The sequence below is a fragment of the Stegostoma tigrinum genome, chromosome 38 (assembly GCF_030684315.1).
Source record: "Stegostoma tigrinum isolate sSteTig4 chromosome 38, sSteTig4.hap1, whole genome shotgun sequence".
NCBI classification, from domain to species: domain Eukaryota; kingdom Metazoa; phylum Chordata; class Chondrichthyes; order Orectolobiformes; family Stegostomatidae; genus Stegostoma; species Stegostoma tigrinum.
This window is the reverse complement of record NC_081391.1, coordinates 20,015,290-20,155,455: the sequence shown is the minus strand read 5'-3', so window position 1 is coordinate 20,155,455 and position 140,166 is coordinate 20,015,290. Positions and strand designations below refer to the sequence as shown.

Here is a 140,166-nt window from a genome sequence, read left to right as displayed (position 1 = left end):
GGGATCCATCTGCAGAAATTGCAAGAGCTGGTGGACAGGCACAGAATTGTCTGGATTACAAAGAGATCGACATTCGGGCCATAGACATCAGGTCTGTGCTGACCTGTCTACACTCATCTCACTTTCTAGCACTTCACCTATAGCCTTAAGTGTAATGACACTTCAAGTGCCCATCCATGTACGTTTCAAAAGTTGTGATGTTTCCCATCTCTACTACCCTCCCACACAGTGCATTCCAGATTCCCATCACACCATCTGGGTGAAAAATGTTTTTGGCAAATCCCCTCTAAACCTACTGCTCTTCACCTTAAAATGATGCCCCCATGTTATTGATCGGACAGTTCTGCTACCATTTATTAAATGCCAGTGAGTGCATATCTATGATCCTGTATTCAGGTCTCGATCTCTGAGTCTTTGAGGGAATGCAGCACAGGATGACAACAGGTCGAAAGGGTTAAACAATGAAGGCAATTTGCATTGAAGATGAAATTCAGGTATTTTGACAGCTCCTTCCAAAGCCACATCCACTTCCATCTGCTCAGACAAGGGCAGTAGATACGTGGGAACACCACCCCCTGCAGGTTCCCCTCCAAGCCATCCACCATCCTGGCTTGGAAATATATTACCGTCCCTTCAGTGTCACTGCAGTGTTAAATCAGTCAGATTTCTGGAATTCTCTCCTTAGGGGCAATCTGAGTCTATCTGCACCAGATGGACATTGCAACTGTTCACAAAGGCAACTCACCACCACCTTCTCAAGAGGAAACTAGGGATGGGCAATAAATACACACCCTGCCAGTGATGCCAACATCCCAAAACAACATTTTTTAAAACCTCAAGTTCCTGTGAGTGTAGAAGAACAAGGAATAATTATTATTAAGATTTGAAGCTGATTAATTGATTTGATAGAGTCAACGAGAGAAAAACGATGTTCTCGGGTGTGATATTTTCGGACAAGAGGAAGTCGGTGTAGACAGCAGCATAACCTAAAGGTTCGAGCTCATCCATTAGGGACGGTGCTCCTCACACACACAATGCTGGAAATCTAAACCCTGCTCTGCCAAAACCTTGGGAATAAATTGAACATTCAAATCCAAGATTCTTGGCTGTTGTTAAGTAACCCATTTATTTTCTACTTGGCGATGGCCCCGTGGTATGATTGTGGACTGTTAATCTAGAGACCCAGATCATGTTCTGCGGACCCTGGTTCAAATCCCACCATGGTAAATGGTGGAATTTGATTTCAATAAATATCTGGAGTTTAAGAATCTAACGATGACCATGAGTCCATTGTCAATCGCTGGAAAAATCCATCTGGTCCTCTAATGTCCTTTAGGGAAAAAAACCGCCATTTACCAAACTGCCAAATGGCCAACATGAGACTCCAAACCCACAGCAATGTGGTTGACCCTTAACTGCCCTCTGGGCAATTAGGGATGGGCAATAAATGCTGCCTAGTCAGCAATGCCCTCAACCCGTCAACAAATTTTAAAAAGTAGATACGTGAGGGGATAGTTAAAGTGATGTGCAAACAAAGCAAGGGTGAAGTGAGAAAAAAAAACATTTTTACACAGAATGTGGAGAGTATGCGCAATGTGCTGCCTGGAGACGTGGGGAGGGCACATACAATTGAAGCTTTGAAGAGAGCATTGGGTTTTCTTTTGGGATCGTGGTGATGTGCAGGGACATGGCAAGAGATGAGCACAATGGATCTGGTGCAGCACAATTGGCCAAATGGCCTCCTACGGCACTGTAATTTTTTTGAGTATTCACTTGCGGGACAAGGGCAGTCATGGGTTGGGCCAGCATTTGTTGTACATTGCTAGATTCCCCTTGAGAAGGTGGGGTTCAGCTGCCTTCATGAACCGCAGCAGTCCATGTCGACCCCGATGGCCGTACAGAGGGAATTCCAGGATTTCCACCCAGAGACACTGAAGGCACGCCAACATATTTCCAAGTCGGGATGGTGAGTGGCTCGGAGGGGAGCTTGAAGTTGGTGGTGGTCTCACGTGTCTGCTGCCCTTGTCTGTCTGGATGGAAATGGTCATCTGCTTGGAAGGTGCAATCTGAGGATCTTTGGTGAATTTGTGATGGGATTCTATGATTCCGCTTTATGGAAGAAGGTAGTTTATATGGAACTGAGAAGCAGACCAGCCAAGATCTAATTAAATACTGAAATAGGTTTGAGGGGCTGAATGGTCTCCTCCTGTTCCCATGGCCCAAACTGTTGAAACCTGCTGGTTTCCCACTGCTCCGATTGGCTCTGCTTTGTACATAGCTCCCCCCAGCACGTCTCCCTAATTAATGCCTGTATTCATGGGAGGCTGCTGATTGGAAATCCCTAATAGCCAAGCACTATTGGTGATAACATTTCCTGTTGGAAAGCAGATTCCCATTTACATAAATACTAGAGCTCATGGGAGGTGGGGTTAGGCTGTTGTTTGAGTTTGCTTTTTGTAATTTGGTGTGAAGATGGCTTCCCAAGTGTGTCAGAGCTACCACAAGGACTGTGAGGATGCTGTCAACAAGCAGATCAACCTGGAGCTCTATTCCTCCTATGTTTACCTCTCCATGGTGAGTGCTGTATCTTTTGGGCACTTTTTCCAGGTTATTACTAATTCACTGTATGCTGTGCAAATAGTTCTGGTGTTAGTAACCTGTTAGTTAAGATTTAATTCTAACCTCTGCCTCCCCTGCCAATTTAAATTTTGAGATACAAGTCTGTTGTCTCACTTGTGACTGTCATGTTCTTTAAAATGGCCAAATCTGTGGGTTGGACAACAAGAATTATTCTACTCCATAGAAGCAATCTAATTCCTTACTTTAATGGTAAAACTGAATGTTGAGGCTGTATTGGGGTGAGAAACTAGCTGATCAATCTTGTTTTCACTGCCCCCAAAACTGACTAGATCTTCCTTACCTGAACTGACATTGACTCTTCATGTGGATTAGTAATGTTAGGCTGTTCAGATGGTTCTTCTGCACCCCCTCCCTGACTAGTGAGGGAAGCAAGTCTTTGTGGCATTAAGTAAAGTCAGTGGAATGCTAAGCAAAAAATTACTGCTGTCTCTGGACTGTTAACATCTACTGTTTCTTAACATGATCCCCCAAACAAGGATGGGGTTTGCATGTGGCCAGACATGACTAGATTTCAAACTAGCTGAGGCCAATATATTTGATTAGAATTCCAAGTCTCTAACTTGAAGCCAGGTAGAGAATGAGTAACCAAGCCCTTGGCTCTTAGAATGTCTGGGTCTGCTTTAATTGAATTCTGTCCAATCCTTCCCTCCACAGTTCTCTTACTTTGACCGGGATGATGTTGCCCTGCATCACTTTGCTCAGTTCTTCAAGGAGCAGTCCCATGAGGAACGGGAACATGCTGCGAGACTGATTTGCATTCCAGAATAAACGTGGAGGCCAAGTCCTCCTGCAGGACATCAAGGTTGGACTTTTAACCCCCTTTTAAGTTAAAAGGGGAAAGCTTGAGGGTTTACTTTGACAGAAGCCTGTGTGTTTTAGATATTCTGCACTTATTCAAGTGCATGGGCTGAAATGTTTTTGATAGCTTTTTCATCCAATGGAGCTTGTGGAGTGATCAGAAACAATTGATTGAGATGAGCACTCCTCTGTATGACATGTACTTGACTTAAATTCATGGTTTTAGGACACCTGCTGGGTTTTTAACCAAGGTTTCCATCCACATGGTTAGGGTGGTGTTTAAGAACTTAATTGAATTCTAAAATGCTCAAATAGCAAAGGAATTTGACCCTTCATTGGGCTGTAGTGACGAGTGATTTTTCACTATCATCCTGGTGGTCTTAAACGATTGACCATTGGAAACATCCGGGCTGGAGTCACTTAGGGGAATGCAACATGTTGTGTGGCATTCCCTTATTTGCAGCTGGGACTGACTAGGAAGTACAATAGTCTAGTAATTCACACACTGACACCAGCAATTCCCCATCTGGATGGGGGAGCGACTGACTTCAAACACCACATCAGCCTCTTAAGCTCCCAGCACTGACATCACATGTGCCTTGTGTGCTTTGATTCCGAATGTGGCAGGTTATCCCCCTCTCTGCCACCATCAACTTTTGAATAGAACAATCTCTACGACACCTCGAACAAGTGTTTTTAGCCATAAAAGGCACAGCCTTCAGTTCTAGTATAAACGCCCATAAGCAGCTTCTGACTAACAAAACCCTTCTTCCAGAAGCCAGAGCAGGATGAGTGGGGCGATGGTCTGGAGGCAATGCAGAGAGCTCTGCAGATGGAGAAGGATGTGACCCAGAGTCTGCTGGATCTGCACAAACTCGCCTCTGGCCACATGGACCCTCATGTGAGCACTTCACTTTTTTGGTCTAAAGGTGATAAGGCATTGATCCTTTAGGTTAAATGTACCTATTCACATAGCACTGAGCATTTGAAGTACAAAGATGCTTTCTGCTCAGTGAGCTATACATTTCTTTTCTTTCTCCAGCTGTGTGACTTCCTGGAGAGGCACTACTTGGATGAGCAAGTGAAGATGATCAAGAAGCTGGGAGATCACATCACCAACCTGAAGAGACTAGGAGCCCCTGACAATGGCATGGGAGAGTACCTGTTTGACAGGCTCACACTCAGCTGAGTGGGATTTTACAATCACTTGGTCCTTGCATTCTCTTTTGCTTGTACTGGAATATGAAATAAAAATCATTGAACCTAAGCTGTCTAGCTTTCTGTAATTCTGCAGCCCAAAGCCTATCCAATATCTTCCAAGGATTTTGTCCATTCCCAACAACTTGGATATGGTTTGCTGACTTTGGTCCAATTGCTTGGACCAGCTGGATAATGTCAACAGGGATGAATGTCCAAAGATACTTGGAGTCAGTGAGTGGACAAGCATTTGGCTATATATGGGGCAATTGCCCCTTGTTTGCAGCAGTACGAGCAACCAAGTTTATCTTCAGCAAAATGTTGCAGCAGTACTGATAAAATATTGAAATCAGCTCTCAAAGCCAGAGGTCAATAGCACTCTTGTGGTGCCTATTTACTTTTTGAGGAAAGCTTGACTCATCCCTTAGATGTTCAGAGGCTTCCCACATTTGAAGCATCTATTTAGTTTTTTTTTTTTTTTTTGCTCAGTACCTGACTTCCCTTACACTACATCTGGCAGGCAGCAAGTCATTTCTCTTTTAGAAAGGCTAAGACCCCCACCCTCCCTAAATTAAGGCTTTAGTGAGCTGATATAAAAAGATATCAGCTTCTACTCTGACCTTCTAATAGCAGACTTGGAGAGGATGGGGTTTGGTTTTTTTTTCCAGCTCCTGGTTAAATCTGGAGCTCGTGGGATAGATGTTTATAGAACATAGAAAATTATGGCACAGTACAGGCCCTTTGGCCCTCTGTTGTGCCAACATGTCATACCAATCTGAAGCCCATCTAACCTACACTATTCCATGTACGTCCATATGCTTGTCAAACAACGACTTAAATGTACTTAAAGTTGGCGAATCTACTTCCGTTGCAGGCAAAGCGTTCCATACCCTTACTACTCTCTGAGTAAAGAAACTACCTCTGACATCTGTCCTATATCTTTCACCCCTCAATTTAAAGCTATGCCCCCTCATGCTCGCTGTCACCATCCTAGGAAAAAGGCTCTCGCTATCCACCCTATCTAACCCTCTGATTATCTTATGTCTCAGTTAAGTCACCTCTCAACCTGCTTCTCTCTAACGAAAACAGCCTCAAGTCCCTCAGCCTTTCCTCGTAAGACCTTCCTTCCATACCAGGCAACATCCTAGTAAATCTCCTCTGCACCCTTTCCAAAGCTTCCACATCTTTCTTATAATGCAGTGACCAGAACTGCATGCAATACTCAAAGTGCGGCCGCACCAGAGTTTTGTACAGCTGCAGCATAACCTCTTGGTTCCGGAACTCGATCCCTCTATTAATAAAAGCTAAAACACTGTATGCCTTCTTAACAACGCTGTCAACCTGGGTGGCAACTTTCAAGGATCTGTGTACATGGACACCGAGATCTCTCTGCTCATCTACACTACCAAGAATGTTACCATTAGCCCAGTACTTTGCATTCCGGTTGCTTCTACCAAAGTGCATCACCTCACGCTTGTCCGCATTAAACTCCATTTGCCACCTCTCAGCCCAGCTCTGCAGCTTACCTATCTATGTCTCTCTATAACCTACAACATCCTTTGTCACTATCCCCAACTCCAACGACCTTAGTGTCGTCTGCAAATTTACTAACCCATCCATCTACGCCCTCAGCCGGGCCGTTAATAAAAATGACAAACAGCAGTGGACCCAACACCGACCCTTGTGGTACACCACTAGTAACTGGTCTCCAGGATGAACATTTCCCATCAACCACCACCCTGTCTTCTTTCAGCAAGCCAATTTCTGATCCAAACTGCTATATCTCCCACAATTCCATTCCTCCGCATTTTGTAAATAGCCTATTGTGGGGAACCTTATCGAAAGCCTTGCTGAAAACCATATACACCACATCAACCGGTTTACTCTCATCTATGTGTTTGGTCATCTTCTCAAAGAACGCAATAAGGATTGTGAGGCACGACCTACCCTTCACAAAACCGTGCTGACTATCCCTGATCAAATTATTCTTTTCTAGATGATTATAAATCCTATCTCTTGGAACATTTTCCAACACTTTACCAACAACTGATGTCTTGGTTTGTCTCAAGGTCTGCCCTTGATCTAGTGGTAGTTAATTCATTCACATTGGTTGTCTTCATGTTTCCCGAGGAGGTGAGCCAGCTCATCCTGATGGAAGCGCAACAGCATTATCATACTGTAGAAGACGGCCCATCAGACTGTCTCATTTGCACTCGGTCTCTGAGCACTTTACCCTTTCTGTGAATCTTCTGCCTTTCCCTATAAACTGGCAAGTTGTTCCTGTTTAATTACCCAGTGCCTCTTGAACACTGCCAATAATAAACCTGCCTCTGCCACACAGAACCAGATGGCACTAATAAAGCAAATAGACAATATTGACCAGTAGAATTTAATCTGAGGAAGAGTACTTCAGACCAAGACACACACATCAGTGTGTTCTGAAATAGTGTAGTGCGAGGAGCTAAATAGGCGCAGAGTGTGTTTGGGGATCTGCGTGCAGAAATTATTAACAACTTGTAGAGAGTAAATGAGATGTTTTTAAAATGCTAATTGCATTTTAATGTTCATTGCAAGGCAGTGGAGCTGGAATATAAATCAGTGAATCCCTACAGTGTGGAACTAGGCCATTCAGCCCACACTGATCCTCTGACGAGCATTGCACCCAGGCCCACCCCATCCTTCTAACCCCACATTTCCCCATGGCTAACCCACCTAGCCTGCTTGCTAAAGGCAACATAGCACGGCCAGTCCACCTGTTGTGCACGTCTTTAGACTGTGGGAAGAACCCAGAGCTTCTGAAGGGGACCCACACAGCCCCAGGGAGAATGCACAAACGGCCACTCGAAGATGGGATTGAACCCAGGTCTGCGGCGCTCCGGGGCAGTAGTACTAATCACCGAGCCACCAGAAAGGTTGTGCTACACTGGTGGAAAGTGTAGGGTGAACCCCACCTGGAGAACAGTATTCAGTTCTGATATATCGGCCTTGGAGCAAGTGTTTTTGAAATGATTTCATGGAGGAGAATGTCACTGGCAAGACCAAGCCCTGTCGCTCCTCTCTCACTGCCCTTGAATTAAAAGGTTTCTGACCATCTCAGACGCAAGTTAGGAGTCAGTGATATTGCTGTGGGTCTGTAGTCATATACAGGCCGTGGAGTCCATTTCCTTCCCTGAAAGATATCAGTGAACCAGATTGATTTCCAAGGCAATCAATGATAGTTTTCTTCAGTTCATTCATGGGACGAGGGCATTGCTGACTAAGGTCAGCACTTATTGCCCTCGTGGTGTTAATCCGAGCCTCTCTGTGACTAGCACAGCAACAACACCATCGTCGCGCTACAGTGTGCATTCACCAGAACGATCCCAGGACTAACAGGCTTAAATTGTGAGGACAATTTGCAAAGAGTGTACTTGCATTCACTTGGGTAATGAAGATTTAGGGCTGACTACAATTGAAGTTTGGAAAATAACAATCGGGTTTGAGGAGCCAGAGGGAGAGAAATTATTTTAGCGTGACCAAGGAGTACAATGCCATCATTATGCTGTGGCCATCCAGGGCAGGTGCCAGGAATCATTTCCTCAGGAAATGGATTCAGAACTCTGCAATCTTTTTCCCAGAAATATTGGGAACAAATAAACTGCTCAGATGTGAGACAGTTGGATGTTTGTTCGTTCATGGTGTGACAGGAACACAGGACCAATGTAGGAAGAGCGTAAGGAAGCAACAGACCAGGCTTGACACAATTGGGTGGCAGGACAGGGCAGAACATCCACCTCCTGTTCATCAGCGACAATCACTGAATGTTCCAAATATGCCTCAGTTCCAAAGCTCTGATTGGCTCTGGGGATCTCATTCCACCCCATGCCCTTCATTGGCTCCTGCACTCATGGAGATGCCTGATTGGCTATCAGGGATTGTCAATCATCATTGGTGATGTCATTCCCTGGTTCAGTGCAGGATGTTCCAGGAGGTTAAATACAAGAGCTTGTGGCTGAGAGGCTGAGTTCTGGAGTTGCCCAGGTGAAAGTGAGCAGGAATAGTGAAGATGGCTTCCCAAGTGTGTCAGAACTACCACAAGGACTGTGAGGCTGCTGTTAACAAGCAGATCAACCTGGAGCTCTATTCCTCCTATGTTTATCTCTCCATGGTGAGCCTAGTGATTTTGAAGGTCAATTTTTTTTTTTCCTGCCTGTCATTCCACTCTGCCCCACTGAGGTTGTCTGGGCTGGGCAATATGTCAGTCATGTTGATGCCCCATGTGTTTCAGTTAACTTTTTAAAACTATATGTTAAGTCAACAAATTAGCTTTTGAATGTTTTGCCTCTTTCTTTCAAACTCATCCACTTGAGTGATTTAAGCATTCTTGGTTGCCTTGTTAACTGATTTGCTTTATATTCTGTAACATTGGTTTTATTCTGAAGTGGTTTATGTTGGAACTAAATCCAAGATTCCTTATGTTTTCCTGTGGATGACTTTCATAATGCATAAACCTGAACAAACTTTCTTAGAATTGATTTTAAAGCTAATTGGGTGTTTCATTAGTGAAACCAACTGAGCCCTTTTCTACCTGTATCTAAATGAGCATATTCCTGTTGTGTTGGCCTTCATGCTAGGTTCATCCATGATAGTCAGAGATAATGGGAACTGCAGATGCTGGAGAATCCAAGGTGATGAAGTGTGAAGCTGGACGAACACAGCAGGCCAAGCAGCATCTTAGGTGCTCCACAGCTGACATCTTGGGCCCTGATGAAGGGTCTAGGCCTGAAACATCAGCTTTTGTGCTCCTGAGATTCTGCTTGGCCTGCTGTGTTCATCAAGCTTTGCACTTCATCATCCATGATGATTATGTTACTGAAGTCAATGGATTTTTGTCTCAACTGGCATTCAGTGACGAAGGGCTTTTGGTGACAGGGTCTCTGACCTCACTTGGGTTGAGGATAAAATTCCTGTTTCTAGCATGGGGGTTGGGGTTGTGTTCCTTCTCATGAGATCTGGGAAGTAATGGCTACTGAGGTGTTTAGTGCAAGTTGCAACACTAGCTCCCATGCCAATTCCCTCCCTTCTGAGGGGTTGTGCCACCTTTCCCCTACACTCAAATGGCAGTCACAGTTGGAGAAGACAATGCAGGATCAAAATCCAAGCTTCTCACCAAAGGTCATCAAAAACATGACCTTCACCTTGATAAATTATGATCTCTAGTTCTGAACTCTACTGCCTCAACCTGTTCTTCCCTTGTCTAGGCCATTTGTACACAATCTTATTGAAGCTGAAAAGAAGCCATACAGGCTCTGTGGCATTTCTCACCGCATGACATCTGGAGCTTGCCTGATTCTGTTGCATTCTCCTCTTCTCCCCACAGTTCTCTTACTTTGACCGGGATGACGTTGCCCTGCATCACTTTGCTGAGTTCTTCAAGGAGCAGTCCCATGAGGAACGGGAACACGCTGAGAGACTGATGGCATTCCAGAATAAACGTGGCGGTCGAGTCCTCCTGCAGGACATCAAGGTTGGTGAAGCCGCCTACGTTACAGCTACCTGAACTAGACATGGATTTGATGCTTGAATTCAGCTGGTGTAATGCTATATGGCATACTAGTTCCTAGTTGCTGTGTCATCTCACTGTATTGCACTTCATTATTCACATGGGTGAAGCATCTCCTTTTTTGCTTCCCTCCAGAAGCCAGAGCAGGATGAGTGGGGCAATGGTCTGGAGGCAATGCAGAAAGCTCTGCAGATGGAGAAGGATGTGAACCAGAGTCTGCTGGATCTGCACAAACTAGCCTCTGGCCACACGGACCCTCATGTGAGTTCTTTTCTACCTGTTTCACCCATGTGATGGACATTTTGTTAAAATGACTGAGTGTCCTTCTATCTCCCCTACTTGGCTGTTCAGCCTTTACATCAATCTCTTTTACCTGAGAATGCTGCTTCACCTACCCTTCACTTTAATAGGCCACTCAGCCCATCAAGTTTCTTTAGCCATTCCGATCATGGTTGATCTGAATCCTCCTCATTCAAGGGGATAAGGCTGGAAAGTGAAGGATTTCTGAATTTAACGTTCTCAGCCTTTATGCTTGAATTACCTGACCCCCAACAACCCTCTGCAGCCAGGAATTCCATGGGTTCCCTCGAGCCTTCAGCTCTCACTCCATAGAAACCTGTCTTTTAGAGAGGTCTCCTTTCCATTCTGTGCTGAGTGCAGGCTTGACTGTTTCCCTTAAAACAAACCATCTGTCCCGAGGGTCACATGACAGCTAAGTTGACGTCCTGAACGTTCCCTTTATCTGGACGGCGGCTAAATGATAGGTGACGGTCTTCTCTTTCATGTCCTACCCTAACACCATGGGGTCTCATCATGTCCGAGTGTACAGTCTCTCCAGACACTAGACCCTGTGTTAAAGTGAGTTTTCTTGCTGATAAGGAAAAATCTGGCTTGCTGAACTGTCAAGGGAATGTTTGCTTTGCTTTTAGCTTGGTTCTTTTTATGCTGACCCTGAACAAAACCAATTGGAAGCCCCATATGTAGAGCTGTTCAGACAGAAATGGAGAATGTGTGCTCCTCCTGCATTTTTGAAAATCACTGGGCTTGGGGCTGTGGCTTTAGGACATGAATGAATGAAAAATTGGCTTCAATCAATTCTTCCTCACCCCACCCCCTCCAAGAGCAAGTGGTCATTCCATGGATCTGAAGCTTAATTTGTGCAATTTAAAAATAGTGACTTGCCACTTAGTAAATTTCACTTCTCTTCAGCTAGAAGTGTTTGTATCACGACTTGCCTGAATCAGTTGGGGGAGGGGAAGGCACTTTCAATTCAAATTGTCGGTTCCCCTCCACACTAACCAGCTCTGCACCTGACTGTTCCAGCTGTGTGACTTCCTGGAGAGGCACTACCTGGATGAGCAAGTGAAGATGATCAAGAAGCTGGGAGATCACATCACCAACCTGAAGAGACTGGGAGCCCCTGACAATGGCATGGGAGAGTACCTGCTTGACAAGCTCACACTCAGCTGAATGGGGTTATGGAAGAAATTTATCCATTCCTGACCTAATTCTGATGACCACTTTGCCTTTTTCTGTCTGCCATTCCAAATGGAAATACAAGTCTTTGTGGAACTGGATTTTGGATCTTTGTTTTTTAAGCTAACTAAATTACCAACAGCTAACCAGGAAACTTGACTGAAAAAATCCACAATAGAAATTTCACTCACTTCAATATCTTCCTCCAAAGGTAGCATAAATTTTATGCACATGTGGAACATACATTTTTTTCATGGCAAATTTGTAAATGAGGTGTTTCCCCTTTCCTTTTTAGTGTTACATTAGCCTTCCAGGTGTGTACCACTTAGTGACATGACTTTCCTCTCTGGATGACTTTAGACACTAGGTGCTTCCTCTGTCCTCACCTGCCCTTCTTCCAACAGCAGCAAGGGTTAAGTGAACTCTTTCTAAGTTTGCAGACGGCAAGGGCTGCCCCAACCTCCCAGCTGCAGCTTGTGGATTTGTTCTGCTTTTTTGGGGACTGAGGTTTAGCAGATGAATAATAAAAGGAGGCAGAGTTGGATTCCAAGCTTTTCTGCCTTTCTTCTTCAACTCTGTACCCCACCACCTCTCCCCCCGCAACTACTACTTACTTCCTCCTACCCTTCCATGCCTCCCAATAGCTTTATATACACAGCAGCCAATCATTGTTTGGGTCACTTCTTTACCTCTTGTTTGTCTGAAGTGAAGCTCTCAGTAGGGGAACAGGGTACAGAAATTGCTGAGGAGAGGTCCTATTTGCAAACTCTTACAGCTCCAACATTGTGAAGCTCTGCTTGAATAGAAGCCCAGCAACACATACAGCATGTATGTGGAAATGGCCGGTTAGGGGACTTGTATGGGGAGTGGATCTCTTAAATCTGTGTGAGAAATTGTTTTGAAATTGGAAATTAGTAGCTGCAATAAATTATGAACACTGAGAAGAGGCAACAACTTCTAGATGCATTGTCCTTTTGCATCAGCTTTTCATTCAGTTTCCAAATGGGATAAGTGATGGAGTAGATGCCTGTCATTTCCATGAGTGATGTTGGGGAGTGGAAGACAGGAACTAATGGAGATGAGTAGAAAATTGCATAATAGTTATATGGATGAATATGAATCTTTTTGAGATCCATGCCAGATCTCCTCAAAAGGAAAACCACTTTTAGCTATCTAGCACAAGTATTTTGACGAGTTAGGCGAGAGGGCTGTTGTTCGTGTGGTCTACGTGGGCTTCCTAAAGACATGTAATGCAGTGCCACACGTTAGATTTGTGAACTATGTTCAAGCCCCTGTAATCAATGGCAGCGCAGTGACAGGGATACGGAGTTGGCTGCGTTACTGGAAACATAAGTGATGCTAATGGATGCTCTTTGGACGAGGGGGATGGTTTGTCGTGGAGTTCCACGGGTTATGGGGAGGAGCCAGGCTTTACAAAAGTAAAGTAATGACTTATGTCCTGGTATAAAGGATGCAATTTCAGAGTTTGTACATAAGAAACTTCAAGTGAGGACCATGGTGCAGAACCTCAAAAGGGCACCGATATCAGTGAAATCGGCAAGCAAGTGGCAGATGAAGTTCAAAACAGAAAAAATGGTGGGAAAAGCATGTAGAGACAATACAAAATAAAAGGTGCATTTCTAAAGAGGGTGCAGGAGTGAGTGAACTGCATGGTGTATTTGCATTACAGCATTGAAGGTGGAAGGACCATCTCCAACACATCCCTCACCTTCCTGGACTTTCTGTCTCCATCGCAGGCAACCACCTACAAACCGATGTCCATTTCGAGCCCACCAACTCCCACAGCTACCTGTGATACGCCTCCTCCAACCCACCTTCCTGCAAAAACTCCATGCCCTATTCCCAATTCCTTTGCCTCTCCCCCATCTGCTCCAAGAAGAGGCATTCCACTCCTGCACATCCCAGATGTCCTCGTTCTTACAGGACCGCCACTTCCCCCTTTGCAGTGGGCGAGAATGTCCTCAATCGTGTCTCCCGCATTTCCCACAACTCATCCCTCACACACTACCCTCGCAATAACTTCCCCAAGAGGATCCCCCTAGTCCTCACATACCACCCCACTAGCCTCTGGATATAATGCATCGTCCTCCGACACTTCTGCCATCTACAATCCATCTCCACCACCAAAGACATTTTTCTATCCCACCATTGTCTGCTTTCGGAGAGACCATTCTCTCCGCGATATCCTTGTTCGCTCCACACTCCCATCCACACAAAAAAATGAAGACATGTGGTAATCTAATAAAGACATGTGCAACAAAAAACAACGTTTTCCAATCGCAAAATGTTTTAACTTCCCTCCCGCTCCCATTCCTGGATGACCTGTCCATTTTGGGCATCCTCCAGTATCACACCAATGTCATCCTCAAACTGGAAGAGAAGCACCTCATATTCTGCCTTGGGAGCTTACAGCCCACGACACTAAATGTGGACCTTATTAACTTCAAAATCTCCTCACCCCATGACCAATCCCCTCTCTCCCTCTCATCCCCACCTCTTTGACCTGTCCATCTTCTCTCCCACCTATCTGCATCCCCCCCACCTCACTGGCCATTCCTGACTACCCCCTATCTGCACTCACCCATCACCATCCCATCTACCTTCCCAGTCCCACCCCTCCTCTTTATTTCTGAGCTTCCCCTCCCCTCCCAATTTCGGTAGAAGGGTCTCAACCCGAAACAACAGCTTTCCTGCTCCTCTGATGCTGCCTGGCCTGCTATGTTCCTCCAGCTCCGCACTTTGTTGCCTCTACCGGAACCCTTTGCCCTCCACCTTTGAGCCATTTCTGTATCCAAATGGATAATTCTCCATGGATTCCATGTGATCTCACTTTGCTAAACAGCTTACTATGAGCAACATTGTAAAACGCTTCGTTGCAGTCCATGTAGATCACGCCCACCACTCTGCCCTCATCATTGCTCTTCATCACTTCTTCAAAATACTCAATGAAGCTCATGAGGCAAAACTCAATCTACAGTCATACCATCTGAATCCTGTTGTAAAGCCATCTGAATAAAATGACTTCATACTACAATTCAAGGTCTGATCCTTCCATCTACAATGATGGATCAAATGTCTGATAATGGTCTCCATGATCTTCTGTGAATTATTTTTAATCCTTGGTTTGGATTTGGCACAGATTACCACATGTCTTCATTTTCTTGCCTTTGTACGAGTCTTGGACCTTCTAACATCACTAATGACTGTCTTCTCCCTCCAGAAGCCAGAGCAGGATGAGTGGGGCAATGGTCTGGAGGCAATGCAGAGAGCTCTGCAGATGGAGAAGGATGTGAACCAGAGTCTGCTGGATCTGCACAAACTCGCCTCTGGCCACACGGACCCTCATGTGAGTTTTTCAGGCTGAAGCACTTCTGTTTTGGGTTGAATTGGAAGGATTATCTGAGCCGAATCGAATGGTGTCCACTTTGAATAGCCCTGTTCATGTCTCCATTCCATGGTGCCATAAACAGTGTATCTATGATGCTGTTGTACACTTCCTGTGATTTAGTGAATTTGCATCTGTCTCCTCTGGACTAGAGGATGGCTGAGCTTTGAAATGCGAAGGAAAATGCTTAACATTTTTTTTCTTCCAGCTGTGTGACTTCCTGGAGAGGCACTACTTGGATGAGCAAGTGAAGATGATCAAGAAGCTGGGAGATCACATCACCAACCTGAAGAGACTGGGAGCCCCTGCCAATGGCATGGGAGAGTACCTGTTTGATAGGCTCACACTCAGCTGAGTGGCAGTTTGGAATTGCTTCACTATTGTACATGAAAGCAGAATTATTTGTATCGGTTTCTCTATTGCTGCATGTGGAAATAAAATATTCACTCAACTACGTTCTCCTGTGTAACTAATTCCTAGACTGATCATCAAACATTTACCTTTTCCCCCCCACCTCCCCCGTGATGTGGCTACAGTGAAGTACAAGGCAGGGGTCTGAATGTAGGCCATCAGCTTCCTTGACTCCTGTCTGCCATTTAATACAATCCTGCAGGTTTTCCTTCCACACCACTAGTGCATCTGCCTTTTTCTCAGCTCCTGAAAACCTGACTGCACATCTGTCTCTTCCTTTAATTGGTTCAGCTTTCTTTTCATTCAGTAGCCACTGCATTCCAGCCTAACGAATGCTAGTGCCGGAGGTTAAACCTCTCCTTTGCCATAAGCTGGCTAGGGTATCCCTTAACTTGAGCCACAAGGCTCTAACTGGACAATCTGCTTGCATATCTTGCTCAACAATCAGAGCTACGCACATCCTTCTGAAACCTTAGCAAGTAAGAGTTTAAATGAGGGAGATGAAAGAGTGCCTTTTTTTCATTTTCAAAAATTCCAGCTTACTCTCAGGAGAGTTTGAATTACGTTATTCTTAGGGGCACAGTGTGCGATACTCTTGCCGCTGTATCAGCCTCCACACTCTGATCCTTTGGTCATAAAAGCAAAGGGAAATGCTTAATATCTCAATCGGAGCTTTGCTCAATTCATGCCTGAGGGGACCCAGGTTTCTCTTCTACTGGGTTTCTCTTGTAGAATACAAGCTGCTTCCTTTTACTGGCCTAACTCCATATCCTCACTCTATCGGTCAAGGACATGAGTCGATAAGGTGGGCTTTCTCCAACAACAGCTTTGTGGTCATCGTTAGACTAGTTCCAAAGTAGCTGAAATGAATGCAAAGTTGCAGTATAATTCATAGGTGACTTTCTGCATTCACCATTTAATGATAATGTCATTAGCTTGTGACTACAGTCTTTGTTCGGATCTGTTGGGAATTCCCAAGCGTTGCAAGTGGGACTGAAGATTTGTGGATGTTGACAACCTGGAGACAAAACAGGTTATAGGAGAAACTCAGCTAGTCCGCTAGCATCCATACAGAGAGAGAGAGAGAGAGAGAGAGACACCGAGTAAGCATTTCAAGTACGGTGACGCTTCAGAACACAGTTGAATGTTTCCTCTGCTCTTGATCCCCATCTGTCTCTGTCAGCTGCAATGTTAAGTAGTAACAGATCAGGAAGGACCTTGTTACCGCATTCAGGGTCTGGGACAAATCTGCTTCAGGCTCACTCTGCAAGGGCGTGGGGGACAGTGTGTAAGTCAGGTGTTTACATAATAGATTGGCATCAACCCACCAGGATTGCCAAAAGTTCTAATCATTTCGCAGACACTAACTGTGAAACATCTTTGGCCAGGGCGACATCTGATTCCTTGCTGCTGGCAACTTTACTCGTCAAGCCCTAAGCTTCATTAATCTCCAGTCAATGCAGAAATGCATGTGTTACTTAGTCAAAATACTTATCATCCCAAACAGCAAACTGATACACACTGACTGTGGACTCTCCGAAACAGGTCGGTATCTGACTGTCGATCGGCAATTTGTGTGTAACCTGGTGTCATGGATGGGCTATTACATTTCTTCACCAAGACAGTGGGAGAGCCTGTGGAATCTGCAACCACGGTACACAGTTGAGACCAAAGCATTGATTTCAAATTGTTGGATCTAGTGCTTGGGGCTAAAGGGATCGAACGATATGGAGGGAAAGCAGGAACACACTGTTGGGTTTGCTGGGATCAGCCATGATCATATAGAATGGTGGAGCAGGCTCAAACGGCTGAATGGCCTCCGCCTGCCCTTGTGTTCTAGGTTTCGATGTTTCTCTCTCTTCCCCACAGGGTCCTCTGACGTCCATATATTTCCATGTGACATTGACAAAAGAATAGAGATCTCTCTCACGCTTCCTGATGGCATTCTATTAGTTGGCACGATAGTACCATAAACAGGCAGAATATTATCAACAACATCAATAACATGTGAGGAAAAGCAAACTTGCACCAAGATAAATGAGAGTTTTTTCAAAGCAACAGAGCTAGGAACTGAAGAAAAGCACAGAGTTAGGAAACCATGTGTAGAAATGACTTAAAAACTCACAGTCTGCAGCAAAATTGAACTGAAAAGGCTCACAGCAGTTTAGTCATCATCTCGATGGAGGGAGAAGACTAGAATGTACAGGCTATGTCAATATTGTATGCAGTACAGAATATACTATATGTGGAGTATATTACTCTGATTTTGGCCCTGGAGTGAGTTTTGTTTCAGTCATTTCATAGAATATGGCTGTTGCTCATGATGCCAACCACTGATATCCATTCATAATTGCTGTTAGGCCGAGTGGCCTGACCCCATTCCAGAAGCAAGATAAAAGTCAACACATTGCTTTTGGCCCCCAGTCACCTTCAGGCTTCCTTCAGCTCCTGGGACCAATCACAGATTTGCTGCCATTTCAAAACTGATTGGCTCTGAGTATCTCACTCCACCCCATTCCCCTCATTGGTGCCTGGATGCATGCCAATTCCTCATTGGCTGTCATCATTGGTGGTGTCATTCCCTGGTTGATTGCAGGATGACCCAGGAGTATAAAGAAAAGAGTTCGTAGGAAAGGAGTTCAGTTCTGGAGGTGTTGAGGTGATAGTGAGCAGGAGTAGTGAAGATGGCTTCCCAAGTGTGCCAGAACTATCACAAGGACTGTGAGGATGCTGTTAACAAGCAGATCAACCTGGAGCTCTATTCCTCTTATGTTTACCTCTCCATGGTGAGGCTTGATTGTCTGCATTGTAAAATGAGACAATGCACTTAAATGTAAATCTGATAAGACCTAGAAGTTCTCCTCTTTAATAAGCAGAGTGTTGAAATCTAAATTACTCCTTCTGAGAGTGGTTCTCTTTGGCTGGGTATCATAATCATTAGCATCTGCATAATGTAGATATAGGTCACTTGTCCAATTGAGTCCATCTCAAGAGCACTCCCACCTACTGTACCCTTGTGACCCTGCACTTCCCATGGCTAACCCACCTGCCCTGGCCACTATGGGCAATTTAGCATAGCTGGTCAACATCATCTGCCCATATATGGGCAGTGAAAGGAAACCCACATCTTTGCAGAGAATGTGTGAACTTCACATGCACAGTTTCAATCAGACCCTGGTCCCTGGCACTGTGTGGCAGTAGTGCTAACTGCTGAGCCTTACTGCACAATTGGTTAGCATCCTCCTCTGTCTTTTATGTTCTGAAGTGTATGGTGTCAGGAAAAGTCTCATGTTCATGTCCATGTTTAATACTGGATGTTTCCATGAAGCAATTACAGTATTAGATTAGATTATAGTCTCTAATTATTGGGTTCCTTTTGGGGAGGAGCTAGTGTTGCTGACTTGAGTAGGGTGGTGGGGGAAGGAGGAGAGGAATGTTTGTCTGGAGATGATGTGTAACATCAATGCTGTGATCAATTGTCACCTGTTTATTTTTTAAGTGACTTGTGATACAGTCAGTTGTTAAATAGCTTACTATTTTACTCTTTTAGCTGGTGATGAAATTTTAGTCTTGCCTTCTGTTCCCTTCTGCTTACAGTTCTCTTACTTTGACCGGGATGATGTTGCCCTCCGTCACTTTGCAGAGTTCTTCAAGGAGCAGTCCCATGAGGAACAGGAACATGCTGAGAAACTGATGGCATTCCAGAATAAACGTGGTGGCCGTGTTCTCCTGCAGGACATCAAGGTTGGGGTCTATCTCTTGTAGTAAATGCAAATTGTGTTGTTTCTTGCTTGTGCAATGGCCTTGGTGTTCCAGACTCCCCTGTACATCTTGTGTTGAGATGAGTGAGGTGTCTTGATGGAAAGTCTCTGCTTGATGTGAGTTGGTTTTGCTAATTCTTTCCTTTTCTGAAAGATCAACAAATCAGAATGAAAGGGTTTTAGCACTGAACTTGCCCCAATGACAGTTTAGACTGATACATTACTGTAGACTAGCCTGAATACAGGTAACTTCATCCCAATGTTTCAGTCTTTAGCCCTGATCTGTCAGCAGTTCTTAATGATGGATCAAATGTCTGATAATGGTCTCCATGACCTTCTGTGAATTGTGAATTGTTATTAATCCTTGGTTTGGATATGGCACAGATTACCACATGTCTTCATTTTCTTGCCTTTGTACGAGTCTTGGACCTTCTAACCTCACTAATGACTGTCTTCTCCCTCCAGAAGCCAGAGCAGGATGAGTGGGGCAATGGTCTGGAGGCAATGCAGAGAGCTCTGCGGATGGAGAAGGATGTGAACCAGAGTCTGCTGGATCTGCACAAACTCGCCTCTAGCCACACGGACCCTCATGTGAGTTCCTGATGGGATGCATGTCTCGAGGGAGCTCAAGGTGACATGGGAATCTGCTATTCCTGTTCTACAAGCATAGGCTTGCTATTGTCCCAGTGTTTGAGAGCAGCAGCCATCCTGAACATAGATGTCAGTCACTGATATGTGCTTTGCTGACTTGGTGAGAGGCGTAAGTGTTTAGAACTTCCACCCAATTCTGTGAAATGGCAGTTTGATCCCTGGTGGGTAAACTCAGGTTTCTGTCACCATTTCTGCATTTGCAAAGTTGCAGATAAAGCTATTCCAGTCTGTTCATTGTTTCTGGAGAGCAAGCTGCTCTCAAATACCAGCACTTGTTCACACTTATATCACTGCAAAAGCGCAATGGTGTGATTGTTGATGTGTCTGCTCTAACATTACATTCTGGCTCCTTGTTCCAGCTGTGTGACTTCCTGGAGAGGCACTACCTGGATGAGCAAGTGAAGATGATCAAGAAGCTGGGAGATCACATCACCAACCTGAAGAGACTGGGAGCCCCTGACAATGGCATGGGAGAGTACCTGTTTGACAGGCTCTCACTGAGCTGAGTGGGGTTATAGAAGAAATTGGTCCATTTGTGACTTAATTCTGATGCCCACTTTACCTTTTTCTGTCTGCCATTCCAAATGGAAATACAAGTCTTTGTGGAACTGGATTTTGGATCTTTGTTTTTTAAACAACCTAAATTACCAACAGCTAACCAGGTAACTTGACTGAAAAAATCCACAATAGAAATTTCACACACTTCTATATCTTCCTCTAAAGGTAGCATAAATTTCATGCACATATGGAACGTACGTTTTATTCATGGCAAATTTGTAAATGAGGCGTTTCCCCTTTCCTTTTAGCGTTACATTAGCCTTCCAGGTGTGTACCGCTTAGTGACATGACTTTATTCTCCGGATGACATTAGACACTAGGTGCTTCCTCTGTCCTCCTCTGCCCTCCTTCCAACAGCAGCAAGGGTCAAGTGAACTCTTTCGAAGTTTGCCGACTGCAAAGGCTGCCCCCATCTGCAGCTTGTGGACTTGTTTTGTTTCTTTTGGGGACTGAGGGTTAGCAGATGAATGATTTAAAGGAAGCAGAGTTGGATTCAAAGCATTTTTTGTCTTCCTTCTTTCTTCTTCAACACCACCCCCCTCTTTCCCCCTGATTTCTCATTACTACTTATTTCCTCCTACCCTTCCATACCTCCCAATAGCTTCATGTTCACAGCAGCCAATCATTGGTTGGGTCACTTCTTTTCCTCTTGTTTGTCTGAAGTGAAGCTCTCAGCAGGGGAATAGGGTACAGAAATTGCTGAGGAGGAGAGGTCTTATTTGCAAACTCTTTCAGCTCCAACATTGTTGAGCTCTCCTTCAATAGAAGGCAAGCAACATATACAGCATGTATGTGGAAATGGCAGGTTAGGGGACTTGGGTGGGGAGTGGAACTTTTAAATCTGTGTGAGAAATTGTTTTGAAATTGGAAATTAGTAGCTGCAATAAATTATGAACACTGAGAAGAGGCAACAACTTCTCTATGCATTGTCCTTTTGCATCAGCTTTTCATTCAGTTTCCAAATGGGATAAGTGATGGAGTAGACGCCTGGCATTTCCATGAGTGATGCTGGGGAGTGGAAGATAGGAAGTAATGGAGATGAGTTGAAAATTGCGTAATAGATACATGGATGAATATGAATCTTTTTTGAGATCCATGCCAGATCTCCTCAAAAGGAAAATCACTTTCAACTATCTAGCACAAGTATTTTGAGGAGATAGGCGAGAGGGCTGTTGTTCGTGTGGTCTACGTGGGCTTCCTAAAGACATATAATACAGTGCCACACAATGTTCAAGCCCCTGTAATGAACGGCAGCGCAGTGACAGGGATATGGAGTTGGCTGCATTACTGGAAACATAAGTGATGCCAATGGATGCTCTTTGGACGAGGGGGTGGTTTGTAGTGGAGTTTCATGGGTTATGGGGAGGAGCCAGGCTTTTCTAAACTTAGCTAATGACATATAGCCTGGTATAAGGGATGCAATTTCAGAGTTTGTACATGATAAGAAACTTAGAGTGAGGACCATGGTGTCGAACCTCAAAAGGGCACAGACATATTGGTGGAATCGGCAAGCGAGTGGCAGATGAAGTTCAAAGTGGGAAAAGCATGTAGAGACAATACAAAATAAAAGGTGCATTTCTAAAGAGGGTGCAGGAGTGAGTGAACTGTATGGTGTATTTGCATTACATCATTGAAGGTGGAAGGACCATCTCCAACACATCCCTCACCTTCCTCGACTTTCTGTCTCCATCGCAGGCAACCACCTACAAACCGATGTCCATTTCGAGCCCACCGACTCCCACAGCTACCTGTAATACGCCTCAACCGACCCACCTTCCTGCAAAAACTCCATCCCCTATTCCCAATTCCTTTGCCTCTGCCCCATCTCCTCCAAGGAGAGGCATACCACTCCTGCACATCCCAGATGTCCTCGTTCTTACAGGACCGCCACTTCCCCCTTGCAGTGGGCGAGAATGTCCTCAATCGTGTCTCCCGCATTTCCCACAACTCATCCCTCACACACCACCCTCGCAATAACTTCCCCGAGAGGATCCCCTAGTCCTCACATACCACCCCACTAACCTCTGGATATAACGCATCGTCCTCCGAAACTTCTGCCATCTACAATCTAACTCCACCACCAAAGACATTTTTCTATCCCCACCATTGTCTGCTTTCGGAGAGACCATTCTGTCTGCGACGTCCTTGTCTGCTCCACACTCCCGTCCAAACCCACCACACCCAGCACTTTCTGCTACAACCGCAGGAAGTGCTGCAGCTGCCCCCACACCTCCTCCCTTACCCCGATCCCAGGCCCCAAGATGACTTTCCACATCAAAGAGATGTTCACCTGCACATCCGCCAATGTGGTATACTGCATCTGCTGTACACGGTGTGGCTTCCGCTACATTGGGGAAATGCAGCAGAGGCTTGGGACCACTTTGCAGAACACCTACGCTCAGATCGCAGTAAACAACTGCACCTCCCAGTCGTGCACCATTTCAACTCCCCCCTCCCATTCTTGAGACAACATGTCCATCCTGGTCCTCCTGCAGTGCCATAATGATGCCACCCATAGGTTGCAGGAACAGCAACTCATATTCCGCTTGGGAACTCTGCAGCCCAATGGTATCAATGTGGATTTGACCAGCTTCAAAATCTCCCCTCCTCCCACTGCATCCCAAAACCAGCCCAGCTCGTCCCAGCCTCCATAACCTGTTCTTCCTCTCACCGAGCCCCTCCTCCTACCTCAAGCCACACCTCCATTTCCTACCTACTAACCTCACCTGGCCCCTTTGACCTGTCCAACCTCCCCGGACTGACCTATCCCCTCCCTACCTCCCCACCCATACTTTCCTCTCCACCTACCTTCTCCTCTATTCTTCTTCAGTCCGCCTACCCCTCTCCCTATTTATTTCAGAATTCTCTCCCCATCTCCCTTTTCTGATGAAGGGTCTAGGCCCAAATGCTGCATGACCTGCTGTGTTCATCCAGCTCTACACTTTGTTATCTCAGATTCTACAGCACCTGCAGTTCCCATTATCTCTGAGGACTGTTTAAGAGAATCGTTTACAAAGCTCGCAGTGCCCTGAGCTTTATTAGTAGGGGCAAGTGTCCAAGAGCAAGGTGATTATGCTGAACCTGCTTAAGTTTGACTCCAACAGGAATACTGTGTCTCATTCTGCACATCACACTGAAGGAAAGAGTGGAGGTATAGGAGCGAGTGCAGAGGAGGCTTCCTGGAATGGCAACAGGAATGAGGAATTTCAGGTGTGAGGATATATTGGAGAAGCTGGGACTTTTCTCTCTGGAAAGCAAACGGCTCAAATACCGATCCAGAAAGAACAAACAGGGGCATGATGTTCCCATTTGTGAAAGGGTCAGGAGCAAGAAGGCACAGGTTTAAAATTGGCAAAAGAAGCTGAAGTGATCTGCGAAAATAAAAACCTTCCAACACAGCGAGTGGATAGGGTGTGAAATGTATAGTCCGAGAGTGTGTTGGAGGCAGGTTCAATTCACGCATTCAAAAGGGAATAGGACTGATATCTGAAAGGGAATAACATGGAGATTACAGGGACAGTGCAGGAGAATGGCAAGAGGTGAAACGCTCAGCGAGTTGGTGGTGGATACGATGGGCCGAATGGTCACCATCAGCACCGTAATAACCGTGTGGCAGTGGGCAGATATGAAAGCCGAATTAAAAAGGCCAGAACGTGCTCAGTTTCCCCCCAAGCCGGCTGGACAACAAAACAGTGATAATGGGAACTGCAGATGCTGCAGAATCCAAGATAATAAAATGTGAGGCTGGATGAACACAGCAGGCCCAGCAGCATCTCAGGAGCACAAAAGCTGTCGTTTCGGGCCTGGAGCCTTCATCAGAGAGGGGGATGGGGAGAGGGTTCTGGAATAAATAGGGAGAGAGGGGGAGGCGGACCGAAGATGGAGAGAAAAGAAGATAGGTGGAGAGGAGAGTATAGGTGGGGATGTGGGGAGGGGATAGGTCAGTCCAGGGTAGATGGACAGGTCAAGGAGGTGGGATGAGGTTAGTAGGTAGGAGATGGAGGTGCGGCTTGGGGTGGGAGGAAGGGATGGGTGAGAGGAAGAACAGGTTAGGGAGACAGAGACAGGTTGGACTGGTTTTGGGATGCAGTGGGTGGAGGGGAAGAGCTGGGCTGGTTGTGTGCTTCCTTGCCATCCACTGCTAAATTCAGCATGTGGGGCTGATGGCCTTCAGAGCAACAAACTACCAGGATGACTTTCAAATTACAGGAAAGATGAATGTTTCTAACCTGAAAGTGATCTGTTTGTCTACTCCTGGGGGGAGGGGGAATACAATTGTCTCATAACTGCCTCCTGCAGACTGTTAAATCTACAACAGTCCAAATGAATCACCAGAGTGCCCCTCTCCCTCAACTTGGCAGTGATTTGTAAGATCTGAATTGAGGGTCACTTCCAAATGTCTTCAATGGACTCAACTAACTTGTCTTGTCTTCCAGCTGTGACTTCCTGGAGAGGCACTACTTGGATGAGCAAGTGAAGATGATCAAGAAGCTGGGAGATCACATCACCAACCTGAAGAGACTGGGAGCCCCTCAGAAGGGCAAAGGAGAGTATCTGTTTGAGAGGCTCAGCCTGAGCTGAACGGGGATTCAACAACTCCATCTGTTGCACACTGGTGTTCTAGTGCAAGTGCAGAGTGCACAAAAAAGTCAATGAAAACATTTCCCATGTATCTGACTACTTTAAGTAACTGCTTCATTTATTTGGCTGTTTATTATCTGATTATTCAGTCCCTTCGGCTTTTTGCTCTCTGCATTGAATCAATGCTTGCCCTGGCTATTTTTGTTCAGCTTCTGAATCCAGAGTCAGAAGAATTTTTGAAGTGAGTAATTGTTGCGGAAATCACAACTGTTAAGCTTTTGGCTTGTTCGCAATGCTCACTATCTGTCTTGTCCTCACTGTGACAATTCTGTAAGAGTAGTCTCTCGTGAATAGCTTCACCAAAATTGCTCCACTCTATCTAACTGTTAGCCACTTAACTGGTGCCCTGTCCCGAGCAATGCTCCAACTTTCCTAAAAGCTGGGATCAAACAAAATAGAAATTGCTGGGGTTTGCCGGGTGGCGGGGGAGGTGCAGGTGGAACTCTGGATGTGTGTTGATTAAACCAGTTAATCTTTGAGTCTGGTGACTCCACAACTGAAGTCTGTCCCCAGGTGCTGCCAGGCCTCAGTTTTGCCAGTAATATTCTGTTAACTTTACTGGTAGAATCTAAGCATTCAAAATATTCCTTAATAAGACTGTAACAGCAATAGCATCTGGCATGCAAGTTGCTTTTTCTCCATGCTTCTTTGAGCAAGCAATACACCACTGTTCTAGTTTCCAAAGCTAAGGAATTGGATTTTCTAACAAGTCTCCACTGTAGGAGACTGAGTGAGGAATCTGCTCTCTCCTGTAACAGTGTCTCCTATCCTCAATGCCCACCTTGTCGCGTGTGGGACAAACGTGGCATAGTCCCTGTTCTTGCTCCAGCAATCAACTGCTGAGGACAGCTGGTGCAATTAAAGCTACATTTGCAGACAAGGGGATCCGGGAGACTCTGGTTCACCTTCTTTATCTGCAGAGTTCCCTTCATAGCATCTCGGCTTCGGTTGGGGCGGGTCAGAGTAGAAGAGACACTTCACTTAATTTGCAGAAAGACCAACTCTCAGCAGTTCTAAACTTTTCTAACCCTTTCAGGGAAGGAAAGCAGTTGGCCAACAGCTGACTCACCACCCACACAGCAATGTAGCTGGCTATTTACTGTTAATCTTTGAGTAAGGAAAAGGTAGGGGATAGTGCCAGTGGAGCAGCAGAAGAGGGACTGTTCCACATATCCGACAGAAGCAGGCATAGCCCCTCTTACTGTGGACACCCCAGTACCTCTACGCTGGTATCCCTGCCACTCTCTCATCCACTCTGTTCTCCCCATTAACCCCAGCCCTGTTCCCTGCAACTGCAGGAACAGCTACACCATTCCCTGACCCCCTCGCCCCACCACCACATCCACCCCGTGTCTCCATTCAAAATAAAAACTAACAAACCTTCGGCATCAGACACAGATCACCTGCACCTGTTTCAAGTTGGTCTATTGTATCGGCTGCACCCAATGTAGCCACCATGAGGGAGACAGTTTCTCTAGAGCATCTGCGCTCAATGAGAAACAAACAACAACACTTTCCAATCACAAAATGTTTTAACTTCCACCCCACCTCCCACTCCATGGCTGACCTGTCCATCTTGGGCATCCTCCAGTATCACACCAATGTCATCCTCAAACTAGAGGAGTAGCACCTCATATTCTGCCTTGGGAGCTTATAGCCCAAGACACTAAATGTGGACCTTATTAACCTTATTAACTTCAAAGTCTCCTCATCCCATGACCAATCCCCACCTCCTTGACCTGTTCATGTTCATCTTCTCTCCCACCTCACTGACCACTCCCTACCTGCACTCACCCATCACCATCCCACCTACCATCCCCAGTCCCACCCCTCCTCCTTATTTCTGAGCTTCCCCTCCCCCTCCCAATTTCTGAAGGGTCTCAGCCCGAAACAGCAGCTTTTCTGCTCCTCTGATGCTGCCTGGCCTGCTGTGTTCCTCCGGCTCCACACTTTGTTGCCTCTACCGGCACCCTGTGCCTTCCACCTTTGAGCCATTTCTGTATCCAAATGGATAATTCTCCATGGATTCCATGTGATCTCACTTTGCTAAACAGCTTACTATGAGCAACATTGTCAAACGCTTCATTACAGCCCATGTAGATCACGCCCACCACTCTGCCCTCATCATTGCTCTTCATCACTTCTTCAAAATACTCAATGAAGCTCATGAGGCAAAACTCAATCTACAGTCATACCATCTGAATCCTGGAATTCTGTCCAAAATGGCATTATGGATCTCCCTACACCAAATGGACAACAGCAATTCAAGAAGACAATAATAATTAGGGAAGTACAATAAATGCTGGGCCAGCCAACAACACCTTCATCCCATGAGGTAATAAAAGAAAAAGCAAGATGTGATTACTTTCCCCAAGGAGAGAAACTGGGGCCTTAAATTTTCCTTGGATTATAAATGTTCGAGATGAAGAAATGGACAGCCACAATTCAAATATTTGCTGATGGCATTACATCAAGTGGCACTTTATCATGACAGTGGAATGTTTCAAACTTCCATGGAGTGGGGAAGACTGGCTGATACAGTTCAATAAGGGGAAGTGCGAAGTTATCCACTCCTGACCAAGAAAGGTGAGTCAGAGTGTTTTAGAAATGGGGACATCTTCTGCTGGGTTGTCAAAACTAATGATCAAAATGAAACTGAGACAAGTGGACAGAAATGTATTGAAACTAGAGACGAGATATAAAAACACTGAACAAAGAAATTAATTCAATGTCAGTCCTGATCTCTAAGGGATTTGAACACCTCTGGGTGGAGTTTTTTATGAAATTGTCAAGTTCTGGTTCAACCATCCCTGGAGATCTCATTTTCGGCAGGTTGGGCCTGAAGATGGTGCAGCAGAGAATTTCCAGAATCAACTCAGAGATAAAGAGCTGGTTAAATGATGATGGCAGCTTGCCCGAGTCCCTCAGTATGGAAGGTTAAGAGATGGCAGTACTTGAAAGTTTTAAGACCATTAATGGACTTGACAGGGTAGATTCAGAGGAATTGTTTCTTCTCAATGGGTCTTCTAGGACTTAAGGTATGGTACGGATATAGAATCTTCAAATTAGTGCTAAACGGCCCAGGATAATGTCAGAAACAGCCTCTTCACAGAAAGGATAGTGGGTAGTGGACACACACACATGTCCGGTGTCAGTTGAAGACTTCAAAATTTGCATCTCTTGATTTTTATTGGGTAAGATTTGATGTTGGCAATCACTTTATAATTTCAACACAAAAAAATGCAAGAAATGCATTTTGGTCGAAGAAACATGGAGACATGAAGAGATAATACAGGTACAATGGAACAACGTCAAGGTGAGTACAGGAGCAGGGAGCCCTCAGGATTTAAAACTACAATTCCCTGAAGGTGGCCAGGCAAGATGAAACAGTCATGAAGAAGGCTTATAGGAATCTTGTGTTTTTAAGGAGAGCCATGGAGTATAAAACCAAGGTAGTAACGCTACACCACTGCACACCATTGGTCAGACCGCATTAGAGTATTGTGTTCAATTCTGGGCACTGTTTCTACGGGACGGCATTAAAGCCCTGGGCACGGTGCAAAGGAGATTTGCTGGAATGATACCAGGAAAGATTTTAAAAATTGGCCTTATCTCCTTGGAGCAGAGACGATTAGAAGATGACCTGATTGAAATGTTCAAAATTTTGAACCATTTTGATACAGCCCTTCCAGCCTGCTCTGACATTCCATATGATGATGGGTAATCCCTTAACTCCGTACCATCTTCACACTCTCTCTCCATACCCTTTGATCCCCATAGCCCTATCAGCTACATCTAACTCTTCAAAACCTTCAGTCTTTTGGCCTCAACTGTTTCCTGTCCCAGACAATACAACAGACTCCCCACTGTATGGCTGAAGACATTTCTCCTCATCTCAATCCCAAACAGACTATTCTCTATCCTTAGACAGTGACCCTTGGTTCTGGGCGCATTGGTCATCAGAAACATCTTTCCTGTCTTTGTCCTGTTTGTTTCTGTCACAAATTTCTATGAACTACCATCAATCTCCTACCTTTCTCTCCAATATCCCAGCAGAACATGCTCAGAAACTGATTCTCCTTCATTGAGCACCTCCTGCAGTTGGTCACAACAAGCTTAGTTTAAAAAGAAAAGCTTTCCAAATCCAAATCTAGTTTTTTGTTCAAACTAACCATGACCCGATAGAGAGTTCCAGCAGATTGGAGATTCTAAATGACCGACTGCTGATCCAATCACAGAATAACCATCCAGACTTGACAACAATCTGCACCTCTGATCAGCTCTGCCTCATACACCCACACCCTCTCTCTAATTGGTGGGAGGGCAGAGGCGGGGCTAAATTCATGGGAGATTCCGAATTGGCTTTCAGGGAATGTCAGTCATCATTGGTGATGTCATTCCCTCGTTGAACATAGGATGTCCCAGGAGTATAAATACTGGAGCTTGTGGTACAAAGACTTGATATGAGAGCTGTCTAGGTGATAGTGAGCAGGGAGAGTGACAATGGCCTCCCAAGTGTGTCAGAACTACCACAAGGACTGTGAGGATGCTGTTAACAAGCAGATCAACCTGGAGCTCTATTCCTCCTATGTTTACCTCTCTGTGGTGAAGCTTGATTGCTTCAAGACTTAAGGCTGTGATTATAATTGTGATGAGGCTTTTGGTGTTTTCTGGTTCAATGAACTACCTGCAGAATGTATCTGGAGTCTCCTGCTTCCCTGACTGAATCCAGCTAACACACTTAATACTGAACACTTAAATGTAGGTGTTTCTTAAATTGAAACTCACCCTTGAGGGTCCCCTGCCCTTATTGTTCTTCTGGACAGTGTATGGCTGGTGCTACAGAGGGGTAAGCTGGCTTTGCTGCTAACTTTAACCCTATTTTATTGGCTGAAGAACTTATAAAAATCACTCTGCTTGTTGAAACTTTCTCCCATCAACTTCTACCTTTTAAGTTGCCAAATTAACCTGGCTCCTTCTCTTTTGAGGAGCAAAAGACTACTAGCTACTGAATATGAGGATGAAGTGTTGCTATTTGATTTTGATTGAAAATCTGCATGCCAAGTATGATTTTCTACTTGGGCATCCATGCCGAATAGACTCGAAACTAGATTTGTTGATGAGGGAGCTGACAGACTTCTGGCTCTGTTAGTCGACAAGCCAACATCCTGCCTCAGTTGGTCATGTCCGGACCAGCTTCCAGTGCTGAGCAATAGGGATGCCTCATGGCTGTGACTAACTGACTTCATAGGGCACTGTCAGGCCAGTGGTTGCAGTTGGCTTTTACTTCCCTCATGGAAAACTAAACCTAATGCCTGCTATTTGGGCCATATTCCACGGGGATGATTTCTCTGCTTTTGTCCTGCCAACATTCCTCCATTCCCTCACCTAACTCTGATGATTCATGATGGTGACTGGGTTACTTTCTGATGGACGGTCACTTCGGTGACTGAGCAACTTTCCCACTTTGTTTCTTTTTACACAGTTCTCTCTCTTTGACCAGGATGATGTTGCCCTGCGTCACTTTGCTGATTTCTTCAAGGAGCAGTCCCATGAGGAATGGGAACATGCTGAGAAACTTCTGGCATTCCAGAATAAACGTGGAGGCCGTGTCCTCCTGCAGGACATCAAGGTTGGATTCTGTCTTGTAGAGTAAATGTAAATTGTGTAGTTTCCTGCTTGTACAATGGCCTTGCTGTTCTAGACTCCCCTGTACATCTTGTGTGGAGATGAGTGAAGCGTCTTGATAGAAAGTCTCAGCTTGTTATGAGTTGGTTTTGCTAATTCTCGCCTTTCTTAAAAAGCAACAAATCTGAATGCTCAGAATGAAAGGGTTTTAGCACTGACCTGGCCCAAATGTCAGTTTAGACTATGACACATTACTGTAGACTTGCCTGAATACAGGTAATGTTGTCCAACTGTTTCAGCCAGTTTTTAAATCCTGATCTGTCAGCAGTTCTTCATGATGGATCAAATGTCTGATAATGGTCTCCATGACCTTATCTGAATTTTGAATTGATTTTCATGCTTTGTTTGGATTTAGCACAGATTACCAGATGTCTCCATTTCCTTGCTCTCATATGAGTCTTGGACCTTCTAACCACACAAATGACTAGCTTTCTCCCTCCAGAAGCCAGAGCAGGATGAGTGGGGCAGTGGTCTGGAGGCAATGCAGACAGCTCTGCAGATGGAGAAGGATGTGAACCAGAGTCTGCTGGATCTGCACAAACTCGCCTCTGGCAACACAGACCCTCATGTGTGTTCCTGATGGGATGAATGTTTCGAGGGAGCTGAAGGTGACATGGGAATCTGCTCTTGCTCTTCTATTAGCATAGGCTTGCTGTTCTCCAGTACTCGAGAAGCAGCCATCGTGACCATAGATGTCAGGCACTGATAGGTGCCCTGCTGACTTGGTGTGAGGTTCATGTATTTACAAACTTCCACACAATTCAGAAAAATGACAGTTTGACCCCTGTGGGCAAACCGGGCTTTCTATAACCACTTCTAAAATAGCATAGTTGCCAATAAAGCTATTCCAGTCTATTCATTGTTTCTGGAGAGCAAGCTGCTCGCAAATAAATGCACTTGTACACACCTATAATCACTTCAAAAATGCAATGGTGTGATTCTTCATGTTTATGTCTGCTCTAACTTTACATTCTGGCTGTTTGTTCCAGCTGTGTGACTTCCTGGAGAGGCACTACTTGGATGAGCAAGAGAAGATGATCAAGAAGCTGGGAGATCACATCACCAACCTGAAGAGACTGGGAGCCCCTGACAATGGCATGGGAGAGTACCTGTTTGACAGGCTCACACTCAGCTGAGTGGGATTTTAGAATCCCATCAGTGCTGTAAATGGATTAGTCTTTTAGAAACTTTATCTACCCTTGTTGAATTGGAAACTAAAATCTCCATAATGAAGAAACACTTTTAGTGAAATTGAATAACTGATTTTTGTTCAGATCCATCATATCTAGGTTGTATGGCAGGTGCTTCTGTCACCTTTTGACACAGTTGAACCCTCTGCTAATCAATTCATTTTTGGATGTTAATCACCTCTCAGGTGGGGCTCAAATCTGACCACCCTGGTCTAGCGATGCTGTCACTACACAACACTTCTCTTAAACATGCTTTTGCAGTTCCTTACTTTACTGAGGTTTGGCAGCCGGTGCTCAACTTTCTTCCAAATGTGAGCTGAGAGCTTGCAGAATCCTTAAAGACCTAAAGAGACAGCCGGTGTATCAGGGCAGTTTACTATCTGACAGTTTTGCATATCTACCATTCTTCTGTTTGACTAATCTTTCTTGAGGAGTGAAATCTGCTACCATTACCTGATCTGGCCTACGTGTGACTCGAGCATCTCAGCAATGTAGTTGGTGCACATGTGAAATACATTCTGCTGGCACGTGGTTAGAAAACTCTTTTTTTTTTTCTCCCCAAGTTTAATAGTGGGTGGGCTGATGCTTCCTTTTACTTTCTGCCCTCGGCACTGGCAATTAACAGCTAACACAGCTGAGTTTATGACAATCAACTGTGCCCTCTGCCAAACTTCAGGAAAGCACTCATTATCCAAACAACAGCCTGCTTGCCGGCTGGCTTGCGAGACACACCAGTGATAGTCTCTGTTGTACAGAGGTAGGTGGCCATTGCACTGGGAGTCCGCCACGTGGACGCTACCTCCCATTTTTTTTTGTCACAAGCATGCAATTAAATGAGTAAGGAATCCTGGTGCTTACCCTGGATGTCGCAAACTAACTGAATAGTCATTTTCCATATGCTGCAGTGCTCAGAGTCAGTCCTGAGGAGGGCAGGGGTGCAGAAGTGAGACATTATCATGCAGGACTTAAATCTGGTACTGGACATCGATTCTCGTGCTGCAATTTGTTTAACAATTTCCTGCACTCTAAATTGAAAGGACTATATTTTCTGGTGTCAGGAAATACCAAAAGAATTGATTCTCGTCCTGAGATTAATACTGCTTTTCATATTTTTTTTCTCAAATCTAAGAGAAATCCAACAGGCAACTTCCTTACAGAAGAAGGAATGGATGATAGAGCTCCTGAGCTTGATCGGATAAAGCTTTACATGAAACTTAACAGCAATGGGAGTGATAGGATTCCGATAGAGGCATCCTGTCTGTTTCCCCCAGTGTTGTGCTCCTGACATGTTGCTGGGCCTGCTGTGTTCATCCAGCTCCACACTTTGTTATCCTGGATTCTCCAGCATCTGCAGTTCCCATTATCTCTGTTTTCCCAGTGTGACTGGTGGATTTGCAGATTTGCTGCAGGCTATCTCGTGCAGGGTAATATCCTCAACTGCTGTGATCAGTGTCAGTGTCCCTGACCTCTTCTGGATCAGATGAGAGATGCTTCAAACCTTCAGATGTCATTTAATTCGACATCATGTACAGGGAGAAATATTCATTTACAAACTCGTCAAACCCTAAGGTGAATTGGGGAGCTCTGACCTGGAGGACTGATGCTATCAGTTTGAGAACAGTCAAAGCAACTAAAATCAATTCCCACAATGACGAGTATCCATGACATAATTAGGAAAAATGCATGCGCGTACAATAGGAAGTTACTGTTGGACATGGGTTGGGAATTGGGAAGGGGGAAGGTGGCTGACAGAATGGCTGCCAACTTTGATTGACAAAATTTGACTCTCACTCCCAGGGATCTCCACTTGGGCTTCAGTTTCACATTGACAGATTGACGTAGATGAAGGACTCGAGAGATATATGTCCAAATTTCCTGACAAAACAAAGTTAAGCGACAAAGTGGATGGTGTGGATGGGACCTGAAAGTTTGCAACAAGCCATTGTTGAAATGAATGAGCAAACAGCAGCAGGCAGGCCTCAATGTGAGGAAGAGTGAGGCCATGCACTTCGGAACAAGAAAGAGAAATTAGCTAAACTGTGACATTCGGGGAACAGAATTGGTGGTGACCATAAGGTTATGGGATCCATCTGCAGAAATTGCAAGAGCTGGTGGACAGGCACAGAATTGTCTGGATTACAAAGAGATCGACATTCGGGCCATAGACATCAGGTCTGTGCTGACCTATCTACACTCATCTCACTTTCTAGCACTTCACCTATAGCCTTGAGTGTAATGACACTTCAAGTGCCCATCCATGTACGTTTCAAAAGTTGTGATGTTTCCCATCTCTACTACCCTCCCACACAGTGCATTCCAGATTCCCATCACACCATCTGGGTGAAAAATGTTTTTGGCAAATCCCCTCTAAACCTACTGCTCTTCACCTTAAAATGATGCCCCCATGTTATTGATCGGACAGTTTTGCTACCATTTATTAAATGCCAGTGAGTGCATATCTATGATACTGTATTCAGGTCTCGATCTCTGAGTCTTTGAGGGAATGCAGCACAGGATGACAACAGGTCGAAAGGGTTAAACAATGAAGGCAATTTGCATTGAAGATGAAATTCAGGTATTTTGACAGCTCCTTCCAAAGCCACATCCACTTCCATCTGCTCAGACAAGGGCAGTAGATACGTGGGAACACCACCCCCTGCAGGTTCCCCTCCAAGCCATCCACCATCCTGGCTTGGAAATATATTACCGTCCCTTCAGTGTCACTGCAGTGTTAAATCAGTCAGATTTCTGGAATTCTCTCCTTAGGGGCAATCTGAGTCTATCTGCACCAGATGGACATTGCAACTGTTCACAAAGGCAACTCACCACCACCTTCTCAAGAGGAAACTAGGGATGGGCAATAAATACACACCCCGCCAGTGATGCCAACATCCCAAAACAACATTTTTTAAAACCTCAAGTTCCTGTGAGTGTAGAAGAACAAGGAAGAATTATTATTAAGATTTGAAGCTGATTAATTGATTTGATAGAGTCAACGAGAGAAAAAGTTAAAGTGATGTGCAAACAAAGCAAGGGTAAAGTGAGAAAAAAAAAACATTTTTAAACAGAATGTGGAGAGTATGTGCAATGTGCTGCCTGGAGACGTGGGGAGGGCACATACAATTGAAGCTTTGAAGAGCTTTGAAGAGAGCATTGGGTTTTCTTTTGTGATCGTGGTGATGTGCAGGGACATGGCAAGAGATGAGCACAATGGATCTGGTGCAGCACAATTGGCCAAATGGCCTCCTACGGCACTGTAATTTTTTTGAGTATTCACTTGCGGGACAAGGGCAGTCATGGGTTGGGCCAGCATTTATTGTACATTGCTAGATTCCCCTTGAGAAGGTGGGGTTCAACTGCCTTCATGAAGCCCATGTCGACCCCGATGGCCGTACAGAGAGAATTCCAGGATTTCCACCCAGAGACACTGAAGGCACGCCAACATATTTCCAAGTCGGGATGGTGAGTGGCTCGGAGGGGAGCTTGAAGTTGGTGGTGGTCTCACGTGTCTGCTGCCCTTGTCTGTCTGGATGGAAATGGTCATCTGCTTGAAAGGTGCAATCTGAGGATCTTTGGTGAATTTGTGATGGGATTCTATGATTCCGCTTTATGGAAGAAGGTTGTTCATATGGAACTGAAAAGCAGACCAGCCAAGATCCAATTATATACTGAAATAGGTTTGAGGGGCTGAATGGTCTCCTCCTGTTCCCATGGCCCAAACTGTTGAAACCTGCTGGTTTCCCACTGCTCCGATTGGCTCTGCTTTGTACATAGCTCCCCCCAGCACCTCTCCCTAATTAATGCCTGTATTCATGGGAGGCTGCTGATTGGAAATCCCTAATAGCCAAGCACTATTGGTGATAACATTTCCTGTTGGAATGCAGATTCCCATTCACATAAATACTAGAGCTCATGGGAGGTGGGGTTAGGCTGTTGTTTGAGTTTGCTTTTTGTAATTAGGTGTGAAGATGGCTTCCCGAGTGTGTCAGAGCTACCACAAGGACTGTGAGGATGCTGTTAACAAGCAGATCAACCTGGAGCTCTATTCCTCCTATGTTTACCTCTCCATGGTGAGTGCTGTATCTTTTGGGTACTTTTTCCAAGTTATTACTAATTCACTGTATGCTGTGCAAATAGTTCTGGTGTTAGTGACCAGTCAGTTAAGATTTAATTCTAACCTCTGCCTCCCCTGCCAATTAAATTTTGAGATACAAGTCTGTGTTGTCTCATTTGTGACTGTCATGTTATTTAAAATGGCCAAATCTGTGGGTTGGACAACAAGAATTATTCTACTCCATAGAAGCAATCTAATTCCTTACTTTAATGGTAAAACTGAATGTTGAGGTGAGGAGCTAGCTGATCAATCTTGTTTTCACTGCCCCCAAAACTGACTAGATCTTCCTTACCTGAACTGACATTACTAATCCATGTGAAGAGTCAATGTTAGGCTGTTCAGATGGTTCTTCTGCACCCCTTCCCTGACTAGTGAGGGAAGCAAGTCTTTGTGGCATTAAGTAGAGCCAGTGGAATGCTAAGCAAAAAATTACTGCTGTCTCTGGACTGTTCACATCTCATGTTTCTTAACATGATCCCCCAAACAAGGATGGGGTTTGCATGTGGTCAGACATGACTAGATTTCAAACTAGCTGAGGCCAATATATTTGACTAGAATTCCAAGTCTCTAACTTGAAGCCAGGTAGAGAATGAGTAACCAAGTCCTTGGCTCTTAGAATGTCTGGGTCTACTTTAATTGAATTCTGTCCAATCCTTCCTCCCACAGTTCTCTCTCTTTGACCGGGATGATGTTGCCCTGCATCACTTTGCTCAGTTCTTCAAGGAGCAGTCCCATGAGGAACGGGAACATGCTGCAAGACTGATTGCATTCCAGAATAAACGTGGAGGCCGAGTCCTCCTGCAGGACATCAAGGTTGGACTTTTAACCCCCTTTTAATTTAAAAGGGGAAGGCTTGAGGGTTTACTTTGACAGAAGCCTGTGTTTTTGATATCCTGCATCTTTGATTCTGCACCTGTTCAAGTGCATGGGCTGACATGTTTTTGTTAGATTTTTCATCCAGTGGAGTGATCAGAACCAATTGATTGAGATGAGCACTCCTCTGTATGACATGTACTTGACTTAAATTCATGGTTTTAGGACCCCTGGTGGGTTTTTAACCAAGGTTTCCATCCACATGGTTGGGGTGGTGTTTAAGAATTCAATTGAATTCTAAAATGCTCAAATAGCAAAGGAATTTGACCCTTCATTGGGCTGTAGTGACAAGTGATTGTTTTTTTTTACTATCATCCTGGTGGTCTTAAACAATTGACCATTGGAAACATCTGGGCTGGAGTCACTTAGGGGAATGCAACATGTTGTGTGGCATTCCCTTATTTGCAGCTGGGACTGACTAGGAAGGACAATAGTCTAGTAAATCACACACTGACACCAGCAATTCCCCATCTGGATGGGGGAGAGTGACTGACTTCAAACGCCACATCAGGCTCTCAAGCTCCCAGCACTAACATCACATGTGCCTTGTGTGCTTTGATTCCAAATGTGTTTTATGTTAAGATGTGGCAGGTTATGCCCCTCTCTGCCACTGTCACCTTTTGAATAGAACAATCTGCAACACCTCGAACAAGCGTTTTTAGCCATAAAAGGCACAGCCTTCAGTTCTACTACAAATGCCCATAGCAGCTTCTGACTAACAAAACCCTTCTTCCAGAGGCCAGAGCAGGATGAGTGGGGCAATGGTCTGGAGGCAATGCAGAGAGCTCTGCAGATGGAGAAGGATGTGAACCAGAGTCTGCTGGATCTGCACAAACTCGCCTCTGGCCACACGGACCCTCATGTGAGTTCTTTATACCACTTTCACCCAAGTGATGGAAGTTTTCCTAAAATGACTGAGTGTACTTCTATCTCCCCTACTTGGCTGTTCAGCCTTTACATCAGTTTCTTTTGCCTGAGAATTCTGCTTCACCTACCCTTCACTTTAAGTAGGCCACTCAGCCCATCAAGTTTCTTCAGCCATTCCGATCATGGTTGATCTGAATCCTCCTCATTTTCGGTTAAGGCTGGAAAGTGAAGGATTTCTGAATTTAACGTTCTCAGCCTTTATGCTTGAATTGCCTGACCCAAGAATTCCATGGGTTCCCTCATGCCTTCAGCTCTCACTCCATAGAATCCTCTCTTTTAGAGAGGTCTCCTTTCCATTCTGTGCTGAGTGCAGGCTTGACTGTTTCCCTTAAAACTAACCATCTGTCCCCAGGGTCACATGACAGCTAAGTTGCCATCCTGAATGGTCTCCTTATCTGGACGGCGACTAAATGATAGATGACGGTCTTCTCTTTCATGCCCTACCCTAACACCATGGGGTCTCATCTTGTCTGAGTGTACAGTCTCTCCAGACATTAGACCCCATTTTAAAGTGAGTTTCCTTGATGATAAGGAAAAATCTGGCTTGCTGAACTGTGAAGGGAATGTTTGCTTTGCTTTTAGCTTGGTTCTTTTTATGCTGACCCTGAACAAAAACAATTGGAAGCCCCATATGTAGAGCTGTTCAGACAGAAATGGAGAATGTGTGCTCCTCCTGCATTTTTGAAAATCACTGGGCTTGGGGCTGTGGCTTTCGGACATGAATGAATGAATGAATGAATGAATGAAAAAAAGTGGCTTCGATCAATTCTTCCTCACCCCACCCCCTCCAAGAGCAAGTGGTGATTCCATGGATCTGAAGCTTAATTTGTGCAATTTAAAAATAGTGACTTGCCACTCAGTAAATTTCACTTCTCTTCACCTAGAAGTGTTTGTATCACGACTTGCCTGAATCAATTGGAGGTGTTGGGGTAAGGGAAGGCACTTCAAATTCCAATTGTCAGTTCCCCTCCACACTAACCAGCTCTGCACCTGACTGTTCCAGCTGTGTGACTTCCTGGAGAGGCACTACTTGGATGAGCAAGTGAAGATGATCAAGAAGCTGGGAGATCACATCACCAACCTGAAGAGACTGGGAGCTCCTGACAATGACATGGGAGAGTACCTGTTTGACAAGCTCACACTCAGCTGAATGGGGTTATGGAAGAACTTTGTCCATTCCTGACCTAATTCTGAAGACCACTTTGCCTCTGTCTGCCATTCCAAATGGAAATACAAGTCTTTGTGGAATTGGGTTTTGGCTCTTTGTTTTTTAAAGTAACTAAATTACCAACAGCTAACCAGGAAACTTGACTGAAAAAATCCACAATAGAAATGTCACTTACTTCTATATCTTCCTCCAAAGGTAGCAGAAATTTTATGCACATATGGAACATACATTTTTCATGGCAAATTTGTAAATGAGGTGTTTCCCCTTTCCTTTTTAGTGTTACATTAGCCTTCCAGGTGTGCACCACTTAGTGACGTGACTTTGCTCTCTGGATCTCTTTAGGACAGAGGAAGCACCTAGTGTCTAATCTGCCCTTCTTCCAACAGCAGCAAGGGTCAAGTGAACTCTTTGTAAGTTTGCAGGCTGCAAGGGCTGCCCCAACCTCCCAGCTGCAGCTTGTGGATTTGTTCTGCTTTTTTTTGGGGGGACTGAAGTTTTTAGCAGATGAATAACAAAAGGAGGCGGAGTTGGATTCCAAGCTTTTGTCTTTCTTCTTCAACACTGTACCCCACCCACCACCCCCCCCCCCCCAACAAACTACTACTTACTTCCTCCTACCCTTCCATACCTCCCAATAGCTTTATATACACAGCAGTCAAACATTGTTGGGGTCACTTCTTTTCCTCTTGTTTGTCTGAAGTGAAGCTCTCAGCAGGGGAACAGGGTACAGAAATTGCTGAGGAGAGGTCCTATTTGCAAACTCTTACAGCTCCAACATTGCTAAGCTCTCCATGAATAGAAGCCAAGCAACATATACAGCATGTATTTGGAAATGGCAGGTTCGGGGCCTTGGGTGGGGAGTGGATCTTTTAAATCTACTTGAGAAATAGTTTTGAAATTGGAAATTAGTAGGTGCAATAAATTATGAATACTGAGAAGAGGCATTAACTTCTAGATGCATTGTCCTTTAGCAGCAGCTTTTCGTTCCATTTCCAAATGGGATAAGTGAAGGAGTAGACGCCTGGCATTTCCATGAGTGATGTTGGGGAGTGGAAGACAGCAAGTAAGGGAGGTGAGTAGAAAATTGCATAATAGTTACATGGATGAAGGTGAATCTTTGGGACATCCATGCCCGATCTCCTCAAAAGGAAAATCACGTTTAACTATCTAGCACAAGTACTTTGACGAGTTAGGCGAGAGGGCTGTTGTTTGTGGGGTCTACATGGGCTTCCTAAAGACAAGTAATGCAGTGCCACACTGTAGATTTGTGAACAACGTTAAAGACCCTGTAATGAACGACAGCGCAGTGACAGGGATATGGAGTTGGCTGCATTACTGGAAACATAAGTGATGCGAATGGATGCTCTTTGGACGAGGGGGATGGTTTGTAGTGGAGTTCCACAGGTTAGGGGGAGGAGCCAGGCTTTTTCAAAAGCAAACTAATGACTTAGACCTTGGCATAAAGGATGCAATTTCAGAGTTTGTACAAGATAAGAAACCTAGCATGAGGGCAATGGCGTAGAACCTCAAAACGGCACAGAAATATTGGTGGAATCGGCAAGCAAGTGGCAGGTGAAGTTCAAAGCACAAAAAATGGGGGGGAAAAGCATGTAGAGACAATACAAAATAAAAGGTGCATTTCTAAAGAGGGTGCAGGAGTGCGTGAACTGCATGGTGTAATTGCATGACGTCATTGGAGATGGTCCTTTCACCACCAACACACCCCTCACCTTCCCAGACCTTCTGTCTCCATCGCAGGCAACGACCTACAAACGGATGTCCATTTCGAGCCCACAGCTACCTGGAATACGCCCCCTCCAACCCACCTTCCTGCAAAAACTCCATCCCCTATTGCCAATTCCTTCACCTCTGCTCCAAGGAGAGGCATTCCACTCCTGCACATCCCAGATGTCCTCGTTCTTACAGGACCGCCACTTGCCAATTCCTCGTTGCTTTGGGTGAGAACATCCTCAATCTCATCTCCCACATTACCCGTAATTCATCCCTCACCACCGTCGCAATAACTTCCCCAAGAGGATCCATCTTGTCCTCACATCACACAACCAACCTCTGGAAACAACGCATCGTCGCCCGACACTTCCACCATCTACAATCCAACTCCACCACCAAAGACATTTTTCTATCCCCACCATTGTCTGCCTTCAGGGACGCCACTCCCTCCGCGGCGCCCTTGTCCGCTCCACACTCCCGTCCAACCCCACCACACCAGGCACTTTCCACCATCTACAATCCAACTCCACCACCAGCACTTTCTGCTACAATCGCAGGAAGTGCGACACCTGCCCCCTCGCCCCCTTCCCAGGCCCCAAGATCACTTTCCACATCAAGCAGATGTTCACCTGCACATCCGTCAATGTGGGAAACGGCATCTGCGGTACATGGCGTGGCTTCCTCCACATTGGGGACCACTTTGCCGAACACCTACGCTCGGTTTGCAGTAAACAACTGCACCTCCCAGTCGTGAACCATTTCAACTCCCCCTCCCGTTCCTGTGACGACATGTCCATCCTGGTCTTCCTGCAGTGCCATAATGATGCCACCCGTAGGTTGCAGGATCAGCAACTCATATTCCGCTTGGGAACTCTGCAGCCTAATGGTATCATTGTGGATTTGACCAGCTTCAAAATCTCCCCTCCTCCCACTGCATTCCAAAACCAGCGCAGCTTGTCCCCTGCCCCCACCGCATCCCAAAACCAGCCCAGCTTGTCCCAGCCTCCTTAACCTGTTCTTCCTCTCACCTAGCCCCTCCTCCTTCCACAAGCCACACCTCCATTTCCTACCTCCTAACCTCACCCGGCCCCTTTGACCTGTCCGACCTCCCCGGACTGACCTATCCCTCTCTCCCTCCACACCCATACTCTCCTCTCCAACTGCCTTCTCTATCCATCTTCAGTCTGCCTACCCCTCTCTCCCTATTTATTTCAGAATTCTCTCCCCATCCCCCTTTGCTGATGAAGGGTCTGGGCCCAAAACATCATCTTTTGTGCTCCTGAGATGCTGCTTGACCTGCTGTGTCCATCCAGCTCTACACTTTGTTATCTCAGATTCTCCAGCATCTGCAGTTCCCATTATCTCTGAGGAGTGTTTAAGAGAATCGTTAATAAAGCACCCTGTGCCCTGAGCTTTATTAGTAGGGGCAAGTGTACAAGAGCAAGGTGATTATGCTGAACCTGCTTAAGTTTGACCCCCAACAGGAATACTGTGTCTCGTTTTGCACATCACACTGAAGGAAAGAGTGGAGGTATAGGAGCGAGTGCAGAAGAGGCTTCCTGGAATGGCTCCAGGAATGAGGAATTTCAGGTGTGAGGATATATTGGAGAAGCTGGGACTTGTCTCTCTGGAAAGCACATGGCGCAAATACGGATCCAGAAAGAACAAACAGTGGCACGATGTTCCCATTTGTGAAAAGGTCAGGTGCAAGACGGCACAGGTTTAAAATTGGCAAAAGAAGCTGAAGTGATCTGCGAAAATAAAAACCTTCCAACACAGCGAGTGGATAGGGTGTGAAATGTATAGTCCGAGAGTGTGTTGGAGGCAGGTTCAATTCACGCATTCAAAAGGGAATAGGACTGATATCTGAAAGGGAATAACATGGAGATTACAGGGACAGTGCAGGAGAATGGCAAGAGGTGAAACGCTCAGCGAGTTGGTGGTGGATACGATGGGCCGAATGGTCACCATCAGCACCGTAATAACCGTGTGGCAGTGGGCAGATATGAAAGCCGAATTAAAAAGGCCAGAACGTGCTCAGTTTCCCCCCAAGCCGGCTGGACAACAAAACAGCATGTGTTGTAATACAACAGCATAGACGTGGCATCAGAGCACATTTGGAGCGCTGTGCTGAGCTCTGACAGGGTTATTTGAGGGACCTTAGCACAGATTCACCAGCATTTTCTCAGCCCCAAGCTGGTTACGTTATGAATACAGTTTACATCAACTAGCCTTGTCCTTGCAAGAGTGTGGAAGACTCGAGAACGAATATTATCCAGGTACTTTGGATTATTAATGGATCTAATCGTGCCGTTAGACAATGTACTGTTTCCTGTGGCGAAGTAATCCTGGAAAAGGGGGAATAATCTTCAGATCAAAGCTATGGTAATCAGTGATGATGCTTAATCTCAAACATTACATTATCACTCCCAACATTCTGCAAGCCACTGGGACATTTCGAAACTGATTTGTTGAGCTGTGTTAGTTCGCAATATGATGCGATGCAGAACCCAGGCAAAGGTATTAAATGAAGACTCAGACTCGCACCGATCCAGTTGAATTGGGGAACAGGTTTGAGAGGCTGAGTGCTCTCGTTATCACAGAATAATAATCTCAACCTGACTGTTACCCAAATCTCTGATTGACTCTGGGTCTGAGCACATTGCCCCACTCTCCTCCTCCTCTGTTCATTGGTGACTGGGTTCTTGCAGATTCCTGATTGGCTGTCAGAGATTGTCAATCATTGTTAGTGATGTCATTCCCTGGTTGGTGCAGGATGGTCTCTGGAGTATAAATACAAGAGCTTGTGGGAGGGAGACTCAGTTCTAGAGTTGTCCAAGTGATTGTGAGCAGCAATAGTGAGGATGGCCTCCCAGGTGCATCAGAGCTACCACAAGGACTGTGAGGGTGTTGTTAACAAGCAGATCAACCTGGTGCTTTCTTTCTCCCATGTTTATCTCTCCATGGTGATTGTGGTGTTCTCTGGATTTATTTCAGATTTAAAGCTGTGGTCTCCTTGTATTGTGGGTGTAGGATCTCTCTGCATCATTCAATTCATGTTAGAATCTTCTGTGGCCTTCCCCTGACGTTGAGAAGTGAATAATCTTTCAATGGTTTGATCTTGATGTCTGACCTGAGAAGTCTGTTTGTTTTTCTTTTGTTCAATGTAATTGGATTTATTCTATTGAATAGTTAGAGTAAGTCAATCTGCCCAGAGACCTGATCTCTTACTTCTAGAACATATGTGACCCAAGACCTCCAATCCCAGAGGAAGGAACACTCTCAATCTCTGGGTCTATTTGCTGTCAATACTTTACTAGTAAACTTTGTAAGTTCACTTCAGAGTGGGGAACTCTGTTCTGTGTTGGAAGGTTTCCTCACTGAAGCTGAGCCATTTTCACTAAACCATATGGCCTTTCAGAATGATGAGGTGTCATTTAATGCTTAATATTTGGAGTCAAGTATGAAATATTCACGCCGCCGCCCCCCCCCCCCCCCCCCCAACTTGTAGGAAGATGCTTGTTTCCCTTCCCTCCTGCTTTACAAGGAAAGAGCCTCCACATATTCTGGTGTTGTTTTTGTTGTGATTGACAAGGGAGGCTTTCCCTTCCAGAACCTGCAGGCCTGACTGAAGAAGCATTTCAAGTAGAGAAGGATCTTTAACAGCAAACCCCAATGGGTTTCCCTGTTTACAATCCTTTCACTTTTACTGGGAAGATGTTGCCCTGTGTCACTTTGCTGAGTTCTCATGGGACTACTCCTTGAAGGAATGGGAACAGCTGAGAAACTGATGGCATTCCAGAATGAATGTGGGTGCTGGGTCCTCCTGTAGGACATCAAGGTTGGGTTTAATGGAATGTGATCTTGTCCTGATGAAGACCTCTTTAAGCCTAGAACATTATTTCATTTTAATGCTTTGGATATAATCTCTTGGCTGTTGTACACTCTCTTAATGGGATGGAGATCTTGTTGCTTTTTTCACTGGTTTCTTGCGTTTTAAGTGATGTGTCTTGTCTCTTACCATCCACCCCCACGCTGCCACTTCAGAAGGCTGACCATGGCAATGGTCTGGAGGAAATGCAGGGAGCTCAGCAGATGGAGAAGGATGTGAACCGGAGTCTGCTGGATCTGCACAAACTCTCCTCTGGCCACACAGACCCTCATGTGAGTTCCTCACTTTCTCTCCAAGAAGCTCCCTGGCCTTTCACTGCTAAATTCAGCATGTAGGGCTGATGGCCTTTAGAGCAACAAACTACCAGGATGACTTTGAAATTACAGGAAAGATGAATGTTTCCAACCTGAAAGTGATCTGTTTGTCTACTCCTGGGGGGAGGGGGAATACAATTATCTCATAACTGCCTCCTGCAGACTGTTAAATCTACAACAGTCCAAACGCATCACCAGAGTGCCCCTCTCCCTCAACATGGTGGTGATTTGTTAAATCTGAATTAAGGGTCACTTCCATATGTCTTCAATGGACTCAACTAACTTGTCTTGTCTTCCAGCTGTGTGACTTCCTGGAGAGGCACTACTTGGATGAGCAAGTGAAGATGATCAAGAAGCTTGGAGATCACATCACCAACCTGAAGAGACTGGGAGCCCCTCAGAAGGGCAAAGGAGAGTATCTGTTCGACAGGCTCAGCCTGAGCTGAATGGGGATTCAACAACTCCATTTCATGTACACTGGTGTTCTAGTGCAAGTGCAGAGTGCACAAAAAAGTCAATGAAAACATTGCCCATGTATCTGACGACTTTGAGTGACTGCTTCATTTATTTGGCTGTTTATTATCTGATTATTAAATCCCTTCGGCTTTTTGCTCTCTGCATTGAATCGATGCTTGCCCTGGCAATTTTTGTTCAGTTTCTGAATCCAGAGTCAGAAGAATTTTTGAAGTGAGTAATTGTTGTGGAAATCACAACTGTTAAGCTTTTGGCTTGTTCGCAATGCTCACTATCTGTCTTGTCCTCACTGTGACAATTCTGTAAGAGTAGTCTCCAGTGAATAGCTTCACCAAAATTGCTCCACTCTATCTAACTGTTAGCCACTTAACTGGTGCCCTCTCCCTAGCAATACTCCAACTTTCCTAAAAGCTGGGTTCATACAAAATAAAAATTGGGGTTGGGGAGTGGCGGGATAGGTGCAGGTGGAACTCTGGATGTGTGTTGATTAAATCAGTTAATGTTTGAGTCTGGCGACTCCACAACTGAAGTCTGTCCCCAGGTACTGCCAGGCCTCAGTTTTGCCAGTAATCTTCTGTTAACTTTACTGGTAGAATCTAAGCATTAAAAATATTCTAAGACTGTAACAGCAATAGCATCTGGCATGCAGAGATAATGCATCAGGTTGCTTTTGTTCCATGCTTCTTTGAGCAAGCAATACACCACTGTTCTAGTTTCCCAAGCTAAGGAATTGGATTTTCTAACAAGTCTCTACTGTCGGAGACTGTGTGAGGAATCTGCTCTCTCCTGTAACAGTGTCTCCTATCCTCAATGCCCACCTTGTAGCATGTGGGACAAATGTGGCATAGTCCCTGTTCTTGCTCCAGCAATCAACTGCTGAGGACAGCTGGTGCAATTAAAGCTACATTTGCAGAGAAGGAGATCCAGGAGCCTCTGGTTCACCTTCTTTATCTGCAGAGTTCCCTTCATTGCCTCGAGGCTTCAGTGGGGGGGTGGGTCAGAGTAGCAGAGACACTTCACTCAATTTGCAGAAAGGCCAACCATCAGCAGTTCTAAACTTTTCTCACCCTTTCAGGGAAGGAAAGCAGTTGGCCGACAGCTGACTCACCACCCACACAGCAATGTAGCTGGCTATTTACTGTTAATCTTTGAGTAAGGAACAGGTAGGGGATAATGCCAGTGTAGCAGCAGAAGAGGGACTGTTCCACATATTCCACATATTCCACAGAAGCAGGCATAGCCCCTCTTACTGTGGACACCCCAGTACCTCTACGCTTGTATCCCTGCCACTCCCTCATCCACTCTGTACTCCCCATTGACCCCAGCCCTGTTCCCTGCAACTGCAGGAACAGCTAAACCATTCCCTGACACCCTCGCCCCACCACCACATCCAGCCCGTGTCTCCATTCAGAACAAAAACAAACAAACCTTCGGCATCAGACACAGATCACCTGCACCTGTTTGAAGTTGGTCTATTGTATCGGATGCACCCAATGTAGCCACCATGAGGGAGACAGTTTTTCTAGAGCATCTGTGCTCAATGAGCAACAAACAACTTTTTCCAATCGCAAAACGTTTTAACTTCTTTTCCCCCCCTACCAATCCATGGCTGACCTGTCCATCTTGGGCATCCTCCAGTATCACACCAATGTCATTCGCAAACTGGAGGAGTAGCACCTCATTCTGCCTTGGGAGCTTACAGCCCAAGACACTAAATGTGAACCTTATTAACCTCAAGTCTCCTAATCCCATGACCAATCCCCACCTCCTTGACCTGTTCATGTTCATCTTCTTTTCCCACCTCACTGACCACTCCCGATCTGCACTCACCCATCACCATCCCATCTACCTTCCCAGTCCCACCCCTCCTCTTTATTTCTGAGCTTCCCCTTCCCCCCCCCCCCCCAATTTCTCAAGGGTCTCAACCCGAAACATCAGCTTTTCTGTTCCTCTGATGCTGCCTGGGCTGCTGTGTTCCTCCAGCTCCACACTTTGTTGCCTCTACCGGCACCCTGTGCCTTCCACCTTTGAGCCATTTCTGTATCCAAATGGATAATTCTCCCTGGATTCCATGTGATCTCACTTTGCTAAACATCTTACTATGAGCAACATTGTCAAACGCTTCATTGCAGTCCATGTAGATCACGCCCACCACTCTGCCCTCATCATTGCTCTTCATCAAATCTTCAAAATACTCAATGAAGCTCATGAGGCAAAACTCAATCTACAGTCATACCATCTGAATCCTGGAATTCTGTCCAAAATGGCATTATGGATCTCCCTGCTCCAAATGAACAACAGCAATTCAAGAAGACAATAATAATTAGGGAAGTACAATAAATGCTGGGGCAGCCAACAAAACCTTCATCCCATGAGGTAATAAAAGAAAAAGCAAGATGTGATTACTTTCCCCAAGGAGCGAAGCTGGGGCCTTAACTTTTCCTTGGATTATAAATGTTACAGATGAAGAAATGGACTGCCTCAATTCAAATATTTGCTGATGGCATTACATCAAGTGGCACTTTATCATGACAGGAGAATGTTTCAAACTTCCATGGAGTGGGGAAGACTGGCTGATACAGTTCAATAAGGGGAAGTGTGAAGTTATCCACTTCTGACCAAGAAAGATGAGCCAGAGTGTTTTAGAAATGGGAACATCTTCTGCTGCGTTGTCAAAACTAATGATCAAAATGAAACTGAGACAAGTGGACAGAAATGTATTAAAACTAGTGACGAGATATAAAAACACTGAACAAAGAAATTAATTCAATGTCAGTCCTGATCTCAAAGGGATTTGAACACCCCTGGGTGGAGGTTTTTTTGTGAAATTGTCACGTTCTGGTTCAACCACCTCTGGAGATCTCATTTTTGGCAGATTGGGCCTGAAGATGGTGCAGCAGAGAATTTCCAGAATCAACTCAGAGATAAAGAGCTGGTTAAATGATGATGGCAGCTTGCCCGAGTCCCTCAGTATGGAAGGTTAAGAGATGGCGGTAATTGAAAGTTTTAAGAGCATTCGTGGATTTGACAGGGTAGCTTGTGAGGAATTGTTTAGTCTCAATGGGTCATCTAGGACGTAGGGTCTGGAATGGAAATAGAATCTTCAAATTAGTGCTAAACTGTCCAGGATAATGTCAGAAACAGCTTCTTCACAGAAAGGATAGTGGGTAGTGGACACACACACATGTCCGGTGTCAGTTGAAGACTTCAAAATTAGCATCTCTTGATTTTTATTTGGTAAGATTTGATGTTGGCAATCACTTTATAATTTCAACACAAAAAAATGCAAGAAATGCGTTTTGGTCGAAGAGACACGGAGACATGAAGAGATAATACAGGTACAATGGAACAACGTCAAGGTGAGTACAGGAGCAGAGAGCCCTCAGGATTTAAAACTACAATTCCCTGAAGGTGGCCAGGCAAGATGAAACAGTCATGAAGAAGGCTTATAGGAACCTTGTGTTTTTAAGGAGAGCCCGAGAGTATAAAAGCAAAGAAGTAACGCTACACCACTACACACCATTGGTCAGACCACATTAGAGTATTGTGTTCAATTCTGGGCACTGTTTCTAAGGGAGGGCATTAAAGCCCTGGGCACTGTGCAAAGGAGATTTGCTGGAATGATACCAGGAAAGATTTTAAAAATTGGCCTTATCTCCTTGGAGCAGAGAAGATTAAAAGATGACCTGATTGAAATGTTCAAAATTATGAAGCAGTTTGATACAGCCCTTCCAGCCTGCTCTGGCATCCCACATGATCATGGGTAATCCCTTAACTCAGTACCATCTTCACACTCTCTCTCCATACCCTTTGATCCCCATAGCCCTATCAGCTACATCTAACTCTTCAAAACCTTCAGTCTTTTGGCCTCAACTGTTTCCTGTCCCACAGAATACAACAGACTCCCCACTGTCTGGCTGAAGACATTTCTCCTCATCTCAATCCCAAACAGACTACTCTATATCCTTAGACAGTGACCCTTGGTTCTGGGCGCATTGGTCATCAGAAACATCCTTCCTGTCTTTGTCCTGTTTGTTTCTGTTACAAATTTCTAGGAAATACCACCAATCTCCTACCTTTCTCTCCAATATCCCAGCAGAACATGATCAGAAACTGATTCTCCTTCATTGAGCACCTCCTGCAGTTGATCACAACAAGCTTAGAAAGAAAAGCTTTCCAAATCCAAATCTAATTTTTTGTTCAAACTAGCCATGACCTGACAGAGAGTTCCGGCAGATTGGAGATTCTAAATGACCGACTGCTGATCCAATCACAGAATAACCATCCAGACTTGACAACAATCTGCACCTCTGATCAGCTCTGCCTCATACACCCACACCCTCTCTCTAATTGGTGGGAGGGCAGAGGCGGGGCTAAATTCATGGGAGATTCCTAATTGGCTTTCAGGGAATGTCAGTCATCATTGGTGATGTCATTCCCTCGTTGAACATAGGATGTCCCAGGAGTATAAATACTAGAGCATGTGGTACAGAGACTTCGTATGAGACTTGTTTACGTGATAGTGAGCAGGAATAGTGACAATGGCCTCCCAAGTGTGTCAGAACTACCACAAGGACTGTGAGGATGCTGTTAACAAGCAGATCAACCTGGAGCTCTATTCCTCCTATGTTTACCTCTCCATGGTGAGGTTTGATTGCTTCAAGACTTAAGGCTGTGATTTTAATTGTAATGAGGCTTTTGGTGTTTTCTGGTTCAATGAACTAACTGCAGAATGTATCTGGAGTCTCCTGCTTCCCTGACTGAATCCAGCTAACACACTTAATACTGAACACTTAAATGTAGGTGTTTCTTAAATTGAAACTCACCCTTGAGGGTCCCCTGCCCTTGTTGTTCTTCTGGACAGCGTATGGCCCTAGTTACAGAGGGGTAAGCTGGCTTTGATTTTAGCTTTATTTTATTGGCTGAAGAATTTGTATAAAAATCACTCCCCTTGTGGAAACCTTCTCCAATCAACTTCAAGTGTTGCTATTTGATTTGATTGAAACTCTGCATGCCATGTGTGACTTTCTACTTGGGCATCCATGCCGAATAGACTCAAAACTAGAATTGTTCAGTTGGGTGATGAGGGAGCTGACAGACATCTGGCTCTGTTAGTCAACAAGCCAACATCCTGCCTCAGTTGGTCATGTCCGGACCAGCTTCCAGTGCTGAGCAATAGGGATGTCTCATGGCTGTGACTGACTTCATCGGGCACTGTCAGGCCAGTGGTTGCAGTTGGCTTTACTTCCCTTATGGAAAACTAAACCTAATGCCTGCTATTTGGGCCATAATCCATGGGGATGATTTCTCTGCTTTTGTCCTGCAAACATCCCTCCATTCCCTCACCTAACTCTGATGATTCATGATGGTGACTGGGTTACTTTCTGATGGAAGGTCTCTTCGGTGACTGAGCAACTTTCCCACTTTGTTTCTTTTTACACAGTTCTCTCGCTTTGACCGGGATGACGTTGCCCTGCGTCACTTTGCTGCGTTCTTCAAGGAGCAGTCCCATGAGGAACGGAAACATGCTGAGAAACTGATGGTATTCCAGAATAAACGTGGAGGCCGTGTCCTCCTGCAGGACATCAAGGTTGGATTCTGTCTTGCAGAGTAAATGCAAATTGTGTAGTTTCCTGATTGTACAATGGCCCTGCTGTTCTAGGCTCCCCTGTACATCTCGTGTTGAGATGAGTGAAGCGTCTTGGTAGAAAGTCTCTACTTGATGTGAGTTGGTTTTGCTAATTCTCACCTTTCTTAAAAATCAACAAATCTGAATGCTCAGAATGAAAGGGTTTTAGCACTGACCTGGCCCAAATGTCAGTTTAGACTACGATACATTACTGTAGACTTGCCTGAATACAGGTCATGTTGTCCGAATGTTTCAGCCAGTTCTTAAATACTGATCTGTCAGCAGTTCTTCATGATGGGTCAAATGTCTGATAATGGTCTCCATGACCTCCTCTGAATTTTGAATTGATTTTTCATCCTTTGGTTGGACTGAGCACAGATTACCATGTGTCTCCATTTTTTTTTTTCAGGCCCTCATGAGAGTTTTGGACCTTCCAACCACACTAATGACTATCTTTCTCCCTCCAGAAGCCAGAGCAGCATGAGTGGGGCAGTGGTCTGGAGGTAATGCAGACAGCTCTGCAGATGGAGAAGGATGTGAACAAGAGTCTGCTGGATCTGCACAAACTCGCCTCTGGCAACACTGACCCTCATGTGAGTTCCTGATGAGATGAATGTTTCAAGGGCGCTAAACAAACTTTCAAATACATCTGAGTGGACCTCCACATGGTGGTCATCGTCACATCTGTCATGGGAGGTCATTTAGACACCTTTTTGATTCCTCTGAATTAATTTTGTCTTGTTTTCCAGCTGTGTGACTTCCTGGAGAGGCACTACTTGGATGAGCAAGTGAAGATGATCAAGAAGCTGGGAGATCACATCACCAACCTGAAGAGACTGGGAGCCCCTGCCAATGGCACGGGAGAGTACCTGTTTGACAGGCTCACACTCAGCTGAGTGGGATTTTAGAATCCCATCAGTGCTGTAAATGGATTTAGTGTTTTAGAAACCTTATCTACCCTTGTTGAATTGGAAAATAAAATCTCCATAATGAAGAAACACTTTTTGTGAAATTGAATAACTGATTTTTGTCCAGATCCATGATATTTCAGTTGTATGGCAAGTGCTTCTTTGACCTTTTTGACACAGTTGAACCCTCTGCTAATCAATTCATTTTTGGATGTTAATCGCCTCTCGGGTGGGGCACAAACCTGACCATCCTTGTCTAGGGATGCTGCCACTACACCACACTTCTCTTAAACATGCTTTTGCAGTTCCTTATTTTACTGGCTGCCAAACGTCAGTGATCAATTTTCTTCCAAATTTCAGTTGAGAATTTGGAGAGTCTTTAAAAACCGAAAGAGATGGCTGGTGTATCAGGGCAGTTTACTATCTGACAGTTTTGCATATCTCCCATTCTTCTGTTTGACTAATCTTTCTCTGGGAGTGAAATCTGCTACCCTTAGCTGATCTGGCCTGCATGTGACTCGAGTGGCTCAGCAATGCAGTTGGTGCTCATGTGAAATAGCTTCGGCTGGCACTTGGTTAGAAAACTCTTCCACAAGTTTAAGCACTGGCAATTAACAGCTCACACAGCCCTGAGTTTAAGACAAACAACTGGGCCGACTGCAAAACTTCAGGAAAGCACTCATTATCCAAACAGCGGCCGGCTTGCGAGACACACCAGTGATAGAGTCTCTGTTGTATAGAGGTAGGTGGCCATTGCCTTGGGAGTCCGCCACGTGGACTCTCGCTCCCATTTTTTTTTTGTGTTGTCGCAAGCATACAATTAAATGAGTAAGGGATCCTGGTGCTTACCCTGGATGTAGCGAACTAACTGAATAGTCATCCTCCATATACTGCAGTGTTCAGAGTCAGTCCTGAGGAGGGCAGGGGTGCACAAGTGAGACATTATCATGCCGGACTTAAATCTGGTACTGGACGTAGATTCTCAGGCTGCAATTTGTTCAACAATTTCCTGCACTCTAAATTGAAAGGACTATATTTTCTGGTGTCAGGAAATACCAAAAGAATTGACTCTGGTCCTGAGATGATACTGCTGTTCATTTTTTTTCTAAAATCTCGCTTCTCAAATCTAAGAGAAATCCAACAGACAACTTCCTTACAGAAGAAGGAATGGATGATAGAGCTCCTGAGCTTGATCGGATAAAGCTCCACATGAAACTTAACAGCAATGGGAGTGATAGGATTCTGAGAGAGGCATCCTGTCTGATTCCCCCAGTGTTGTGCTCCTGAGATGTTGCTTGGCATGCTGTGTCCATCCAGCTCCACACTTTGTTATCCTGGATTCTCCAGCATCTGCAGTTCCCATTATCTCTGTTTTCCCAGTGTGACTGGTTGATTTGCAGATTTGCTGCAGGCTATCTCGTGCAGGGTAATATCCTAAACTGCTGTGATCAGTGTCAGTGTCCCTGACCTCTTCTAGACCAGATGAGAGATGCTTCAAACCTTCAGATGTCGTTTAATTTGACATCATGTACAGGGAGAAATATTCATTTACAAACTCGTCAAACCCTAAGGTGAATCCGGGAGCTCTGACCTGGAGGACTGATGCTATCAGTTTGAGAACAGTCAAAGCAACTAATATCAATTCTACCAATGACGAGTATCCATGACATAATTAGGAAAAATGCATGCACGTACAATAGGAAGATACTGTTGGACATGTGGTGGGAATGGGGAAAGGGGAAGGTGGCTGACAGAATGGCTGCCAACTTTGATTGACAAAATTTGACTCTCATTCCCAGGAATCTCCACATGGGCTTCAGTTTCACATTGACAGATTGACGTAGATGAAGGACTTGAGAGATATATGTCCAAATTTCCTGACAAAACAAAGTGAAGCGACAAAGTGGATGGTGTGGATGGGACCTGCAAGTTTGCAACAAGCCATTGTTGAAATGAATGAGCAAACAGGAGCAGGCAGGCCTCAATGTGAGGAAGAGTGAGGCCATGCACTTCGGAACAAGAAAGAGAAATTAGCTAAACTGTGACATTCGGGGAACAGAATTGGTGGTGACCATAAGGTTACGGGATCCATCTGCAGAAATTGCAAGAGCTAGTGGACAGGCACAGAATTGTCTGGAATACAAAGAGCTCGACATTCGGGCCATAGACATCAGGTCTGTGCTGACCTATCTACACTCATCTCACTTTCTAGCACTTCACCTATAGCCTTAAGTGTAATGACACTTCAAGTGCCCATCCATGTACGTTTCAAAAGTTGTGAGGTTTCCCATCTCTACTACACTCCCACACAGTGCATTCCAGATTCCCATCACACCATCTGGGTGAAAAATGTTTTTGGCAAATCCCCTCTAAACCTACTGCTCTTCACCTTAAAATGATGCCCCCATGTTATTGATCTGACAGTTCTGCTACCATTTATTAAATGCCAGTGAGTGCATATCTATGATACTGTATTCAGGTCTCGATCTCTGAGTCTTTGAGGGAATGCAGCACAGGATGACAACAGGTCGAAAGGGTTAAACTTTGAAGGCAATTTGCATTGAAGATGAAATTCAGGTATTTTGACAGCTCCTTCCAAAGCCACATCCACTTCCATCTGGTCGGACAAGGGCAGTAGATACGTGGGAACACCACCCCCTGCAGGTTCCCCTCCAATCCATCCACCATCCTGGCATGGAAATATATTACCGTCCCTTCAATGTTACTGCAGTGTTAAATCAGTCAGATTTCTGGAATTCTCTCCTTTGGGGCAATCTGAGTCTATTTTCACCAGATGGACATTGCAACTGTTCACAAAGGCAACTCACCACCACCTTCTCAAGAGGAAACTAGGGATGGGCAATAAATACACGCCCCGCCAGTGATGCCAACATCCCAAAACAACATTTTTTAAAACCTCAAGTTCCTGTGAGTGTAGAAGAACAAGAAATAATTGTTATTAAGATTTGAAGCTGATTAATTGATTTGATAGAGTCAACGAGAGAAAAACGATGTTCTCGGGTGGGATATTTTCGGACAAGGGGAAATAGGTGTAGACAGCAGCATAACCTAAAGGTTAGAGCTCATCCATTAGGGATGGTGCTCCTCACACACACAATACTGGAAATCTAAACCCTGCTCTGCCAAAACCTTGGGAATAAACTGAACATTCAGATCCAAGATTCTTGGCTGTTGTTAAGTAACCCATTTAGTTTTTACTCGGCAATGGCCTCGTGGTATGATTGTGGACTGTTAATCCAGAGACCTTGATCATGTTCTGGGGACTTTGGTTCAAATCCCACCATGGTAAATGGTGGAATTTGATTTCAATAAATATCTGGAGTTTAAGAATCTAATGATGACCATGAGTCCATTGTCAATTGTTGGAAAAATCCATCTGGTCCTCTGATGTCCTTTCAGGAAGGAAACCGCCATTTGCCATACTGCCAAATGGCCAACATGAGACTCCAAACCCACAGCAATGTGGTTGACCCTTAACTGCCCTCTGGGCAATTAGGGATGGGCAATAAATGCTGCCTAGTCAGCAATGCCCTCATCCCGTCCACAAATTTTAAAAAGTAGATACGTGAGGGGATAGTTAAAGTGATGTGCAAACAAAGCAAGGGTGAAGTGAGAAAAAAAACATTTTTACACAGAATGTGGAGAGTTTGTGCAATGTGCTGCCTGGAGATGTGGGGAAGGCAGGTACAATTGAAGCTTTGAAGAGAACATTGGGTTTTCTTTTGGGATCGTGGTGATGTGCTGGGACATGGCAAGAGATGAGCACAATGGATCTGGTGCAGCACAATTGACCAAGCGTCCTCCTACGGCACTGTAATTTTTTTGAGTATTCACTTGCAGGACAAGGGCAGTCATGGGCTGGGCCAGCATTTATTGTACATTGCTAGATTCCCCTTGAGAAGGTGGGGTTGAGCTGCCTTCATGAACCGATTGGCTCTGCTTTGTACGTAGCTCCCACCAGCACCTCTCCCTGATTAATGCCTGTATTCATGGGAGCTTCCTGATTGGAAATCCCTAATAGCCAAGCACTATTGGTGATAACATTTCCTGTTGGAATGCAGATTCCCATTTACATAAATACTAGAGCTCATGGGAGGTGGGGTTAGGCTGTTGTTTGAGTTTGCTTTTTGTAATTAGGTGTGAAGATGGCTTCCCAAGTGTGTCAGAGCTACCACAAGGACTGTGAGGATGCTGTTAACAAACAGATCAACCTGGAGCTTTATTCCTCCTATGTTTACCTCTCCATGGTGAGTGCTGTATCTTCTGGGTACTCTTTCAAAGTTATTAATAATTCACTATTCTGAGCAACAAGTTCTGGTGTTAGTGACCTGTAATTTAAGGGTTAATTCTAATCTCTGCCTCCCCTGCCAAGTAAATTGTGATACAAGTCTGTTGTCTAACTTGTCATTGTCGTGTTCTTTTAAACTGGCTAAATCTGAGGTGTCTGTGGGTTTGACAACAAGAATTATTCTAGTCCACATGAGCAATCTAATTCCTTACTTTAATGGTAAAACTGAATGTTGAGGTGAGGAGCTAGCTGATCAATCTTGTTTTCACTGCCCCCAAAACTGACTAGATCTTTCTTACCTGAACTGACATTACTAATCCATGTGAGGAGTCAATGCTGGGCTGTTCAGATGGTTCTTCTGTACCACCTCCCTGATGAGTGAGGGAAGCAAGTCTTTGTGGCATTAAGTAGAGTAAGTGGAATGCTAAGGCAAAAATTACTGCTGTCTCTGGCCTCTTAACATCTACTATTTCCTAACATGATCCCCCAAACACAAGGATGGGGGTTGCATGTGGTCAGACATGACTAGATTTCAAACTAGCTGAGGCCAACATATTTGACTGAAATTCCAAGTCTCTAACTTGAAGCCAGGTAGAGAATGAGTAACCAAGCCCTTGGCTCTTAGAATGTCTGGGTCTACTTTAATTGATTCCTGTCCAATCCTTCCCTCCACAGCTCTCTCTTTGACAGGGACGATGTTGCCCTGCGACACTTTGCTGAGTTCTTCAAGGAGCAGTCCCATGAGGAACGGGAACATGCTGCGAAACTGATGGCATTCCAGAATAAACGTGGAGGCCGAGTCCTCCTGCAGGACATCAAGGTTGGGCTTTTAACCCCCCTGTTTAATTTAAAAGGGGAAAGCTTGAGGGTTTACTTTGACAGAAGCCTGTGTGTTTTGGATAGCCTGTATCTTTGATTCTGCACCTGTTCAAGTGCATGGGCTGAAATGGTTTTTGTTGGCTTTTCTAATCCAATGGAGCTCGTGGAGTGATCAGAAACAATTGATTGAGATGAGCACTCCTCTGTATGACCTGTACTTGACTTAAATTCATGGTTTTAAGAAACCTGCTTGGTTTCTTAACCAAGGTTTCCATCCACATGGATAGGGTGGTGTTTAGGAATTTAATTGAATTCTAAAATGCTCAAATGGCAAAGGAGTTTGAGGTTTCATTCGACTGTAGTGCCCAGTGATTTTTTTTTCCACTATCATCCTGGTGGTCTTAAACGATTGACCATTGGAAACATCTGGGCTGGAGTCACTTAGGACAATGCAACATTTTTGCTTTGCATTCCCTTATTTGCAGCTGGAACTGACTAGGCAGTAGGATAGTCTAGTACTTCACTGACTCCAACAATTCCCCATTTGTATGGGGGAGCGACTGACTTCAAACGCTGCATCAGGCACTTAAGCTCCAGCACTAACATCACATGTGCATTGATTCCGAATTTCTTCGCTCTCTCTCTCTCTCTCTCTCTCTCTCTCTCTCTCTCCAAAAGTGGAGGGTGGCAATCTGCAACATGTGGTTCAAGCCTTTTTTAGCCTTGAAAGGCACAGCCTTTAGTTCTAGTACAGAAGCCCATAGCAGCTTCTGACTAACAAAACCCTTCTTCCAGAAGCCAGAGCAGGATGAGTGGGGCAATGGTCTGGAGGCAATGCAGAGAGCTCTGCAGATGGAGAAGGATGTGAACCAGAGTCTGCTGGATCTGCACAAACTGGCCTCTGGCCACATGGACCCTCATGTGAGTACTTCACAATCTCTCTCTCTTTTTTTGTCTGAAGGTGATCAAGCATTGGTCCTCGAGGTTAAACGTACCTATTCACATAGCAGAGCATTTGAAGTACCAAGATGCTTTCTGTTTAGTGAGCTACTCATTTCTTTTCTTTCTCCAGCTGTGTGACTTCCTGGAGAGGCACTACTTGGATGAGCAAGTGAAGATGATCAAGAAGCTGGGAGATCACATCACCAACCTGAAGAGACTGGGAGCCCCTGACAATGGCATGGGAGAGTACCTGTTTGACAGGCTCACACTCAGCTGAATGGGGTTATAGAAGAAACTGGTCCATTTGTGACCTAATTCTGACAAACACTTTGCCTTTTTCTGTCTGCCATTCCAAATGGAAATACAAGTATTTGTGGATCTGGATTTTGGATCTTTGTTTTAAAACTACCTAAATTACCAACAGCTAACCAGGAAACTTGACTGAAAAAATCCACAATAGAAATTTCACACACTTCTATAGCTTCTTCCAAAGGTAGCTTAAATTGTGTGCACATATGGAACATACAAATTTGCCATATGAAAATGTACATGAGGTGTTTGCTTTTAGTGTTACATTAGCCTTCCAGGTGTGTACCACTTAGTGCTAGGACTTTCTTCTCTGGATGACACTAGACACTAGGTGCTTCCTCTACCCTTTTTCCAACAGCAGTAAGGGTCAGTAAACTCTTTCTAAGCTTTCAGACTGTAAGGGCTGTCCCACACCTTCCCATCTGCAGCTTGTGGATTTGTTTTGTTTTTAATTTTTGGGCCCTGAGGTTTAGCAGATGAATGATTTCAAGGAATCAGAGTTGGAATCCAAGCTTTTCTGCCTTTCTTCTTCAACGCCCCCACCCCCACCTGATTCCTCATTACTTCTTACTTCCTACCCTTCCATACCTCCCAATAGCTTTTATATGCACAGCAGCCAATCATTGTTTGGGTCACTTCTTTTCCTCCTTGTTTGTCTGAAGTGAAGCTCTCAGCAGGGGAACAGGGTTCAGAAATTGCTGAGGAGGAGAGGTCCTGTTTGTGAACTTTTTTCAGCTCCAACATTCAGAAGCTCTGCTTGAATAGAAGCCAAGCAACATATACAGCATCCATTTAGAAATGGCAGGTTAGGGGACTTGGGTGGGGAGTAGATTTCTTAAGTTTGCTTGAGGACTAGTTTCAAAATTGGAAATTAGTAGGTTCAATACATTATGAACACTGAGAGGCCACAACTTCTAGATGCATTGTCCTTTTGCATCAGCTTTTCATTCACTTTCCAAATGGGACAAGTGAAGGAGTAGATGCTCGTCACTTTGACGAGTTACTCATTACTAGAAACAGAACTGCTGCTAATGGATGCTCTCTGGACGAGGGGGATGGTTTGTAGTGGAGTTCCACGGGTTAGGGGAAGGAACCAGGCTTTTTCAAAAGCAAACTAATGACTTAGACCTTGGTATAAAAGATGCAATTTCATACTTTGTACATGATAAGAAACTTAGCGTGACGGCCATGGTGTAGAACCTCACAAGAGCACAGACATATTGGTGGAATGGGCACGCAAGTGGCAGATGAAGTTCAAAGCAGAAAAAATGGTGGGAAAAGCAGGTAGAGATAATACAAAATAAAAGGTGCATTTCTAAAGAGGGTGCAGGAGTGAGTGAACTGCATGGAGTAATTGCATTACATCGTGGAAGGACCACCTCCATCACATTCCTCACCTTCCTGGACCTTTCTGTCTCCATCGCAGGCAACCACCGACAAACCAATGTCCATTTCGAGCCCACCGACTTCTCCCAGCTACCTGGAATACACCTCCTCCAACCCACCTTCCTGTAAAAACTCCATCCCCTATTCCCAATTCCTTTGCCTCTGCTCCAAGGAGAGGCATTCCACTCCTGCACATCCCAAATGTCTTCGTTCTTCCAGGACTGCCACTTGCCAATTCCTCCTTGTTTTGAGCGAGAATGTCCTCAATCGTGTCTCCCGCATTTCCTGCAATTATTTCCTCACACACCACCCTCACAATAACTTCCCCAAGAGGATTCCCCCTTGTCCTCACATACCACCCCACTAACCTCTGGATACAAATCATCATCCTCCGACACTTCCACCATCTACAATCCAACTCCGCTTCCAAAGACATTTTTCCATCCCCATCATTGTCTGCCTTCAGAGAGACCACTCTCTCCGCGACTCCCTTGTCCGCTCCACGCTCATCCATTCCACATTCCCGTCCAACCCCACCACACCCAGCACTTTCCGCTACAACGCAGAAAGTGCTACACCTGCCCCCCACACCTCCTCCCTCACCCCCATCCCAGGCCCCAAGATGACTTTCCACATCAAACAAATGTTCACCTGCACATCCGCCAATGTGGTATACTGCATCTGCTGTACACGGCATGGCTTCCTCTACATTGGGGAAACTCAGCAGAGGTTTGGGGACCACTTTGCAGCACACCGATGCTCAGTTTGCAGTAAACAACTGCACCTCCCAGTCGCGAACCATTTCAACTCCCCCTCCCGTTCCTGAGACAACATGTCCATCCTGGTCTTCCTGCAGTGCCATAATGATGCCACCCGTAGGTTGCAGGAACAGCAACTCATATTCCGCTTGGGAACTCTGCAGCCCAATGGTATCAATGTGAATTTCACCAGCTTCAAAATCTCCCCTTCCCCAACTGCATCCCAAAACCAGCCCAGCTCATCCCAGCCTCCCTAACCTGTTCTTCCTCTCACCTAGACCCTCCTGCTACCTCAAGCCACACCTCAATTTCCTACCTCTTAACCTCACCCGGCCCCTTTGACCTGTCCGTCCTCCCCGGACTGACCTATCCCCTCCCTACCTCCCCACCCATACTCTCCTCTCCACCTACCTTCTCCTCCATCCATCTTCGGTCCGCCTACCCCTCTCCCTATTTATTTCAGAGTTCCCTCCCCATCCCCCTTTTCTGATGAACGGTCTAGGCCCAAAACGTCATCTTTTGTGCTCCTAAGATGCTGCTCGGCCTGCTGTGTTCATCCAGCTCAACGCTTTGTTATCTCAGATTCTCCAGCACCTGCAGTTCCCATTATCTCTGAGGACTGTTTAAGAGAATCGTTTACAAAGCTCGCAGTGCCCTGAGCTTTATTAGTAGGGGCAAGTGTACAAGAGCAAGGTGATTATGCTGAACCTGCTTAAGTTTGACTCCAACAGGAATACTGTGTCTCGTTCTGCACATCACACTGAAGGAAAGAGTGGAGGTATAGGAGCGAGTGCAGAAGAGGCTTACTGGAATGGCTCCAGGAATGAGGAATTTCAGGTGTGAGGATATATTGGATAGGCTGGGACTTGTCTCTCTGGAAAGCAAATGGCTCAAATTCGGATCCAGAAAGAACAAACAGTGGCACGATGTTCCCATTTGTGAAAGGGTCAGGAGCAAGAAGGCACAGGTTTAAAATTGGCAAAAGAAGCTGAAGTGATCTGCGAAAATAAAAACCTTCCAACACAGCGAGTGGATAGGGTGTGAAATGTATAGTCCGAGAGTGTGTTGGAGGCAGGTTCAATTCACGCATTCAATCGGGAATAGGACTGATATCTGAAAGGGAATAACATGGAGATTACAGGGACAGTGCAGGAGAATGGCAAGAGGTGAAACGCTCAGCGAGTTGGTGGTGGATACGATGGGCCGAATGGTCACCATCAGCACCGTAATAACCGTGTGGCAGTGGGCAGATATGAAAGCCGAATTAAAAAGGCCAGAACGTGCTCAGTTTCCCCCCAAGCCGGCTGGACAACAAAACAGTGATAATGGGAACTGCAGATGCTGGAGAATCCAAGATAATAAAATGTGAGGCTGGATGAACACAGCAGGCCCAGCAGCATCTCAAGAGCACAAAAGCTGTCGTTTCGGGCCTGGAGCCTTCATCAGAGAGGGGGATGGGGGGAGGGAACTGGAATAAATAGGGAGAGATGGGGAGGCGGACCGAAGATGGAGAGAAAAGAAGATAGGTGGAGAGGAGAGTATAGGTGGGGATGTGGGGAAGGGGATAGGTCAGTCCAGGGTAGATGGACAGGTCAAGGAGGTGGGATGAGGTTGGTAGGTAGGAGATGGAGGTGTGGCTTGGGGTGGGAGGAAGGGATGGGTGAGAGGAAGAACAGGTTAGGGAGACAGAGACAGGTTGGGCTGGTTTTGGGATGCAGTGGGTGGAGGGGAAGAGCTGGGCTGGTTGTGTGCTTCCTTGCCATCCACTGCTAAATTCAGCAAGTAGGGCTGATGGCCTTCAGAGCAACAAACTACCAGGATGACTTTCAAATTACAGGAAAGATGAATGTTTCTAACCTGAAAGTGATCTGTTTGTCTACTCCTGGGGGGAGGGGGAATACAATTGTCTCATAACTGCCTCCTGCAGACTGTTAAATCTACAACAGTCCAAATGAATCACCAGAGTGCCCCTCTCCCTCAACTTGGCAGTGATTTGTTAGATCTGAATTGAGGGTCACTTCCAAATGTCTTCAATGGACTCAACTAACTTGTCTTGTCTTCCAGCTGTGACTTCCTGGAGAGGCACTACTTGGATGAGCAAGTGAAGATGATCAAAAAGCTGGGAGATCACATCACCAACCTGAAGAGACTGGGAGCCCCTCAGAAGGGCAAAGGAGAGTATCTGTTTGAGAGGCTCAGCCTGAGCTGAATGGGGATTCAACAACTCCATCTGTTGCACACTGGTGTTCTAGTGCAAGTGCAGAGTGCACAAAAAAGTCAATGAAAACATTGCCCATGTATCTGACGACTTTGAGTGACTGCTTCATTTATTTGGCTGTTTATTATCTGATTATTCAGTCCCTTCGGCTTTTTGCTCTCTGCATTGAATCGATGCTTGCCCTGGCAATTTTTGTTCAGTTTCTGAATCCAGAGCCAGGAGAATTTTTGAAGTGAGTAATTGTTGCGGAAATCACAACTGTTAAGCTTTTGGCTTGTTCGCAATGCTCACTATCTGTCTTGTCCTCACTGTGACAATTCTGTAAGAGTAGTCTCTCGTGAATAGCTTCACCAAAATTGCTCCACTCTATCTAACTGTTAGCCACTTAACTGGTGCCCTGTCCCGAGCAATGCTCCAACTTTCCTAAAAGCTGGGATCAAACAAAATAGAAATTGCTGGGGTTTGCGGGGTGGCGGGGTAGGTGCAGGTGAAACTCTGGATGTGTGTTGATTAAACCAGTTAATCTTTGAGCCTGGTGACTCCACAACTGAAGTCTGTCTCCAGGTGCTGCCAGGCCTCAGTTTTGCCAGTAATATTCTGTTAACTTTACTGGTAGAATCTAAGCATTCAAAATATTCCTTAATAAGACTGTAACAGCAATAGCATCTGGCATGCAAGTTGCTTTTTCTCCATGCTTCTTTGGGCAAGCAATACACCACTGTTCTCGTTTCCCAAGCTAAGGAATTGGATTTTCTAACAAGTCTCCACTGTAGGAGACTGAGTGAGGAATCTGCTCTCTCCTGTAACAGTGTCTCCTATCCTCAATGCCCACCTTGTCGCGTGTGGGACAAACGTGGCATAGTCCCTGTTCTTGCTCCAGCAATCAACTGCTGAGGACAGCTGGTGCAATTAAAGCTACATTTGTAGACAAGGGGATCCGGGAGACTCTGGTTCACCTTCTTTATCTGCAGAGTTCCCTTCATAGCATCTCGGCTTCGGTTGGGGCGGGTCAGAGTAGAAGAGACACTTCACTTAATTTGCAGAAAGACCAACTCTCAGCAGTTCTAAACTTTTCTAACCCTTTCAGGGAAGGAAAGCAGTTGGCCGACAGCTGACTCACCACCCACACAGCAATGTAGCTGGCTATTTACTTTCAATCTTTGAGTAAGGAAAAGGTAGGGGATAGTGCCAGTGGAGCAGCAGAAGAGGGACTGTTCCACATATCCGACAGAAGCAGGCATAGCCCCTCTTACTGTGGACACCCCAGTACCTCTACGCTGGTGTCCCTGCCACTCACTCATCCACTCTGTACTCCCCATTAACCCCAGCCCTGTTCCCTGCAACTGCAGGAACAGCTACACCATTCCCTGACCCCCTCGCCCCACCACCACATCCACCCCGTGTCTCCATTCAAAATAAAAACTAACAAACCTTCGGCATCAGACACAGATCACCTGCACCTGTTTCAAGTTGGTCTATTGTATCGGCTGCACCCAATGTAGCCACCATGAGGGAGACAGTTTCTCTGGAGCATCTGCGCTCAATGAGCAACAAACAACAACACTTTCCAATCACAAAATGTTTTAACTTCCACCCCCCCCTCCCACTCCATGGCTGACCTGTCCATCTTGGGCATCCTCCAGTATCACACCAATGTCATCCTCAAACTAGAGGAGTAGCACCTCATATTCTGCCTTGGGAGCTTATAGCCCAAGACACTAAATGTGGACCTTATTAACCTTATTAACTTCAAAGTGTCCTCATCCCATGACCAATCCCCACCTCCTTGGCCTTCTCTCCCACCTCACTGACCACTCCCTATCTGCACTCACCCATCACCATCCCACCTACCATCCCCAGTCCCACCCCTCCTCCTTATTTCTGAGCTTCCCCTCCCCCTCCCAATTTCTTAAGGGTCTCAACCCGAAACATCAGCTTTTCTGCTCCTCTGATGCTGCCTGGCCTGCTGTGTTCCTCCGGCTCCACACTTTGTTGCCTCTACCGGCACCCTGTGCCTTCCACTTTTGAGCCATTTCTGTATCCAAATGGATAATTCTCCCTGGATTCCATGTGATCTCACTTTGCTAAACAGCTTACTATGAGCAACATTGTCAAACGCTTCATTGCAGTCCATGTAGATCACGCCCACCACTCTGCCCTCATCATTGCTCTACATCAAATCTTCAAAATACTCAATGAAGCTCATGAGGCAAAACTCAATCTACAGTCATACCATCTGAATCCTGGAATTCTGTCCAAAATGGCATTATGGATCTCCCTGCACCAAATGGACAACAGCAATTCAAGAAGACAATAATAATTAGGGAAGTACAATAAATGCTGGGCCAGCCAACAACACCTTCATCCCATGAGGTAATAAAAGAAAAAGCAAGATGTGATTACTTTCCCCAAGGAGAGAAACTGGGGCCTTAAATTTTCCTTGGATTATAAGTGTTCGAGATGAAGAAATGGACAGCTACAATTCAAATATTTGCTGATGGCATTACATCAAGTGGCACTTTATCATGACAGTGGAATGTTTCAAACTTCCATGGAGTGGGGAAGACTGGCTGATACAGTTCAATAAGGGGAAGTGCGAAGTTATCCACTCCTGACCAAGAAAGGTGAGCCAGAGTGTTTTAGAAATGGGGACATCTTCTGCTGGGTTGTCAAAACTAATGATCAAAATGAAACTGAGACAAGTGGACAGAAATGTATTGAAACTAGAGACGAGATATAAAAACACTGAACAAAGAAATTAATTCAATGTCAGTCCTGATCTCTAAGGGATTTGAACACCTCTGGGTGGAGTTTTTTATGAAATTGTCAAGTTCTGGTTCAACCATCCCTGGAGATCTCATTTTCGGCAGGTTGGGCCTGAAGATGGTGCAGCCGAGAATTTCCAGAATCAACTCAGAGATAAAGAGCTGGTTAAATGATGATGGCAGCTTGCCCGAGTCCCTCAGTATGGAAGGTTAAGAGATGGCAGTACTTGAAAGTTTTAAGACCATTAATGGACTTGACAGGGTAGATTCAGAGGAATTGTTTCTTCTCAATGGGTCTTCTAGGACTTAAGGTATGGAACGGATATAGAATCTTCAAATTAGTGCTAAACGGCCCAGGATAATGTCAGAAACAGCCTCTTCACAGAAAGGATAGTGGGTAGTGGACACACACACATGTCCGGTGTCAGTTGAAGACTTCAAAATTTGCATCTCTTGATTTTTATTGGGTAAGATTTGATGTTGGCAATCACTTTATAATTTCAACACAAAAAAATGCAAGAAATGCATTTTGGTCGAAGAAACATGGAGACATGAAGAGATAATACAGGTACAATGGAACAACGTCAAGGTGAGTACAGGAGCAGGGAGCCCTCAGGATTTAAAACTACAATTCCCTGAAGGTGGCCAGGCAAGATGAAACAGTCATGAAGAAGGCTTATAGGAATCTTGTGTTTTTAAGGAGAGCCATGGAGTATAAAACCAAGGTAGTAACGCTACACCACTACACACCATTGGTCAGACCGCATTAGAGTATTGTGTTCAATTCTGGGCACTGTTTCAAAGGGAGGGCATTAAAGCCCTGGACATGGTGCAAAGGAGATTTGCTGGAATGATACCAGGAAAGATTTTAAAAATTGGCCTTATCTCCTTGGAGCAGAGACGATTAAAAGATGACCTGATTGAAATGTTCAAAATTATGAACCATTTTGATACAGCCCTTCCAGCCTGCTCTGACATTCCATATGATGATGGGTAATCCCTTAACTCCGTACCATCTTCACACTCTCTCTCCATACCCTTTGATCCCCATAGCCCTATCAGCTACATCTAACTCTTCAAAACCTTCAGTCTTTTGGCCTCAACTGTTTCCTTCCCACAGAATACAACAGACTCCCCACTGTCTGGCTGAAGACATTTCTCCTCAACTCAATCCCAAACAGTCTACTCTATATCCTTAGACAGTGACCCTTGGTTCTGGGCGCATTGGTCACCAGAAACATCTTTCCTGTCTTTGTCCTGTTTGTTTCTGTTACAAATTTCTAGGAACTACTACCAATCTCCTACCTTTCTCTCCAATATCCCAGCAGAAACTGATTCTCCTTCATTGAGCACCTCTCGCAGTTGGTCACAACAAGCTTAGTTTAAAAAGAAAAGCTTTCCAAATCCAAATCTAGTTTTATTTTTCAAACTAACCATGGCCCGATAGAGAGTTCCAGCAGATTGGAGATTCTAAATGACCGACTGCTGATCCAATCACAGAATAACCATCCAGACTTGACAACAATCTGCACCTCTGATCAGCTCTGCCTCATACACCCACACCCTCTCTCTAATTGGTGGGAGGGCAGAGGCGGGGCTAAATTCATGGGAGATTCCGAATTGGCTTTCAGGGAATGTCAGTCATCATTGGTGATGTCATTCCCTCGTTGAACATAGGATGTCCCAGGAGTATAAATACTGGAGCTTGTGGTACAAAGACTTGATATGAGAGCTGTCTCGGTGATAGTGAGCAGGAATAGTGACAATGGCCTCCCAAGTGTGTCAGAACTACCACAAGGACTGTGAGGATGCTGTTAACAAGCAGATCAACCTGGAGCTCTATTCCTCCTATGTTTACCTCTCCGTGGTGAGGCTTGATTGCTTCAAGACTTAAGGCTGTGATTATATTTGTGATGAGGCTTTTGGTGTTTTCTGGTTCAATGAACTACCTGCAGAATGTATCTGGAGTCTCCTGCTTCCCTGACTGAATCCAGCTAACACACTTAATACTGAACACTTAAATGTAGGTGTTTCTTAAATTGAAACTCACCCTTGAGGGTCCCCTGCCCTTATTGTTCTTCTGGACAGTGTATGGCTGGTGCTACAGAGGGGTAAGCTGGCTTTGCTGCTAACTTTAACCCTATTTTATTGGCTGAAGAACTTATAAAAATCACTCTGCTTGTTGAAACTTTCTCCAATCAACTTCTACCTTTTAAGTTGCCAAATTAACCTGGCTCCTGCTCTTTTGAGGAGCAAAAGACTACTAGCTACTGAATCTGAGGATGAAGTGTTGCTATTTGATTTTGATTGAAAATCTGCATGCCAAGTGTGATTTTCTACTTGGGCATCCATGCCGAATAGACTCGAAACTAGATTTGTTGATGAGGGAGCTGACAGACTTCTGGCTCTGTTAGTCGACAAGCCAACATCCTGCCTCAGTTGATCATGTCCGGACCAGCTTCCAGTGCTGAGCAATAGGGATGCCTCATGGTTGTGACTAACTGACTTCATAGGGCACTGTCAGGCCAGTGGTTGCAGTTGGCTTTTACTTCCCTCATGGAAAACTGAACCTAATGCCTGCTATTTGGGCCATAATCCACGGGGATGATTTCTCTGCTTTTGTCCTGCCAACATTCCTCCATTCCCTCACCTAACTCTGATGATTCATGATGGTGACTGGGTTACTTTCTGATGGACGGTCACTTCGGTGACTGAGCAACTTTCCCACTTTGTTTCTTTTTACACAGTTCTCTCACTTTGACCAGGATGATGTTGCCCTGCGTCACTTTGCTGATTTCTTCAAGGAGCAGTCCCATGAGGAATGGGAACATGCTGAGAAACTTCTGGCATTCCAGAATAAACGTGGAGGCCGTGTCCTCCTGCAGGACATCAAGGTTGGATTCTGTCTTGTAGAGTAAATGCAAATTGTGTAGTTTCCTGCTTGTACAATGGCCTTGCTGTTCTAGACTCCCCTGTACATCTCTTGTTGAGATGAGTGAAGCGTCTTGATAGAAAGTCTCAGCTTGTTATGAGTTGGTTTTGCTAATTCTCGCCTTTCTTAAAAAGCAACAAATCTGAATGCTCAGAATGAAAGGGTTTTAGCACTGACCTGGCCCAAATGTCAGTTTAGACTATGACACATTACTGTGGACTTGCCTGAATACAGGTAATGTTGTCCAACTGTTTCAGCCAGTTTTTAAATCCTGATCTGTCAGCAGTTCTTCATGATGGATCAAATGTCTGATAATGGTCTCCATGACCTTATCTGAATTTTGAATTGATTTTCATGCTTTGTTTGGATTTAGCACAGATTACCAGATGTCTCCATTTCCTTGCTCTCATATGAATCTTGGACCTTCTAACCACACAAATGACTAGCTTTCTCCCTCCAGAAGCCAGAGCAGGATGAGTGGGGCAGTGGTCTGGAGGCAATGCAGACAGCTCTGCAGATGGAGAAGGATGTGAACCAGAGTCTGCTGGATCTGCACAAACTCGCCTCTGGCAACACAGACCCTCATGTGTGTTCCTGATGGGATGAATGTTTCGAGGGAGCTGAAGGTGACATGGGAATCTGCTCTTGCTCTTCTATTAGCATAGGCTTGCTGTTCTCCAGTACTCGAGCAGCAGCCATCGTGACCATAGATGTCAGGCACTGATAGGTGCCCTGCTGACTTGGTGTGAGGTTCATGTATTTACAAACTTCCACCCAATTCAGTGAAATGACAGTTTGACCCCTGTGGGCAAACCGGGCTTTCTATAACCACTTCTAAAATAGCATAGTTGCCAATAAAGCTATTCCAGTCTATTCATTGTTTCTGGAGAGCAAGCTGCTCGCAAATAAATGCACTTGTACACACCTATAATCACTTCAAAAATGCAATGGTGTGATTCTTGATGTTTGTCTGCTCTAACTTTACATTCTGGCTGTTTGTTCCAGCTGTGTGACTTCCTGGAGAGGCACTACTTGGATGAGCAAGTGAAGATGATCAAGAAGCTGGGAGATCACATCACCAACCTGAAGAGACTGGGAGCCCCTGCCAATGGCACGGGAGAGTACCTGTTTGACAGGCTCACACTCAGCTGAGTGGGATTTTAGAATCCCATCAGTGCTGTGAATGGATTAGTCTTTTAGAAACTTTATCTACCCTTGTTGAATTGGAAAATAAAATCTCCATAATGAAGAAACACTTTTAGTGAAATTGAATAACTGATTTTTGTTCAGATCCATCATATCTAGGTTGTATGGCAGGTGCTTCTGTCACCTTTTGACACAGTTGAACCCTCTGCTAATCAATTCATTTTTGGATGTTAATCACCTCTCAGGTGGGGCTCAAATCTGACCACCCTGGTCTAGCGATGCTGTCACTACACAACACTTCTCTTAAACATGCTTTTGCAGTTCCTTACTTTACTGAGGTTTGGCAGCCAGTGCTCAACTTTCTTCCAAATGTGAGCTGAGAGCTTGCAGAATCCTTAAAGACCTAAAGAGACAGCCGGTGTATCAGGGCAGTTTACTATCTGACAGTTTTGCATATCTACCATTCTTCTGTTTGACTAATCTTTCATGAGGAGTGAAATCTGCTACCATTACCTGATCTGGCCTACGTGTGACTCGAGCATCTCAGCAATGTAGTTGGTGCACATGTGAAATACATTCTGCTGGCACGTGGTTAGAAAACTCTCTTTTTTTTTCCCCAAGTTTAATAGTGGGTGGGCTGATGCTTCCTTTTACTTTCTGCCCTCGGCACTGGCAATTAACAGCTAACACAGCTGAGTTTATGACAAACAACTGTGCCCTCTGCCAAACTTCAGGAAAGCACTCATTATCCAAACAACAGCCTGCTTGCCGGCTGGCTTGCGAGACACACCAGTGATAGAGTCTCTGTTGTACAGAGGTAGGTGGCCATTGCACTGGGAGTCCGCCACGTGGACGCTGGCTCCCATTTTTTTTTGTCACAAGCATGCAATTAAATGAGTAAGGAATCCTGGTGCTTACCCTGGATGTCGCAAACTAACTGAACAGTGATTTTCCATATACTGCAGTGCTCAGAGTCAGTCCTGAGGAGGGCAGGGGTGCAGAAGTGAGACATTATCATGCAGGACTTAAATCTGGTACTGGACATAGATTCTCAGGCTGCAATTTGTTCAACAATTTCCTGCACTCTAAATTGAAAGGACTATATTTTCTGGTGTCAGGAAATACCAAAAGAATTGATTCTCGTCCTGAGATTAATACTGCTTTTCATATTTTTTTTCTCAAATCTGAGAGAAATCCAACAGACAACTTCCTTACAGAAGAAGGAATGGATGATAGAGCTCCTGAGCTTGATCGGATAAAGCTTTACATGAAACTTAACAGCAATGGGAGTGATAGGATTCCGATAGAGGCATCCTGTCTGTTTCCCCCAGTGTTGTGCTCCTGACATGTTGCTGGGCCTGCTGTGTTCATCCAGCTCCACACTTTGTTATCCTGGATTCTCCAGCATCTGCAGTTCCCATTATCTCTGTTTTCCCAGTGGGACTGGTTGATTTGCAGATTTGCTGCAGGCTATCTCGTGCAGGGTAATATCCTCAACTGCTGTGATCAGTGTCAGTGTCCCTGACCTCTTCTGGATCAGATGAGAGATGCTTCAAACCTTCAGATGTCATTTAATTCGACATCATGTACAGGGAGAAATATTCATTTACAAACTCGTCAAACCCTAAGGTGAACTGGGGAGCTCTGACCTGGAGGACTGATGCTATCAGTTTGAGAACAGTCAAAGCAACTAAAATCAATTCCAACAATGACGAGTATCCATGACATAATTAGGAAAAATGCATGCGCGTACAATAGGAAGTTACTGTTGGACATGGGTTGGGAATTGGGAAGGGGGAAGGTGGCTGACAGAATGGCTGCCAACTTTGATTGACAAAATTTGACTCTCACTCCCAGGGATCTCCACATGGGCTTCAGTTTCACATTGACAGATTGACGTAGATGAAGGACTCGAGAGATATATGTCCAAATTTCCTGACAAAACAAAGTTAAGCGACAAAGTGGATGGTGTGGATGGGACCAGAAAGTTTGCAACAAGCCATTGTTGAAATGAATGAGCAAACAGCAGCAGGCAGGCCTCAATGTGAGGAAGAGTGAGGCCATGCACTTCGGAACAAGAAAGAGAAATTAGCTAAACGGTGAAATTCGGGGAACAGAATTGGTGATCACCATAAGGTTATGGGATCCATCTGCAGAAATTGCAAGAGCTGGTGGACAGGCACAGAACTGTCTGGATTACAAAGAGATCGACATTCGGGCCATAGACATCAGGTCTGTGCTGACCTATCTACACTCAGTGCCTCCTACGGCACTGTAATTTTTTTGAGTATTCACTTGCGGGACAAGGGCAGTCATGGGTTGGGCCAGCATTTGTTGTACATTGCTAGATTCCCCTTGAGAAGGTGGGGTTCAGCTGCCTTCATGAACCGCTGCAGTCCATGTCGACCCCGATGGCCGTACAGAGGGAATTCCAGGATTTCCACCCAGAGACACTGAAGGCACGCCAACATATTTCCAAGTCGGGATGGTGAGTGGCTCGGAGGGGAGCTTGAAGTTGGTGGTGGTCTCACGTGTCTGCTGCCCTTGTCTGTCTAGATGGAAATGGTCATCTGCTTGGAAGGTGCCAGCTGAGGATCTTTGGTGAATTTGTGATGGGATTCTATGATTCCGCTTTATGGAAGAAGGTAGTTTATATGGAACTGAGAAGCAGACCAGCCAAGATCTAATTAAATACTGAAATTGGTTTGAGGGGCTGAATGGTCTCCTCCTGTTCCCATGGCCCAAACTGTTGAAACCTGCTGGTTTCCCACTGCTCCGATTGGCTCTGCTTTGTACATAGCTCCCCCCAGCACCTCTCCCTAATTAATGCCTGTATTCATGGGAGCCTGCTGATTGGAAATCCCTAATAGCCAAGCACTATTGGTGATAACTTCCTGTTGGAATGCAGATTCCCATTTACATAAATACTAGAGCTCATGGGCGGTGGGGTTAGGCTGTTGTTTGAGTTTGCTTTTTGTAATTAGGTGTGAAGATGGCTTCCCAAGTGTGTCAGAACTACCACAAGGACTGTGAGGATGCTGTCAACAAGCAGATCAACCTGGAGCTCTATTCCTCCTATGTTTACCTCTCTGTGGTGAGTGCTGTATCTTTTGGGTACTTTTTCCAAGTTATTACTAATTCACTGTATGCTGTGCAAATAGTTCTGGTGTTAGTGACCTGTTAGTTAAGATTTAATTCTAACCTCTGCCTCCTGTGCCAAATTAAATTTTGAGATACAAGTCTGTTGTCTCATTTGTGACTGTCATGTTCTTTTAAAATGGCCAAATCTGTGGGTTGGACAACAAGAATTATTCTACTCCATAGAAGCAATCTAATTCCTTACTTTAATGGTAAAACTGAATGTTGAGGCTGTATTGGGGTGAGAAACTAGCTGATCAATCTTGTTTTCACTGCCCCCAAAACTGACTAGATCTTCCTTACCTGAACTGACACTGACTCTTCATGTGGATTAGTAATGTTAGGCTGTTCAGATGGTTCTTCTGCACCCCTTCCCTGACTAGTGAGGGAAGCAAGTCTTTGTGGCATTAAGTAAAGTCAGTGGAATGCTAAGCAAAAAGTTACTGCTGTCTCTGGACTGTTAACATCTACTGTTTCTTAACATGATCCCCCAAACAAGGATGGGGTTTGCATGTGGTCAGACATGACTAGATTTCAAACTAGCTGAGGCCAATATATTTGACTAGAATTCCAAGTCTCTAACTTGAAGCCAGGTAGAGAATGAGTAACCAAGCCCTTGGCTCTTAGAATGTCTGGGTCTGCTTTAATTGAATTCTGTCCAATCCTTCCCTCCACAGGTCTCTTATTTTGACCGGGATGATGTTGCCCTGCATCACTTTGCTCAGTTCTTCAAGGAGCAGTCCCATGAGGAACGGGAACATGCTGCGAGACTGACTTGCATTCCAGAATAAACATGGAGGCCAAGTCCTCCTGCAGGACATCAAGGTTGGACTTTTAACCCCCTTTTAACTTAAAAGGGGAAAGCTTGAGGGTTTACTTTGACAGAAGCCTGTGTGTTTTAGATATCCTGCATCTTTGATTCTGCACTTATTCAAGTGCATGGGCTGAAATGTTTTTGATAGCTTTTTCATCCAATGGAGCTTGTGGAGTGATCAGAAACAATTGATTGAGATGAGCACTCCTCTGTATGACATGTACTTGACTTAAATTCATGGTTTTAGGACACCTGCTGGGTTTTTAACCAAGGTTTTCATCCACATGGTTAGGGTGGTGTTTAAGAACTTAATTGAATTCTAAAATGCTCAAATAGCAAAGGAATTTGACCCTTCATTGGGCTGTAGTGACGAGTGATTTTTCACTATCATCCTGGTGGTCTTAAACGATTTTCCATTGGAAACATCTGGGCTGGAGTCACTTAGGGGAATGCAACATGTTGTGTGGCATTCCCTTATTTGCAGCTGGGACTGACTAGGAAGTACAATAGTCTAGTAATTTACACACTGACACCAGCAATTCCCCATCTGGATGGGGGAGTGACTGACTTCAAACACCACATCAGCCTCTTAAGCTCCCAGCACTAACATCACATGTGCCTTGTGTGCTTTGATTCCGAATGTGGCAGGTTATTCCCCCTCTCTGCCACCATCAACTTTTGAATAGAACAATCTCTACGACACCTCGAACAAGTGTTTTTAGCCATAAAAGGCACAGCCTTCAGTTCTAGTACAAACGCCCATAAGCAGCTTCTGACTAACAAAACCCTTCTTCCAGAAGCCAGAGCAGGATGAGTGGGGCAATGGTCTGGAGGCAATGCAGAGAGCTCTGCAGATGGAGAAGGATGTGACCCAGAGTCTGCTGGATCTGCACAAACTCGCCTCTGGCCACATGGGCCCTCATGTGAGCACTTCACTTTTTTTTGGTCTAAAGGTGATAAGGCATTGATCCTTTAGGTTAAATGTACCTATTCACATTGCACTGAGCATTTGAAGTACAAAGATGCTTTCTGCTCAGTGAGCTATACATTTCTTTTCTTTCTCCAGCTGTGTGACTTCCTGGAGAGGCACTACTTGGATGAGCAAGTGAAGATGATCAAGAAGCTGGGAGATCACATCACCAACCTGAAGAGACTAGGAGCCCCTGACAATGGCATGGGAGAGTACCTGTTTGACAGGCTCACACTCAGCTGAGTGGGATTTTACAATCACTTGGTCCTTGCATTCTCTTTTGCTTGTACTGGAATATGAAATAAAAATCATTGAACCAAAGCTGTCTAGCTTTCTGTAATTCTGCAGCCCAAAGCCTATCCAATATCTTCCAAGGATTTTGTCCATTCCCAACAACTTGGATATGGTTTGCTGACTTTGGTCCAATTCCTTGGACCAGCTGGATAATGTCAACAGGGATGACTGTCCAAAGATACTTGGAGTCAGTGAGTGGACAAGCATTTGGCTATATATGGGGCAATTGCCCCTTGTTTGCAGCAGTACGAGCAACCAAGTTTATCTTCAGCAAAATGTTGCAGCAGTACTGATAAAATATTGAAATCATCTCTCAAAGCCAGAGGTCAAAAGCACTCTTGTGGTGTCTATTTACTTTTTGAGGAAAGCTTGACTCATCCCTTAGATGTTCAGAGGCTTCCCACATTTGAAGCATCTATTTCGGGTTTTTTTGCTCAGTACCTGACTTCCCTTACACTACATCTGGCAGGCAGCAAGTCATTTCTCTTTTAGAAAGGCTAAGACCCCCACCCTCCCTAAATTAAGGCTTTAGTGAGCCGATATAAAAAGATATCAGCTTCTACTCTGACCTTCTAATAGCAGACTTGGAGAGGATGGGGTTTGGTTTTTTTTTTCAGCTCCTGGTTAAATCTGGAGCTCGTGGGATAGATGTTTATAGAACATAGAAAATTATGGCACAGTACAGGCCCTTTGGCCCTCTGTTGTGCCGACATGTCATACCAATCTGAAGCCCATCTAACCTACACTATTCCATGTACGTCCATATGCTTGTCAAACAACGACTTAAATGTACTTAAAGTTGGCGAATCTACTTCCGTTGCAGGCAAAGCGTTCCATACCCTTACTACTCTCTGAGTAAAGAAACTACCTCTGACATCTGTCCTATATCTTTCACCCCTCAATTTAAAGCTATGCCCCCTCATGCTCGCTGTCACCATCCTAGGAAAAAGGCTCTCGCTATCCACCCTATCTAACCCTCTGATTATCTTATGTCTCAGTTAAGTCACCTCTCAACCTGCTTCTCTCTAGCGAAAACAGCCTCAAGCCCCTCAGCCTTTCCTCGTAAGACCTTCCTTCCATACCAGGCAACATCCTAGTAAATCTCCTCTGCACCCTTTCCAAAGCTTCCACATCTTTCTTATAATGCAGTGACCAGAACTGTATGCAATACTCAAAGTGCGGCCGCACCAGAGTTTTGTACAGCTGCAGCATAACCTCTTGGTTCCGGAACTCGATCCCTCTATTAATAAAAGCTAAAACACTGTATGCCTTCTTAACAACGCTGTCAACCTGGGTGGCAACTTTCAAGGATCTGTGTACATGGACACCGAGATCTCTCTGCTCATCTACACTACCAAGAATGTTACCATTAGCCCAGTACTTTGCATTCCGGTTGCTTCTACCAAAGTGCATCACCTCACGCTTGTCCGCATTAAACTCCATTTGCCACCTCTCAGCCCAGCTCTGCAGCTTACCTATCTATGTCTCTATAACCTACAACATCCTTTGTCACTATCCACAACTCCAACGACCTTAGTGTCGTCTGCAAATTTACTAACCCATCCATCTACGCCCTCATCCAGGCCGTTTATAAAAATGACAAACAGCAGTGGACCCAACACCGACCCTTGTGGTACACCACTAGTAACTGGTCTCCAGGATGAACATTTCCCATCAACCACCACCCTGTCTTCTTTCAGCAAGCCAATTTCTGATCCAAACTGCTATATCTCCCACAATTCCTTTCCTCCGCATTTTGTAAATAGCCTAATGTGGGGAACCTTATCGAAAGCATTGCTGAAAACCATATACACCACATCAACCGGTTTACTCTCATCTATGTGTTTGGTCATCTTCTCAAAGAACGCAATAAGGATTGTGAGGCACGACCTACCCTTCACAAAACCGTGCTGACTATCCCTGATCAAATTATTCTTTTCTAGATGATTATAAATCCTATCTCTTGGAACATTTTCCAACACTTTACCAACAACTGATGTCTTGGTTTGTCTCAAAGTCTGCCCTTGATCTAGTGGTAGTTAATTCATTCACATTGGTTGTCTTCATGTTTCCCGAGGAGGTGAGCCAGCTCATCCTGATGGAAGCGCAACAGCATTATCATACTGTAGAAGACGGCCCATCAGACTGTCTCATTTGCACTCGGTCTCTGAGCACTTTACCCTTTCTGTGAATCTTCTGCCTTTCCCTATAAACTGGCAAGTTGTTCCTGTTTAATTACCCAGTGCCTCTTGAACACTGCCAATAATAAACCTGCCTCTGCCACGCAGAACCAGATGGCACTAATAAAGCAAATAGACAATATTGACCAGTAGAATTTAATCTGAGGAAGAGTACTTCAGACCAAGACACACACATCAGTGTGTTCTGAAATAGTGTAGTGCGAGGAGCTAAATAGGCGCAGAGTGTGTTTGGGGATCTGCGTGCAGAAATTATTAACAACTTGTAGAGAGTAAATGAGATGTTTTTAAAATGCTAATTGCATTTTAATGTTCATTGCAAGGCAGTGGAGCTGGAATATAAATCAGTGAATCCCTACAGTGTGGAACTAGGCCATTCAGCCCACACTGATCCTCTGACGAGCATTGCACCCAGGCCCACCCCATCCTTCTAACCCCACATTTCCCCATGGCTAACCCACCTAGCCTGCTTGCTAAAGGCAACATAGCACGGCCAGTCCACCTGTTGTGCACGTCTTTAGACTGTGGGAAGAACCCAGAGCTTCTGAAGGGGACCCACACAGCCCCAGGGAGAATGCACAAACGGCCACTCGAAGATGGGATTGAACCCAGGTCTGCGGCGCTCCGGGGCAGTAGTACTAATCACCGAGCCACCAGAAAGGTTGTGCTACACTGGTGGAAAGTGTAGGGTGAACCCCACCTGGAGAACAGTATTCAGTTCTGATATATCGGCCTTGGAGCAAGTGTTTTTGAAATGATTTCATGGAGGAGAATGTCACTGGCAAGACCAAGCCCCGTCGCTCCTCTCTCACTGCCCTTGAATTAAAAGGTTTCTGACCATATCAGACGCAAGTTAGGAGTCAGTGATATTGCTGTGGGTCTGTAGTCATATACAGGCCGTGGAGTCCATTTCCTTCCCTGAAAGATATCAGTGAACCAGATTGATTTCCAAGGCAATCAATGATAGTTTTCTTCAGTTCATTCATGGGACGAGGGCATTGCTGACTAAGGTCAGCACTTATTGCCCTCGTGGTGTTAATCCGAGCCTCTCTGTGACTAGCACAGCAACAACACCATCGTCGCGCTACAGTGTGCATTCACCAGAACGATCCCAGGACTAACAGGCTTAAATTGTGAGGACAATTTGCAAAGAGTGTACTTGCATTCACTTGGGTAATGAAGATTTAGGGCTGACTACAATTGAAGTTTGGAAAATAACAATCGGGTTTGAGGAGCCAGAGGGAGAGAAATTATTTTAGCGTGACCAAGGAGTACAATGCCATCATTATGCTGTGGCCATCCAGGGCAGGTGCCAGGAATCATTTCCTCAGGAAAAGGATTCAGAACTCTGCAATCTTTTTCCCAGAAATATTGGGAACAAATAAACTGCTCAGATGTGAGACAGTTGGATGTTTGTTCGTTCATGGTGTGACAGGAACACAGGACCAATGTAGGAAGAGCGTAAGGAAGCAACAGACCAGGCTTGACACAATTGGGTGGCAGGACAGGGCAGAACATCCACCTCCTGTTCGTCAGCGACAATCACTGAATGTTCCAAATATGCCTCAGTTCCAAAGCTCTGATTGGCTCTGGGGATCTCATTCCACCCCATGCCCTTCATTGGCTCCTGCACTCATGGAGATGCCTGATTGGCTATCAGGGATTGTCAATCATCATTGGTGATGTCATTCCCTGGTTGAGTGCAGGATGTTCCAGGAGGTTAAATACAAGAGCTTGTGGCTGAGAGGCTTAGTTCTAGAGTTTTCTTGGTGCTTGTGAGCAGGAATAGTGAAGATGGCTTCCCAAGTGTGTCAGAACTACCACAAGGACTGTGAGGATGCTGTTAACAAGCAGATCAACCTGGAGCTCTAGTCCTCCTATGTTTACCTCTCCATGGTGAGCCTAGTGATTTTGAAGGTCATTTTTTTTTCCTGCCTGTCATTCCACTCTGCCCCACTGAGGTTGTCTGGGCTGGGCAATATGTCAGTCATGTTGATGCCCCATGTGTTTCAGTTAACTTTTTAAAACTATATGTTAAGTCAACAAATTAGCTTTTGAATGTTTTGCCTCTTTCTTTCAAACTCATCCACTTGAGTGATTTAAGCATTCTTGGTTGCCTTGTTAACTGATTTGCTTTATATTCTGTAACATTGGTTTTATTCTGAAGTGGTTTATGTTGGAACTAAATCCAAGATTCCTTATGTTTTCCTGTGGATGACTTTCATAATGCATAAACCTGAACAAACTTTCTTAGAATTGATTTTAAAGCTAATTGGGTGTTTCATTAGTGAAACCAACTGAGCCCTTTTCTACCTGTATCTAAATGAGCATATTCCTGTTGTGTTGGCCTTCATGCTAGGTTCATCCATGATAGTCAGAGATAATGGGAACTGCAGATGCTGGAGAATCCAAGGTGATGAAGTGTGAAGCTGGACGAACACAGCAGGCCAAGCAGCATCTTAGGTGCTCCACAGCTGACATCTTGGGCCCTGATGAAGGGTCTAGGCCTGAAACATCAGCTTTTGTGCTCCTGAGATTCTGCTTGGCCTGCTGTGTTCATCAAGCTTTGCACTTCATCATCCATGATGATTATGTTACTGAAGTCAATGGATTTTTGTCTCAACTGGCATTCAGTGACGAAGGGCTTTTGGTGACAGGGTCTCTGACCTCACTTGGGTTGAGGATAAAATTCCTGTTTCTAGCATGGGGGTTGGGGTTGTGTTCCTTCTCATGAGATCTGGGAAGTAATGGCTACTGAGGTGTTTAGTGCAAGTTGCAACACTAGCTCCCATGCCAATTCCCTCCCTTCTGAGGGGTTGTGCCACCTTTCCCCTACACTCAAATGGCAGTCACAGTTGGAGAAGACAATGCAGGATCAAAATCCAAGCTTCTCACCAAAGGTCATCAAAAACATGACCTTCACCTTGATAAATTATGATCTCTAGTTCTGAACTCTACTGCCTCAACCTGTTCTTCCCTTGTCTAGGCCATTTGTACACAATCTTATTGAAGCTGAAAAGAAGCCATACAGGCTCTGTGGCATTTCTCACCGCATGAGATCTGGAGCTTGCCTGATTCTGTTGCATTCTCCTCTTCTCCCCACAGTTCTCTTACTTTGACCGGGATGACGTTGCCCTGCATCACTTTGCTGAGTTCTTCAAGGAGCAGTCCCATGAGGAACGGGAACACGCTGAGAGACTGATGGCATTCCAGAATAAACGTGGCGGTCGAGTCCTCCTGCAGGACATCAAGGTTGGTGAAGCCGCCTACGTTACAGCTACCTGAACTAGACATGGATTTGATGCTTGAATTCAGCTGGTGTAATGCTATATGGCATACTAGTTCCTAGTTGCTGTGTCATCTCACTGTATTGCACTTCATTATTCACATGGGTGAAGCATCTCCTTTTTTGCTTCCCTCCAGAAGCCAGAGCAGGATGAGTGGGGCAATGGTCTGGAGGCAATGCAGAAAGCTCTGCAGATGGAGAAGGATGTGAACCAGAGTCTGCTGGATCTGCACAAACTAGCCTCTGGCCACACGGACCCTCATGTGAGTTCTTTTCTACCTGTTTCACCCATGTGATGGACATTTTGTTAAAATGACTGAGTGTCCTTCTATCTCCCCTACTTGGCTGTTCAGCCTTTACATCAATCTCTTTTACCTGAGAATGCTGCTTCACCTACCCTTCACTTTAATAGGCCACTCAGCCCATCAAGTTTCTTTAGCCATTCCGATCATGGTTGATCTGAATCCTCCTCATTCAAGGGGATAAGGCTGGAAAGTGAAGGATTTCTGAATTTAACGTTCTCAGCCTTTATGCTTGAATTACCTGACCCCCAACAACCCTCTGCAGCCAGGAATTCCATGGGTTCCCTCGAGCCTTCAGCTCTCACTCCATAGAAACCTGTCTTTTAGAGAGGTCTCCTTTCCATTCTGTGCTGAGTGCAGGCTTGACTGTTTCCTTAAAACAAACCATCTGTCCCGAGGGTCACATGACAGCTAAGTTGACGTCCTGAACGTTCCCTTTATCTGGACGGCGGCTAAATGATAGGTGACGGTCTTCTCTTTCATGTCCTACCCTAACACCATGGGGTCTCATCATGTCCGAGTGTACAGTCTCTCCAGACACTAGACCCTGTGTTAAAGTGAGTTTTCTTGCTGATAAGGAAAAATCTGGCTTGCTGAACTGTCAAGGGAATGTTTGCTTTGCTTTTAGCTTGGTTCTTTTTATGCTGACCCTGAACAAAACCAATTGGAAGCCCCATATGTAGAGCTGTTCAGACAGAAATGGAGAATGTGTGCTCCTCCTGCATTTTTGAAAATCACTGGGCTTGGGGCTGTGGCTTTAGGACATGAATGAATGAAAAATTGGCTTCAATCAATTCTTCCTCACCCCACCCCCTCCAAGAGCAAGTGGTCATTCCATGGATCTGAAGCTTAATTTGTGCAATTTAAAAATAGTGACTTGCCACTTAGTAAATTTCACTTCTCTTCAGCTAGAAGTGTTTGTATCACGACTTGCCTGAATCAGTTGGGGGAGGGGAAGGCACTTTCAATTCAAATTGTCGGTTCCCCTCCACACTAACCAGCTCTGCACCTGACTGTTCCAGCTGTGTGACTTCCTGGAGAGGCACTACCTGGATGAGCAAGTGAAGATGATCAAGAAGCTGGGAGATCACATCACCAACCTGAAGAGACTGGGAGCCCCTGACAATGGCATGGGAGAGTACCTGCTTGACAAGCTCACACTCAGCTGAATGGGGTTATGGAAGAAATTTATCCATTCCTGACCTAATTCTGATGACCACTTTGCCTTTTTCTGTCTGCCATTCCAAATGGAAATACAAGTCTTTGTGGAACTGGATTTTGGATCTTTGTTTTTTAAGCTAACTAAATTACCAACAGCTAACCAGGAAACTTGACTGAAAAAATCCACAATAGAAATTTCACTCACTTCAATATCTTCCTCCAAAGGTAGCATAAATTTTATGCACATGTGGAACATACATTTTTTTCATGGCAAATTTGTAAATGAGGTGTTTCCCCTTTCCTTTTTAGTGTTACATTAGCCTTCCAGGTGTGTACCACTTAGTGACATGACTTTCCTCTCTGGATGACTTTAGACACTAGGTGCTTCCTCTGTCCTCACCTGCCCTTCTTCCAACAGCAGCAAGGGTTAAGTGAACTCTTTCTAAGTTTGCAGACGGCAAGGGCTGCCCCAACCTCCCAGCTGCAGCTTGTGGATTTGTTCTGCTTTTTTGGGGACTGAGGTTTAGCAGATGAATAATAAAAGGAGGCAGAGTTGGATTCCAAGCTTTTCTGCCTTTCTTCTTCAACTCTGTACCCCACCACCTCTCCCCCCGCAACTACTACTTACTTCCTCCTACCCTTCCATGCCTCCCAATAGCTTTATATACACAGCAGCCAATCATTGTTTGGGTCACTTCTTTACCTCTTGTTTGTCTGAAGTGAAGCTCTCAGTAGGGGAACAGGGTACAGAAATTGCTGAGGAGAGGTCCTATTTGCAAACTCTTACAGCTCCAACATTGTGAAGCTCTGCTTGAATAGAAGCCCAGCAACACATACAGCATGTATGTGGAAATGGCCGGTTAGGGGACTTGCATGGGGAGTGGATCTCTTAAATCTGTGTGAGAAATTGTTTTGAAATTGGAAATTAGTAGCTGCAATAAATTATGAACACTGAGAAGAGGCAACAACTTCTAGATGCATTGTCCTTTTGCATCAGCTTTTCATTCAGTTTCCAAATGGGATAAGTGATGGAGTAGATGCCTGTCATTTCCATGAGTGATGTTGGGGAGTGGAAGACAGGAACTAATGGAGATGAGTAGAAAATTGCATAATAGTTATATGGATGAATATGAATCTTTTTGAGATCCATGCCAGATCTCCTCAAAAGGAAAACCACTTTTAGCTATCTAGCACAAGTATTTTGACGAGTTAGGCGAGAGGGCTGTTGTTCGTGTGGTCTACGTGAGCTTCCTAAAGACATGTAATGCAGTGCCACACGTTAGATTTGTGAACTATGTTCAAGCCCCTGTAATCAATGGCAGCGCAGTGACAGGGATACGGAGTTGGCTGCGTTACTGGAAACATAAGTGATGCTAATGGATGCTCTTTGGACGAGGGGGATGGTTTGTCGTGGAGTTCCACGGGTTATGGGGAGGAGCCAGGCTTTACAAAAGTAAAGTAATGACTTATGTCCTGGTATAAAGGATGCAATTTCAGAGTTTGTACATAAGAAACTTCAAGTGAGGACCATGGTGCAGAACCTCAAAAGGGCACCGATATCAGTGAAATCGGCAAGCAAGTGGCAGATGAAGTTCAAAACAGAAAAAATGGTGGGAAAAGCATGTAGAGACAATACAAAATAAAAGGTGCATTTCTAAAGAGGGTGCAGGAGTGAGTGAACTGCATGGTGTATTTGCATTACAGCATTGAAGGTGGAAGGACCATCTCCAACACATCCCTCACCTTCCTGGACTTTCTGTCTCCATCGCAGGCAACCACCTACAAACCGATGTCCATTTCGAGCCCACCAACTCCCACAGCTACCTGTGATACGCCTCCTCCAACCCACCTTCCTGCAAAAACTCCATGCCCTATTCCCAATTCCTTTGCCTCTCCCCCATCTGCTCCAAGAAGAGGCATTCCACTCCTGCACATCCCAGATGTCCTCGTTCTTACAGGACCGCCACTTCCCCCTTTGCAGTGGGCGAGAATGTCCTCAATCGTGTCTCCCGCATTTCCCACAACTCATCCCTCACACACTACCCTCGCAATAACTTCCCCAAGAGGATCCCCCTAGTCCTCACATACCACCCCACTAGCCTCTGGATATAATGCATCGTCCTCCGACACTTCTGCCATCTACAATCCATCTCCACCACCAAAGACATTTTTCTATCCCACCATTGTCTGCTTTCGGAGAGACCATTCTCTCCGCGATATCCTTGTTCGCTCCACACTCCCATCCACACCCAGCACTTTCTGCTACAACCGCAGGAAGTGCTACACCTGCCCCCACACCTCCTCCCTCACCCCCATCCCAGGCCCCAAGATGACTTTCCACATCAAACAGATGTTCACCTGCACATCCGCCAATGTGGTACACTACATCTGCTGTACACGGCGTGGCTTCCTCTACATTGGGGAAACACAGCGGAGGCTTGGGGACCGCTTTGCAGAACACCGACGCTCAGTTTGCAGTAAACAACTGCACCTCCCAGTCGTGCACCATTTCAACTCTCCCCGCCGTTCCTGTGACAACATGTCCATCCTGGTCCTCCTGCAGTGCCATAATGATGCCACCCATAGGTTGCAGGAACAGCAACTCATATTCCACTTGGGAACTCTGCAGCCCAATGGTATCAATGTGGCTTTCACCAGCTTCAAAATCTCCGCTCCTCCCACTGCATCCCAAAACCAGCCCAGCACATCCCAGCCTCCTTAACCTGTTCTTCCTCTCACCTAGACCCTCCTCCCACCTCAAGCCACACCTCCATTTCCTACCTACTAACCTCACCTGGCCCCTTTGACCTGTCCATCCTCCCCGGACTGACCTATCCCCTCCCTACCTCCCCACCCATACTCTCCTCTCCACCTACCTTCTCCTCCATCCATCTTCGGTCCGCCTACCCCTCTCCCTATTTATTTCAGAATTCTTCCCCCATCCCCCTTTGCTGATGAAGGGTCTAGGCCCAAAACGTCAGCTTTTGTGCTCCTAAGATGCTGCTTGACCTGCTGTGTTCATCCAGCTCCACACTTTGTTTTCTCGGATTCTCCAGCATCTGCAGTTCCCATTATCTCTGAGGACTGTTCAAGCGAATGGTTAATAAAGCTCGCAGTGCCCTGAGCTTTATTAGTAGGGGCAAGTGTACAAGAGCAAGGTGATTATGCTGAACCTGCTTAAGTTTGACCCCAACAGGAATACTGTGTCTCGATCTGCACATCACACTGAAGGAAAGAGTGGACGTACTGGAGACAGTGCAGAAGAGGCTTCCTGGAATGGCTCCAGGAATGAGGAATTTCAGGTGTGAGGATATATTGGAGAAGCTGGGACTTTTCTCTCTGGAAAGCAAACGGCTCAAATTCGGATCCAGAAAGAACAAACAGGGGCACGATGTTCCCATTTGTGAAAGGGTCAGGAGCAAGAAGGCACAGGTTTAAAATTGGCAAAAGAAGCTGAAGTGATCTGCGAAAATAAAAACCTTCCAACACAGCGAGTGGATAGGGTGTGAAATGTATAGTCCGAGAGTGTGTTGGAGGCAGGTTCAATTCACGCATTCAAAAGGGAATAGGACTGATATCTGAAAGGGAATAACATGGAGATTACAGGGACAGTGCAGGAGAATGGCAAGAGGTGAAACGCTCAGCGAGTTGGTGGTGGATACGATGGGCCGAATGGTCACCATCAGCACCGTAATAACCGTGTGGCAGTGGGCAGATATGAAAGCCGAATTAAAAAGGCCAGAACGTGCTCAGTTTCCCCCCAAGCCGGCTGGACAACAAAACAGCATGGGTTGTAATACAACAGCATAGAAGTGGCATCAGAGCACATTTGGAGCGCTGTGCTGAGCTCTGACAGGGTTATTTGAGGGACCTTAGCACAGATTCACCAGCATTTTCTCAGCCCCAAGCTGGTTACGTTATGAATACAGTTTACATCAACTAGCCTTGTCCTTGCAAGAGTGTGGAAGACTCGAGAACGAATATTATCCAGGTACTTTGGATTATTAATGGATCTAATCGTGCCGTTAGACAATGTACTGTTTCCTGTGGCGAAGTAATCCTGGAAAAGGGGGAATAATCTTCAGATCAAAGCTATGGTAATCAGTGATGATGCTTAATCTCAAACATTACAGTATCACTCCCAAAATTCTGCAAGCCCCTTGGACATTTCGAAACTGATTTGTTGAGCTGTGCTAGTTCGCAATATGATGCGATGCAGAACCCAGGCAAAGATATTAAATGAAGACTCAGACTCGCACCGATCCAGTTGAATTAGGGGACAGGTTTGAGAGGCTAAGTGCTCTCGTTATCACAGAATAATAATCTCAACCTGACTGTTGCCCAAATCTCTGATTGACTCTGGGTCTCAGCACATTGCCCCACTCTCCTCCTCCTCTGTTCATTGGTGACTGGGTTCTTGCAGATTCCTGATTGGCTGTCAGAGATTGTCAATCATTGTTAGTGATGTCATTCCCTGGTTGGTGCAGGATGGTCTCTGGAGTATAAATACAAGAGCTTGTTGGAGGGAGACTCAGTTCTAGAGTTGTCCAAGTGATTGTGAGCAGCAATAGTGAAGATGCCCTCCCAAGTGTGGCAGAACCATCACAAGGCCTGTGAGGATGTTGTTAACAAGCAGATCACCCTGGTGCTTTCTTTCTCCCATGTTTACCTCTCCATGGTGACAGTGGTGTTTTCTGGATTTATTTCAGATTTCAAGCTGTGGCCTCAATGTATTGTGGGTGTAGGGTCTCTCTGCATCATTCAATTCATATTTTAGAATCTTCTGTGGCCTTTCCCTGACCTTGAGAAGTGAATAATCTTTTAATGGTTTGATCCTGATGTATGACCTGGGATGTCTGTCTGTGTTTTTCTGTACAATGTAATTGGATTTATTCTATTGAATAGTGTTAATCTGTCTAGAGATAATATGTCTGACCTCTAGAGCGTATGCGACCCTGGACCTCCATCCCAGAGGGAGGAACACTATCACAATCCTGAGTTCTATTTGCTGTCAATACTTCACTAATAAACTTTGCTAGTTCACTCCAGAGCTGAGAATCCTGTTCTGTGTTGGAAGGTTTCCTTGCTGAAGCTGAGCCATTTTCCCTACCCATATGGCCTTTTGGAATGATGAGGTTTTATTTTAATACTTAATATTTTGTGTCAAGTATGAAATATTCAAGACCCAACTTGTAGGAAGATGATCCCTCCCTTCCCTCCTGCTTCACAAGGCAAGAAACTACACCTCAATCTATTATGGTGTGGTTTTTGTTGTGATTTACAAGGGAGGCTTTCCCTTCCAGAACCTGCAGGCCTGACTGAAGAAGCATTTCAGGTAGAGAAGGATCTTTAACAACAAACCCCAATGGGTTTCCCTGTTTACAATCCTTTCACTTTTGACTGGGAAGATGTTGTCCTGTGTCACTTTGAGTTCTCATGGCACTGTTCCTCGAAGGAATGGGAACAGCTGAGAAACTGATGGCATTCCAGAATGTGGGTGCATGCTCCTCTTGTAGGACATCAAGATTGGGTTTAATGAAATGTCATTTTGTCCTGAAGAAGGCTTTTTAAGCCCTGAATATTATAGCATTTTAATGCTTTGGATATAATCTCTTAGCTGTTGTACACTCTCCTAATGAGATGGAGGTCTTGTTGCTTTTTTCACTGGTTTCTTGCATTTTAAGTGATGTGTCTTGTCTCTTACCATCCACCCCCACGCTGCCGCTTCAGAAGACTGACCATGGCAATGATCTGGAGGCAAGGCAGGGAGCTCTGCAGAAGGAGAAGGATGTGAACCAGAGTTTGCTGGATCTGCACAATCTCTCCTCTGGCCACACAGACCCTCATGTGAGTTCCTCACTTTCTCTCCAATAAGCTTCCTTGCCTTTCACTGCTAAATTCAGCATGTAGGGCTGATGACCTTTCGAACAACAAACTACCAGGATGACTTTCAAATTCCAGGAAAGGTGAATGTTTCCAACCTGAAAGTGATCTGTTTGTGTACTCTTGTGGGGAGGGGGAATACAATTGTCTCATAACTGCCTCCTGCAGACTGTTAAATCTACAACAGTCCAAACGCATCACCAGAGTGCCCCTCTCCCTCAACATGGTATTGATTTGTTAAATCTGAATTGAGGGTCACTTCCAAATGTCTTCAGTGGATTCCACTAACTTGTCTTGTCTTCCAGCTGTGACTTCCTGGAGAGGCACTACTTGGATGAGCAAGTGAAGATGATCAAGAAGCTGGGAGATCACATCACCAACCTGAAGAGACTGGGAGCCCCTCAGAAGGGCAAAGGAGAGTATCTGTTTGACAGGCTCAGCCTGAGCTGAATGAGGATTCAACAACTCCATTTGTTGTACACTGGTGTTCTAGTGAATGACTTTTTTTTTGCACACTCTGCACAAAATGAAAACATTGCCCATGTATCTGACTACACTTATTTGGCTGCTTATTACCTGATTATTAAATCGCTTTGGCTTTTTGCTCTCTGCATTGAATCAATGCTTGCCCTGGCAATTTTTGTTCAGTTTCTGAATCCAAAGTCAAAAGATTTTTTTAAATGAGTCATTGTTGTGGAAATCAAACTGTTAAGCTTTTGGCTTTTAAGCAGTGCTCACAGTGACAGTTCTGTAAGAGCAGTCTCCAGTCAATAGCTTCACCAAAATTGCTCCATTCTAACTGTTAGCCACTTAACTGGTGCCCTGTCCCTAGCAATGCTCCAACTTTCCTAAAAGCTGGGATCAAACACAATACAAACGGCTAGAGTCAGGGGGGCAGGTGGCACTCTGCATGTGTTGATACACCAATTAATGGTTGAGTCTGGTGACTCCTCAACTGAAGTCTATCCACAGGTGCTGCCAGACCTCAGTTTTGCTAGTAACCTTCACTTAACTTGGTGAGCAGAAACCAAGCATTAAAAAAATACTTTGTTAATAAAAAAGGAACAGCAATAGCATCTGGCACGTGCATTGCATTTTTTTGGCATGCTTCTTTGAACAAGCAAGACACCACTGTTCTAGTTTCCCAAGCTAAGGAATTGGATTTTCTAACAAGTCTCCACTGTAGGAGACTGAGTGAGGAATCTGCTCTCTCCTGTAACAGTGTCTCCTATCCTCAATGCCCACCTTGTAGCTTGTGGGACAAACGTGGCATAGTTCCTGTTCTCGCTCCAGCAATCAACTGCTGGGGACAGCTGGTGCAATTAAAGCTACATTTGCAGACATGGAGATCCAATAGACTCTGGTTCACCTTCTTCTCTCTCTGCAGAGTTCCCTGCATTGCATCCAGGCTTCGGGCAGGGGGTGGAGGGAGGGGGGAAGAGAGGAGATCGAAAGGACGGGGAAAGAGTGGAAGAGAAAAGAGACACTTCACTTAATTTGCTGAAAGGCCAACTCTCAGCAGTCCTACGTTTTTCTAACCCTTTCAGGGAAGGAAAGCAGTTGGCTGACAGCTGACTCACCACCCACACAGCAATGTAGCTGGCTATTTACTGTCAATCTATGAGTAAGGAAGAGGTACGGGATAGTGACAGTGTAGCAGCAGAAGAGGGACTGTTCCACATAACTGACAGAAGCAGGCATAGCCCCTCTTACTATGGACACCCCAGTACCTCTCCGCTGGTATCCCTGCCACTCCCTCATCCACTCTGTACTCGCCATTAACCCCAGCCCGGTTCCCTGCAACTGTAGGAACAGCTACACCTAACCGCCTCCCACGTGTCTCCATTCAAAACAAAAGAAAAACAAACAAACCTTCGACATCAGACAGGGATAACCTGCACATGTTTCAAGTTGGTCTGTTGTATCGGCTGCACCCAATGTGGCCTCCGCTACATGAGGGAGACAGTTTTTCTAGAGCATCTGTGTTCAATGTGCAACAAAAAACAACGTTTTCCAATCGCAAAATGTTTTAACTTCCCTCCCGCTCCCATTCCTGGATGACCTGTCCATTTTGGGCATCCTCCAGTATCACACCAATGTCATCCTCAAACTGGAAGAGAAGCACCTCATATTCTGCCTTGGGAGCTTACAGCCCACGACACTAAATGTGGACCTTATTAACTTCAAAATCTCCTCACCCCATGACCAATCCCCTCTCTCCCTCTCATCCCCACCTCTTTGACCTGTCCATCTTCTCTCCCACCTATCTGCATCCCCCCCACCTCACTGGCCATTCCTGACTACTCCCTATCTGCACTCACCCATCACCATCCCATCTACCTTCCCAGTCCCACCCCTCCTCTTTATTTCTGAGCTTCCCCTCCCCTCCCAATTTCGGTAGAAGGGTCTCAACCCGAAACAACAGCTTTCCTGCTCCTCTGATGCTGCCTGGCCTGCTATGTTCCTCCAGCTCCGCACTTTGTTGCCTCTACCGGCACCCTTTGCCCTCCACCTTTGAGCCATTTCTGTATCCAAATGGATAATTCTCCATGGATTCCATGTGATCTCACTTTGCTAAACAGCTTACTATGAGCAACATTGTAAAACGCTTCGTTGCAGTCCATGTAGATCACGCCCACCACTCTGCCCTCATCATTGCTCTTCATCACTTCTTCAAAATACTCAATGAAGCTCATGAGGCAAAACTCAATCTACAGTCATACCATCTGAATCCTGGAATTCTGTCCAAAATGGCATTATGGATCTCCCTGCACCAAATGGACAACAGCAATTCAAGAAGACAATAATAATTAGGGAAGAACAATAAATGCTGGGCCAGCCAACAAAATGTTCACCCCATGAGGTAATAAAAGAGAAAGCAAGATGTCATTACTTTCCCCAAGGAGAGAAACTGGGGTCTTAACTTTTCCTTGGATTATAAATGTTACAGATGAAGAAATGGACAGCCACAATTCAAATATTTGCTGATGGCATTACATCAAGTGGCACTTTATCATGACAGTAGAATGTTTCAAACTTCCATGGAGTGGGGAAGACAGGCTGATACAGTTCAATAAGGGGAAGTGTGAAGTTATCCACTCCTGACCAAGAAAGATGAGTCAGAGTGTTTTAGAAATGGGGACATCTTCTGCTGGGTTGTCAAAACTAATGATCAAAATGAAACTGAGACAAGTGGACAGAAATGTATTGAAACTAGAGACGAGATATAAAAACACTGAACAAAGAAATTAATTCAATGTCAGTCCTGATCTCTAAGGGATTTGCAAACCTCTGGGTGGAGGTTTTTTATGAAATTGTCAAGTTCTGGTTCAACCATCTCTGGGATATCATTTTTGGCAGGTTGGGCCTAAAGATGGTGCAGCAGAGAATTTCCAGAATCAACTCAGAGATAAAGAGCTGGTTAAATGATGATGGCAGCTTGCCTGAGTCCCTCAGTATGGAAGGTTAAGAGACGGCGGTATTTGGAAGTTTTAAGAGCATTAGTGGATTTGACAGGGTAGATTGAGAGGAATTGTTTCGTCTCAATCGGTCATCTAGGACTGAGCGTATGGATTTTGAAATAGAATCTTCAAATTAAAGCTAAACTGTCCAGGATAATGTCAGAAACAGCCTCTTCACAGAAGGGACAGACAGTAGACAATAGACACTAGGTGCTGGAGTAGGCCATTCGGCCCTTCGAGCCAGCACCACCATTCATTATGATCATGGCTGATCATCCACAATCAGTATCCTGTTCCAGCCTTATCCCCACAACCCTTGATCCCACTACCTTTAAGAGTTCTATCTATCTCTTTCTAGTAAGTATCCAGAGAGTTGGCCTCCACTGCCTTCTGGGGAAGAGCATTCCATATATCCACCACTCTCTGGGTGAAGACGTTTTTCCTCAACTCTGTTCTAAATGGCCTTCCCCTGATGTTTAAACTGTGTCCTCTAGTTCTGGACTCACCCATCAGCAGAAACATGCTTCCTGCCTCCAGAGTGTCCAATCCCTTAATAATCTTATACGCCTCAATCAGATTCCTTCTCATCCTTCTAAACTCAAGTGTATACAAGCCCAGTCGCTCCAATCTTTTAACATATGATAGTCCCGCAATTCTGGGAATTGCCCTTGTGAACCTACGCTGCACTCCCTCAATAGCAAGACTATCCTTCCTCAAATTTGGAGACCAAAACTGCACACAATACTCCAGGTGCGGTCTCACCAGGGCCCTGTACAGCTGCAAAAAGACCTCTTTGCTCCTATGCTCAATTCCTCTTGTTATGAAGGCAAGCATGCCATTAGCTTTCTTCACTGCCTGCTGTACCTGCATGCTTACTTTCATTGACTGATGTACAAGAACACCTAGATCTCGTTGTACTTGCCCTTTACCTAACTTGACTCCATTGAGATAGTAATCTGCCTTCCTGTTCCTGCCACCAAAGTGTATAACCACACATTTATCCACATTAAACTGCGTCTGCTATGCATCCGTCCACTCACCTCGTCTGTTCAAGTCACCCTGTGTTCTCATAACATCCTCCTCACATTACACACTGCCACCCAACTTTGTGTCATCAGCAAATTTGCTAATACTACTTTCAATGTCTTCGTCTATATCATTAATATATATCGTAAACAGCTGTGGTCCCAGCACCGAACCTTGTGGTACCCCACTGGTCACTGCCTGCCATTCCGAAGGGGACCCGTTTATCACTACTCTTTGCATCATATAGTGGACACACACACATTAGCGGGGCGGGGGGGGTCAGTTGAAGACTTCAGAATTAGGATCATTTGATTTTTATTGGGTAAGATTTGATGTTGGCAATCACTTTTTAATTTCAACACAAAAAAATGCAAGAAATGCATTTTGGTCGAAGAAACATGGAGACATGAAGAGATAATACAGGTTCAATGGAACAACGTCAAGGTGAGTACAGGAGCAGAGAGCCCTCAGGATTTAAAACTACAATTCCCTGAAGGTGGCCAGGCAAGATGAAACAGTCATGAAGAATGCTTATAGGAACCTTGTGTTTTTAAGGAGAGCCCGAGAGTATAAAAGCAAAGAAGTAACGCTACACCACTACACACCATTGGTCAGACCGCATTAGAGTATTGTGTTCAATTCTGGGCACTGTTTCTAAGGGAGGGCATTAAAGCCCTGGACACGGTGCAAAGGAGATTTGCTGGAATGATACCAGGAAAGATTTTAAAAATTGGCCTTATCTCCTTGGAGCAGAGAAGATTAAAAGATCACCTGATTGAAATGTTCAAAATTATGAACCATTTTGATACAGCCCTTCCAGCCTGCTCTGACATTCCATATGATGATGGGTAATCCCTTAACTCAGTACCATCTTCACACTCTCTCTCCATACCCTTTGATCCCCATAGCCCTATCAGCTACATCTAACTCTTCAAAACCTTCAGTCTTTTGGCCTCAACTGTTTCCTGTCCCAGACAATACAACAGACTCCCCACTGTCTGGCTGAAGACATTTCTCCTCAACTCAATCCCAAACAGACTACTCTATATCCTTAGACAGTGACCCTTGGTTCTGGGCGCATTGGTCATCAGAAACATCCTTCCTGTCTTTGTCCTGTTTGTTTCTGTTACAAATTTCTAGGAACTACCATCAATCTCCTACCTTTCTCTCCAATATCCTAGCAGAACATGCTCAGACACTGATTCTCCTTCATTGAGCACCTCCTGCAGTTGGTCACAACAAGCTTAGTTTAAAAAGAAAAGCTTTCCAAATCCAAATCTAGTTTTTTTTTTCAAACTAACCATGACCCGACAGAGAGTTCCGGCAGATTTGAGATTCTAAATGACCGACTGCTGATCCAATCACAGAATAACCATCCAGACTTGACAACAATCTGCACCTCTGATCAGCTCTGCCTCATACACCCACACCCTCTCTCTAATTGGTGGGAGGGCAGAGGCGGGGCTAAATTCATGGGAGATTCCTAATTGGCTTTCAGGGAATGTCAGTCATCATTGGTGATGTCATTCCCTCGTTGAACATAGGATGTCCCAGGAGTATAAATACTGGAGCTTGTGGTACAAAGACTTGATATGAGAGCTGTCTAGGTGATAGTGAGCAGGGAGAGTGACAATGGCCTCCCAAGTGTGTCAGAACTACCACAAGGACTGTGAGGATGCTGTTAACAAGCAGATCAACCTGGAGCTCTATTCCTCCTATGTTTACCTCTCCATGGTGAGTGCTGTATCTTTTGGGTACTTTTTCCAAGTTATTACTAATTCACTGTATGCTGTGTAAATAGTTCTGGTGTTAGTGACCAGTCAGTTAAGATTTAATTCTAACCTCTGCCTCCTGTGCCAATTTAAATTTTGAGATACAAGTCTGTGTTGTCTCATTTGTGACTGTCATGTTATTTAAAATGGCCAAATCTGTGGGTTGGACAACAAGAATTTTTCTACTCCATAGAAGCAATCTAATTCCTTACTTTAATGGTAAAACTGAATGTTGAGGTGAGAAACTAGCTGATCAATCTTGTTTTCACTGCCCCCAAAACTGACTAGATCTTCCTTACCTGAACTGACATTGACTCTTCATGTGGATTAGTAATGTTAGGCTGTTCAGATGGTTCTTCTGCATCCCCTCCCTGATTAGTGAGGGAAGCAAGTCTTTGTGGCATTAAGTAGAGTCAGTGGAATGCTAAGCAAAAAATTACTGCTGTCTCTGGACTGTTAACATCTACTGTTTCTTAACATGATCCCCCAAACAAGGATGGGGTTTGCATGTGGTCAGACGTGACTAGATTTCAAACTAGCTGAGGCCAATATATTTGACTAAAATTCCAAGTCTCTAACTTGAAGCCAGGTAGAGAATGAGTAACCAAGCCCTTGGCTCTTAGAATGTCTGGGTCTACTTTAATTGAATTCTGTCCAATCCTTTCTCCCACAGTTCTCTTACTTTGACCGGGATGATGTTGCCCTCCATCACTTTGCTCAGTTCTTCAAGGAGCAGTCCCATGAGGAACGGGAACATGCTGCGAGACTGATTGCATTCCAGAATAAACGTGGAGGCCGAGTCCTCCTGCAGGACATCAAGGTTGGACTTTTAACCCCCTTTTAACTTAAAAGGGGAAAGCTTGAGGGTTTACTTTGACAGAAGCCTGTGTTTTAGATATCCTGCATCTTTGATTCTGCACTTATTCAAGTGCATGGGCTGAAATGTTTTTGATAGCTTTTTCATCCAATGGAGCTTGTGGAGTGATCAGAAACAATTGATTGAGATGAGCACTCCTCTGTATGGCATGTACTTGACTTAAATTCATGGTTTTAGGACCCCTGCTGGGTTTTTAACCAAGGTTTCCATCCACATGGTTAGGGTGGTGTTTAAGAATTTAATTGAGTTCTAAAATGCTCAAATAGCAAAGGAATTTGACCCTTCATTGGGCTGTAGTGACGAGTGATTTTTCACTATCATCCTGGTGGTCTTAAACGATTGACCATTGGAAACATCCGGGCTGGAGTCACTTAGGGGAATGCAACATGTTGTGTGGCATTCCCTTATTTGCAGCTGGGACTGACTAGGAAGTACAATAGTCTAGTAATTCACACACTGACACCAGCAATTCCCATCTGGATGGGGGAGTGTGACTGACTTCAAACGCCACATCAGCCTCTTAAGCTCCCAGCACTAACATCACATGTGCCTTGTGTGCTTTGTTTCTGAATGTGGCAGGTTATCCCCCTCTCTGCCACCATCAACTTTTGAATAGAACAATCTCTACGAGAACCCGAACAAGTGTTTTTAGCCATAAAAGGCACAGCCTTCAGTTCTAGTACAAACTCCCATCAGCAGCTTCGGACTAACAAAACCCTTCTTCCAGAAGCCAGAGCAAGATGAGTGGGGCAATGGTCTGGAGGCAATGCAGAGAGCTCTGCAGATGGAGAAGGATGTGAACCAGAGTCTGCTGGATCTGCACAAACCCGCCTCTGGCCACATGGACCCTCATGTGAGCACTTCACTTTTTTGGTCTAAAGGTGATAAGGCATTGGTCCTTTAGGTTAAATGTACCTATTCACATAGCACTGAGCATTTGAAGTACAAAGATGCTTTCTGCTCAGTGAGCTACACATTTCTTTTCTTTCTCCAGCTGTGTGACTTCCTGAAGAGGCACTACTTGGATGAGCAAGTGAAGATGATCAAGAAGCTGGGAGATCACATCACCAACCTGAAGAGACTGGGAGCCCCTGACAATGGCATGGGAGAGTACCTGTTTGACAGGCTCACACTCAGCTGAGTGGGATTTTACAATCACTTGGTCCTTGCATTCTCTTTTGCTTGTACTGGAATATGAAATAAAAATCATTGAACCAAAGCTGTCTAGCTTTCTGTAATTCTGCAGCCCAAAGCCTATCCAATATCTTCCAAGGATTTTGTCCATTCCCAACAACATGGATATGGTTTGCTGACTTTGGTCCACCTCCTTGGACCAGCTGGATAATGTCAACAGGGATGACTGTCCAAAGATACTTGGAGTCAGTGAGTGGACAAGCATTTGGCTATATATGGGGCAATTGCCCCTTGTTTGCAGCAGTACGAGCAACCAAGTTTATCTTCAGCAAAATGTTGCACCCTGTTGCAGCAGTACTGATAAAATATTGAAATCAACTCTCAAAGCCAGAGGTCAATAGCACTCTTGTGGTGTCTATTTACTTTTTGAGGAAAGCTTGACTCATCCCTCAGATGTTCAGAGGCTTCCCACATTTGAAGCATCTATTTAGGGTTTTTTGCTCAGCACCTGACTTCCCTTACACTACATCTGGCAGGCAGCAAGTCATTTCTCTTTTAGAAAGGCTAAGACCCCCACCCTCCCTAAATTAAGGCTTTAGTGAGCTGATATAAAAAGATATCAGCTTCTACTCTGACCTTCTAATAGCAGACTTGAAGAGAATGGGGTTTGGTTTTTTCCAGTTCCTGGTTAAATCTGGAGCTCGTGGGATAGATGTTTATAGAACATAGAAAATTACAGCACAGTACAGGCCCTTTGGCCCTCTGTTGTGCCGACATGTCATACCAATCTGAAGCCCATCTAACCTACACTATTCCATGTACGTCCATATGCTTGTCAAACGACGACTTAAATGTACTTAAAGTTGGCGAATCTACTTCTGTTGCAGGCAAAGTGTTCCATTCCCTTACTACTCTGAGTAAAGAAACTACCTCTGACATCTGTCCTATATCTTTCACCCCTCAATTTAAAGCTATGCCCCCTCATGCTCGCTGTCACCATCCTAGGAAAAAGGCTCTCGCTATCTAACCCTCTGATTATCTTATGTCTCAATTAAGTCACCTCTCAACCTGCTTCTCTCTAACGAAAACAGCCACAAGTCCCTCAGCCTTTCCTCGTAAGACCTTCCCTCCATACCAGGCAACATCCTAGTAAATCTCCTCTGCACCCTTTCCAAAGCTTCCACATCTTTCTTATAATGCAGTGACCAGAACTGTACACAATACTCCAAGTGTGGCCGCACCAGAGTTTTGTACAGCTGCAGCATAACCTCTTGGTTCCGGAACTCGATCCCTCTATTAATAAAAGCTAAAACACTGTATGCCTTCTTAACAACGCTGTCAACCTGGGTGGCAACTTTCAAGGATCTGTGTACATGGACACCGAGATCTCTCTGCTCATCTACACTACCAAGAATGTTACCATTAGCCCAGTACTTTGCATTCCGGTTACTCCTACCAAAGTGCATCACCTCACACTTGTCCGCATTAAACTCCATTTGCCACCTCTCAGCCCAGCTCTGCAGCTTACCTATCTATGTCTCTCTATAACCTACAACATCCTTTGTCACTATCCACAGCTCCAACGACCTTAGTGTCGTCTGCAAATTTACTAACCCATCCTTCTACGCCCTCATCCAGGCCGTTTATAAAAATGACAAACAGCAGTGGATCCAACACCGACCCTTGCGGTACACCGCTCGTAACTGGTCTCCAGGATGAACATTTCCCATCAACCACCACCCTGTCTTCTTTCAGCAAGCCAACTTCTGATCCAAACTGCTATATCTCCCACAATCCCATTCCTCCACATTTTGTAAATAGCCTATTGTGGGGAACCTTATCGAAAGCCTTGCTGAAAACCATATACACCACATCAACCGGTTTACTCTCATCTACCTGTTTGGTCACCTTCTCAAAGAACGCAATAAGGATTGTGAGGCACGACCTACCCTTCACAAAACCGTGCTGACTATCCCTGATCAAATTATTCTTTTCTAGATGATTATAAATCCTATCTCTTGGAACATTTTCCAACACTTTACCAACAACTGATGTCTTGGTTTGTCTCAAAGTCTGCCCTTGATCTAGTGGTAGTTAATTCATTCATATTGGTTGTCTTCATGTTTCCCGAGGAGGTGAGCCAGCTCATCCTGATGGAAGCGCAACAGCATTATCATACTGTAGAAGACGGCCCATCAGACTGTCTCATTTGCACTCGGTTTCTGAGCACTTTACCCTTTCTGTGAATCTTCTGCCTTTCCCTATAAACTGGCAAGTTGTTCCTGTTTAATTACCCAGTGCCTCTTGAACACTGCCAATAATAAACCTGCCTCTGCCACACAGAACCAGATGGCACTAATAAAGCAAATAGACAATATTGACCAGTAGAATTTAATCTGAGGAAGAGTACTTCAGACCAAGACACACACATCAGTGTGTTCTGAAATAGTGTAGTGCGAGGAGCTAAATAGGCGCAGAGTGTGTTTGGGGATCTGCGTGCAGAAATTATTAACAACTTGTAGAGAGTAAATGAGATGTTTTTAAAATGCTAATTGCATTTTAATGTTCATTGCAAGGCAGTGGAACTGGAATATAAATCAGTGAATCCCTACAGTGTGGAACTAGGCCATTCAGCCCACACTGATCCTCAGAAGAGCATTGCACCCAGGCCCACCCCATCCTTGTAACCCCACCATTTCCCCATGGCTAACCCATCTAGCCTGCTTGCTAAAGGCAACATAGCACGGCCAGTCCACCTGATGTGCACATCTTTAGACTGTGGGAAGAACCCAGAGCTTCTGAAGGGGACCCACACAGCCCCAGGGAGAATGCACAAACGGCCACTCGAAGATGGGATTGAACCCAGGTCTGCGGCGCTCCGGGGCAGTAGTACTAATCACCGAGCCACCAGAAAGGTTGTGCTACACTGGTGGAAAGTGTAGGGTGAACCCCACCTGGAGAACAGTATTCAGTTCTGATATATCGGCCTTGGAGCAAGTGTTTTTGAAATGATTTCATGGAGGAGAATGTCACTGGCAAGACCAAGCCCTGTCGCTCCTCTCTCACTGCCCTTGAATTAAAAGGTTTCTGACCATCTCAGACGCAAGTTAGGAGTCAGTGATATTGCTGTGGGTCTGTAGTCATATACAGGCCGTGGAGTCCATTTCCTTCCCTGAAAGATATCAGTGAACCAGATTGATTTCCAAGGCAATCGATGATAGTTTTCTTCAGTTCATTCATGGGACGAGGGCATTGCTGACTAAGGTCAGCACTTATTGCCCTCGTGGTGTTAATCCGAGCCTCTCTGTGACTAGCTCAGCAACAACACCATCGTCGCGCTACAGTGTGCATTCACCAGAACGATCCCAGGACTAACAGGCTTAAATTGTGAGGACAATTTGCAAAGAGTGTACTTGCATTCACTTGGGTAATGAAGATTTAGGGCTGACTACAATTGAAGTTTGGAAAATAACAATCGGGTTTGAGGAGCCAGAGGGAGAGAAATTATTTTAGCGTGACCAAGGAGTACAATGCCATCATTATGCTGTGGCCATCCAGGGCAGGTGCCAGGAATCATTTCCTCAGGAAAAGGATTCAGAACTCTGCAATCTTTTTCCCAGAAATATTGGGAACAAATAAACTGCTCAGATGTGAGACAGTTGGATGTTCGTTCGTTCATGGTGTGACAGGAACACAGGACCAATGTAGGAAGAGCGTAAGGAAGCAACAGACCAAGCTTGATACAATTGGGTGGCAGGACAGGGCAGAACATCCACCTCCTGTTCATCAGCGACAATCACTGAATGTTCCAAATATGCCTCAGTTCCAAAGCTCTGATTGGCTCTGGGGATCTCATTCCACCCCATGCCCTTCATTGGCTCCTGCATTCATGGAGATGCCTGATTGGCTATCAGGGATTGTCAATCATCATTGGTGATGTCATTCCCTGGTTGAGTGCAGGATGTTCCAGGAGGTTAAATACAAGAGCTTGTGGCTGAGAGGCTGAGTTCTGGAGTTGCCCAGGTGAAAGTGAGCAGGAATAGTGAAGATGGCCTCCCAAGTGTGTCGGAACTACCACAAGGACTGTGAGGCTGCTGTTAATAAACAGATCAACCTGGAGCTCTATTCCTCCTATGTTTATCTCTCCATGGTGAGCCTAGTGATTTTGAAGGTCATTTTTTTTTTTCCTGCCTGTCATTCCACTCTGCCCCACTGAGGTTGTCTGGGCTGGGCAATATGTCAGTCATGTTGATGCCCCATATGTTTCAGTTAACTTTTTAAAACTATATGTTAAGTCAACAAATTAGCTTTTGAATGTTTTGCCTCTTTCTTTCAAACTCATCCACTTGAGTGATTTAAGGATTCTTGGTTGCCTTGTTAACTGATTTGCTTTATATTCTGTAACATTGGTTTTATTCTGAAGTGGTTTATGTTGGAACTAAATCCAAGATTCCTTATGTTTTCCTGTGGATGACTTTTTCATAATGCATAAACCTGAACAAACTTTCTTAGAGATAATGGGATGCTGGAGATTCCAAGATAATAAAATGTGAGGCTGGACGAACACAGCAGGCCAAGCAGCATCTCAGGAGCACAAAAGCTGACGTTTCGGGCCTAGACCCTTCATCAAACTTTCTTAGAATTGATTTTAAAGCTAATTGGGTGTTTCATTAGTGAAACCAACTGAGCCCTTTTCTACCTGTGTCTAAATGAGCATATTCCTGTTGTGTTGGCCTTCATGCTAGGTTCATCCATGATAGTCAGAGATAATGGGAACTGCAGATGCTGGAGAATCCAAGGTGATGAAGTGTGAAGCTGGACGAACACAGCAGGCCAAGCAGCATCTTGGGTGCTCCACAGCTGACATCTTGGGCCCTGATGAAGGGTCTAGGCCTGAAAGATCAGCTTTTGTGCTCCTGAGATTCTGCTTGGCCTGCTGTGTTCATCCAGCTTTGCACTTCATCATCCATGATGCTGATGTTACTGAAGTCAATGGATTTTTGTCTCAACTGGCATTCAGTGACGAAGGGCTTTTGGTGACAGGGTCTCTGACCTCACTTGGGTTGAGGATAAAATTCCTGTTTCTAGCATTGGGGTTGTGTTCCTTCTCATGAGATCTGGGAAGTAATGGCTACTGAGGTGTTTGGTGCAAGTTGCAATGCTAGCTCCCATGTCAATTCCCTCCCTTCTGAGGGGTTGTCTCCTTTCCCCTACACTCAAATGGCAGTCACAGTTGGAGAAGACAATGCAGGATCAAAATCCAAGCTTCTCACCAAAGGTCATCAAAAAAATGACCTTCACCTTGATAAATTATGATCTCTAGTTCTGAACTCTACTGCCTCAACCTGTTCTTCCCTTGTCTAGGCCATTTGTACACCACCTTTATTGAAGCTGAAAATAAGCCATACAGGCTCTGTGGCATTTCTCACCGCATGAGATCTGGAGGTTGCCTGATTCTGTTGCATTCTCCTCTTCTCCCCACAGTTCTCTTACTTTGACCGGGATGACGTTGCCCTGCATCACTTTGCTGAGTTCTTCAAGGAGCAGTCCCATGAGGAACGGGAACACGCTGAGAAACTGATGGCATTCCAGAATAAACGTGGAGGTCGAGTCCTCCTGCAGGACATCAAGGTTGGTGAAGCCACCTACGTTACAGCTACCTGAACTAGACATGGATTTGATGCTTGAATTCAGCTGGTGTAATGCTATATGGCATACTAGTTCCTAGTTGCAGTCTCATCTCACTGCATTGCACTTCATTATTCACATGGGTGAAGCATCTCCTTTTTTGCTTCCCTCCAGAAGCCAGAGCAGGATGAGTGGGGCAATGGTCTGGAGGCAATGCAGAGAGCTCTGCAGATGGAGAAGGATGTGAACCAGAGTCTGCTGGATCTGCACAAACTAGCCTCTGGCCACACGGACCCTCATGTGAGTTCTTTATTCCTGTTTCACCCAAGTGATGGAAGTTTTGTTAAAATGACTGTGTACTTCTATCTCCCCTACTTGGCTGTTCAGCCTTTACATCAATCTCTTTTACCTGAGAATGCTGCTTCACCTACCCTTCACTCTAAGTAGGCCACTCGGCCCATCAGGTTTCTTTAGCCATTCCGATCATGGTTGATCTGAATCCTCCTCATTCAAGGGGATAAGGCTGGAAAGTGAAGGATTTCTGAATTTAACGTTCTCAGCCTTTATGCTTGAATTACCTGACCCCCAACAACCCTCTGCAGCCAGGAATTCCATGGGTTCCCTCGAGCCTTCAGCTCTCACTCCATAGAAACCTGTCTTTTAGAGAGGTCTCCTTTCCATTCTGTGCTGAGTGCAGGCTTCACTGTTTCCCTTAAAACAAACCATCTGTCCCGAGGGTCACATGACAGCTAAGTTGATGTCCTGAACGTTCCCTTTCTCTGGACGGCGGCTAAATGATAGGTGACGGTCTTCTCTTTCATGTCCTACCCTAACACCATGGGGTCTCATCATGTCCGAGTGTACAGTCTCTCCAGACACTAGACCCTGTGTTAAAGTGAGTTTTCTTGTTGATAAGGAAAAATCTGGCTTGCTGAACTGTCAAGGGAATGTTTGCTTTGCTTTTAGCTTGGTTCTTTTTATGCTGACCCTGAACAAAACCAATTGGAAGCCCCATATGTAGAGCTGTTCAGACAGAAATGGAGAATGTGTGCTCCTCCTGCATTTTTGAAAATCACTGGGCTTGGGGCTGTGGCTTTAGGACATGAATGAATGAAAAATTGGCTTCAATCAATTCTTCCTCACCCCACCCCCTCCAAGAGCAAGTGGTGATTCCATGGATCTGAAGCTTAATTTGTGCAATTTAAAAATAGTGACTTGCCACTCAGTAAATTTCACTTCTCTTCAGCTAGAAGTGTTTGTATCACGACTTGCCTGAATCAATTGGGGGTGTTGGGGGAGGGGAAGGCACTTTCAATTCAAATTGTCGGTTCCCCTCCACACTAACCAGCTCTGCACCTGACTGTTCTAGCTGTGTGACTTCCTGGAGAGGCACTACCTGGATGAGCAAGTGAAGATGATCAAGAAGCTGGGAGATCACATCACCAACCTGAAGAGACTGGGAGCTCCTGACAATGGCATGGGAGAGTACCTGTTTGACAGGCTCACACTCAGCTGAATGGGGTTATAGAGGAAATTTATCCATTCCTGACCTAATTCTGATGACCACTTTGCCTTTTTCTGTCTGCCATTCCAAATGGAAATACAAGTCTTTGTGGAACTGGATTTTGGATCTTTGTTTTTTAAGCTAACTAAATTACCAACAGCTAACCAGGAAACTTGACTGAAAAAATCCACAATAGAAATTTCACTCACTTCGATATCTTCCTCCAAAGGTAGCATAAATTTTATGTACCTATGGAACATACATTTTTCATGGCAAATTTGTAAATGAGGTGTTTCCCCTTTCCTTTTTAGTGTTACATTAGCCTTCCAGGTGTGTACCACTTAGTGACATGACTTTCCTCTCTGGATGACTTTAGACACTAGGTGCTTCCTCTGTCCTCATTTGCCCTTCTTCCAACAGCAGCAAGGGTCAAGTGAACTCTTTCTAAGTTTGCAGACGGCAAGGGCTGCCCCAACCTCCCAGCTGCAGCTTGTGGATTTGTTCTGCTTTTTTGGGGACTGAGGTTTAGCAGATGAATAATAAAAGGAGGCAGAGTTGGATTCCAAGCTTTTCTGCCTTTCTTCTTCAACTCTGTACCCCACCACCTCTCCCCCTGCAACTACTACTTACTTCCTCCTACCCTTCCATGCCTCCCAATAGCTTTATATACACAGCAGCCAATCATTGTTTGGGTCACTTCTTTACCTCTTGTTTGTCTGAAGTGAAGCTCTCAGTAGGGGAACAGGGTACAGAAATTGCTGAGGAGAGGTCCTATTTGCAAACTCTTACAGCTCCAACATTGTGAAGCTCTGCTTGAATAGAAGCCCAGCAATACATACAGCATGTATGTGGAAATGGCCGGTTAGGGGACTTGTATGGGGAGTGGATATTTTAAATCTGTGTGAGAAATTGTTTTGAAATTGGAAATTAGTAGCTGCAATAAATTATGAACACTGAGAAGAGGCAACAACTTCTAGATGCATTGTCCTTTTGCATCAGCTTTTCATTCAGTTTCCAAATGGGATAAGTGATGGAGTAGATGCCTGTCATTTCCATGAGTGATGTTGGGGAGTGGAAGACAGGAAGTAATGGAGATGAGTAGAAAATTGCATAATAGTTATATGGATGAATATGAATCTTTTTTTTTGAGATCCATGCCAGATCTCCTCAAAAGGAAAATCACTTTTAGCTATCTAGCACAAGTATTTTGACGAGTTAGGCGAGAGGGCTGTTGTTCGTGTGGTCAACGTGGGCTTCCTAAAGACATATAATACAGTGCCACACGTTAGATTTGTGAACTATGTTCAAGCCCCTGTAATCAATGGCAGCGCAGTGACAGGGATACGGAGTTGGCTGCGTTACTGGAAACATAAGTGATGCTAATGGATGCTCTTTGGACGAGGGGGATGGTTTGTCGTGGAGTTCCACGGGTTATGGGGAGGAGCCAGGCTTTACAAAAGTAAAGTAATGACTTATATCCTGGTATAAAGGATGCAATTTCAGAGTTTGTACATGATAAGAAACTTCGAGTGAGGACAATGGTGTAGAACCTCAAAAGGGCACAGACATATTGGTGGAATCGGCAAGCAAGTGGCAGATGAAGTTCAAAACAGAAAAAATGGTGGGAAAAGCATGTAGAGACAATACAAAATAAAAGGTGCATTTCTAAAGAGGGTGCAGGAGTGAGTGAACTGCATGGTGTATTTGCATTACAGCATTGAAGGTGGAAGGACCATCTCCAACACATCCCTCACCTTCCTGGACTTTCTGTCTCCATCGCAGGCAACCACCTACAAACCGATGTCCATTTCGAGCCCACCAACTCCCACAGCTACCTGTGATACGCCTCCTCCAACCCACCTTCCTGCAAAAACTCCATGCCCTATTCCCAATTCCTTTGCCTCTTCCCCCATCTGCTCCAAGAAGAGGCATTCCACTCCTGCACATCCCAGATGTCCTCGTTCTTACAGGACCGCCACTTCCCCCTTTGCAGTGGGCGAGAATGTCCTCAATCGTGTCTCCCGCATTTCCCACAACTCATCCCTCACACACTACCCTCGCAATAACTTCCCCAAGAGGATCCCCCTAGTCCTCACATACCACCCCACTAGCCTCTGGATATAATGCATCGTCCTCCGACACTTCTGCCATCTACAATCCATCTCCACCACCAAAGACATTTTTCTATCCCACCATTGTCTGCTTTCGGAGAGACCATTCTCTCCGCGATGTCCTTGTTCGCTCCACACTCCCATCCAAACCCACTACACCCAGCACTTTCTGCTACAACCGCAGGAAGTGCTACACCTGCCCCCACACCTCCTCCCTCACCCCCATCCCAGGCCCCAAGATGACTTTCCACATCAAACAGATCTTCACCTGCACATCCGCCAATGTGGTACACTACATCTGCTGTACACGGCGTGGCTTCCTCTACATTGGGGAAACACAGCGGAGGCTTGGGGACCGCTTTGCAGAACACCGACGCTCAGTTTGCAGTAAACAACTGCACCTCCCAGTCGTGCACCATTTCAACTCTCCCCGCCGTTCCTGTGACAACATGTCCATCCTGGTCCTCCTGCAGTGCCATAATGATGCCACCCATAGGTTGCAGGAACAGCAACTCATATTCCACTTGGGAACTCTGCAGCCCAATGGTATCAATGTGGCTTTCACCAGCTTCAAAATCTCCGCTCCTCCCACTGCATCCCAAAACCAGCCCAGCTCATCCCAGCCTCCTTAACCTGTTCTTCCTCTCACCTAGACCCTCCTCCCACCTCAAGCCACACCTCCATTTCCTACCTACTAACCTCACCTGGCCCCTTTGACCTGTCCATCCTCCCCGGACTGACCTATCCCCTCCCTACCTCCCCACCCATACTCTCCTCTCCACCTACCTTCTCCTCCATCCATCTTCGGTCCGCCTACCCCTCTCCCTATTTATTTCAGAATTCTTTCCCCAAACCCCCTTTGCTGATGAAGGGTCTAGGCCCAAAACGTCAGCTTTTGTGCTCCTAAGATGCTGCTTGACCTGCTGTGTTCATCCAGCTCCACACTTTGTTTTCTCGGATTCTCCAGCATCTGCAGTTCCCATTATCTCTGAGGACTGTTCAAGCGAATGGTTAATAAAGCTCGCAGCGCCCTGAGCTTTATTAGTAGGGGCAAGTGTACAAGAGCAAGGTGATTATGCTGAACCTGCTTAAGTTTGACCCCAACAGGAATACTGTGTCTCATTCTGCACATCACACTGAAGGAAAGAGTGGAGGTACTGGAGAGAGTGCAGAGGAGGCTTCCTGGAATGGCAACAGGAATGAGGAATTTCAGGTGTGAGGATATATTGGAGAAGCTGGGACTTTTCTCTCTGGAAAGCAAACGGCTCAAATACGGATCCAGAAAGAACAAACAGTGGCACGATGTTCCCATTTGTGAAAGGGTCAGGAGCAAGAAGGCACAGGTTTAAAATTGGCAAAAGAAGCTGAAGTGATCTGCGAAAATAAAAACCTTCCAACACAGCGAGTGGATAGGGTGTGAAATGTATAGTCCGAGAGTGTGTTGGAGGCAGGTTCAATTCACGCATTCAAAAGGGAATAGGACTGATATCTGAAAGGGAATAACATGGAGATTACAGGGACAGTGCAGGAGAATGGCAAGAGGTGAAACGCTCAGCGAGTTGGTGGTGGATACGATGGGCTGAATGGTCACCATCAGCACCGTAATAACCGTGTGGCAGTGGGCAGATATGAAAGCCGAATTAAAAAGGCCAGAACGTGCTCAGTTTCCCCCCAAGCCGGCTGGGCAACAAAACAGCATGTGTTGTCATACAACAGCATAGAAGTGGCATCAGAGCACATTTGGAGCGCTGTGCTGAGCTCTGACAGGGTTATTTGAGGGACCTTAGCACAGATTCACCAGCATTTTCTCAGCCCCAAGCTGGTTACGTTATGAATACAGTTTACATCAACTAGCCTTGTCCTTGCAAGATTGTGGAAGACTCGAGAACGAATATTATCCAGGTACTTTGGATTATTAATGGATCTAATCGTGCCGTTAGAGAATGTACTGTTTCCTGTGGCGAAGTAATCCTGGAAAAGGGGGAATAATCTTCAGATCAAAGCTATGGTAATCAGTGATGATGCTTAATCTCAAACATTACAGTATCACTCCCAAAATTCTGCAAGCCCCTTGGACATTTCAAAACTGATTTGTTGAGCTGTGCTAGTTCGCAATATGATGCGATGCAGAACCCAGGCAAAGGTATTAAATGAAGACTCAGACTCGCACCGATCCAGTTGAATTAGGGGACAGGTTTGAGAGGCTAAGTGCTCTCGTTATCACAGAATAATAATCTCAACCTGACTGTTGCCCAAATCTCTGATTGACTCTGGGTCTCAGCACATTGCCCCACTCTCCTCCTCCTCTGTTCATTGGTGACTGGGTTCTTGCAGATTCCTGATTGGCTGTCAGAGATTGTCAATCATTGTTAGTGATGTCATTCCCTGGTTGGTGCAGGATGTTCTCTGGAGTGTCAATACAAGAGCTTGTGGGAGGGAGACTCAGTTCTAGACTTGTCCAAGTGATTGTGAGCAGGAACAGTGAGGATGGCCTCCCAGGTGCATCAGAGCTACCACAAGGACTGTGAGGGTGTTGTTAACAAGCAGATCAACCTGGTGCTTTCTTTTTCCTGTGTTTATCTCTCCATGGTGATTGTGGTGTTCTCTGGATTTATTTCAGATTTCAAGCTGTGGTCTCCTTGTATTGTGGGTGTAGGATCTCTCTGCATCATTCAATTCATGTTAGAATCTTCTGTGGCCTTCCCCTGACCTTGAGAAGTGAATAATCTTTCAATGGTTTGATCTTGATGTATGACCTGAGAAGTCTGTTTGTTTTTCTTTTTGTTCAATGTAATTGGATTTATTCTATTGAATAGTTAGAGTAAGTCAATTTGCCCAGAGACCTGATCTCTTACTTCTAGAACATATGTGACCCTAGACCTCCAATCCCAGAGGGAGGAACACTCTCAATCTCTGGGTCTATTTGCTGTCAATACTTTACTAGTAAGCTTTGTAAGTTCACTTCAGAGTGGGGAACTCTGTTCTGTGTTGGAAGGTTTCCTCACTGAAGCTGAGCCATTTTCACTTAACCATATGGACTTTCAGAATGATGAGGTGTCATTTAATGCTTAATATTTGGAGTCAAGTATGAAATATTCACGCCCCCCCCCCGCAACTTGTAGGAAGATGCTTGTTTCCCTTCCTTCCTGCTTTACAAGGAAAGAGCCTCCACATATTCTGGTGTTGTTTTTGTTGTGATTTACAAGGGAGGATTTCCCTTCCAGAACCTGCAGGCCTGACTGAAGAAGCATTTCAAGTAGAGAAGGATCTTCAACAGCAAACCCCAATGGGCTTCCCTGTTTACAATCCTTTTACTTTTACTGGGAAGATGTTGCCTGTGTCACTTTGCTGAGTTCTCATGGGACTACTCCTTGAAGGAATGGGAACATGCTGAGAAACTGATGGCATTCCAGAATGAATGTGGGTGCTGGGTCCTCCTGTAGGACATCAAGGTTGGTTTTAATGGAATGTGATCTTGTCCTGATGAAGACCTCTTTAAGCCTAGAACAGTATTTCATTTTAATGCTTTGGATATAATCTCTTAGCTGTTGTACACTCTCTTAATGGGATGGAGATCTTGTTGCTTTTTTCACTGGTTTCTTGCGTTTTAAGTGATGTGTCTTGTCTCTTACCATCCACCCCCACGCTGCCACTTCAGAAGGCTGACCATGGCAATGGTCTGGAGGAAATGCAGGGAGCTCAGCAGATGGAGAAGGATGTGAACCGGAGTCTGCTGGATCTGCACAAACTCTCCTCTGGCCACACAGACCCTCATGTGAGTTCCTCACTTTCTCTCCAAGAAGCTCCCTGGCCTTTCACTGCTAAATTCAGCATGTAGGGCTGATGGCCTTTAGAGCAACAAACTACCAGGATGACTTTCAAATTACAGGAAAGATGAATGTTTCCAACCTGAAAGTGATCTGTTTGTCTGCTCCTGGGGGGAGGGGGAATACAATTATCTCATAACTGCCTCCTGCAGACTGTTAAATCTACAACAGTCCAAACGCATCACCAGAGTGCCCCTCTCCCTCAACATGGTGGTGATTTGTTAAATCTGAATTAAGGGTCACTTCCATATGTCTTCAATGGACTCAACTAACTTGTCTTGTCTTCCAGCTGTGCGACTTCCTGGAGAGGCACTACTTGGATGAGCAAGTGAAGATGATCAAGAAGCTGGGAGATCACATCACCAACCTGAAGAGACTGGGAGCCCCTCAGAAGGGCAAAGGAGAGTATCTGTTCGACAGGCTCAGCCTGAGCTGAATGGGGATTCAACAACTCCATTTCATGTACACTGGTGTTCTAGTGCAAGTGCAGAGTGCACAAAAAAGTCAATGAAAACATTGCCCATGTATCTGACGACTTTGAGTGACTGCTTCATTTATTTGGCTGTTTATTATCTGATTATTAAATCCCTTCGGCTTTTTGCTCTCTGCATTGAATCGATGCTTGCCCTGGCAATTTTTGTTCAGTTTCTGAATCCAGAGTCAGAAGAATTTTTGAAGTGAGTAATTGTTGTGGAAATCACAACTGTTAAGCTTTTGGCTTGTTCGCAATGCTCACTATCTGTCTTGTCCTCACTGTGACAATTCTGTAAGAGTAGTCTCTCGCGAATAGCTTGACCAAAATTGCTCCACTCTGTCTAACTGTTAGCCACTTAACTGGTGCCCTCTCCCTAGCAATACTCCAACTTTCCGAAAAGCTGGGTTCATACAAAATAAAAATTGGGGTTGGGGAGTGGCGGGATAGGTGCAGGTGGAACTCTGGATGTGTGTTGATTAAACCAGTTAATGTTTGAGTCTGGCGACTCCACAACTGAAGTCTGTCCCCAGGTACTGCCAGGCCTCAGTTTTGCCAGTAATATTCTGTTAACTTTACTGGTAGAATCTAAGCATTCAAAATATTCCTTAAGACTGTAACAGCAATAGCATCTGGCATGCAGGTTGCTTTTGTTCCATGCTTCTTTGAGCAAGCAATACACCACTGTTCTAGTTTCCCAAGCTAAGGAATTGGATTTTCTAACAAGTCTCTACTGTAGGAGACTGTGTGAGGAATCTGCTCTCTCCTGTAACAGTGTGTCCTATCCTCAATGCCCACCTTGTAGCGTGTGGGACAAATGTGGCATAGTCCCTGTTCTTGCTCCAGCAATCAACTGCTGAGGACAGCTGGTGCAATTAAAGCTACATTTGCAGAGAAGGAGATCCAGGAGCCTCTGGTTCACCTTCTTTATCTGCAGAGTTCCCTTCATTGCCTCGAGGCTTCAGTGGGGGGGTGGGTCAGAGTAGCAGAGACACTTCACTCAATTTGCAGAAAGGCCAACTGTCAACAGTTCTAAACTTTTTTCACCCTTTCAGGGAAGGAAAGCAGTTGGCCGACAGCTGACTCACCACCCACACAGCAATGTAGCTGGCTATTTACTGTTAATCTTTGAGTAAGGAACAGGCAGGGGATAATGCCAGTGTAGCAGCAGAAGAGGGACTGTTCCACATATCCCACAGAAGCAGGCATAGCCCCTCTTACTGTGGACACCCCAGTACCTCTACGCTTGTATCCCTGCCACTCCCTCATCCACTCTGTACTCCCCATTAACCCCAGCCCTGTTCCCTGCAACTGCAGGAACAGCTAAACCATTCCCTGACACCCTCGGCGCCCCACCACCACATCCAGCCCGTGTCTCCATTCAGAACAAAAACAAACAAACCTTCGGCATCAGACACAGATCACCTGCACCTGTTTGAAGTTGGTCTATTGTATCGGCTGCACCCAATGTAGCCACCATGAGGGAGACAGTTTTTCAAGAGCATCTGTGCTCAATGAGCAACAAACAATATTTTCCAATCGCAAAACGTTTTAACTTCTTTTCCCCCCCTACCAATCCATGGCTGACCTGTCCACCTTGGGTATCCTCCAGTATCACACCAATGTCATTCGCAAACTGGAGGAGTAGCACCTCATTCTGCCTTGGGAGCTTACAGCCCAAGACACTAAATGTGAACCTTATTAACCTCAAGTCTCCTAATCCCATGACCAATCCCCAACTCCTTGACCTGTTCATGTACATCTTCTTTTCCCACCTCACTGACCACTCCCGATCTGCACTCACCCATCACCATCCCATCTACCTTCCCAGTCCCACCCGTCCTCTTTATTTCTGAGCTTCCCCTTCCCCCTCCCAGTTTCTCAAGGGTCTCAACCCGAAACATCAGCTTTTCTGCTCCTCTGATGCTGCCTGGGCTGCTGTGTTCCTCCAGCTCCACACTTTGTTGCCTCTACCGGCACCCTGTGCCTTCCACCTTTGAGCCATTTCTGTATCCAAATGGATAATTCTCCCTGGATTCCATGTGATCTCACTTTGCTAAACAGCTTACTGTGAGCAACATTGTCAAACGCTTCATTACAGCCCATGTAGATCACTCCCACCACTCTGCCCTCATCATTGCTCTTCATCACTTCTTCAAAATACTCAATGAAGCTCATGAGGCAAAACTCAATCTACAGTCATACCATCTGAATCCTGGAATTCTGTCCAAAATGGCATTATGGATCTCCCTGCACCAAATGGACAACAGCAATTCAAGAAGACAATAATAATTAGGGAAGTGCAATAAATGCTGGGCCAGCCAACAAAACGTTCACCCCATGAGGTAATAAAAGAAAAAGCAAGATGTGATTACTTTCCCCAAGGAGCGAAGCTGGGGCCTTAACTTTTCCTTGGATTATAAATGTTACAGATGAAGAAATGGACTGCCTCAATTCAAATATTTGCTGATGGCATTACATCAAGTGGCACTTTATCATGGCAGGAGAATGTTTCAAACTTCCATGGAGTTGGGAAGACTGGCTGATACAGTTCAATAAGGGGAAGTGTGAAGTTATCCACTTCTGACCAAGAAAGATGAGCCAGAGTATTTTAGAAATGGGAACATCTTCTGCTGGGTTGTCAAAACTAATGATCAAAATGAAACTGAGACAAGTGGACAAAAATGTATTGAAACTAGTGACGAGATATAAAAACACTGAACAAAGAAAATAATTCAATGTCAGTCCTGATCTCAAAGGGATTTGAACACCCCTGGGTGGAGGTTTTTTTGTGAAATTGTCACATTCTGGTTCAACCACCTCTGGAGATCTCATTTTCGGCAGATTGGGCCTGAAGATGGTGCAGCAGGGAATTTCCAGAATCAACTCAGAGATAAAGAGCTGGTTAAATGATGATGGCAGCTTGCCCGAGTCCCTCAGTATGGAAGGTTAAGAGATGGCGGTAATTGAAAGTTTTAAGAGCATTCGTGGATTTGACAGGGTAGCTTGAGAGGAATTGTTTAGTCTCAATGGGTCATCTAGGACGTAGGGTCTGGAATGGAAATAGAATCTTCAAATTAGTGCTAAACTGTCCAGGATAATGTCAGAAACAGCTTCTTCACAGAAGGGATAGTGGATAGTGGACACACACACACACACACAAACACACACACACATAAAAACACACACACACACGTGGGGTGTCAGTTGAAGACTTCAAAATTAGGATCATTTGATTTTTATTGGGTAAGATTTGATGTTGGCAATCACTTTATAATTTCAACACAAAAAAATGCAAGAAATGCATTTTGGTCGAAGAAACATGGAGACATGAAGAGATAATACAGGTTCAATGGAACAACGTCAAGGTGAGTACAGGAGCAGAGAGCCCTCAGGATTTAAAACTACAATTCCCTGAAGGTGGCCAGGCAAGATGAAACAGTCATGAAGAATGCTTATAGGAATCTTGTGTTTTTAAGGAGAGCCCGAGAGTATAAAAGCAAAGAAGTAACGCTACACCACTACACACCATTGGTCAGACCGCATTAGAGTATTGTGTTCAATTCTGGGCACTGTTTCTAAGGGAGGGCATTAAAGCCCTGGACACGGTGCAAAGGAGATTTGCCGGAATGATACCAGGAAAGATTTTAAAAATTGGCCTTATCTCCTTGGAGCAGAGAAGATTAAAAGATCACCTGATTGAAATGTTCAAAATTATGAACCATTTTGATACAGCCCTTCCAGCCTGCTCTGACATCCCATATGATCATGGGTAATCCCTTAACTCAGTACCATCTTCACACTCTCTCTCCGTACCCTTTGATCCCCATAGCCCTATGAGCTACATCTAACTCTTCAAAACCTTCAGTATTTTAGCTTCAACTGTTTCCTGTCCCACAGAATACAACAGACACCCCACTGTCTGGCTGAAGACATTTCTCCTCATCTCAATCCCAAACAGACTCCTCTCTCTCCTTAGACAGTGACCCTTGGTTCTGGGCGCATTGGTCATCAGAAACATCCTTCCTGTCTTTGTCCTGTTTGTTTCTGTTACAAATTTCTACGAACTACCACCAATCTCCGACCTTTCTCTCCAATATTCCAGCAGAACATGCTCAGAAACTGATTCTCCTTCATTGAGCACCTCCTGCAGTTGGTCACAACAAGCTTAGTTTAAAAAGAAAAGCTTTCCAAATCCAAATCTAGTTTTTTGTTCAAACTAACCATGACCCGACAGAGAGTTCCGGCAGATTGGAGATTCTAAATGACCGACTGCTGATCCAATCACAGAATAACCATCCAGACTTGACAACAATCTGCACCTCTGATCAGCTCTGCCTCATACACCCACACCCTCTCTCTAATTGGTGGGAGGGCAGAGGCGGGGCTAAATTCATGGGAGATTCCGAATTGGCTTTCAGGGAATGTCAGTCATCATTGGTGATGTCATTCCCTCGTTGAACATAGGATGTCCCAGGAGTATAAATACTAGAGCATATGGTACAGAGACTTAGTATGAGACTTGGCCAGCAGCAACTGTCAGTCATCATCAGTTCTGCCTCTCTCTGTGTGACTGCAGGATGGTCCCAGGACTATAAATACAAGAGCCTGTGGGAGAGAGAGACTTAGTTCTAGAGTTTTCTTGGTGCTTGTGAGCAGGAATAGTGAAGATGGTTTCCCAAGTGTGTCAGAACTACCACAAGGACTGTGAGGATGCTGTTAACAAGCAGATCAACCTGGAGCTCTATTCCTCCTATACTTACCACTCCATGGTGAGGTTTGATTGCTTCAAGACTTAAGGCTGTGATTATAATTGTAATGAGGCTTTTGGTGTTTTCTGGTTCAATGAACTACCTGCAGAATGTAGCTGGAGTCTCCTGCTTCCCTGACTGAATCCAGCTAACACACTTCATACTAGAATTCTTAAATGTAGCTGTTTCTTAAATTGAAACTCACCCTTGAGGGTCCCCTGCCCTTGTTGTTCTTCTGGACAGCGTATGGCCCTAGTTACAGAGGGGTAAGCTGGCTTTGATTTTAACTTTATTTTATTGGCTGAAGAATTTGTATAAAAATCACTCCCCTTGTGGAAACCTTCTCCAATCAACTTCAAGTGTTGCTATTTGATTTGATTGAAACTCTGCATGCCATGTGTGACTTTCTACTTGGGCATCCATGCCGAATAGACTCAAAACTAGAATTGTTCAGTTGGGTGATGAGGGAGCTGACAGACATCTGGCTCTGTTAGTCAACAAGCCAACATCCTGCCTCAGTTGGTCATGTCCGGACCAGCTTCCAGTGCTGAGCAATAGGGATGTCTCATGGCTGTGACTGACTTCATAGGGCACTGTCAGGCCAGTGGTTGCAGTTGGCTTTACTTCCCTTATGGAAAACTAAACCTAATGCCTGCTATTTGGGCCATAATCCATGGGGATGATTTCTCTGCTTTTGTCCTGCAAACATCCCTCCATTCCCTCACCTAACTCTGATGATTCATGATGGTGACTGGGTTACTTTCTGATGGAAGGTCTCTTCGGTGACTGAGCAACTTTCCCACTTTAATATAATAAAATGTGAGGCTGGATGAACACAGCAGGCCAAGCAGCATCTCAGGAGCACAAAAGCTGACGTTTCGGGCCTAGACCCTTCATCAGAGAGGGGGATGGGGGGAGGGAACTGGAATAAATAGGGAGAGAGGGGGAGGCGGACCGAAGATGGAGAGTAAAGAAGATAGGTGGAGAGGGTGCAGGTGGGGAGGTAGGGAGGGGATAGGTCAGTCCAGGGAAGACGGACAGGTCAAGGAGGTGGGATGAGGTTAGTAGGTAGCTGGGGGTGCGGCTTGGGGTGGGAGGAAGGGATGGGTGAGAGGAAGAACCGGTTAGGGAGGCAGAGACAGGTTGGACTGGTTTTGGGATGCAGTGGGTGGGGGGAAAGAGCTGGGCTGGTTGTGTGGTGCAGTGGGGGGAGGGGATGAACTGGGCTGGTTTAGGGATGCAGTGGGGGAAGGGGAGATTTTGAAACTGGTGAAGTCCACATTGATACCATATGACTGCAGGGTTCCCAGGCGGAATATGAGTTGCTGTTCCTGCAACCTTCGGGTGGCATCATTGTGGCAGTGTAGGAGGCCCATGATGGACATGTCATCAAGAGAATGGGAGGGGAGTGGAAATGGTTTGCGACTGGGAGGTGCAGTTGTTTGTTACGAACTGAGCGGAGGTGTTCTGCAAAGCGGTCCCCAAGCCTCCGCTTGGTTTCCCCAATGTAGAGGAAGCCGCACCGGGTACAGTGGATGCAGTATACCACATTGGCAGATGTGCAGGTGAACCTCTGCTTAATGTGGAATGTCATCTTGGGGCCTGGGATGGGGGTGACTTTCCCACTTTGTTTCTTTTTACACAGTTCTCTCGCTTTGACCGGGATGACGTTGCCCTGCGTCACTTTGCTGCGTTCTTCAAGGAGCAGTCCCATGAGGAACGGAAACATGCTGAGAAACTGATGGTATTCCAGAATAAACGTGGAGGCCGAGTCCTCCTGCAGGACATCAAGGTTGGATTCTGTCTTGCAGAGTAAATGCAAATTGTGTAGTTTCCTGATTGTACAATGGCCGTGCTGTTCTAGGCTCCCCTGTACATCTCGTGTTGAGATGAGTGAAGCGTCTTGGTAGAAAGTCTCTACTTGATGTGAGTTGGTTTTGCTAATTCTCACCTTTCTTAAAAATCAACAAATCTGAATGCTCAGAATGAAAGGGTTTTAGCACTGACCTGGCCCAAATGTCAGTTTAGACTATGATACATTACTGTAGACTTGCCTGAATACAGGTCATGTTGTCCGAATGTTTCAGCCAGTTTTTAAATACTGATCTGTCAGCAGTTCTTCATGATGGGTCAAATGTCTGATAATGGTCTCCATGACCTCCTCTGAATTTTGAATTGATTTTTCATCCTTTGGTTGGACTGAGCACAGATTACCATGTGTCTCCATTTTTTTTTTTTTCAGGCCCTCATGAGAGTTTTGGACCTTCTAACCACACTAATGACTATCTTTCTCCCTCCAGAAGCCAGAGCAGCATGAGTGGGGCAGTGGTCTGGAGGTAAAGCAGACAGCTCTGCAGATGGAGAAGGATGTGAACATGAGTCTGCTGGATCTGCACAAACTCGCCTCTGGCAACACTGACCCTCATGTGAGTTCCTGATGAGATGAATGTTTCAAGGGCGCTAAACAAACTTTCAAATACATCTGAGTGGACCTCCACATGGTGGTCATCGTCACATCTGTCATGGGAGGTCATTTAGACACCTTTTTGATTCCTCTGAATTAATTTTGTCTTGTCTTCCAGCTGTGAGACTTCCTGGAGAGGCACTACTTGGATGAGCAAGTGAAGATGATCAAGAAGCTGGGAGATCACATCACCAACCTGAAGAGACTGGGAGCCCCTGCCAATGGCACGGGAGAGTACCTGTTTGACAGGCTCACACTCAGCTGAGTGGGATTTTAGAATCCCATCAGTGCTGTAAATGGATTTAGTGTTTTAGAAACCTTATCTACCCTTGTTGAATTGGAAAATAAAATCTCCATAATGAAGAAACACTTTTTGTGAAATTGAATAACTGATTTTTGTCCAGATCCATGATATTTCGGTTGTATGGCAAGTGCTTCTTTGACGTTTTTGACACAGTTGAACCCTCTGCTAATCAATTCATTTTTGGATGTTAATCGCCTCTCGGGTGGGGCACAAACCTGACCATCCTTGTCTAGGGATGCTGCCACTACACCACACTTCTCTTAAACATGCTTTTGCAGTTCCTTATTTTACTGGCTGCCAAACGTCAGTGATCAATTTTCTTCCAAATTTCAGTTGAGAATTTGGAGAGTCTTTAAAAACCGAAAGAGATGGCTGGTGTATCAGGGCAGTTTACTATCTGACAGTTTTGCATATCTCCCATTCTTCTGTTTGACTAATCTTTCTCTGGGAGTGAAATCTGCTACCCTTAGCTGATCTGGCCTGCATGTGACTCGAGTGGCTCAGCAATGCAGTTGGTGCTCATGTGAAATAGCTTCGGCTGGCACTTGGTTAGAAAACTCTTCCACAAGTTTAAGCACTGGCAATTAACAGCTCACACAGCCCTGAGTTTAAGACAAACAACTGGGCCGACTGCCAAACTTCAGGAAAGCACTCATTATCCAAACAGCGGCAGGCTTGCGAGACACACCAGTGATAGAGTCTCTGTTGTATAGAGGTAGGTGGCCATTGCCTTGGGAGTCCGCCACATGGACTCTCGCTCCCATTTTTTTTTTGTGTTGTCGCAAGCATACAATTAAATGAGTAAGGGATCCTGGTGCTTACCCTGGATGTAGCGAACTAACTGAATAGTCATTCTCCATATACTGCAGTGTTCAGAGTCAGTCCTGAGGAGGGCAGGGGTGCACAAGTGAGACATTATCATGTCGGACTTAAATCTGTTACTGGACGTAGATTCTCAGGCTGCAATTTGTTCAACAATTTCCTGCACTCTAAATTGAAAGGACTATATTTTCTGGTGTCAGGAAATACCAAAAGAATTGACTCTGGTCCTGAGATGATACTGCTGTTCCTTTTTTTTCTAAAATCTCGCTTCTCAAATCTAAGAGAAATCCAACAGACAACTTCCTTACAGAAGAAGGAATGGATGATAGAGCTCCTGAGCTTGATCGGATAAAGCTCCACATGAAACTTAACAGCAATGGGAGTGATAGGATTCTGAGAGAGGCATCCTGTCTGTTTCCCCCAGAGTTGTGCTCCTGACATGTTGCTTGGCATGCTGTGTCCATCCAGCTCCACACTTTGTTATCCTGGATTCTCCAGCATCTGCAGTTCCCATTATCTCTGTTTTCCCAGTGTGACTGGTTGATTTGCAGATTTGCTGCAGGCTATCTCGTGCAGGGTAATATCCTAAACTGCTGTGATCAGTGTCAGTGTCCCTGACCTCTTCTAGACCAGATGAGAGATGCTTCAAACCTTCAGATGTCGTTTAATTCGACATCATGTACAGGGAGAAATATTCATTTACAAACTCGTCAAACCCTAAGGTGAATCCGGGAGCTCTGACCTGGAGGACTGATGCTCTCAGTTTGAGAACAGTCAAAGCAGCTAATATCAATTCTACCAATGACGAGTATCCATGACATAATTAGGAAAAATGCATGCACGTACAATAGGAAGATACTGTTGGACATGTGGTGGGAATGGGGAAAGGGGAAGGTGGCTGACAGAATGGCTGCCAACTTTGATTGACAAAATTTGACTCTCACTCCCAGGAATCTCCACATGGGCTTCAGTTTCACATTGACAGATTGACGTAGATGAAGGACTCGAGAGATATATGTCCAAATTTCCTGACAAAACAAAGTGAAGCGACAAAGTGGATGGTGTGGATGGGACCTGCAAGTTTGCAACAAGCCATTGTTGAAATGAATGAGCAAACAGCAGCAGGCAGGCCTCAATGTGAGGAAGAGTGAGGCCATGCACTTCGGAACAAGAAAGAGAAATTAGCTAAACTGTGACATTCGGGGAACAGAATTGGTGGTGACCATAAGGTTACGGGATCCATCTGCAGAAATTGCAAGAGCTAGTGGACAGGCACAGAATTGTCTGGAATACAAAGAGCTCGACATTCGGGCCATAGACATCAGGTCTGTGCTGACCTATCTACACTCATCTCACTTTCTAGCACTTCACCTATAGCCTTAAGTGTAATGACACTTCAAGTGCCCATCCATGTACGTTTCAAAAGTTGTGAGGTTTCCCATCTCTACTACTCTCCCACACAGTGCATTCCAGATTCCCATCACACCATCTGGGTGAAAAATGTTTTTGGCAAATCCCCTCTAAACCTACTGCTCTTCACCTTAAAATGATGCCCCCATGTTATTGATCGGACAGTTCTGCTACCATTTATTAAATGCCAGTGAGTGCATATCTATGATACTGTATTCAGGTCTCGATCTATGAGTCTGTGAGGGAATGCAGCACAGGATGACAACAGGTCGAAAGGGTTAAACAATGAAGGCAATTTGCATTGAAGATGAAATTCAGGTATTTTGACAGCTCCTTCCAAAGCCACATCCACTTCCATCTGGTCGGACAAGGGCAGTAGATACGTGGGAACACCACCCCCTGCAGGTTCCCCTCCAAGCCATCCACCATCCTGGCTTGGAAATATATTACCGTCCCTTCAATGTTACTGCAGTGTTAAATCAGTCAGATTTCTGGAATTCTCTCCTTAGGGGCACTCTGAGTCTATTTTCACCAGATGGACATTGCAACGGTTCACGAAGGCAACTCACCACCACCTTCTCAAGAGGAAACTAGGGATGGGCAATAAATACACGTCCCGCCAGTGATGCCAACATCCCAAAACAACATTTTTTAAAACCTCAAGTTCCTGTGAGTGTAGAAGAACAAGAAATAATTGTTATTAAGATTTGAAGCTGATTAATTGATTTGATAGAGTCAACGAGAGAAAAACGATGTTCTCGGGTGGGATATTTTCGGACAAGGGGAAATGGGTGTAGACAGCAGCATAACCTAAAGGTTAGAGCTCATCCATTAGGGACGGTGCTCCTCACACACACAATACTGGAAATATAAACCCTGCTCTGCCAAAACCTTGGGAATAAACTGAACATTCAGATCCAAGATTCTTGGCTGTTGTTAAGTAACCCATTTAGTTTTTACTCGGCGATGGCCTCGTGGTATGATTGTGGACTGTTAATCCAGAGACCCAGATCATGTTCTGGGGACTTTGGTTCAAATCCCACCATGGTAAATGGTGGAATTTGATTTCAATAAATATCTGGAGTTTAAGAATCTAACGATGACCATGAGTCCATTGTCAATTGTTGGAAAAATCCATCTGGTCCTCTGATGTCCTTTAGGGAAGGAAACCGCCATTTGCCATACTGCCAAATGGCCAACATGAGACTCCAAACCCACAGCAATGTGGTTGACCCTTAACTGCCCTCTGGGCAATTAGGGATGGGCAATAAATGCTGCCTAGTCAGCAATGCCCTCATCCCGTCCACAAATTTTAAAAAGTAGATACGTGAGGGGATAGTTAAAGTGATGTGCAAACAAAGCAAGGGTGAAGTGAGAAAAAAAACATTTTTACACAGAATGTGGAGAGTTTGTGCAATGTGCTGCCTGGAGATGTGGGGAAGGCAGGTACAATTGAAGCTTTGAAGAGAACATTGGGTTTTCTTTCGGGATCGTGGTGATATGCAGGGACATGGCAAGAGATGAGCACAATGGATCTGGTGCAGCACAATTGACCAAGCGTCCTCCTACGGCACTGTAATTTTTTTGAGTATTCACTTGCAGGACAAGGGCAGTCATGGGCTGGGCCAGCATTTATTGTACATTGCTAGATTCCCCTTGAGAAGGTGGGGTTGAGCTGCCTTCATGAACCGATTGGCTCTGGTTTGTACATAGCTCCCACCAGCACCTCCCCCTAATTAATGCCTGTATTCATGGGAGCTTCCTGATTGGAAATCCCTAATAGCCAAGCACTATTGGTGATAACATTTCCTGTTGGAATGCAGATTCCCATTCACATATATACTAGAGCTCATGGGAGGTGGGGTTAGGCTGTTGTTTGAGTTTGCTTTTTGTAATTAGGTGTGAAGATGGCTTCCCAAGTGTGTCAGAACTACCACAAGGACTGTGAGGATGCTGTTAACAAGCAGATCAACCTGGAGCTCTATTCCTCCTATGTTTACCTCTCCATGGTGAGTGCTGTATCTTCTGGGTACTCTTTCAAAGTTATTAATAATTCACTATTCTGAGCAACAAGTTCTGGTGTTAGTGACCTGTAATTTAAGGGTTAATTCTAATCTCTGCCTCCCCTGCCAAGTAAATTGTGATACAAGTCTGTTGTCTAACTTGTCATTGTTGTGTTCTTTTAAACTGGCTAAATCTGAGGTGTCTGTGGGTTTGACAACTAGAATTATTCTAGTCCACATGAGCAATCTAATTCCTTACTTTAATGGTAAAACTGAATGTTGAGGCTGTATTGGGGTGAGGAACTAGCCGATCAATCTTGTTTTCACTGCCCCCAAAACTGACTAGATCTTTCTTACCTGAACTGACATTACTAATCCATGTGAGGAGTCAATGCTGGGCTGTTCAGATGGTTCTTCTGTACCCCTTCCCTGATGAGTGAGGGAAGCAAGTCTTTGTGGCATTAAGTGGAATGCTAAGGCAAAAATTACTGCTGTCTCTGGCCTCTTAACATCTACTATTTCCTAACATGATCCCCCAAACACAAGGATGGGGTTTGCATGTGGTCAAATGTGACTAGATTTCAAACTAGCTGAGGCCAATATATTTGACTGAAATTCCAAGTCTCTAACTTGAAGCCAGGTAGAGAATGAGTAACCAAGCCCTTGGCTTTTAGAATTTCTGGGTCTACTTTAATTGATTCCTGTCCAATCCTTCCCTCCACAGATCTCTCACTTTGACAGGGACGATGTTGCCCTGCGACACTTTGCTGAGTTCTTCAAGGAGCAGTCCCATGAGGAATGGGAACATGCTGCGAGACTGATGGCATTCCAGAATAAACGTGGAGGCCGAGTCCTCCTGCTGGACATCAAGGTTGGGCTTTTAACCCCCCTGTTTAATTTAAAAGGGGAAAGCTTGAGTGTTTACTTTGACAGAAGCCTGTGTGTTTTGGATAGCCTGTATCTTTGATTCTGCACCTGTTCAAGTGCATGGGCTGAAATGTTTTTGTTGGCTTTTTCTAATCCAATGGAGCTCGTGGAGTGATCAGAAGCAATTGATTGAGATGAGCACTCCTCTGTATGACCTGTACTTGACTTAAATTCATGGTTTTAAGAAACCTGCTTGGTTTCTTAACCAAGGTTTCCATCCACATGGATAGGGTGGTGTTTAGGAATTTAATTGAATTCTAAAATGCTCAAATGGCAAAGGAGTTTGAGGTTTCATTCAACTGTAGTGCCCAGTGATTTTTCACTATCATCCTGGTGGTCTTAAACGATTGACCATTGGAAACATCCAGGCTGGAGTCACTTAGGGCAAGGCAACATTTTGCTTTGCATTCCCTTATTTGCAGCTGGAACTGACTAGGCAGTAGGATAGTCTAGTACTTCACTGACTCCAACAATTCCCCATTTGTATGGGGGAGCGACTGACTTCAAATGCTGCATCAGGCACTTAAGCTCCAGCACTAACATCACACGTGCATTGATTCTGAATTTCTTTTATGTTTAAGATGTGGCAGGTTATGCCCCCCCCCCCCTCTCCAAAAGTGGAGGGTGGCAATCTGCAACATGTGGTTCAAGCCTTTTTTAACCTTGAAAGGCACAGCCTTTAGTTCTAGTACAGAAGCCCATAGCAGCTTCTGACTAACAAAACCCTTCTTCCAGAAGCCAGAGCAGGATGAGTGGGGCCATGGTCTGGAGGCAATGCAGAGAGCTCTGCAGATGGAGAAGGATGTGAACCAGAGTCTGCTGGATCTGCACAAACTCGCCTCTGGCCACAAGGACCCTCATGTGAGTACTTCACAATCTCTCTCCTTTTTTTTTGTCTGAAGGTGATCAAGCATTGGTCCTTGAGGTTAAATGTACCTATTCACATAGCACAGAGCATTTGAAGTACCAAGATGCTTTCTGTTTAGTGAGCTACTCATTTCTTTTCTTTCTCCAGCTGTGTGACTTCCTGGAGAGGCACTACTTGGATGAGCAAGTGAAGATGATCAAGAAGCTGGGAGATCACATCACCAACCTGAAGAGACTGGGAGCCCCTGCCAATGGCATGGGAGAGTACCTGTTTGACAGGCTCTCACTCAGCTGAATGGGGTTATAGAAGAAACTGGTCCATTTGTGACCTAATTCTGACAATCACTTTGCCTTTTTCTGTCTGCCATTCCAAATGGAAATACAAGTATTTGTGGAACTGGATTTTGGATCTTTGTTTTAAAACTACCTAAATTACCAACAGCTAACCAGGAAACTTGACTGAAAAAATCCACAATAGAAATTTCACTCACTTCTATATCTTCCTCTAAAGGTAGCATAAATTGTATGCACATATGGAACATACAAATTTGCCATATGAAAATGTACGTGAGGTGTTTGCTTTTTAGTGTTACATTAGCCTTCCAGGTGTGTACCACTTAGTGCTAGGACTTTCTTCTCTGGATGACACTAGACACTAGGTGCTTCCTCTACCCGTTTTCCAACAGCAGTAAGGGTCAGTAAACTCTTTAAGTTTGCAGACTGTAAGGGCTGTCCCACACCTTCCCAACTGCAGCTTGTGGATTTGTTTGGTTTTTAATTTTGGGCCCTGAGGTTTAGCAGATGAATGATTTCAAGGAATCAGAGTTGGAATCCAAGCTCTTCTGCCTTTCTTCTTCAACACCCCCACCCCCACCTGATTCCTCATTACTTCTTACTTCCTCCTACCCTTCCATACCTCCCAATAGCTTTATATGCACAGCAGCCAATCATTGTTTGGGTCACTTCTTTTCCTCTTGTTTGTCTGAAGTGAAGCTCTCAGCAGGGGAACAGGGTTCAGAAATTGCTGAGGAGGAGAGGTCCTGTTTGTGAACTTTTTTCAGCTCCAACATTCTGAACCTCTGCTTGAATAGAAGCCAAGCAACATATACAGCATCCATTTAGAAATGGCAGGTTAGGGGACTTGGGTGGGGAGTAGATTTCTTAAGTTTGCTTGAGGACTAGTTTCAAAATTGGAAATTAGTAGGTTCAATACATTATGAACACTGAGAGGCTACAACTTCTAGATGCATTGTCCTTTTGCATCAGCTTTTCACTCACTTTCCAAATGGGACAAGTGAAGGAGTAGATGCTCGTCACTTTGACGAGTTACTCATTACTAGAAACAGAAGTGCTGCTAATGGATGCTCTCTGGACGAGGGGGATGGTTTGTAGTGGAGTTCCACGGGTTAGGGGGAGGAACCAGGCTTTTGCAAAAGCAAACTAATGACTTAGACCTTGGTATAAAAGATGCAATTTCATACTTTGTACAGGATAAGAAACTTAGCGTGACGGCCATGGTGTAGAACCTCACAAGAGCACAGACATATTGGTGGAATGGGCACGCAAGTGGCAGATGAAGTTCAAAGCAGAAAAAATGGTGGGAAAAGCAGGTAGAGATAATACAAAATAAAAGGTGCATTTCTAAAGAGAGTGCAGGAGTGAGTGAACTGCATGGTGTAATTGCATTACATCGTGGAAGGACCACCTACAACACATTCCTCACCTTTCTGTCTCCATCGCAGGCAACCACCGACAAACCAATGTCCATTTCGAGCCCACCGACTTCCCCCAGCTACCTGGAATACACCTCCTTCAACCCACCTTCCTGCAAAAACTCCATCCCCTATTCCCAATTCCTTTGCCTCTGCTCCAAGGAGAGGCATTCCACTCCTGCACATCCCAAATGTCTTCGTTCTTCCAGGACTGCCACTTGCCAATTCCTCCTTGTTTTGAGCGAGAATGTCCTCAATCGTGTCTCCCGCATTTCCTGCAATTATTTCCTCACACACCACCCTCACAATAACTTCCCCAAGAGGATTCCCCCTCGTCCTCACATACCACCCCACTAACCTCTGGATACAAATCATCATCCTCCGACACTTCTACCATCTACAATCCAACTCCACTTCCAAAGACATTTTTCCATCCCCATCATTGTCTGCCTTCAGAGAGACCACTCTCTCCGCGACTCCCTTGTCCGCTCCACGCTCATCCATTCCACATTCCCGTCAAACCCCACCACACCCAGCACTTTCCGCTACAACGCAGGAAGTGCTACACCTGCCCCCCACACCTCCTCCCTCACCCCCATCCCAGGCCCCAAGATGACTTTCCACATCAAACAGATGTTCACCTGCACATCCGCCAATGTGGTATACTGCATCTGCTGTACACGGCATAGCTTCCTCTACATTGGGGAAACTCAGCAGAGGTTTGGGGACCACTTTGCAGCACACCTACGCTCAGTTTGCAGTAAACAACTGCACCTCCCAGTCGCGAACCATTTCAACTCCCCCTCCCGTTCCTGAGACAACATGTCCATCCTGGTCTTCCTGCAGTGCCATAATGATGCCACCCGTAGGTTGCAGGAACAGCAACTCATATTCCGCTTGGGAACTCTGCAGCCCAATGGTATCAATGTGAATTTCACCAGCTTCAAAATCTCCCCTTCCCCAACTGCATCCCAAAACCAGCCCAGCTCATCCCAGCCTCCCTAACCTGTTCTTCCTCTCACCTAGACCCTCCTCCCACCTCAAGCCACACCTCCATTTCCTACCTCTTAACCTCACCCGGCCCCTTTGACCTGTCCGTCCTCCCCGGACTGACCTATCCCCTCCCTACCTCCCCACCCATACTCTCCTCTCCACCTACCTTCTCCTCTATTCTTCTTCAGTCCGCCTACCCCTCTCCCTATTTATTTCAGAGTTCCCTCCCCATCCCCCTTTTCTGATGAACGGTCTAGGCCCAAAACGTCATCTTTTGTGCTCCTAAGATGCTGCTCGGCCTGCTGTGTTCATCCAGCTCAACGCTTTGTTATCTCAGATTCTCCAGCACCTGCAGTTCCCATTATCTCTGAGGACTGTTTAAGAGAATCGTTTACAAAGCTCACAGTGCCCTGAGCTTTATTAGTAGGGGCAAGTGTACAAGAGCAAGGTGATTATGCTGAACCTGCTTAAGTTTGACTCCAACAGGAATACTGTGTCTCGTTCTGCACATCACACCTGAAGGAAAGAGTGGACGTACTGGAGAGAGTGCAGAGGAGGCTTCCTGGAATGGCTCCAGGAATGAGGAATTTCAGGTGTGAGGATATATTGGATAGGCTGGGACTTGTCTCTCTGGAAAGCAAACGGCGCAAATACGGATCCAGAAAGAACAAACAGTGGCATGATGTTCCCATTTGTGAAAGGGTCAGGAGCAAGAAGGCACAGGTTTGAAATTGGCAAAAGAAGCTGAAGTGATCTGCGAAAATAAAAACCTTCCAACACAGCGCGTGGATAGGGTGTGAAATGTATAGTCCGAGAGTGTGTTGGAGGCAGGTTCAATTCACGCATTCAAAAGGGAATAGGACTGATATCTGAAAGGGAATAACATGGAGATTACAGGGACAGTGCAGGAGAATGGCAAGAGGTGAAACGCTCAGCGAGTTGGTGGTGGATACGATGGGCCGAATGGTCGCCATCAGCACCGCAATAACCGTGTGGCAGTGGGCAGATATGAAAGCCGAATTAAAAAGGCCAGAACGTGCTCACTTTCCCCCAAGCCGGCTGGACAACAAAACGTCATGCGTTGTATTACAACAGCATAGAAGTGGCATCAGAGCACATTTGGAGCGCTGTGCTGAGTTCTGACAGGGTTATTTGAGGAACCTTAGCACAGATTCACCAGCATTTTCTCAGCCCCAAGCTGGTTACATTATGAATACAGTTTACATCAACTAGCCTTGTCCTTGAAAGATTGTGGAAGACTCGAGAACGAACATTATCCAGGTACTTTGGATTCCTAATGGATCTAATCATGCCGTTAGAGAATGTACTGTTTCCTGTGGCGAAATAATCCTGGAAAAGGGGGAATAATCTTCAGATCAAAGCTATGGTAAGCAGTGATGATGCTTAATCTCAAACATAACATTATCACTCCCAACATTCTGCAAGCCCCTTGGACATTTCAAAACTGATTTGGTGAGCTGTGTTAGTTCAGAATATGACGCGATGCAGAACCCAGGCAAAGATATTCAAAGAAAAGACAGACTCGCACTGATCCAGTTGAATGGGGGAACAGGCTTGAGAGGCTAAGTGCTCTCATTATCACAGAATAATAATCTCAACCTGACTGTTGCCCAAATCTCTGATTGACTCTGGGTCTCAGCACATTGCCCCACACCCCCTCTCCTTGTTCATTGGTGCCTGGGTTCTTGCAGATTCCTGATTGACAATCTCTGACAACCAATCATTGTTAGTGATGACATTTCCTGGTTGGGTGAAGGATGTTTTCCAGGAGTATAAATACAAGAGCTTGTGGTAGGGAGACTTAGTTCTAGAGTTGTTCAAGTGATTGTGAGCAGCAATAGTGAAGATGCCCTCCCAAGTGTGGCAGAACCATCACAAGGCCTGTGAGGATGTTGTTAACAAGCAGATCACCCTGGTGCTTTCTTTCTCCCATGTTTACCTCTCCATGGTGACAGTGGTGTTCTCTGGATTTATTTCAGATTTCAAGCTGTGGCCTCAATGTATTGTGGGTGTAGCGTCTCTCTGCATCATTCAATTCATATTTTAGAATCTTCTGTGGCCTTTCCCTGACCTTGAGAAGTGAATAATCTTTTAATGGTTTGATCTTGATGTATGACCTGGGAAGTCTGTGGGTGTTTTTCTGTACAATGTAATTGGATTTATTCTATTGAATAGTGTTAATCAGTCTAGAGTTAATATGTCTGACTTCTAGAGCGTATGCGACCCTGGACCTCCATCCCAGAGGGAGGAACACTATCACAATCCTGAGTTCTATTTGCTCTCAATACTTCACTAATAAACTCTGCAAGTTCACTCCAGAGCTGAGAATCCTGTTCTGTGTTGGAAGGTTTCCTTGCTGAAGCTGAGCCATTTTCCCTACCCATATGGCCTTTTGGAATGATGAGGTTTTATTTTAATGCGTAATATTTTGTGTCAAGTATGAAATATTCAAGACCCAACTTGTAGGAAGATGATCCTTTCCCTTCCCTCCTGCTTCACAAGGCAAGAAACTACACCTCAATCTATTATGGTGTGGTTTTTGTTGTGATTTACAAGGGAGGCTTTCCCTTCCAGAACCTGCAGGCCTGACTGAAGAAGCATTTCAAGTAGAGAAGGATCTTTAACAACAAACCCCAATGGGTTTCCCTGTTTACAATCCTTTCACTTTTGACTGGGAAGATGTTGTCCTGTGTCACTTTGAGTTCTCATGGCACTGTTCCTCGAAGGAATGGGAACAGCTGAGAAACTGATGGCATTCCAGAATGTGGGTGCATGCTCCTCTAGTAGGACATGAAGATTGGGTTTAATGAAATGTCATTTTGTCCTGAAGAAGGCTGTTTTAAGCTCTGAATATTATAGCATTTTAATGCTTTGGATATAATCTCTTAGCTGTTGTACACTCTCCTAATGAGATGGAGGTCTTGTTGCTTTTTTCACTGGTTTCTTGCGTTTTAAGTGATGTGTCTTGTCTCTTACCATCCACCCCCACGCTGCCGCTTCAGAAGCCTGACCATGGCAATGGCCTGGAGGCAAGGCAGGGAGCTCTGCAGAAGGAGAAGGATGTGAACCAGAGTCTGCTGGATCTGCACAATCTCTCCTCTGGCCACACAGACCCTCATGTGAGTTCCTCACTTTCTCTCCAAGAAGCTTCCTTGCCTTTCACTGCTAAATTCAGCATGTCGGGCTGATGGCCTTTAGAGCAACAAACTACCAGGATGATTTTCAAATTACAGGAAAGATGAATGTTTCCAACCTGAAAGTGATCTGTTTGTCTACTCCTGGGGGGAGGGGGAATACAAATGTCTCATAACTGCCTCCTGCAGACTGTCAAATCTACAACAGTCCAAATGAATCACCAGAGTGCCCCTCTCCCTCAACATGGTATTGATTTGTTAGATCTGAATTGAGGGTCACTTCCAAATGTCTTCAATGGACTCAACTAACTTGTCTGTTCTTCCAGCTGTGACTTCCTGGAGAGGCACTACTTGGATGAGCAAGTGAAGATGATCAAGAAGCTGGGAGATCACATCACCAACCTGAAGAGACTGGGAGCCCCTCAGAAGGGCAAAGGAGAGTATCTGTTTGACAGGCTCACCCTGAGCTGAATGGGGATTCAACAACTCCATTTGTTGTACACTGGTGTTCGAGTGCATGACTTTTTTTTGCACACTCTGCACAAAATGAAAACATTGCCCATGTATCTGACTACACTTATTTGGCTGCTTTTTACCTGATTATTAAATCGCTTTGGCTTTTTGCTCTCTGCGTTGAATCAATGCTTGCTCTGGCAATTTTTGTTCAGTTTCTGAGTCCTGAGTCATAAGAATTTTTTAAATGAGTAACTGTTGTGGAAATCAAACTGTTAAGCTTTTGGCTTTTAAGCAGTGCTCACGGTGACAGTTCTGTAAGAGCAGGCTCCAGTCAATAGCTTCGCCAAAATTGCTCCATTCTAACTGTTAGTCACTTAACTGGTGCCCTGTCCCTAGCAATGCTCCAACTTTCCTAAAAGCTGGGATCAAACACAATACAAACGGCTAGAGTCAGTGGGGCAGGTGCAACTCTGCATTTGTTCATCCACCGGTTAATGTTTGAGTCTGATGACTCCTCAACTGAAGTCTACCCACAGGTGCTGCCGGACCTCAGTTTTGCTAGTAACCTTCACTTAACTTGATTAGCAGAATCCAAGCATTAAAAAAATACTTTTTTAATAAAAAAGGAACAGCAATAGCATCTGGCATGTGCATTACATGTTTTTCCATGCTTCTTTGAACAAGCAATACACCACTGTTCTAGTTTCCCAAGCTAAGGAATTGGATTTTCTAACAACTCTCCACTGTAGGAGACTGAGTGAGGAATCTGCTCTCTCCTGTAACAGTGTCTCCTATCCTCAATGCCCACCTTGTAGCTTGTGGGACAAATGTGGCATAGTTCCTGTTCTTGCTCCAGCAATCAACTGCTGAGGACAGCGGGTGCAATTAAAGCTACATTTGCAGACATGGAGATCCTGTAGACTCTGGTTCACCTTCTTCTCTCTCTGCAGAGTTCCCTGCATTGCATCCAGGCTTTGGGCAGGGGGTGGAGGCAGGGAGAGAGGAGATCGAAAGGAGGGGGAAAGAGTGGAAGAGAGAAGAGACATTTCGCTTAATTTGCTGAAAGGCCAACACTCAGCAGTTCTAAACTTTTCTCACCCTTTCAGGGAAGGTTTGCAGTTGGCCGACAGCTGACTCACCACCCACACAGCAATGTCGCTGGCTATTTACTGTCAATCTATGAGTAAGGAAGAGGTAGGGGATAGTGCCAGTCTGGCAGCACAAGAGGGACTGTTCCACATATCTGACAGAAGCAGGCATAGCTTAGGCTTGTAAGGGCACCCATGGCCCCTCTCACTATGGGGACCCCAGTACCGCTACACCTGTATCCTTGCCACTCCCTCATCCACTCTGAACTCCCCATTAACCCCAGCCCTGTTCCCTTCAACTGTCGGAAAAGCTACACCTTAGCACCACCTCCCGCAACCCCCACCCCCGCCGTGTCTCCATTCAAAATAAAAAAACAAACAAACCTTCAACATCAGACGGGGATAACCTGCACATGTTTGAAGTTGGTCTATTGTATCGGCTGCACCCGATGTGGCCGCCGCTAGATGAGGGAAACAGTTTCTCTAGAGCATCTGCGCTCAATGTGCAACGAAAAACAACATTTTCCAATCACAAAACGTTTTACCATCCCCCCCCCCCCGCCTCCCACTCCATGGCTGACCTGTCCATCTTGGGCATCCTCCAGTATCACGCCAATGTCATCCTCAAACTGGAGGAGTAGCACCTCATTCTGCCTTGGGAGCTTACAGCCCAAGACACTAAATGTGAACCTTATTAACTTCAAAATCTCCTCATCCCATGACCAATCCCCACCTCCTTGACCTGTTCATGTTCATCTTCTCTCCCACCTCACTGACCACTCCCTACCTGTACTTACCCATCACCATCCCACCTACCTTCCCAGTCCCACCCTTCCTCTTTATTTCAGAGCTTCCCCTCCCCCACCCCCTCGCGATTTCTGAAGGGTCTCAACCCGAAACAACAGCTTTCCTGCTCCTCTGATGCTGCCTGGGCTGCTGTGTTCCTCCAGCTCCACACTTTGTTGCCTCTACCAGCACCCTTTGCCTTCCACCTTTGAGCCATTTCTGTATCCAAATGGATAATTCTCCATGGATTCCATGTGATCTCACTTTGCTAAACAGCTTACTATGAGCAACATTGTCAAACGCTTCATTGCAGTCCATGGAGATCACGCCCACCACTCTGCCCTCATCATTGCTCTTCATCACTTCTTCAAAATACGCAATGAAGCTCATGAGGCAAAACTCAATCTACAGTCATACCATCTGAATCCTGGAATTCTGTCCAAAATGGCATTATGGATCTCCCCTCACAAAATGGACAACAGCAATTCAAGAAGACAATAATAATTAGGGAAGTGCAATAAATGCTGGGCCAGCCAACAACACCTTCATCCCATGAGGTAATAAAAGAAAAAGCAAGATGAGATTACTTTCCCCAAGGAGAGAAACTGGGGCCTTAACTTTTCCTTGGATTATAAATGTTCGAGATGAAGAAATGGACAGCCACAATTCAAATATTTGCTGATGGCATTACATCAAGTGGCACTTGAACATGACAGTAGAATGTTTCAAACTTCCATGGAGTTGGGAAGACTGGCTGATACAGTTCAATAAGGGGAAGTGTGAAGTTATCCACTTCTGACCAAGAAAGATGAGTCAGAGTGTTTTAGAAATGGGGACATCTTCTGCTGGGTTGTCAAAGCTAATGATCAAAATGAAACTGAGACAAGTGGACAGAAATGTTTTGAAACTAGAGACGAGATATAAAAACACTGAACAAAGAAATTAATTCAATGTCAGTCCTGATCTCAAAAGGGATTTGAACACCTCTGGGTGGAGGTTCTTTATGAAATTGTCAAGTTCTGGTTCAACCACCTCTGGAGATCTCATTTTTGGCAGATTGGGCCTAAAGATGGTGCAGCAGAGAATTTCCAGAATCAACTCAGAGATAAAGAGCTGGTTAAATGATGATGGCAGCTTGCCTGAGTCCCTCAGTATGGAAGGTTAAGAGACGGCGGTAATTGGAAGTTTTAAGAGCATTAGTGGATTTGACAGGGTAGATTGAGAGGAATTGTTTCTTCTCAATGGGTCTTCTAGGACTGAGCGTATGGAATGGAAATAGAATCTTCAAATTAGAGCTAAACTGTCCAGGATAATGTCAGAAACAGCCTCTTCACAGAAGGGACAGACAGTAGACAATAGACAATAGGTGCTGGAGTAGGCCATTCGGCCCTTCGAGCCAGCACCACCATTCATTACGATCATGGCTGATCATCCACAATCAGTATCCTGTTCCAGCCTTATCCCCATATCCCTTGATCCCACTACCTTTAAGAGCTCTATCCATCTCTTTCTTGAAAGTATCCAGAGAGTTGGCCTCCACTGCCTCCTGGGGAAGAGCATTCCATATATCCACCACTCTCTGGGTGAAGACATTTTTCCTCAACTCTGTTCTAAATGGCCTACCCCTTATGTTTAAACTGTGTCCTCTGGTTCTGGACTCACCCATCAGCGGAAACATGCTTCCTGCCTCCAGAGTGTCCAATCCCTTAGGAATCTTATCTGCCTCAATCAGATCCCCTCTCAGCCTTCTAAACTCAAGTGTATACAAGCCCAGTCGCTCCAATCTTTTAACATATGATAGTCCGGCCATTCTGGGAATTGCCCTTGTGAACCTACGCTGCACTCCCTCAATAGCAAGAACATCCTTCCTCAAATTTGGAGACCAAAACTGCACACAATACTCCAGGTGCGGTCTCACCAGGGCCCTGTACAGCTGCAAAAAGACCTCTTTGCTCCTATACTCAATTCCTCTTGTTATGAAGGCAAGCATGCCATTAGCTTTCTTCATTGCCTGCTGTACCTGCATGCTTACTTTCATTGACTGATGTACAAGAACACCTAGATCTCGTTGTACTTGCCCTTTACCTAACTTTACCTAACCACACATTTATCCACATTAAACTGCATCTGCCATGCATCCGTCCACTCACCTCGTCTGTTCAAGTCACCCGGTATTCTCATAACATCCTCCTCACATTTCACACTGCCACCCAACTTTGTGTCATCAGCAAATTTGCTAATACTACTTTCAATGCCTTCGTCTATATCATTAATATATATCGTAAACAGCTGTGGTCCCAGCACCGAACCTTGTGGTACCCCACTGGTCACTGCCTGCCATTCCGAAGGGGACACGTTTATCACTACTCTTTGCATCATATAGTGGACACACAAACACAGGCGGGGCGGGGGGGCGGGGGGAGGTCAGTTGAAGACTTCAAAATTAGGATCATTTGATTTTTATTGGGTAAGATTTGATGTTGGCAATCACTTTATAATTTCAACACAAAAAAATGCAAGAAATGCATTTTGGTCGAAGAAACATGGAGACATGAAGAGATAATACAGGTTCAATGGAACAACATCAAGGTGAGTGCAGGAGCAGAGAGCCCTCAGGATTTAAAACTACAATTCCCTGAAGGTGGCCAGGCAAGATGAAACAGTCATGAAGAAGGCTTATAGGAACCTTGTGTTTTTAAGGAGAGCCCGAGAGTATAAAAGCAAAGAAGTAACGCTACACCACTACACACCATTGGTCAGACCGCATTAGAGTATTGTGTTCAATTCTGGGCACTGTTTCTAAGGGAGGGCATTAAAGCCCTGGGCATGGTGCAAAGGAGATTTGCTGGAATGATACCAGGAAAGATTTTAAAAATTGGCCTTATCTCCTTGGAGCAGAGAAGATTAAAAGATGACCTGATTGAAATGTTCAAAATTATGAACCATTTTGATACAGCCTTTCCAGCCTGCTCTGGCATCCCATATGATGATGGGTAATCCCTTAACTCAGTACCATCTTCACACTCTCTCTCCATACCCTTTGATCCCCATAGCCCTATCAGCTACATCTAACTCTTCAAAACCTTCAGTCTTTTGGCCTCAACTGTTTCCTTCCCACAGAATACAACAGACTCCCCACTGTCTGGCTGAAGGCATTTCTCCTCATCTCAATCCCAAACAGACTACTCTATATCCTTAGACAGTGACCCTTGGTTCTGGGCGCATTGGTCATCAGAAACATCCTTCCTGTCTTTGTCCTGTTTGTTTCTGTTACAAATTTCTAGGAACTACCACCAATCTCCGACCTTTCTCCCTTATATCCCAGCAGAACATGCTCAGAAACTGATTCTCCTTCATTGAGCACCTCCTGCAGTTGGTCACAACAAGCTTAGTTTAAAAAGAAAAGCTTTCCAAATCCAAATCTAGTTTTTTGTTCAAACTAACCATGACCCGATAGAGAGTTCCAGCAGATTGGAGATTCTAAATGACCGACTGCTGATCCAATCACAGAATAACCATCCAGACTTGACAACAATCTGCACCTCTGATCAGCTCTGCCGAATCCACCCACACCCTCTCTCTAATTGGTGGGAGGGCAGAGGCGGGGCGAAATTCATGGGAGATTCCTAATTGGCTTTCAGGGAATGTCAGTCATCATTGGTGATGTCATTCCCTCGTTGAGCGTAGAATGTCCCAGGAGTATAAATACCAGAGATTGTGGTCCAAAGGCTTAGTGCTAGAGTTGTCCTTGTGACTGTGAGCAGGAATAGTGAAGATGTCCTCCCAAGTGTGTCAGAACTACCACAAGGACTGTGAGGATGCTGTTAACAAGCAGATCAACCTGGAGCTCTATTCCTCCTATGTTTACCTCTCCATGGTGAGGCTTGATTGCTTCAAGACTTAAGGCTGTGATTATAATTGTACTGAGGCTTTGGTGTTTTCTGGTTCAATGAACTACCTGCAGAATGTATCTGGAGTCTCCTGCTTCCCTGACTGAATCTAGCTAACACACTTAATACTGAACACTTAAATGTAGGTGTTTCTTAAATTGATTCTCCCTGTTGAGTGCCCTCCCCTCATTGTCCTTCTGGACAGTTTATGGTCTTAGCTACAGAGGGGTAAGCTGGCTTTGCTGCTAACTTTAACTTTATTTTGTTGGCTGAAGAATGTACAAAAATCACTCTCCTTGTGGAAACTTTCTCCTATCTACTTCTGCATTGTAAGAACTAGCCCAATTAATCAGGTGATCACTCTCTCTCTTTGAGGAGCAAAAGACTATTAGCTCTTGAATGTGAGGTTTGCTAAGTGTTGCAATTAGATTTTCTTAATCTGCATGCCAAGTGTGACATTCTACTTGGGCATCCATGCAGAAGAGACTCAAAATTGGAATTGTTCAGTTGGGTGATGTAGGTAATGAGGTAGCTGACTGACTTCTGGCTCTGTTAGTCAGCAAGGCAACATCCTGCCTCAGTTGGTCAAATCTTGACCAGCTCCCAGTGCTGAGCAATAGGGATGCCTGGCTGTGACTAACTGACTTCATAGGGCACTGTCAGGCCAGTGGTTGCAGTTGGCTTTACTTCCCTTATGGAAAGGGAAACCTAATGCCTGCTATCTGGGCCATAATCCATGGGGATGATTTTCTGCTTTTGTCCTGCAAACATTCCTCTATTTCTCCTACCTAACTTAGATGATTCATGATGGTGACTGGGTTACTTTCTGATTTTGAAGGTCTCTTGGGTGACTGAGAAACATTTCCACTTTGCTTTTCTTTCCACAGTTCTCGTACTTTGACCAGGATGATGTTGCTCTGCATCACTTTGCTGAGTTCTTCAAGGAGCAGTCCCATGAGGAGCGGGAACATGCTGAGAAACTGATGGCATTCCAGAATAAACGTGGAGGCCGAGTCCTCATGCAGGACATCAAGGTTGGATTCTATTTCTTGTGAAGTAAATGACATTTTCTGCAGCTTCCTAATTGTACAATGACCTTGCTGTTCTCAACTCTCCAGTATATGTTGAGATGAGTGAAGTGTCTTGATAGAAAATCTCAGCTTGGAGTGAGTTGGTTTTGTGAATCCCCTTCCCTCTCAAGATCATCAAATCTGAATGCTCAGAATGAAAGGGCTTTCAAACTGAAATGTCAGTTTGAATTATGATACGCTGTTGTAGAGCCATCTGAATAAAATGACTTCATACTACAATTCAAGGTCTGATCCTTCAGTCTACAATGATGGATCAAATGTCTGATAATGGTCTCCATGATCTTCTGTGAATTGTGAATTATTTTTAATCCTTGGTTTGGATATGGCACAGATTACCACATGTCTTCATTTTCTTGCCTTTGTACGTGTCTTGGACCTTCTAACCTCACTAATGACTGTCTTCTCCCTCCAGAAGCCAGAGCAGGATGAGTGGGGCAGTGGCCTGGAGGCAATGCAGAGAGCTCTGCAGATGGAGAAGGATGTGAACCAGAGTCTGCTGGATCTGCACAAACTCGCCTCTGGCCACATGGACCCTCATGTGAGTTTTTCAGGCTGAAGCACTTCTGTTTTGGGTTAAATTGGAAGGATTATCTGAGCCGAATCGAATGGTGTCCACTTTGAATAGCCCTGTTCATGTCTCCATTCCATGGTGCCATAAAGTGTATCTCTGATGCTGTTGTACACTTCCTGTGATTTAGTGAAGTTGCATCTGTCTCCTCTGGACTAGAGGATGGCTGAGCTTTGAAATGCGAAGGAAAATGCTCAACATTTTTTTCTTCCAGCTGTGTGACTTCCTGGAGAGGCACTACTTGGATGAGCAAGTGAAGATGATCAAGAAGCTGGGAGATCACATCACCAACCTGAAGAGACTGGGAGCCCCTGCCAATGGCATGGGAGAGTACCTGTTTGACAGGCTCACACTCAGCTGAGTGGCAGTTTGGAATTGCTTCACTATTGTACATGAAAGCAGAATTATTTGTATCGGTTTCTCTATTGCTGCATGTGGAAATAAAATATTCACTCAACTACGTTCTCCTGTGTAACTAATTCCTAGACTGATCATCAAACATTTACCTTCCCCCCACCCCTCCCCCGTGATGTGGCTACAGTGAAGTACAAGGCAGGGGTCTGAATGTAGGCCATCAGCTTCCTTGACTCCTGTCTACCATTTAATACAATCCTGCAGGTTTTCCTTCCACACCACTAGTGCATCTGCCTTTTTCTCAGCTCCTGAAAACCTGACTGCACATCTGTCTCTTCCTTTAATTGGTTCAGCTTTCTTTTCATTCAGGGGCCACTGCATTCCAGCCTAACGAATGCCAGTGCATGACCCTGCGCAGGAGGTTAAACCTCTCCTTTGCCATAAACTGGCTAGGGTATCCCTTAACTTGAGCCACAAGGCTCTAACTGGACAATCTGCTTGCATGTCTTGCTCAACAATCAGAGCTACGCACATCCTTCTGAAACCTTAGCAAGTAAGAGATTAAATGAGGGAGATGAAAGAGTGCCTTTGTTTCATTTTAAAAAATTCCAGCTTACTCTCAGGAGAGTTTGGATTACATTATTCTTAGGGGCACAGTGTGCGATACTCTTGCCGCTGTATCAGCCTCCACACTCTGATCCCTTTGGTCATAAAAGCAAAGGGAAATGCTTAATATCTCAATCGGAGCTTTGCTCAATTCATGCCTGAGGGGACCCAGGTTTCTCTTGTGCTGGGTTTCTCTTGTAGAATACAAGCTGCTTCCTTTTACTGGCCTAACTCCATATCCTCACTCTATCGGTCAAGGACATGAGTCGATAAGGTGGGCTTTCTCCGACAACAGCTTTGTGGTCATCGTTAGACTAGTTCCAAAGTAGCTGAAATGAATGCAAAGTTGCAGTATAATTCATAGGTGACTTTCTGCATTCACCATTTAATGATAATGTCATTAGCTTGTGACTACAGTCTTTGTTCGGATCTGTCGGGCATTTCCAAGCGTTGCAAGTGGGACTGAAGATTTGTGGATGTTGACAACCTGGAGACAAAACAGGTTATAGGAGAAACTCAGCTAGTCCACTAGCATCCATAGAGAGAGAGAGAGACACCGAGTAAGCATTTCAAGTACGGTGACGCTTCAGAACACAGTTGAATGTTTCCTCTGCTCTTGATCCCCATCTGTCTCTGTCAGCTGCAATGTTAAGTAGTAACAGATCAGGAAGGACCTTGTTACCGCATTCAGGGTCTGGGACAAATCTGCTTCAGGCTCACTCTGCAAGGGCGTGGGGGACAGTGTGTAAGTCAGGTGTTTACATATAAAATTGGCATCAACCCACCAGGATTGCCAAAAGTTCTAATCATTTCGCAGACACTAACTGTGAAACATCTTTGGCCAGGGCGACATCTGATTCCTTGCTGCTGGCAACTTTACTCGTCAAGCCCTAAGCTTCATTAATCTCTAGTCAATGCAGAAATGCATGTGTTACTTAGTCAAAATACTTATCATCCCAAACAGCAAACTGATACACACTGACTGTGGACTCTCCGAAACAGGTCGGTATCGGACTGTCGATCGGCAATTTGTGTGTAACCTGGTGTCATGGATGGGCTATTACATTTCTTCACCAAGACAGTGGGAGAGCCTGTGGAATCTGCAACCACGGTACACAGTTGAGACCAAAGCATTGATTTCAAATTGTTGGATCTAGTGCTTGGGGCTAAAGGGATCGAACGATATGGAGGGAAAGCAGGAACACACTGTTGGGTTTGCTGGGATCAGCCATGATCATATAGAATGGTGGAGCAGGCTCAAACGGCTGAATGGCCTCCGCCTGCCCTTGTGTTCTAGGTTTCGATGTTTCTGTCTCTTCCCCACAGGGTCCTCTGACGTCCATATATTTCCATGTGACATTGACAAAAGAATAGAGATCTCTCTCACGCTTCCTGATGGCATTCTATTAGTTGGCACGATAGTACCATAAACAGGCAGAATATTATCAACAACATCAATAACATGTGAGGAAAAGCAAACTTGCACCAAGATAAATGAGAGTTTTTTCAAAGCAACAGAGCTAGGAACTGAAGAAAAGCACAGAGTTAGGAAACCATGTGTAGAAATGACTTAAAAACTCACAGTCTGCAGCAAAATTGAACTGAAAAGGCTCACAGCAGTTTAGTCATCATCTCGATGGAGGGAGAAGACTAGAATGTACAGGCTATGTCAATATTGTATGCAGTACAGAATATACTATATGTGGAGTATATTACTCTGATTTTGGCCCTGGAGTGAGTTTTGTTTCAGTCATTTCATAGAATATGGCTGTTGCTAATGATGCCAACCACTGATATCCATTCATAATTGCTGTTAGGCCGAGTGGCCTGACCCCATTCCAGAAGCAAGATAAAAGTCAACACATTGCTTTTGGCCCCCAGTCACCTTCAGGCTTCCTTCAGCTCCTGGGACCAATCACAGATTTGCTGCCATTTCAAAACTGATTGGCTCTGAGTATCTCACTCCACCCCATTCCCCTCATTGGTGCCTGGATGCATGCCAATTCCTCATTGGCTGTCATCATTGGTGGTGTCATTCCCTGGTTGATTGCAGGATGACCCAGGAGTCTTAAGAAAAGAGTTCGTAGGAAAGGAGTTCAGTTCTGGAGGTGTTGAGGTGATAGTGAGCAGGAGTAGTGAAGATGGCTTCCCAAGTGTGTCAGAACTATCACAAGGACTGTGAGGATGCTGTTAACAAGCAGATCAACCTGGAGCTCTATTCCTCTTATGTTTACCTCTCCATGGTGAGGCTTGATTGTCTGCATTGTAAAATGAGACAATGCATTTAAATGTAAATCTGATAAGACCTAGAAGTTCTCCTCTTTAATAAGCAGAGTGTTGAAATCTAAATTACTCCTTCTGAGAGTGGTTCTCTTTGGCTGGGTATCATAATCATTAGCATCTGCATAATGTAGATATAGGTCACTTGTCCAATTGAGTCCATCTCAAGAGCACTCCCACCTACTGTCCCCTTGTGACCCTGCACTTC

At 45.1% G+C, this 140,166-nt stretch overlaps 13 protein-coding genes and 4 pseudogenes across 13 annotated transcripts in view; all 17 read left to right on the top strand.

Annotated features, from left to right (window-relative positions):
* Positions 1-461: 461 nt before the first annotated feature.
* On the top strand, positions 462-4,627 carry LOC132206521 (ferritin heavy chain A-like; annotated as a pseudogene).
* A 4,040-nt stretch (positions 4,628-8,667) lies between these two features.
* On the top strand, positions 8,668-11,647 carry LOC132206382 (ferritin, heavy subunit-like). Its single transcript, XM_059640460.1, has 4 exons — positions 8,668-8,782; positions 9,995-10,141; positions 10,313-10,438; positions 11,501-11,647. Exons 1-4 carry the CDS (start codon positions 8,681-8,683, stop codon positions 11,645-11,647), a joined length of 522 nt encoding a protein of 173 aa, XP_059496443.1. The 5' UTR covers positions 8,668-8,680.
* A 6,507-nt stretch (positions 11,648-18,154) lies between these two features.
* Positions 18,155-20,388, top strand: LOC132206383 (ferritin, middle subunit-like). Its single transcript, XM_059640461.1, has 4 exons — positions 18,155-18,256; positions 19,068-19,214; positions 19,697-19,822; positions 20,242-20,388. The coding sequence occupies exons 1-4, from the start codon at positions 18,155-18,157 to the stop codon at positions 20,386-20,388; spliced, it is 522 nt and encodes a 173-aa protein (XP_059496444.1).
* A 7,993-nt stretch (positions 20,389-28,381) lies between these two features.
* Positions 28,382-31,905, top strand: LOC132206520 (ferritin light chain-like). Its single transcript, XM_059640710.1, has 3 exons — positions 28,382-28,397; positions 31,198-31,337; positions 31,759-31,905. Exons 1-3 carry the CDS (start codon positions 28,382-28,384, stop codon positions 31,903-31,905), a joined length of 303 nt encoding a protein of 100 aa, XP_059496693.1.
* A 4,022-nt stretch (positions 31,906-35,927) lies between these two features.
* LOC132206519 (ferritin, heavy subunit-like) lies at positions 35,928-39,023 on the top strand. The gene is made up of 4 exons (XM_059640709.1): positions 35,928-36,029; positions 36,740-36,886; positions 37,683-37,808; positions 38,877-39,023. Exons 1-4 carry the CDS (start codon positions 35,928-35,930, stop codon positions 39,021-39,023), a joined length of 522 nt encoding a protein of 173 aa, XP_059496692.1.
* Positions 39,024-49,993: 10,970 nt separating this feature from the next.
* On the top strand, positions 49,994-51,977 carry LOC132206518 (ferritin, heavy subunit-like). The gene is made up of 4 exons (XM_059640708.1): positions 49,994-50,095; positions 50,896-51,042; positions 51,549-51,674; positions 51,831-51,977. The coding sequence occupies exons 1-4, from the start codon at positions 49,994-49,996 to the stop codon at positions 51,975-51,977; spliced, it is 522 nt and encodes a 173-aa protein (XP_059496691.1).
* A 4,178-nt stretch (positions 51,978-56,155) lies between these two features.
* LOC132206443 (ferritin heavy chain A-like) lies at positions 56,156-58,336 on the top strand. The gene is made up of 4 exons (XM_059640609.1): positions 56,156-56,277; positions 56,974-57,118; positions 57,913-58,038; positions 58,190-58,336. The coding sequence occupies exons 1-4, from the start codon at positions 56,156-56,158 to the stop codon at positions 58,334-58,336; spliced, it is 540 nt and encodes a 179-aa protein (XP_059496592.1).
* Positions 58,337-67,257: 8,921 nt separating this feature from the next.
* On the top strand, positions 67,258-69,579 carry LOC132206517 (ferritin, heavy subunit-like). The gene is made up of 4 exons (XM_059640707.1): positions 67,258-67,362; positions 68,243-68,389; positions 68,888-69,013; positions 69,433-69,579. Exons 1-4 carry the CDS (start codon positions 67,261-67,263, stop codon positions 69,577-69,579), a joined length of 522 nt encoding a protein of 173 aa, XP_059496690.1. The 5' UTR covers positions 67,258-67,260.
* A 2,986-nt stretch (positions 69,580-72,565) lies between these two features.
* LOC132206516 (ferritin heavy chain A-like) lies at positions 72,566-74,738 on the top strand (annotated as a pseudogene).
* Positions 74,739-78,781: 4,043 nt separating this feature from the next.
* LOC132206581 (ferritin, heavy subunit-like) lies at positions 78,782-81,744 on the top strand (annotated as a pseudogene).
* An 11,994-nt stretch (positions 81,745-93,738) lies between these two features.
* LOC132206515 (ferritin, heavy subunit-like) lies at positions 93,739-95,896 on the top strand. Its single transcript, XM_059640706.1, has 4 exons — positions 93,739-93,840; positions 94,552-94,698; positions 95,483-95,608; positions 95,750-95,896. The coding sequence occupies exons 1-4, from the start codon at positions 93,739-93,741 to the stop codon at positions 95,894-95,896; spliced, it is 522 nt and encodes a 173-aa protein (XP_059496689.1).
* A 4,041-nt stretch (positions 95,897-99,937) lies between these two features.
* Positions 99,938-103,033, top strand: LOC132206378 (ferritin, heavy subunit-like). The gene is made up of 4 exons (XM_059640451.1): positions 99,938-100,039; positions 101,374-101,520; positions 101,692-101,817; positions 102,887-103,033. The coding sequence occupies exons 1-4, from the start codon at positions 99,938-99,940 to the stop codon at positions 103,031-103,033; spliced, it is 522 nt and encodes a 173-aa protein (XP_059496434.1).
* An 11,068-nt stretch (positions 103,034-114,101) lies between these two features.
* On the top strand, positions 114,102-116,911 carry LOC132206514 (ferritin, middle subunit-like; annotated as a pseudogene).
* A 4,178-nt stretch (positions 116,912-121,089) lies between these two features.
* Positions 121,090-123,274, top strand: LOC125447029 (ferritin, heavy subunit-like). The gene is made up of 4 exons (XM_059640434.1): positions 121,090-121,191; positions 121,910-122,056; positions 122,848-122,973; positions 123,128-123,274. Exons 1-4 carry the CDS (start codon positions 121,090-121,092, stop codon positions 123,272-123,274), a joined length of 522 nt encoding a protein of 173 aa, XP_059496417.1.
* A 4,277-nt stretch (positions 123,275-127,551) lies between these two features.
* LOC132206513 (ferritin, heavy subunit-like) lies at positions 127,552-132,294 on the top strand. The gene is made up of 3 exons (XM_059640704.1): positions 127,552-127,705; positions 128,595-128,824; positions 132,226-132,294. Exons 1-3 carry the CDS (start codon positions 127,552-127,554, stop codon positions 132,292-132,294), a joined length of 453 nt encoding a protein of 150 aa, XP_059496687.1.
* Positions 132,295-134,944: 2,650 nt separating this feature from the next.
* On the top strand, positions 134,945-137,079 carry LOC132206394 (ferritin, heavy subunit-like). The gene is made up of 4 exons (XM_059640489.1): positions 134,945-135,046; positions 135,947-136,093; positions 136,563-136,688; positions 136,933-137,079. The coding sequence occupies exons 1-4, from the start codon at positions 134,945-134,947 to the stop codon at positions 137,077-137,079; spliced, it is 522 nt and encodes a 173-aa protein (XP_059496472.1).
* Positions 137,080-139,819: 2,740 nt separating this feature from the next.
* Positions 139,820-140,166, top strand: part of LOC132206461 (ferritin, middle subunit-like) — a 2,234-nt gene continuing 1,887 nt past the window's right edge. The window contains exon 1 of the mRNA XM_059640643.1: positions 139,820-139,921. Coding sequence (XP_059496626.1) covers positions 139,820-139,921 — 102 coding nt within the window. The remainder of the gene's footprint in view (positions 139,922-140,166) is intronic.

Bases quoted from the DNA above. Each gene is read 5' to 3' on its own strand.
- LOC132206382 (XM_059640460.1), top strand. From the start codon at position 8,681: ATGGCTTCCCAAGTGTGTCAGAACTACCACAAGGACTGTGAGGCTGCT. The intron at 8,783-9,994 runs GTGAGCCTAGTG...TTCTCCCCACAG, and splicing joins CCTATGTTTATCTCTCCATG to TTCTCTTACTTTGACCGGGA. The intron at 10,439-11,500 runs GTGAGTTCTTTT...TGACTGTTCCAG, and splicing joins CTGGCCACACGGACCCTCAT to CTGTGTGACTTCCTGGAGAG.
- LOC132206383 (XM_059640461.1), top strand. From the start codon at position 18,155: ATGGCTTCCCAAGTGTGCCAGAACTATCACAAGGACTGTGAGGATGCT. The intron at 19,215-19,696 runs GTTGGGGTCTAT...TTCTCCCTCCAG, and splicing joins TTCTCCTGCAGGACATCAAG to AAGCCAGAGCAGGATGAGTG. The intron at 19,823-20,241 runs GTGAGTTCCTGA...TCCTTGTTCCAG, and splicing joins CTAGCCACACGGACCCTCAT to CTGTGTGACTTCCTGGAGAG.
- LOC132206520 (XM_059640710.1), top strand. The intron at 31,338-31,758 runs GTGTGTTCCTGA...TGTTTGTTCCAG, and splicing joins CTGGCAACACAGACCCTCAT to CTGTGTGACTTCCTGGAGAG.
- LOC132206519 (XM_059640709.1), top strand. From the start codon at position 35,928: ATGGCTTCCCGAGTGTGTCAGAGCTACCACAAGGACTGTGAGGATGCT. The intron at 36,887-37,682 runs GTTGGACTTTTA...CCCTTCTTCCAG, and splicing joins TCCTCCTGCAGGACATCAAG to AGGCCAGAGCAGGATGAGTG. The intron at 37,809-38,876 runs GTGAGTTCTTTA...TGACTGTTCCAG, and splicing joins CTGGCCACACGGACCCTCAT to CTGTGTGACTTCCTGGAGAG.
- LOC132206518 (XM_059640708.1), top strand. From the start codon at position 49,994: ATGGCCTCCCAAGTGTGTCAGAACTACCACAAGGACTGTGAGGATGCT. The intron at 50,096-50,895 runs GTGAGGTTTGAT...CTTTTTACACAG, and splicing joins CCTATGTTTACCTCTCCATG to TTCTCTCGCTTTGACCGGGA. The intron at 51,675-51,830 runs GTGAGTTCCTGA...CTTGTTTTCCAG, and splicing joins CTGGCAACACTGACCCTCAT to CTGTGTGACTTCCTGGAGAG.
- LOC132206443 (XM_059640609.1), top strand. From the start codon at position 56,156: ATGGCTTCCCAAGTGTGTCAGAGCTACCACAAGGACTGTGAGGATGCT. The intron at 56,278-56,973 runs GTACTCTTTCAA...TTCCCTCCACAG, and splicing joins GTGAGTGCTGTATCTTCTGG to CTCTCTCTTTGACAGGGACG. The intron at 58,039-58,189 runs GTGAGTACTTCA...TTCTTTCTCCAG, and splicing joins CTGGCCACATGGACCCTCAT to CTGTGTGACTTCCTGGAGAG.
- LOC132206517 (XM_059640707.1), top strand. From the start codon at position 67,261: ATGGCCTCCCAAGTGTGTCAGAACTACCACAAGGACTGTGAGGATGCT. The intron at 68,390-68,887 runs GTTGGATTCTGT...TTCTCCCTCCAG, and splicing joins TCCTCCTGCAGGACATCAAG to AAGCCAGAGCAGGATGAGTG. The intron at 69,014-69,432 runs GTGTGTTCCTGA...TGTTTGTTCCAG, and splicing joins CTGGCAACACAGACCCTCAT to CTGTGTGACTTCCTGGAGAG.
- LOC132206515 (XM_059640706.1), top strand. From the start codon at position 93,739: ATGGCCTCCCAAGTGTGTCAGAACTACCACAAGGACTGTGAGGATGCT. The intron at 93,841-94,551 runs GTGAGTGCTGTA...TTTCTCCCACAG, and splicing joins CCTATGTTTACCTCTCCATG to TTCTCTTACTTTGACCGGGA. The intron at 95,609-95,749 runs GTGAGCACTTCA...TTCTTTCTCCAG, and splicing joins CTGGCCACATGGACCCTCAT to CTGTGTGACTTCCTGAAGAG.
- LOC132206378 (XM_059640451.1), top strand. From the start codon at position 99,938: ATGGCCTCCCAAGTGTGTCGGAACTACCACAAGGACTGTGAGGCTGCT. The intron at 100,040-101,373 runs GTGAGCCTAGTG...TTCTCCCCACAG, and splicing joins CCTATGTTTATCTCTCCATG to TTCTCTTACTTTGACCGGGA. The intron at 101,521-101,691 runs GTTGGTGAAGCC...GCTTCCCTCCAG, and splicing joins TCCTCCTGCAGGACATCAAG to AAGCCAGAGCAGGATGAGTG.
- LOC125447029 (XM_059640434.1), top strand. From the start codon at position 121,090: ATGGCTTCCCAAGTGTGTCAGAACTACCACAAGGACTGTGAGGATGCT. The intron at 122,057-122,847 runs GTTGGGCTTTTA...CCCTTCTTCCAG, and splicing joins TCCTCCTGCTGGACATCAAG to AAGCCAGAGCAGGATGAGTG. The intron at 122,974-123,127 runs GTGAGTACTTCA...TTCTTTCTCCAG, and splicing joins CTGGCCACAAGGACCCTCAT to CTGTGTGACTTCCTGGAGAG.
- LOC132206513 (XM_059640704.1), top strand. From the start codon at position 127,552: ATGCCCTCCCAAGTGTGGCAGAACCATCACAAGGCCTGTGAGGATGTT. The intron at 127,706-128,594 runs GTATTGTGGGTG...ATAATCTCTTAG, and splicing joins TTTCAAGCTGTGGCCTCAAT to CTGTTGTACACTCTCCTAAT. The intron at 128,825-132,225 runs GTGAGTTCCTCA...CATTTTTGGCAG, and splicing joins CTGGCCACACAGACCCTCAT to ATTGGGCCTAAAGATGGTGC.
- LOC132206394 (XM_059640489.1), top strand. From the start codon at position 134,945: ATGTCCTCCCAAGTGTGTCAGAACTACCACAAGGACTGTGAGGATGCT. The intron at 136,094-136,562 runs GTTGGATTCTAT...TTCTCCCTCCAG, and splicing joins TCCTCATGCAGGACATCAAG to AAGCCAGAGCAGGATGAGTG. The intron at 136,689-136,932 runs GTGAGTTTTTCA...TTTTTCTTCCAG, and splicing joins CTGGCCACATGGACCCTCAT to CTGTGTGACTTCCTGGAGAG.